This window comes from Rhineura floridana, chromosome 1 (assembly GCF_030035675.1).
Source record: "Rhineura floridana isolate rRhiFlo1 chromosome 1, rRhiFlo1.hap2, whole genome shotgun sequence".
Classification (NCBI taxonomy): domain Eukaryota; kingdom Metazoa; phylum Chordata; class Lepidosauria; order Squamata; family Rhineuridae; genus Rhineura; species Rhineura floridana.
Genome location: NC_084480.1, coordinates 150904655 through 151026550, shown reverse-complemented (window position 1 = coordinate 151026550; position 121896 = coordinate 150904655). Strand labels below are relative to the sequence as shown.

At 43.1% G+C, this 121896-nt stretch overlaps 1 protein-coding gene and 1 long non-coding RNA gene across 4 annotated transcripts; both read right to left on the bottom strand.

The window, feature by feature from the left end:
• Positions 1–692: 692 nt before the first annotated feature.
• Positions 693–105998, bottom strand: EPHA1 (EPH receptor A1). Of its 3 annotated transcripts, XM_061637694.1 has the most exons (19): positions 105640–105998; positions 88024–88091; positions 39032–39307; positions 33899–34289; positions 19312–19467; positions 18396–18731; positions 13388–13512; positions 12613–12772; positions 10740–10836; positions 10339–10394; positions 9044–9166; positions 8766–8951; positions 8280–8341; positions 7006–7215; positions 5320–5469; positions 4294–4487; positions 3660–3815; positions 3331–3467; positions 1871–1963 (listed from the first exon to the last, which is right to left on the bottom strand). In XM_061637694.1, the coding sequence occupies exons 1-19, from the start codon at positions 105734–105736 to the stop codon at positions 1956–1958; spliced, it is 2988 nt and encodes a 995-aa protein (XP_061493678.1). In that variant the 5' UTR covers positions 105737–105998; the 3' UTR covers positions 1871–1955. The 3 variants fall into 3 exon arrangements, with proteins under 3 accessions (XP_061493682.1, XP_061493678.1, XP_061493686.1); XM_061637698.1 differs by lacking the exon at positions 3331–3467 and having other exon boundaries at positions 693–1963; positions 105640–105997; XM_061637702.1 differs by lacking the exons at positions 88024–88091; positions 105640–105998 and adding an exon at positions 58454–58548.
• Positions 105999–107090: 1092 nt separating this feature from the next.
• Positions 107091–118024, bottom strand: LOC133389654 (uncharacterized). Its single transcript, XR_009764150.1, has 4 exons — positions 116989–118024; positions 114984–115078; positions 113417–113469; positions 107091–109774 (listed from the first exon to the last, which is right to left on the bottom strand). It is a non-coding gene; the product is annotated as an uncharacterized LOC133389654 (long non-coding RNA).
• Between the last annotated feature and the right edge of the window lie 3872 nt (positions 118025–121896).

The window sequence follows — 121896 nt, the reverse complement described above, 5'->3', positions numbered from 1 at the left end:
TGATCAGTGAGGACTTGTCACGTCTTAGACCTGATCAGGAAACTGGGAAAGAATGTTGTAGTTTTTAGCTATATTGTAGGCAAATGGTACAGGTGGGTGTATGCTCATTGTGTTCCCGTTTAGTAAGTAGTATATACATTTACCTTGAAACAATTGGCTAGTGTGAACATTCTCCAAATATTACCCCTCCCCAACCCTGTACTAGAAGTCCTTGTCTATTGAGCATTGCTTTCCCTTTGAAACCTAGAAAATGGCTATCTACTGTGACTACAGAATGGGATCCTGCAGCTATGGAAATTACATAGCCTCCCTGAATCAACTTCTTCTCTGCTTGTGTTTAATGAAGGCTGTATTGCTTCACTAAATTCTTTTCATCTTGTCTTCTGAACCTAAAAAGGCTATTGCCTGGACTGTGCTTCATAGTTCTTCCTTGCAGCTGGATCTGGCCATTGACTTCTGAGCTCGATTAAATACCGCCCTGACTGATTTAGGGCTGCAGTCTCCTGAACATTTACCTGAGAGTAAGCCCCACTGACCACCATGGGATTTAGTGTGAGAAAATGTAAGGTTTTTCATGCTCTTAACCACATATACACCTTACAGACTTACTGGTGCATTGCACATATAAATGGCAGTGGGTACCTTTATTGAAATCTATTTTGACTTATTTTTTACCAGCTCTTTCGTATGTAGGGCTGTTGTGTCACAGTTGGATGAAAAAAAAAAAGGGCTCTAGAATCTATTAGTTGGGTAGAAGAATAATTTTACCAGGTATGATTTTCATGATAAGCTACATCTGTTGAAATTCCCTCTTCAACCCAAGTATTAAAGATACAGGAGCCCTGCACTCTTTTTCATCTGATTAGCCAAGATATGCAGATAGTCTTCTTTCACCTTGAATATTTCCTTGAAAAGGAGGAGGAGAGGAAGCGATCCTTAAAAAAAAAAGTAATGGTCTATTAGATTTGGTATCACCCCATCCCAGAAAAAAGTAGTCCTGCTGAGTTCCACTGAACTCAATAGAGAGCTAACTTAATGAGGCATCGCTAGATGGGGAAGAAAAGCATCCTATCAGTGCCGTGAGTTTATTTACAAAACCATATATACAACACATAATTCCAAGCCTGGGTTTTCTTTCTCTTCACCTCTTAGTATTTTAAATATATAGGCACATCCTCAACTTGAGGAAGCAAAACTCTTAGGAGCATGTGGTGCCCTACTGTAAACAAACTGTTTCCACTCGTAGGATTAGATTCCAGGAGAGAAAACCACAGAAAAGCAACATGGTCTGTGAGCAGTCTTAATGTGATCCAAACCTCTGTGCAAGAAAGACAAGTCCAGGCCACTGATGGAAGGTAGACAGTCCTGGCTCCACAGGCTGTGCAAACAATTGAAGCATGTTCCTCTTCCCTGATTCTTCAGGCCCAACTTTTGCATTAGAAGGGGGGGGGGCTTTATGGCTAGATACGGCTTTACTGGCGGAATGGTTTCAGCTCTGCTTAAAATTATAAGCATATGTTGCTTCCTTAAAAACTGAAATGAGATGGGCAGAGTGCCTGCTGCAAGAGTGGAAATACAAGAATGAAATAGTGCTGATGAGACAGAAAATGAAACAAGGTATATGCAGGGAGCCTCTTGGAGTGTTGCTTCCTGCTCTGGGAAGCTGAAGTCTCAACCTCTACCCTATGGGACACAAGGAATGTTTGTGGTGCACAGCCCATAGTCCCTGGCATTAATTCTTAGAGTCCCAGGCTGATGCTTGCAGAGTTAGTGCACAATTGGTTTAGTCAGTGCCCCTTTCCTTCTCCTTATGCTGTAGGACACAGCTCCAAGTCCTGCTCAGTTGGGTTGGGCCCATCAACAGCTTGGTGATGTGAAACCCCATCACTCCTTGAAGCCCTGAATGCTGCACAGAATGCGCTTCTGGTGGCCGGGAAGAGTCACACCCATTTGCTTCAAGTCCCTTGAAAGAACCAGGAGGGGAGAAAGATTAGCTGCATTATTTAGTAGATATGGAGAGACAAAGACTACTACTACACATAAAGCTATAGCATGCTAAGACATTTGGCCCCTGTTTCCCACTCCTAGTTGCCTGCCAAGTCCACTCCTAGAAATATAACTGAGCTCAGGGCACAAATATCACCATTTCCAGTTGCTGTCTCACAAGGAGGATCTGGCAAAACTCTGCAAGTTGGAGCCAGACAACAGTTTTTTTACAGATCTAGAGGTGTTATGACAGATCCAAAAAAAGACTTGCTAATTCTCTGGAAAGGAGATAGAGAGCTTTAGGAAGCTGAATTTGTAAGACAACAAACACAGTACTAAACTGTACAGAACCTGTAAAAGTGGGATTCTGTTACGGCATAGTATATTATTGGCAAGACCAAATATGCAAGCCACATGAAAATAATCTTATCCAATAATTCCTTAGCAATGTGATATACACCAACAGTTATGGTCTCATGGATTTTGGTATGCTGATGTTAATTACTTAGTTATATATGATTATTTTCATGTGTGTCTAGTATTTTGGTATGTGTTACTGATCATATACTATGCCCTAACAGAAGGATGTACTTACTGCTGCTGTAAATATTTCTTACATATCCAGCTGTTCTACTTCTATGAATTAGTCTTTAGTCTTATGCCCACTCACTAAGGAGGAAGTCCCACTGAAATCAGTTCTGAGCGAACATGCAAAGGACTGTGTTGTAAGTGAACCTTTTCTGGGATCTGTTTTTCTATTTATGCTCACAGTAGCCTTTTTTTTGTTTTGTTTAGGATTACAGCAAGCAGCCATAATTCCACACTGTGGAATTATGGTCATCTCTGGCCAATTGTTGCAGGTTTTTCAGGCACTACAACCACCTACAATACCTGTTTAACCCGAGACATATGTGGGGCAGGGAAAAAATGAATTGGTGGATCACAGTATTATGGCTCTATCATACCACATTCAACTCTGAAAGAAAGAACTGACTGTTTTCAGCCTCACTACCAGCTCATATACAAAATGAGATTGGGATGGAGATGGCTCTAACTTCTCCATTCTTTCCAGCACAGCAGCACCACTGTGGCTCTTTTTTTATTTTGCTTTGACTAAACTGTTGGTTCCTTGCCTGTTTCTCAGACACAGCGACAGGCTGTTTAATAAGTGCAGCTGGGGACCATTTCATTGGGTGATCATGTGCTACATCCCATCCTGTCTTTGCAAGTAGCTGGAGCTTCTTAAATGATGGTTGCAGGCCTTTCATTGGCCCTCCTCTTGTCCTTGAATTGTAGCTTGACACCCAGAAAGCTAACATGCAAAATTTGTTCCTTGTCACTTGCCTCTAGTTGTGAAAGGTTGTGGCTGCTGAATATCTGGGTGTAACCCAGCTGTTCCAAGACACAAGAGCAGGGCCAGTGAGAAGGTGACAGCCCTAGGAACAGCTGTGACAGCAGTGAGTTTTGTTGTTAAGACTGGCCTGGAAAGGGGGGGGGAGAAGAGAGAGAAGGTTGTTAAAATTCTTTTGCTGAACCTGGTCATTTAAAGTTCTTTGTATGCTGGGGGCAAATAGAATAGCCACTCTGATATCTAGAGTCAGTTATCATTTCCCCTCCTCTCTTCTGCCTGAAAGGAAGAGCAGAACCCACAATCCAGGATGCCCTATGCTTACTCAGCAGAAAGATCCAGGACAGATTCCATGGTGTTCAGGCCAGCAGTGCGGAAGTTGATGATGTAGCGTTTCATGCGGATGGATTCCAACCACTCTGGGATAGACCGATAGGGAATCCCATCGGACCCACTGCAACTGGGGAGACGAAGCGTCACCCTAAAGATTGATAGGCATTTTCAGATCAAACGTGACACTTAAGGACCAGGAGCACCCTCCAATGGAACTTGAGAAAATTGTCTGTCTTTTTCAGGGGGAGTTTATGGTGTCCCAGGCTCACTGACAACCTCCTAGGTTGGCATGGAGAAGTTGCTGATGCAACCAAGTGTGGCACTGATACTGCTCTTCACACATTTATTTAGGTACATGGCACATGCTGCCTGGGCTCCTGCTGGGAGGAAGGGCGGGATATAAATTAAATAATAAATAAATAAATATTCCGTAGAAGTGCTCTAAAAACACAGAATGTGGTGTTGTGTACAGAATTCAGCATGCAGGAAATAAATTAGGCAAAATTAAAAGATAATGCAACATTGCATAATTTATACAGGATGTAGCTTTTCTTGTTCTCTCTTTTTTTTTTAGTGCAGAATTCAGACAGTTCTGACCAAACGTTATCACCCTGCTTTTCACTTACCTGGGGTCAAAGTCAGCCACAGTTCGAAGCAAATTGGGGCTAGAGATGAAATGCTCCAGCTGAGCATGGATCTCCCGGAAACGGGGCCTCCGTGTCCGATCATACGACCAACACACCTTCATGAGCTCGTAAAGGATAGATGGGCAGTCCACAGGTGGGGGGAGTCGGTACCCATCCTCTATGCTCTTCATCACCTGTTCCAGGTAAAAGATGAGATCTCTCTGGACATACTAACTGGGCAAATATTCCCCACAACACTTTAACAGAGAAGCCGGTGTTCCAGTCAAGGGCCATTTTCTCAGGAGTATTAAGTCTAAATGTTGGGGATCCTTTGGAATTAGAACTGCAATATTTAGCCACTTTGATTAAACCATTCAAAATATTTTATCAACTGACAGGCTGCCCCTGATAAATCAATCAGATTGATTTTTTTAAAATTATTTTTGATACAAAGAGCTACAGATGATAAGCACCATATTAGAAGAGGCATCTACTTCTCTCTGTGTGAAGAGAAATGTCTCTTTTAAGATGATACTCTGCTGTGATGGATGCATCTCATTTAAAATTGGTGGTGGTGGAGTTCTCTTCAAAACTATTGGGCCATACCTGCATCTCCACTGGCACAATAGAGCTTCCTCTTCTGTCCCATCCAGCTCTTGTGTGCCCTCAAATCAGCTCTAGAGGGTTGGGGGATCCTCTGGAGCAGATTTAGGGGTGTGTGGGGGAAAGAGAGGACAGAAGTCCCATTGCACCAGTGGAACTCTCCTAGCACAACATTCCTATGTAGATTTAATCAAATTGACTAATGTACTAGAACTCATTCCTAATAGATTAAGATTTCATCAATTGAGTTGCCCATCTATAGCTGCTCCTTCGGGAAATTAGAAAGTAGAACAGGTATTATTTTGGGCCATGGGGAAATCCAGAGTGCATATTCTTTATTGTGGTCAGTTCTAGTTCAGCTCCAGCTCTGCTTGTTTAGGATATGGGTTTCTTGATGGACACTGCTTCCCTTTACCCTCTTACCTCCTGATTGGTCATATCGCCATATGGCTTGTCACCATATGACAGCACCTCCCACGTGACAATGCCAAAACTCCAGACATCACTGGCTGAGGTGAAGATTCGATGGGCAATGGCCTCAGGTGCTGTCCATCGGATAGGGATTTTACCACCCTGTTGAAAGAGAGCTTGCAACTCAAATGCAAACTACTACTAAACTTTTAAACTGCAAAGCTGGAGCATATATCACAAATCCATTTCCTGCTCCCTTCCCTCAGATACTTTCCCAACTCTTTTAAAAGAAGTGAAGAATAAAAATATTAATGAAGAAGCAAATGTGGTGCTGTTCCTAGGAGTTCAACATTCCACCACCATTTCATGTGTTCCCTAGCACCTTGGATCATACTGTTTCCATTTTGTCTGAATGAAATACATTAATCAAGATGCATAGGGCAAAATCCAGTTTTCCTACCAAAAGTCACTATTGACACAGACTAGGGAGTAGCCCCCATCTACTACATTATTCAGCTAGCACGGGCAGCGGCGTCACTACCGGGAGTGCGGGGGGGTGCACGCACGCACTCCAGGCTGGCGGTGGAAGGCCCATCCCGGCTTCACCGCCAGTGAGCAGGCGCCTGCTTTCCGTCTTGCCCGCCAGCCTCTGAGGAGGAGTTGACTGCGTCGACCCGGAGCGCTTCTCGGCTCCTTTGCTGGGCAACGGCACAGGGCGGGGCGGCTCTGGGTGTCACCCCCCTCAGGGTGTCACCCCCCTCAGGGTGTCACCCGGGTGTGGTCCGCACCCTCCGCACCCCGGTAGTGACGCCCCTGAGCACGGGACCTCCTGAGATCGCAAACACCCAGTTTCCCTCAGGTTCAACCTAACCCAAACCTCGCTGTACTACTTATCAATCACCAACAGATGTTGCTGTTTTGTTAAACCTCTTTTAGACCACAGCCGGAAGTCACCTTTCCAAGATCACCCTTCTATAAATCAAGCCTCTTTCTACTTGTCCTGGCATGCCAAACTTTTATTTGAGTCTCCTCTTCCCGGTTCTTAAGTATGCTAGTTCTTCTGGCAGACATTCTGCCCAAGGTCCTGGAAGTCCCTGTTTTTGGGCACTGGCCTTGGATCATTGCCTACCCCAGTGCCCATTCCCTGTCAGAAGTAAAAAGAATTGGGAAGTTTCTCCCTCTCTAACTTTCCCTCTCTCTGGCAAAGTTCAGTGCCTCTCTTCCTTCTGCCTCCTTGGAAGCCAAAATCACACTGTGCTGCTCCTCCTCCTCTTCTCTTCCCCTCTTTGTTCCTGAAAAGTCTTCCACAGTCCAATCACTATTTTGTGCTTTCTTAATAAAACTTTATTTCTAGGAAAGTTCTGATTTTGTTGCTCCCTTGAGTCCTTTATGTAGGCATTTCACTACCCAGACTAAACATTCAGATTGTTTCCCAACATTTGGCTCTTGGGTGTTTGGATTAAGTGTGCTAGTTTGGCCCAGTTCTACCAGCTGAACAGCAGCCTGTTCTCTAGCAGCACAGAGCCACAGTTGCACTGGGAAACAGTTCCCTTAAAACAACAATTGAGCTAAATTTCCCAGTTATTTGTGTTCTGGAAGGACTTCTCCCCTGAACACAGAGGAGTAGCCTTCAGACATGTTTAGAGATGCAAGGAGAATCCCTCAGCAGCTTCATTTATCATGTTTTCACAATGTCACCTTTGTTTCATATGTTCCTTCCACGTCATTTTCCAATATCCGGGAAAGACCAAAATCTGACACTTTGCACTGAAGACTCTGAGACACCAGAATGTTGCGGGCTGCCAGATCCCGGTGTACGTAGTTGCGGTCTGACAGGTAGGTCATCCCCGAGGCAATGCCTTGCAGCATCGTCACTAACTGTACTGCACTGAACTTGTCCATGTTCTCCTGAAACGCACACACACAGACACAAAGAAAAATCTCACTGTGTTTAGCCTTGAGTTTCACAGCTTAGAAAGCAGTTTGGAATCACTGTGGCATTGGAATGTTTTAGCCACAACTTGTGGCCCACAAAAATAAAAACAGCATATAGAATATTTTTTAGTCCCAGGAAGACCACAAAACCAGGGGGTTTCTGGAGTTTCCAGTGGGCCACTATACATGGCTGATGATCTATATTCAGCCTGGTGGTCACAACTTCCCGTTAATTATATCAAATTAATAAATAAAACCAATAAAACTAAAATAAAACTGGAGGGAAAAGTAGCATATGAAAATGAAAGCAGTGAATACATCATCTTATTAAAAGGTTAGGAGAATAGGATTATTTTATCTGGTGCTTAAAAATTAACAAAGTGAGCACCAGCTGTGTATTCCTGGGGAGATCGCACTCATTCCCTGCTTGTGTGCTTCCCATAGGCATCTGATTGGCCACTGTGAGAACATGATGCTGGACTACATGTGCCTTTGGTCTGATGCAGAAGGCGCTTACGTTCTTATGTAGAGTGCTCCATTACCATACAAATACAAAGGTTCTACGTGCCTAACCTCAGAAGGTAGGGGCACCCAGAGAACGGGCCTCAGGTGAAGAGTGTTTTCTTTTGCATAGGATCAAGCACCCCCTCAGATAGCCTGGTCCCATGCCATAAAGGGCTTCAAAACCAGCACCATGAGCACAGTGTGCAAAAAGGCAGTTAACTGTTTCCTTCTGAGCTGGTTGTCGCTGAGGTGGTAAAACTGTGGCTGGGTTGTACCAGTTCAGGCTGGAGTTGGGGACTGATAGGACTTATACGCTCCTCCATGCAAAAAATAAAAATAAGTAATATACAGATAGAACACTAGTTGGGAGGGAGGGGGGTTCTAGAGGAGCCTTCTACCTGACATGTCAAGTGGGTATTTTTTTAATGGCTTTTCCACCTGCCGTCTGAAGTGATACACCTTTACTAACTCACTGAAAACTAGGCCTAAGTGGCTGAGAAATTCCTGCACAAAACCAAACTCAAGTCCCTCACCCGTAAGAAGGTGTCTAGGGCCCCATTTTCCATGTATTCCGTGATAATCATCATTGGGTTTCCTGGGAAAAAAATAAAATCAAAATTACTAATGCTGCCCTCAGCTTACTTCCCATCTATTTGGCAGTAGCTCTCTGAATTTTATTCGAATAGGGTGGTCATTCTTACCTTTTGAACATATGAAGCTTTGGTAGACAGAGTCAGACCCATTGGTCCCCCTTGCCCAGTATTATCTACTCTGGCTACCAGTAGCCCCCCAAGGTCCCATAGCAGGGATTATTCCTTCCCATCCCTTCAACCTGAGATCCTTCCCACTGGAGATGTCAAGCACTGAACCTAGCACCTTCCACAGGCAAAGCATGGGCTCTACTGCCTTCATATATGGTACTCTCACTCACTGATGATTCCATGTTGTGGAAACTGTCCCATCCCACAATCAACACTGGACATAACTATCCCCCACTGCCCCAGTCATTGAGCGCTTACTTTTTGTGACAACTCCCTCCAAGCGTACAATATTGTGGTGATTGAACTGGCCCATGATCGTTGCCTCGCGCAGGAAGTTCCACCATGTTGAGTCTGAGTAAGTTGACTTCAAGGTCTTGATAGCCACAACAATGTGTTCCTTCCCTGGGAAGTGCAGAGTCCCATGATAGACCTCCCCAAACTCTCCTGTGGAACATTCAAAATAAAGACAAGGGATATGGAGAAATGGAGGAAAGGGATTTCTTGAGACAGAGAGAGCAAGACCTCATAATACTCACCTTCACCAATAACTGTCTCAATGGTGACAACAGATGGGTCCAGCTCTTTAGTAAATTCTAAGACTCCCCTGCTGGGATCCTCATAGGGCTGGAGATCTACATATGGTTTCAACCAGATCTCATCTATAATAAGAGCCATCATTGTAAATTATTTTTTCACAAAGGTTCTGAAGGGCAAACAGTTTGTGACTCTGTTGGTGCAAGAAGAGGTAGGTTCCCCTCTCATCACAGTCCTAAACATATTGTCTTGGAAGTAAACCTTGCTACATAATGATACAACCTAAGGTACTAGGGTGGAAGCACCGAAGCTGCAGGGCAACAGAAAAGGTGCCACATTTTTAAAGCAACGAATTTTGTCTGCAAAGGAAGAACTGGGAGTGCACTTAGAGTGTGCTCTTAATTCTTCTTTTGCAGCAGCTTTGGCTTGAGCTTTCCCATACCCTATGACATCTATGGCATATGGTGCTGAAAAGGTGGGCATGGCTCATCAAAAATGTCTTAGTGAGCCAGCCCCTGAGGCCTGGTGGTTCCCCACTACTGTTCTAGGCGAAACAGAACAGGACCTCAACTGACAAGAGAGGAGGAAACAGCCATGGACTAAAGTAAGGATGTTCATGGTGGAAATTCATTGAAAGTTATAGACACAGATAGAAGAGAGCTCTGTATGTGTTTGCTGGGCACGGGGTCAGGGATATTCTAGGTTGCTTTCTTGGATGTTCAGCTTTCTTATTTTTTAAAAATAAAAAAAACCCTTGGAGATATAAAAGAATATATGTAGGCAGTATCCTGCTCCTTAGTACTGTATAGATGACCATGGTGGTCATATGACTAGTGTGAACCGCATGCTCTGATTGAGCACTTGGCTTCTGAAGGTTACCTGTTCAGGACAGGCCCACATAACATGCTACATAATGGCAGCCCAAAAGTTGTTTTAGATGAGCAAACACTGAAGGGGAAGGGGGCATTTAAACTTCCCCAGTGCTCATTTCCCCATGCCAAACAGTCCCCTTCCCTAGACTTTTCCTTTGGCACTTGTCCTTGCAATATGCATCTGGACCCCTGATGGGGGCCACAGCACAGCAGGGAGGGCGAAATTTAGCGTGGAAGTATGGCTGGTGTGGAAAAGTTAATCACCACTCCCCCTCATCCCTGAAAAAAGCCTCCACTCCTGACCATCCCTATCAAAGTGCTTTTGATATTCTCAAATGATTGGCTGGCTGGTCTGCATGTGACACATTGGTTTGGACCTCAGCTTTTCATCTCCTGCTCTGCCTTTCCTGATCCTGGGCTCTCACCTCGGTTGTCGCTAGAGTGCTTCTGGCATGGCCGGGCTCGGTGACGATATGCACGCCTGAAACAATAATAAAATTAATAATAAATTTATTTTTGTTTTCTGCTTCTCACCCGGAATGCGAATTCTGAGGCGGATTACATAGATTTTAAAATACAAAGCATACATAAAACCATGCAGAGATTTAAAAATACAAAAACATACACAAAAACCATACATAAACAAATCCATAAAATCCTTAAAATCATCAGTATAATGGCATAACGGGTAGAAATGTAATCAAATGCTTGCATAAGAATAAACGTGAGTATGGAGACTGCAACCATCCAGAAGACAGAACAAATCAAATCCCAGTGTCAAAAATCCCCCCCCACTGTCTCCACCCTCAAGAACTTCCATCTCTACCTTCTCCGGAAAACAACGAGACCTGCGACCAGACCAATAAACAGCAGAATTCCAAAGATTATGGAGACAATCACTCCTCCAGAGGGAACTCCAGTGTCTGTAAGAACAAAATACAGGTTACAGGCATCATTCCAGCACCAAGTCTACCTGGTCAGGGCTCTCCTTTTCAAAAATATATCTGGATTTGCATAGGGATTTAGAGAAACTGTATTCATGTGCATGTGAAAGCACTCATGCCATAGACTTTTCTCAAGCACGTGCAAGGGAATGTAGTGTGAAAGTGGCATCTACACTTAGAGCCTAACCTTTACCTTCAATTTTGTAGAGCGCAGACCATGAATTATTTAGTCTATGCAAGGTCAAACTCTGTGCATGTAAATGCTACTTACATGTTTCATGTAGCATGTGTGAGATAGCCCCGCCCCCGCCCGCCCCTGCTCAGGCAACACAAGCAACAGAAAGGCACAATCCTGCTACCCTTTGTGCTTTATTACACATATGAATAGAGCTACTATTAAACCTCAGCGGAGACAGCAATTACCCTTACTGTGCTCTTGCCCTTCTGTGTATGAAAAGTTTTATCTATAAATTCCTGAACTGAAAGGTCATTAGAAGGACTATTGGAACTGGACTGTTATAAAGTACATGTCCATGATATCAATGCTAAATTTATCCCAAATGCTTTCTTTAGTATTTAAGTTGGGTATGGAACTACTTGCAAGTGAGTGGCTTGGCCAGATCCCAATTACACTTTCAATACTGAGTGCTATATGGATAATTTTCAAAGTGCATTTTGATCTTTTTTTTTTTTAGGCACCACAGCTGGAACTATTGTTAGTTCTTGTTTCCTAAAATGTCTTTGTTGTCCTTATTTATCTTGCCCAAGTGCCACACTGGGGACCAGATGGGTGTCAAAGAAGTGTTAGACTGCAAGTGTTTTTGAAACAAATGAGTTATACTTGTTTATCCCACAGCAAATGCATCATGTCTGAGAACAGACACAAGAAAGCTGCAGAAAATCAGGGTTCACCGGTTCATGTACCCAACAGTATCTGCCCTTCATACTGCACTAATTGCAGGAAGCTGTTTTAGCATCAGGGTAGCTATGGGCAGCAAGCATGAAACAACTCTCAGTCTCCAAAGGGAAGTCATTTGCATTCAGTTTAGTTTTATAACACAGATCTGAAAACATTCATAATTCCTCTTACCATACAGGGGGAAAAACTCAAACCATATTTTGGTTTAAAAAAAAGGCAGCTACCACAGTCTCAGGGCTCCTCCTGGTGACCTGTTTACTGAGCATCCTAACTGGTTTGCACAGTGTTTATGTGGAAGTTATACGGTGTGTGCTCTTTATTGTGCATTTGTCCTGATTTGTTTGCACAGATGTTTTATGTCTTCCAATCAATCATTATCCCACACTTTCTAATGCACTTCCCCATCATTTTCCAAACCACAAAAAGTCTGAATATTTCCAATGTTCAGGTATTTTGGAGCCCGTTCAGTAAAAAGTACTGTACAGGAATCCTACCATATATTGGCTGGAAGAGATGCAAGTAAGGATGTAAGGGTGTGGGTGTGTCTGTGAGTGAGACACCTTTCCCTTGCTCCATTTTCCTTATGAAAACCTGCACATGCCAGCTGCTTTTTGCTCCAGTAGGAAAGACATATGTACACATACAGTATATGTTCCTCCTACTATTGCAAAAAGTAGCTTCAGGGATGGGGTGATTTTCATTAGGAAAACAGCATGGGGGGAAAAGGAGACCTCCTCCACTTGCAACGTAGACCCAATCTGGATTGCCCCTTGCATCTACTTTGGCCCCAAATGCATTAGCAAGAATCTCTCCTCTACAAACATCAAGAGGTCTACCTTGTGGAAGAGTGCGGAATTCCTGCTCCTCTGAAAATGGCCCATTTCCAAACTCCGTGATGGAGCGCACACTTAGCAGGTAGGTTGTGTCGGGCTGCAGGTTTGCCAAGGTTACTTGGGGTTCCTGGAGATGCTGGACAGTGTATTGTTTATCTTCTCCCTGTAGGAAGTGAACAGGGAGGGGAAATGTTTTGGCCCAGCAGGCCAGATCTTTTTTCCCCCACCCTCTGGCCGTGGGCCAACTTTGACAGTAATTGGGACCACTCATTTGTCAATAACTTGACATCACAATGACATCAGGTGACTGACGGGGGATGTCCTGCCTACCTGTTAAAGTTGGCCCATGGGGTGGAAGGAGATAGCGATCAAGCAGAATTGAACTCCCTGTACATCAGCTAGTACGCAGGGAGTTCAATCTTGCTGTCTTCCGGGTTCAGGTGTGCCCATGAGTTCCCCATGAGAAAGTTGCTCAGGCACCCAAACTAAGCAGGACTGAATTCCCTGCCCATCAGCTGATGCACGGGGCACTCAGTCTTGCTTTCTGCAAGGACTGACTGCATGAGCAGAGGATCCAGTCACATCTCTACCTGCCCCACACCTGATGTCAAGAGTGGGGAGGTGGCCATGATTTAGGGAAAGCAGTCTGGCATGCCAAATTTGGCCCACAGGCCAGAGATTCCCCACTCCTGTGCTATAGGATTTGAGCAGCTCATGACATGCATGGAAAACATTTATGAAGTTTGCAAGCAAAGGCCAGAAGAAGAGCATATCTCACCTTCTCAAAGTACCTAACTTCATAGTTCATGGGGCTCTGGCTGCGATGCCGTGTTGCTGACCAAGTCACAGAGAGACTACTGTCGTTCACCCTTGCCAGGATGAGTTTAGTCACCTTGCCAGGGCCTGCACATAAAGAAAGGGGAGATGGTCAAAGTGTAACCTGCCCTATAAAGCAGGGTAGCAATTTATTCCACCTTCACATTCCCTCAGTGAAACCACTGGATCCCATTGCTTTTCCTGACTCTGGGCTCATCCAGACGACTGTGTGCTATGTGTGTTTATTATTTTTCGGTCATCCAAATGACGTCGCGTGCTGTTACGCATTTTCACGGGTTAAATCCGCTCCTTCCAATACTGGCAAAAATGCGATTTGCTTTTTTTAAACCGGTAATCATCTGCTGCAACATTAGGGGCTCGGATGCAAAACCGCGGTTTATAGAGTTGTAGGCAGTCCATAGGCAGACCTTGGGCGTGTCCCAGTTCCCCTTCCGTCTTTACCATCCAATCATGGATTTTCACTTGTGCGCATGTGCGCAAATGTGCTTGGAAAAGCCCGGGAAACTGAACCAATCAGAGCCACAGGATGTTACGTTGTACTTCTCAGATGCAGCAATGTGCATTTCCGCATTTGCACACAAGGAGGTACTGCAGTTTACACAACCACGTTGTAGGTAGAGGAGAAAGAAGTGGTGGTTGCCAGCCTAATTCATCTTTCCACTTCTGCGCAAGCTAGGGAGGGGTGGCAGATTGCAGTGGACCGCCGGCCAGCTGGTCGTCAGCCCCAGCTCGGGTCACTGCACTGCCCAGGCTGATGGAAGCCAGGGGCAGTAGCCAGGGGGGCCAAGCAGCCCACCAGCTGATCGTTGGCCGCCTCACAGCTGATCGGTTGGCTGCACTGCCCCGGCAGCAAGCGGCAGTAGCCACAAGAAAGCCTCCTTTGCTTCATGCTGGCTCCAGGGCGAAGGAGATCGGCACGGATCTGGCCCTGAACACCACGTTCTACTGGGCTTTTAAGATCTTTTAGGGTTTTTTTTCCCTTTTCTCTCTCCCGCCCCTTCTTCCCTTTCAAATTATTTTGCCCCTCGTAAAGATGAAAGGAAGTTTTTTCTCTGTCTGCAGAGCTGCTGCTACTGTATGCTTGTTAATTTCACATTGAAATGGAAAGATAATGATCCGATCCCTTTATGTGCCTTCTGCAGAGCTGCTGCTGCCGCTGCTTGTTAATTTTGGAGTGAGCGGAAACATTGTATCCAAGGATAATGATCCATCCCTTTACGTGCATTCTGCAGAGGGGCTGCTGCTGCGGCTGCTGCTTGTCAATTTCACATTGAAGTGTAAACAGTTGCAAAGTATAACGATCCCATCCCTTCATGCAAGAACTAATGTTCTCTTTCGCTGCTGGATGTTTAACACTTATGGCAGCTTGAATTCATGAAAGGGAAATATAGTTATGTACAATGCAATAGGAACCCAAATAGTAGCTGGATATAAGCTCTTATTGCATGCAGGCTTTTTCTTTTTTAAAATATATCTCCAGAAACGTTAACATGCATAAAGGTAGAAAAGCATACAGTTGGTTTTGCAAAATATCGCAAATATGAGCTAACAGAAATACAAAAATACAAATGTTCCAGAGTGGCGAGCGGCAAAGAACTCCATTACAGCCACAGGAAATTCAAACTTTCGCGCTCGCATTTTGTGCTTCATTGCAAAGGGGGAGAAGAGCACATGCCATTTTTTGTGGGCCAATTGGCTGATAGGGGGTGATCTTACAGGAGGAGCTGGGGAAAAGTGAAAAGAATATAGGGATCTTCCTGCTGCGTGTGTGGGCACAAAAAAACGTGGATTTCTTATTGGGAAAGAGCGAATAATAGGCAAAGTGAGGACTGTCAGATGACAAACTGAATATGGAAAACGTGGAATATTCCGCTCCGTTTGGATGAGCCCTCTGTCTGAGCAGCAGCAGTCTTGCTAAATCTAGCAAATACTACACAGAGTTGGCCCTGCTAGGAGCCTAGGTAAGGTGGCTGTCTCAAGGAACAGATTTTGGGTGCCATCAGAATAGCAGCCTGGAAAACAAGCAGATTTCACCCATGGGTCACAATTTGCCAGAATCCTTTACACATCCTTTCACTACCATTTGACTTCCACTTTTTGGAGACTGTTTCTTAAGAACATAAGAACATAAGAAGAGCCTGCTGGATCAGGCCAGTGGCCCATTTAGTCCAGCATCCTGTTCTCACAGTGGCCAACCAGGCCAATTCTTGTACATAGAAATGTGTGTCTAATAATAATTGGTCCAACAAGAGACTTTCAACTCTTAAAAGAAGCATCTTGAGACACAAAAATTTAATCAACATGGAACCATATAAGTGGGAATGTGCAGCATTCAGCCTAATTTCATGTGGGTAGCAAGGAGGGGAATGGGGTGACAGAAAAAGAGGGATGCCCCACCCACTGCCAGCATACAACCCCAAAGATATTATTCCCGAGGGAATGTGGTTCTGGGCAGAAAAAATAAATTTCCCACCCCTGATGTTGGTCACCTGCAAGGATGTCTTGATCATGTTAAAGGCAGAAGATTCAAAGGAGACACACACATATATCCACTCTCTCTCTCTCTCTCTCTAATGGGGCACAATTTAATGTTCTCCAGTGTGAGCCTTACTGAAATGGACAGGCAGAATATCCCAATGCCCCATGTGTGTGTGCATCTATGGTGCTGTTTGAATTTTCTATTCCAGACCACAAATGTCTTTGGGTAGGGGGAGGAGAATTGGGAGGGTTTGGGATGTGTTCTGAGGGGGTTGTTAGGGGAGAATGTCCATGGAACAAGGTCCTTTGGGTTGTCTTAGGACTACAGCTAGTTCTTCCGAGTCCCGAACTGGGCCAGGTTCTTCACAAGGCCCCATGTCTCTTCCTCTGAGGTCATCTTGAGCTCCTGATTAAGTGGGAGGCTGATAATTTCTTCATCTCTGCTGTATTTTATTGGTAGTGACAACAGAATCATAGAGTTGGAGGGGCCCTTGGGCCTTGTAGCCAAGGGTAGGAAATCCAGAGGTAGATCATCCTCAACAGATGGCTGCCAGCCTCTGCATGAAGACTTCTAGCTAAGGTGGGTGGCCATGTGTCCTACTTTACAGAGGACAGTCCTCTGTTTTAAAGGGCTGTCAGAGGACAATCCTCTTTTGGAGGATTTGACGGCTGTCGGTCCAAGTCTGGCGTAAAGATGAGGGACCATAAAAAAAGAGAGTAGGAGCCTTGAAGTTGCCCATTGACACTTAACAGCACCTGGTGGTCAGCAGACACATAAATCAACTGGTATCTTCCCCACTATAGTGAGATTATTTAAATTATAGTAATTGTTTCTACATCTGCACCTATATATTTCAGTTACCACAAGCAATTTTGTGTCTTATTTTCAAGTGATGCAAATCCTCTTTTTGGGGGACAATTCCTAACTGGACACCTTACCTCCCCTAGGGAATTGTTTTCGCTGTTGAATTGCTCTTACCATTAAGAAATCTTTGCAAATGTCTATTGAAATCTACCTTCCTGTAACTTAAGCCTATTAGATAAAGTCCTTGCCTTCTAGGGTAGTGCAGAACAAATCTTTGCCCTCTTCTATGTAAAAGTCCTATGCAGGTATTTGGAGAGACCTATCATGTACCCCTCAAGTCTTCTGTTCTCCCAGCTAAAAAAGAAGGAGAATGTCAACAGGAAAACACTCTAGTGCTAGTATCTACCAAGCTATGTTGCAAGTACTTCAAAAGCATATTTCCATTTTAAACAAACTACAGTTCAATTTAGCCGAAGGTCCACCCCACTCCTCATGACTAAGTCGTCCACTCGTCACTTAGGCAGATCTAGGATGGTAGCTTGTGTGAACAAATATAAGCTTCTAATTCTATTTTCTCCATGAAGCAAATAGAACGATAATTTTGCCAAGAATGACCAGATGCAAAAGAGGCTAAAAAGTCTCCTGTATTTCCATCATCTGTTTATTGAATTAGGGTAGAATACTGTTCTGCCGGTTCCAGTGTGTCTCCACCACTCTCCTGAAAATGGGGGACGTGACACTAGTCAACCTATCCTTTTTTACTGTAAAACCTGATGGAAGCAGCTTGAGTGCATTTGTTTTTTTAAAATTCAGCTCCAAAGAGATTCACAAATGATCGGCAGATCAACGCATTCAGGTGTGGCTAATGGAAACGCTTTGATCTGGCGAATAGCATGTTCACAGCCTTAGTCTTCAGATCAGCTTCTGAAGCTTTCATAGTGGTCTTACTCAGCATGGCAGGCTGGTACACCTGCCAAATTTTCCTGAAGAATAGTATCCCTCCCCCTACTGCCCAACTGCTCAGGTTTAAGTGCTGGGGAAAAGTGATACTCCTACCAAGGAGAAACTTTCTCGAGGAAATAGATTATAGAGCTTAGCATTTATAATATCTCTTTCTTGAGTGTTGCAAGTGCTTTGCAGCCATTAGCTCAATATTCCTTACAGCAGAAGTGGGGAACCTGTGACCCTCCAGATTCTGCTGTAGTACAGAGCCCATCATTCCTGACCATTGGCCATGCTGTCTGGGAGTGATGGAGCTGAAGTCCAACAACCGCTGGAGGGCCACAGCCCTCTCCCGCTCCTGGCTTACACCAGCACTTTATAGTAGGCTAGAACTATTATCCCCATATTGCGGTGGGTGTGGGGAGCGGAGGCTGACAGAGGATGACTTGCCTTAGAGCTGCCTAATGAGTTGCTGAAACAGGATTTGAGACAGGGACTCCGTTGCTCACAGCTCACACTCTTAACCGCTACAATGTACTAGACTTCAAAAGGATCCCAGCATAACTGAAAATGTACTACACACACACACAGATGGTTGCACTTAGCTAATGGCTGCAGCATAAGAGAAATACAGTTCAGCGACTACTACAACTTGTATTTGCTTCAGTTGCTCACTTCCTGGAGCTGGAAAGAGCTCTTCCCCATATACACCGCAGTGACTCACCTGCATGTCCCACAGAAATCTGGACAGGAGAACTTGTGCTGCTGTGTGGGACAGGGCTGAGCGCTGACACACCACTGTGGGTCTGTACAGTGAAGCTGTAATTGGTGCAAGCCTCCAGGCCCTCCACAGTCACACTTAGCCCGGTAAGGCCTAGCGCGCTGGGGGAAAAAGTCACACTGCTCTCACAGGGTTCACACTTCAGGGAACCGCAGCGCTCGCAGGAGACATTGTAGGAGATATCCTTGCGCCCACCCTGATCAATGGGTGGCTGCCACCAGAGGGAGACCTGAGTCCCCACAAGGGAGAAGCTGACATTGCGAGGAGCAGAAGGCGGGCCTGGAAAGGCAAAAGACAGAGCATGTTAAAAGCTTGCTCCCACAAAGAGATTCTGCTCCTATCTGCATCTACCTTAAAGCTTATATATATAGTGCACTATAGGATTCTGCCTGGATCACTTTTTCTTGCCCTGCCCCGGGGGAAAGCTTGACTTACATATCTTGGACATAAACATGCCTATTTAATATACTGCATATAGCAGTAGTAATTGGGAACCTCCAGACTATGAGCCTAACTAGGCCTGGCAGGCCTCCTGATTTGGTCCTGAGGCCATTATGGGCAGGCCACAGCTACCCGCCACTCATCTCACATCATAAGACATCAGGCATTGGACAGGTAAAGCCGTGGCTGCAAAAGAGCAATTGGGAAACTTCAAGTGTACTCCTGATTATTCCTTTGCAGCTGCAGCTTGCATTCAGTGCTGTTAAATTTAGCACCAAATACAAGGTGCACTTGTTTTGGCAGGAATCGGATCCACTTGGGAGTTCTACCACATGTTGAGTAAATGTATTTTGAAGTAGGTGCGAACAGGGTTTTGCATGCACTCTCTAGAGGGACAGTATTCCCAACAAGGACTTACGAGTACAGGCAACAGTTTGGTCCTCAGTGGGAGTCCGGAAGAAGTCTTTGAGGCAGGGGCAGTTTGTGGCTCCAGGAGCACTAGAGGAGCTGTTTGGGGGGCATTTGAGACACTGGCCAGTTTCCAGTGAGTGACGATAGAATCCCGGCTGGCAGGCTGTAGAAGGTAGAAGCAGACTGTTAGTAGCTAACCACATCTTCTGGATCCTAGTTAACCATACCTCTTGGCAATACAGTACCCAAATTAACAAATTATCAGGAATAAAATTAATTAGGAATACAATCTCCCAGCAAGACTTGTAGAATCTTATACTTTAGCTAGTACATGTAAAATATGTCTCTTCAGGTCTATAGAATAGATCCTGTTTCTAACTTCATAGCGGAGTAGAAGGCCCATTCCTTGTCAAATAGCAAAACTATCTCAGACTCAAGTCTCCTTTGAAGAATTTACAGTGTCTGCTCATCACCACCCTCTCATTTACTAATTCTCTCTCCCCTTTCCCTGACACATACTCTTCTTTGTGTCACCAACACCACGCAAAACCTATGGTCTCTCTTCTGCTACTCCTTTTCCCATCCAATTCCGGCTGGGTATGCTCTTGCCAATAACTTTGTGCAACCGGTGATTGAGGTAGCACAGTAGGACACCTTGAAAGTGGAATTCTCAGAAGAAAGTGGACCTCTGACTAGATGGCTGTTGTGCAACATGACACAGGTGCCATGATCCATGTTGGCCTGGGCCAGGCAGGAAGCTGTGATATTCAAGCATCTGAGGCCTCAGAACACCATTCTAGCAGTTAGGCATGGCCTGCATGAGAAACAGGGGGCACAGTTGTGTTGAGGCCAATAATCAGGGCTGCATTTATGCTACAATTCCGTAGGAGTGCAGAAAAAAGCATATAACTTTGTACTAGATACTAGGTGCAGTTGAGGGCCAAACTATAAGTGCTTTGCAGTGTGGTTATCCCCGGTGTGCAAGATTTTAAAAATAAATAAATAAATGGTGTGTGTGGTGAGCCAGTGTGAATGGGGAGGACAACTTTTGTTCTCACCATGACAAAGGCTTCTTCAGTGTCTCTTTTTCTGCAAACAAGCGAAAGGCCAAAAAGCAACTATTCACTTATATGAAAAAGAGGTGCTCTTGGGGATACCTCTAGGGTGGGATTGAACTTGCTGCCTTTCCCTGCCTGGTGACCCCAGCCACTGAATCTCAAGCCTGCTTCTGCATCTGCATAGCCTTATTCTAGGTTCTGGCTCTTGGTCACACTAAAATGTGACAGAACATTCAGAACTGGCGTTCATATATAGGTTATGATTTCCCGGAGAAGCAGCTGCTGCTGATGGCTCCATAAGGGAAGAATCAGGTTCCCGATAAAGCAATTAAAATCAGCGCGCGCACACACACGGATGTTGCGAGTTCTTTTGTCCTCAGATGCACCCATATTAGGAGGTCCCCTCTCTGTAGCCTCTTTTGCTGGAAACTTTGTTTCTAGGGCCTCCTCCCTCCCCCTCCTATCCCCCAAATACCATGGTGTGTTTTCTCACGTATAAACCAAGAGTTGCCACCATACAAGGGAGACAACTAGTTCTCACTTCCACAGACACAAAAACAGGGTGGGTAATTGTTGCGTGGGTGGCACAAAAGGAGTGCTGGGGAAGGAGCAAAAGCAAACAAGGAACAAAGGCAACAGGCGCCAATTGATTATGTCATCCACAAGAAAGGCCTGGGGAAGAAATCAGGCAAGCATAGGTTTTTTAAAACTATGAGGAAAATATGGGACAGCAGGTGGCAGCACCCACTGCCCAATGAAGGCAGATGCTCCTTTTTGGAAATGGACTGCCTTCAAGTTGATTCCGACTTATGGCGACCCTAGGAATAGGGTTTTCATGGTAAGCGGTATTCAGAGGTGGTTTCCCATTGCCTTCCTCTGAGGCTCCCTTTTAACTCCTTCATATTCTCCAGAGTGATGCAAATATACCCGTACTTTTTTCAGGTTAAACTCACACATTTGCCCAAATATTTTAATATTGCATTAAAATAATTATTCCCCACCCCATTCTTCTGAATGACATCCAGATTCACCACATGATGGTGGGACTCAAGTGAAACTGGATTGTCAGAGGCCAAGTGTTCTCACTGAGGTGGTCAACCTGTGTCTGAACTATACCATTTCAGAATGCGGGCAGGGGCCGACAGGGCTTGTATGGTCCCTCACAAAGAAATAAAGATTCCTGCACATAAAAATGCAATCCCTTTCCATTTACCTCCAACATTGACATCTTTTACCTTTATACCCATGTGTATACATATCTGCTGACTGAGGATTACAGTTCATTCATCTGACGAAGGGGACTATTGTCCACAAAAGCTTATGCCATAATAAATATGTTAATCTTTAACGTGCTGCAACACTCTTCGTTGTTTGTGCTGCAAAAGATTTACATAGCTAGCCTTCTAAATCTACAAAAATAAAGGTAATGTCAGGGAGAAGCTTCTAGCCTATCTTTCTCCCTGACATGCCAGTTTACTATAGAGATATTTTTTTTTGTCTGACAAGCATTCAGTCATGTAAGCCTTCAACTGCTGTTCTGAAGTGGTGCAGTTCAGTCACTGGTTTATCACCTCAGCAAGAACAAGGCCTAAAAGGAGCCATTTTTAATATGCAATGAATGCAAATGACTACACTGCAAAAAGGCTTAATGAACTACAGGTGGCCTGTGGCATGTAGCTTAACTCCTCCTCCAGTGCCACCCCCCAAGTTTCTGGGATTGCTCTATCTTGGAAGACAGGAACTAATTACTTCTGATTAAATTGGGATGGATTAATTCAGAGCAGACAGGTTTATTTCCTTGGAGGAATACATAAATTGCTGGGTGTTGTGCCTATACTCAGTCACTTTGCCCTGAGGTGAGTAATGCCTCTTACAAATAAGTCTCTCAGGTCTGTTTTCAACATTATTCAGGGGCCAACCTGGGTTTTCCAGAGTGTTCACCGGATAGTGAGCTCCAGACAACAAGTCCCTGCGCGATAATACATTTTAGCAAACGTGTGTTTCTCACATTCACAGCGTACATTTTTTTTCCAGTGTGCCAAATAAAACCGACATCCTCACATGAGAAGAAGCCCTCCGAGAGACTCTTCAGGACAGAAGTGGAAGAATAATCTTTGGCCCATCACGGTTTCGACAGGATAGAGCAAGTGGTATCTCAATACCTATATAACAAGTGCCACAGTTTCTTTTTGTTTTGCAGTGGCTGCTGGGCAACTAGGCCCTATCCTGTGATCTGCCAAGGGATCAGCTCCTCCAACCCTGAGACAGACAGGCAGGCGGGAATCTGGGTGCAATTTGGGAAGGCTAAAAAACAGGCAGAGAGACACCCCTCCCCTGTGTGGGGGTGGCAGACAGTGGCACCAGCTCAACCATCACCACCCAGCAATTATATTTAACAAGGCCTGTATGGGCTCATTAAATAGAAGGAAGCTTCTCACCCTAACTCACTCAAAGCAGCAGAAAGCTCCCGTTAGGAAAGGGAAGTTGGCTGGGGCCATTCCTGATACACGTCCCCCCCTGCATGCTGCTTCTCAACCCCCACAGCCAGCTGTTCCAAACCTCCACTCAGCCATACTTGGGGCAAAGAGGAAAATACACAGGATGGGGGAAGCTGATCCTCTCCCCTAGACAGTGGTCTGAAAATACCAAATGCTGTTACGCTATTAAAACTAAGCAAATCTCAGCCTGGTCTGTGCTCTGAATGGAGCTGCTCGGAGCTTCCCCAAGAGGGCTGTGTACATTATACCACACGTTTAAATCCCTCACCCCCAAAAAAGATTCCTAGGAACCATAGTGGGTTAAGGGTGCTAGACATCGCAGCTGAGTAAACTATAGTTCCCAGGGTTCTTTGGGAGCCAAGTAGGTGCTTTAAATGTATGGTGTGTATGCAGTCAAGATGGAAATGAACTTGATATATAAATTCACCTCCTACCTCACAGGGATCAGCATGCAACTTGCCACCTTTAAAAAACAACACTGCACAACTCCAAGGAAGGAGTAAATCTGGAGCCAACATTCTTTTTTTAATGGCAAACCCCACAGAAGCACTGACTCAATCCCTTTCGATCTTTTCTGTACCCACAGAAAAAGGTCACAGCTGGGGTTATATCTCTTCAATGTCAAGTACGAACAAGCAGCACAATGCGGCAGTGAGCACTCAATTCTGAACCCTGAGAATCCTATCTTTCTTTTCAATTAACAAAGGACACATTTCTGGCCCTTCTGTTTGCAAAGATACATGTGAAGTGTGTGGGCAATGCATAGTGAAGCCTCCAGAGCCAGAGGAGGTTTCAGAAGCACTAGCAAGCTTGCAGCCAGAACTCTGAGGAGGCCCAAATGATACAATGTGGGGTGGAGAGGCATTGTAAGTCAATGCGAAACAGCAACAAACCCTAAATATTGGTAGTCAAATATGCTTCTAATGTAGTTTTAAAAAAAATGATTAACCACAATTTTGCTAAGTGTTTTGTCAGTTATCCCAATGCATTAATTGGCCAGAACACAAGAAATCAGGGGCAGATTTACTTCATAGAAATACTGCTTTTTTTTTTTACTCTTAGATCTCCGGAAGCAGAGGGGTTTTTTTTAATTTTTTCAATCAAAGCTGAAAATTCAGAGAAGAGGCTCAGAATATCTCTGAGATGACGGAGGCTATTCTTGCAGGTCAAACCAGTGGCAACAGCCCTGCTCAGTAGAGCTTCCAGTAATCAGGCAGCAGAGCTCAACATCTGCCTCTTCACAGGGTGTAGCAATGGGGGGGGGGAGAAATGAGAGCATTGTCCCCCTAAATGATAATTCTGTCCCCCCAAATGAAATTTTCCTTCAGTCCCCAAACTTCTAGCATTGCAGTAACTTAAAACTTCAGTTGAGCTTTTAGAAATACAATTTAGGCATCCAAAGCGAGAGGCAGGGCAAAGTTACTAAGGGAATGCGAACGCGGCAGATATAAGAGTTAAAAGCGTGAATGAAGTAAACACAAGTCTTGATGGATGGGGGAGGGAATTGGCAAACCTACGGGTTTGCAATTGGAGGAAGACAAGGCAGGAAGGACAGTATTGTTATGCACTGCAGAGGATCTCTCCCTCCCCTGTAATGCTCAACCAGCCTCTGGAGGTGATGGGTATTATTAGTGCATCTGGTGGGTGTGCCTAGGCTTTGGGGCCTAGACTGTGCAGCAGCCTAGCCTAGTTCGGGGCAGGACCTGTGAAGAAGCACCGGGGTGAGTGAGTTGGCTCCCCAAGGCCCAGAAAGCCTAATGAAACCTTACTAACTTAGCCCAAGCAATGGGGAGCTGGAATGTAGTGTGTGTGCATTTCTGGGGGGCATTTCTTCCTTAGTTTGTTAAAAAAAGTTGAAAAATAGTCATACACTTTAACTTTTCTCATGCAAATTTATGTCCTACCAAAATAGTGTGAGATTTGTTGGTAGAGCCATCAGAAGCCATGTTAGCTGGCTGGCCTAGGGCCTTTCTGTACAACAGAGATTGTGCGCTTGTATAGTTGATTCTGATACCTGTAGTCCTGAGACACATGTAGTTTCTATGTGACATGCTGTCAAGCATTTCCTTATGAAAAGTGATGTTTATAGGTATTAATTTAATTTTTAAAGTGAAACTTCTCTTAATTGCTTTCCTGGAATGGCAAAGGAGACCAGGGTAGTTAGTTCCAGGAAGCAGCTACCTCAGGTGAACTGAACTCACAGGTCACAAGCTTACTAAAACATTGCATCTGTACAAGGAAGCATTTCCATGCATGTATACTTTATATGCTGCAGGAATCACCTTTGGTGCATCTACAGCTGTGTGTGAAAATTCATTCTCAACTTTGATACATGTGTTAACATTATACAGGCGTTCAACTGAGAAAAACAAACTTCATAGAATCAGAATTGTAGAGTTGGAAGGGGCCTTCATGACAACATGACGGAAACAATTTTGGATAACAATGGATTCAGAGCGATCCATTCAGAGTCAGGTCAGGCGTAAAACAGGGATGTGTCATTGCTCTGACCTTATTTGCTATTTTCATTGCTATGATTCTACACCTTATTGAGGGGAAACTTCCTGCGGGTGTGGAAATCATATACTGAACAGATGGAAAGCTTTTTAATCTCAGTAGGCTGAAAGTAAAAAGTAAGGTAATTACAACCTCTGTCGTAGAACTTCAATACGCTGATGATAATGTAGTCTCCGCACATTCAGAGAAAGATCTTCAAACTATCCTAAATGTCTTTGCAGAAGCATACGAAAAGCTTGGGCTCTCGCTTAATATAAAAACTCCCAAAATGCTTCATCAGTGGGTGCTAACTAGTCCCTCTGTAGCACCATCAATCCAGTTTAATGGTGCAATGCTGGAGAATGTTGATCTCTTTTCTTATCTTGGCAGCCATCTCTCTGACATCCATGCTGAAATTCAACATCATCTGAGCTCTGCGAGTGCCACATTCTCCCAAATGAAGCGTAGAGTATTCAAGGATCAGAATATTCACAGGGAGACCAAAATGCTTATTTACAAAGCCATTGTACTACCAACCTTACTCTACACCTGTGAAACATGGACCATTTATAAATGCCACTCCCAACTTCTTGAAAGATTCCACTAATGCTGCCTCCGGAAAATTCTGCAAATTACTTGGGAAGATAGACAGATTAATGTTAGCGTTTTGGAAGAAGCAAAGACCATCAGTGTTGAAACAATGATCGTTCAACATGAACGTCACTGTACTGGCCATGTTGTTTGAATACCTGATTACCGTCTTCTAAAGCAGCCACTTTATTCCCAGCTCAAGAATGGAAAACGGAATATTGGTGGACAGCAAAAGAGGTTAAATATGTTCTTAAATATAATCTAAAAAAATGTAACATGAGCATCGAGAACTGGGAAAGTTTGGCCCATGAATGTCCCAAATGGAGGTTGGCTATTATCAAAGGTGCTATGGACTTTGAAGAAGCACAAGTACAGGGTGAAAGGGACAAGCAAGCTAAGCGGAAGGCACGTCAAGCAATTCCTCATTGCGACTGTCTTCCATCTGGAAACCTATGTCCTCACTGTGGGAAGCTGTGTGGATCTAGGATTGGCCTCCACAGTCACTTACGAACCCGCTATTGAAGACCTTATCTTGGAAGGCAATCTTATTTGGTCACAAGTGATCACCAATGAATGAATGAAAGAATGAATAAAGCCACTGAATCCAACCTGTGCTTAATACAGGAATACAAATTAAAGTATACCTACACGAGGTTGTCCAGCTGCCTCTTGAATGCCTCCAGTGTTGGAGTACCTTCCTAAATAATTATCTTCCTAAATAATTGGTTCCATTGTCATACTACTTGAACAATTAGGATGTTTTTCCTGATGTTTAGTCAAAATCTGACTTCCTGCAACTTGAGCCTATTATTCTATGTCCTGCACTCTGGAACGATCGAGAAGAGATCCTGGCTGTCCTCTGTGTGGCAAACTTTCAAGTACTTGAAGAGTGCTATTGTATCTCCCCTCAGTCTTCCCTTCCCCAGGCTAAACATGCCCAGTTCTTTTAGTCTCTCCTCATAGGGTTTTGTTGCCAATCCCCTGATCATCCTCATTGCCCTCCTCTGAACCTGTTCCAGTTTGGCTGCATCCTTCTTAAAGTGCGATGTCCAGGACTGGATGCAGTACTCAAGATGAGGCCTAACCAGTGCCAAATAGAGGTGAACTAGTACTTCACACAATTTGGAAACTATACTTCTGTTAATGCAGCCTAAAATAGCATTTGCCTTTTTTGCAGCCACATCACACTGTTGGATCATATTCAGCTTGTGATCAACAACAATTCCAATATCCTTCTCGTATGTAGTATTGATGGGCCAAGTATTCCCCATCTTATAACTGTATTTAGCCCAGCCTTTCCCAACCAGTGTGCCTCCAGATGTTGTTGGACCACAACTCAGCCTCAGCCAGCATTGCCAATGGTCAGGAAGATGGGAGTTGTGGTCCAACAACATCTGGAGGCACACTGGTTGGGAAAAGGTGCTCTAGCCTATCAAGATCACTTTGAATTTTGTTTCAATCTTCCAGTGTATTAGCTATCCCTCCCAATTTTGTATCATCTGCAAATTTGATAAGCATTCCCTGTACCTCCTCATCCAAGTCATTAATAAAAATGTTGAAGAGCACTGGGCCCAGGACCAAGCCCTGCAGTACCCCGCTCATTACCATCCCCCAGTTTGAAAAGGAAACATTGATAACCATTCTTTGAGTACGATTCTGTAGCCAACTGTGGATCCATCTGATAGTTTGTTTCATCTTGCCCACATTTAGCTAGCTTGCTAATCAGAATATCATGGAGCATTTTGTCAAAAATAAGATTAGTCTGGCAGAATTTATTCTTGATAAATCCATGTTGACTTTTAGTAATCACTGCATTGTTTTCAAGTTGCTTACAGTTTGACCACTTTATAATCCACTCCAGAATTTTCCTGGGGATTGATGCCAGGCTGACTGGTCTGTAGTTCCCAGGTTCCACCTTGTTGTCTCTATGTTCAAAAAGGGTAAAATTAGCCCTCCTCCAGTCTTCTGCACTTCACCCATCCTCCATGATTTTGCAAAGATAATAGACAACGGTTCTGAGAGTTCTTCAGCCAGTGCCTTCAATACTCTAGGATGCAGTTCATCGGATCCTGCAGATTTGAACTAGTTCAAAGTGATTAGGTATTCCTTGACCATTCGTCTATCGATCTCAAGCTGCCCCTTCAACTTCACATTTCCCAGGGGGATTATAGATCCTCTTTAGGGAGAAGACTGAGCCAAAGTAGGAATTGAGGACTTCTGCCTTTTCTTTGTCATCTGTTATCATTTTGCCATCCTCATTGAGTAGCTGTGCCACCGTTTCTTTTCTCTGTCTTTTATTATGGATGTACCTGAAGAAAGCTTGTTTGTTGCTTTTAGCATCTCTCGAGAACCTCAGCTCATTCTCAACTTTAGCCTTCTTGATGCCATCCCTGCAATTCGGTGCTATGTGTCTGTACTCTTCCTTTGTGGCCTGGACTTCCTTCTACTTTCTGTATGTGTCCTTTTTTTGTTTTCAGGTTAACTCTCAGCTTTTTGTGAAGCCACATTGGCTTCTTTGGCTGTCTTCAGGCAGCAAACTTAGTAATCTTGGCATTTGAAAGTAAATATTTGAAAGAATTTCAAGTGAACAGTTCCTCTGCAAGTTTGCAGAGAAACCACAGTGCATTAGACTTTATCAACAGTTCAGATCATTATGGTAGGATGACTTGCACAATATACATTTACTTCCCAGTCACTGTTATTTAATTTACATAACTATTTTGCATGTGGAAAATATTGTACTTTAATTTGATTTGCTTTTTTTGTAAACTTCACAAATCATAGTTCCTAATTAAAATGCATAAATTGGGGTTTATTTTTGTCATTACCTAAGAAAACTCCCCCCCAGAAACCTCCTTTGTAGTGACCAGTACCACAACCCTTCTTCCACCCCCCAATTTTTGTCTCTGCCCACCCGATGAAAATTGTCTACACTCCTGCCTCTTCCCAATGGCCAGAAATGGCATAGTGGTTAGAGTGCTGGACTAGGACCTGGGAGAGCAGAGTTCAAATCCCCACTTGGCACTGAAGCTCACTGGATGACCTTGGGCCAGTCACAGTCTCTCAGCCTAACCCATCTCACAGGGTTGTTGTGAGGATAAAATGAGGGGGGGAGAACTATGTATGCCACCTTGAGCTCCTTGGAGGAAAGGTGGGATATACATGCAATAATAAATAAATAAAAAGCAAAATAAACTAGGATGCTATATATATATAGCATAATATATACAAGTTACACAGAATCCTGAGGTTAATATTTAAGCACAGGCATCCACATTTTTATTTCTTTAAAGTTTAAACAGAGAATGCGCACAATCGATGTGCATCACAGCTAGCCAGCCTTACTAGCTAAACTTGTAACTTCCTCTTGTAAGATGGAAAACTAGGTGTGCTCCCCCCCTCCATTTCAACCCAAATTAAAGTTTAAGCAGAAGACTTCCCCCAATGTTTCCATCTTCTTTGCCTATCTCAAGACAGAACAAAGTTCAGAGTTGTACAATCCACCCCCCACTTTAGCTCTTTCTGTGATTCTGTTTGGAAGTGACCCCACCCTGATCCTGGAACAAAGGCCAAAAGGTGTATCTCTGGCACTCTCCCAACACTGGGTGGGTACAGCAAAAGGTTCGGATCTAGACCTGATCTTGAAAGCGCCAGCATATTGTCAGCCTGAGACAACTGGGACAAAGAGATACCAGGAGAGCTGCCAAATTTGCATGCTTTTTATTGCGGGTCCTTGTGAGCTGGGGAGCCTCAAAGTTTCCAGGAAGGCAAGAATCCTTTCTGAACAAAAGAAAGCCATTTCCCATCACGGTGTTCAAAAAGTGAATGTGGACAATATAATGAAAAGTCAAATATAAACATTTGTTCATGTATGTGTGTGTTTCTGTAAGGGGGCCTGTCTGTATACTGCACAGGCCCTATGATGTGGTGCAACGTGGAGAAAACACATAGTGCACCACTATTGGTACAAGCCGAACCACCCAGAGTTTTTCACCCACAGGAACATTGTCCCCAAGTGTAGCTCTTCATTCTTCCCTATATGAGTGAATGGAAAAAGTGCAAACATGGAGGTTAAAGCCCGCCACTTTCCCAGGGGCGTCACTACCGGGTTGTGGAGGGTGCGGCCTGCACCTGGGTGTCACCATGAGGGGGGTGACACCCAGAGCCGCCTCGCCCCGCGCCGTCGCCCGGCAAGGCTGCTCCAACTCCTCCTTGGAGGCGGGCGGGCGAGACCGGGAGCAGCGTCAGCAGGGCCAGGGGGGCGCGCTGGCGTTCCCAGGCCTCCAGCTGCGTGCCCCTCCAGCGCGCGCCCTCCCAGGCGCATGGACGGGGTGGCTGGCCTCGAGTGTGTGTGCGCACGCAAGCCCAGCCACCTCGTACATGCCCCTGGGAGGGCACGCACCGGAGGTCCGCACCCCCCCGCACTCCCGCTAGTGACGCCGCTGCACTTTCCCCTGGTCATCTGTGTCTGGGGTAAAGGGTGCGTTTTACCCTACCTTAAGTACATCCCAGACTGTAGCCCATTTACTTTGTAAACCCTGGGCAGTGGCTTTTATGTATTTAGATTTAACAAAAACAGGCAATTCTCATGATTGTGCTGCATCATCTGGAGCTGGCAATTGCAGTGCCATTTCTCAATTTTTATTTTGCCTCAGTTTTGTGCCTCAATTTTTATTTTGCTTTCCAACTCCATTGCCTCCTCCCCACAAGTTTGAGAAGCAGAGATATTTCCTTTGAACTCATTGTCTGAAGTCACCTCTTATTTGACTTTGCCTAAGCTGGGTAAGGGAGTAGCTAGCATGTCAGCTACTACCTGGGAGTGCAGTGAAGACCTGCCTGGGCAAGATACATTTCCCTATTCCATTTGAAGGGGTGGCTCACAACCCAGGAGGGCGGAGAGAAAGCAGTAATACTAGCAGCCAAGTGGAAAAACTGGCTGAGCTGTGGAAGCAGAATAGCAGGGAGGGGTAGAATCCAAGGCTAGAAAGTTTTTCTCAGCTCTTCACCTGGTAGGGTAAGGCAAGGACTACCAGGCTTCAAGCAGTTGCTCTGGAAATTCTAAGAGGTGCAAATTGTTTTGCAAAACAGGGCGGTGTCATGAGAAATCCAGTGAGGAACATCCTGAGAAAATCTGTCAGTTGGAGAAAATCATCCATGCACCTCATCACAATCACCTCAGGCCTGAGCTGAAATGTTGGAGACAGCAGATTTCTGCTTGAAAAATTAAGTTTGAATGGAAGTCATTTTCTATCATAACAAGAGGAAGCTGCCTTATACCAGGTTAGGCTAGCCCAGTATAATCTACGGACTGTATTGACTGGCAGGGGCTCTCTCTCCAGAGTCCCCAGGTCTTTCACACTACCTGCTTCCAGATCCTTTTTTAAGTGGACATGGCAAGGATTGAATGAGGGATCTTCTGCCTATGCTCTTCTTCTGAGCCATGATCCCTTGATCTAAAGGTAAAGGTGTCCCCGCACTTATAGTGCGAGTCGTTTCCGACTCTTAGGGTGACGTCTTGCAACGTTTACTAGGCAGACCGTATATATGGGGTGAGATTGTCAGTTCCTTTCCTGGCCTTTCTTTACCCCCCAGCATATGCCGGGTACTCATTTTACTGACCATGGATGGATGGAAGGCTGAGTGGACCTCGACCCCTTTGACTGGAGATTCGACTTCCTCCTTCCGTTGGAATCGAACTCTGGCCGTGAGCAGAGCTTTCGGCTGCGTTACCGCCCCTTACCACTCTGCGCCACGGAGGGTCTATTCCCTTGATCTAGATCCCTAAAATTTGTGTTGCTCTAGTTGGCACTTTATATGCATTTTGGGAATGGAGGCTGATTTTAAATGTGACAGTCCCTGAATCGTAGAATACATTGACAAAACACAAAACACATCAAGAACTTTTAAAATTTGGCAAATGTGTGTATGGAGCTGTTAAATTGGGGGGGGGGAGATACTGATCATCTGTAGGGTTTTTTATTTTTAGCCATTTTTAGGGCTTAGTTGCCCAATCACAGTCACTAATTAAATCTACATTAATTTGCATATGAATAAAACAACAGTTGAAGTGAGAGAAGCACAATGTGTGCATGTCATCTGTGTGAGAGAAGATGACGTTTCTAAGATGGTGCTTTGCCCCCTGTGAATTTGTAACTACCTGAGTTTAAAATAATTACATTAGATTTTTAAAACTGGCTTCTAATTGATCAAAATAGTTCAGTCATTTTAACCAATCACTTAATTGACTGAAGGTTGCAGCTCCGTTTTTCTTCTCCAAATTGTACCTCATCGCTGCCACCTGTGGCATTAAAACTGTTCTTCTTTTTGTCTATGTGGAGGACTTTGGTATCATTCTTTCTCTGTACACAGACTCACACATGCAGACATGTACACACGTTATATTAATGAATGGTTTTTTTGTTTTTTAAGTTAACTAATTCCCACCCATCCACCCCTAATAACATCATGAAAGAGTTTAAAGTTCAGGTTGCCTATTCTAAACATCTGAAATCTGAACCAAAACAAGAGTCATCCTTTTACTCTAAACACTGCACAAGGATCATTAGAAGCTGCCTCCTACTGAATCAGGCCTCCAGTCCATCTACCTCAATATTCTTGACAACGATTTGCAGCAGCTCCCCAGGTTTTCAGACAGGAGGTTTTCCCATCCCAACTGAGAAGAACTATCAGAGACTGAAGCAGGGACTTTTGACATGTAAAGTACGTGTACTGCCACTGAGCTATGCGGCTCAAAAGATGTTTAACAAAATAATGCTCAAATCATTATCCAAACAGCTACATCCTTCTGGATGGTGTATTATTCAGCAAGTACCGTTATCCAGCCCTGTCAGGGCAGACTGTAGCCATCCCACCCTCTTGGGAGAAAAGTCCAAAAGTCTGCTTTATCCGTGCAGCAGAGTGACAAGATGGTCAAATCCTGAGGCCTGTACCACTTCAGGATGCAGGTGAGTGAGTTCTATTTCTGAATGCTGCCCAGTACAGAAACGTCTCTACAAATAAAGACTGGAACACCAGGGAGAAAGGTTTTAGCTCCGTCTGATTTATGATGAGCTTTCTACTTGCAGGGAGCTTTCACAAATGAAACACTGGGGCACGGGAGAAACACAGGAGAAAAATTCCTGATAGATTTTAACCCGTGTGTGTGTGTGTGTGTGTGTGTGTGTGTGAGAGAGAGAGAGAGAGAGAGATGCACAGACTGATATAGAGCCAACTACATTTTTATAATATGATAGTCTGTTATGTTATTTTAAAATTATTTATAATCAACTGTTTTGGGCAAACATGTTTTATTGGCTAGCTTTAAAGGTTTGTAACTGTATTCAGTTTTGTTGTTTTTCTTATAGCCTATGGCTGAAACAAGAAAAATGTATACTACAAGTGTTGGGCAGGAGGCACTTAGATGTTATTTTATTATTTATTAGATTTATATCCTACCCGTCCTCCCAGTAGGAGCCCAGGGCAGCACTATTGCTAATACCCATTAGGATTTTCTGTCTGCGGCTCCAAAATGTTTCAGGCTGGCCCTGCAGGTACAGGTGGCCTATGTGGTGATTCCATGCTGACCCAATGGTTGTGCCCCACAGATGCCTTTGAGAGCTGGGAGACACCTGTTGTGTGAGTCAGTCTCAGTCATACATTTCTACATCCCAGAAACTGGCTCCAAAACTTGAAGGAAATGAAAATAGAGCAGAAGGACAGGTATATTTTTACAGTCAGAAAGAGAGTGAAACAAAAAGACAACCTGGGAGTCAGAAAGGAGGAGGGTGTCTGATGCATAAAGAGCAACAGGAGTCAGATAAGCTGATGTGCCCCAGTCAGGTGCATGAAATGAGTAAACTTCCCACCCCTTTCATCCTGTAAACGGTAGTATTTTCATATCCTGAAACTGTCTCACAGCCCCACCTCCTAGCTTGCCCCATTATGCACCTACCTATGCATCTTCCTTCAGCCTCTTCATAGCCAGGGACACATACGCACCGACCCACCAGTACCAACCACTCCCCGTTGGAACTGCAGTGCATCCTTGGTGGAAGCCCCACTTCCTCGACTGCGTTCTCTACACAGACACCAGGCACTTCTGTCAGTCCCTCAGAACCAGCCAGTGTCTCTGGGAAGTGGGCCAGTCCACGCACGATGTCAGAGCAGGTCTTGTAGTAAACTCTCACAGAGACCAATGCAATGCAAGCCCCAGAGTTCTGAAAGGCCAGGTAGAACCCACGTCGCTGCAGCTTCTCTATATGGCTCACTTCTGTGTTCAACTGCATGGCACCAGAGGCAATGTCCCGAGCTGTGAAACTACGGTCTCCTGCCACTGTGTTGATCTGCAAGAGGAAAGAATTAGCATAAGTTGATACATTTTAAAAAACCAACTTAAGTGCCATCTTTTCTTTGAATGTACCACTTCAGGCTGCAGGTGAAGACTGGCAGTTAGAATGCTCATCTATATTTGAAACTCCCTGCATGTGGAAAGCTAGTATGTCAAGGCAAAGGGTTTAACCTTGCCTTCTTTCCCCTGATGTGTAGTTTTTTTTAGGTGCAGGGAGATTTCTTTTTCATGTGGGAGATAATTCAATATGCAATACTCCCACATGCAACTGCAACCTATACATACCACATTTGCCTAATTCTGCAGAAATCAAATACAAAAAATGTGAAGTGGCCCTTGTGCAAGATCTCTGGCAATGAAATAGGCCCTCAAAAGATAGCTGTATCAGCCATATGCTTCCGCTGTTATACACTTTAGAGGTGGGAATGAGGAATTTCACTCAAACAATACTTCCATTTTTCTACTCTACGTAAAGCTTGGGACTTTGCACTAAGCCGAGGATGAGGAACGTGTGGCCTTGCAGCTGCCACTGGACTACAATTCCCCTCAGCCCTAGTCAGCATGGCCAATGGTCAGGGATGATGTGAGTTGTAGTCCAGCAACATCTGGACAGCCACAGGTTCTCCACCTCGTGCTAATTTTCTAATTGACAGAGGACATTAGAGTGACAAAATAACACTGAATCAAATACATGTATTTGACACAGAAAGAAAAGATGGCAAGAGAATGCCCAAGAATCCTTCATGCTGCACCTAAGTCTCAACTAGCTGAAGAATGATTGAGTACTTTCTTGCAAATTCTTTGGAAGAAATAAGTCCTTTATTTCACCATTTAAAAAACAACTATGTAATGAAACATGGGAATAAAGAACAATTCAACCGTGTTATCTTTCTGGTGTTAAATTTACTTAACTATCATAAATGTTGCAGAGTATAAATAAAAGAAAATTTGGTTTGAAAAATACATTACAGGTTAAATGGAACAAGAATAATAATTCAGAACATTACTAAGATGGTGATAATAAGTACACATAGGATATCTGACCCGTATCTTCCTAAAGGAATCAAGAAAGAAGATCTAAAGTTTAAAGAAATCGCTTGTCAGATCTGTGTCCAGCAGGTTCTGACAGGTACCTTTAGTTACATAATGGAAAGATTTAGACACCAGCAGGATCACCCCAGACAAGCAAGACTTGCCCATACTTCTTGTACTCTAGATTTTATTGGCTAAAATCCAGAGTCCATCTAATCAGCATCCTGTTTTTAGCAGAGGGTCAGCCAGATGCCTCTAGGAAATGTACAAGTAGGCCATGAATGCAATATCCCTGCAGTCTGCTCTCCAGCAACTTGTTCAGCGGTACACTGCCTCTGAGCATTGAGGTTCCTTTAGCTGTCATGACTAATAGAGTGTTTAATTCTGCATAATCTTATAGAATAGGATGATAAACAGCTAAAGCTGCAATCCTATAAGAGTAACCTCCATTGAAAACAAAAAGACATTCTTCTCAGCAGACATGCATAGATAACATTGAACGGTAAGGCTGTCCTGACAGATGTTTTGAGAAAGTGGAGGTTGAGTACACTGACAATATACCCAATACTCACAAGCCATACAGAACTCACAACAGCTGTGTGAATCTAGCCTTTGCCCAGGTGCCATAACCCAAACACAGGAAAGTGTAATACTACTATGAGAAGCGCAATGCCTAGCTCTACCCTTTAAGCTCTGGGGCAGCTCCCTGAAAAGCTAAAACATGAAGCAGAAGTGTAGGAGGCATCCTAACTTGGAAAGAGCTTCCATGGAGATCCGTGTGGAATACCTCCCATGTGAAAGTATTTTGGATTAAGCAGGGCTGGTCAAATGATCAACCTAATATTAATCAAAAAGGTCCAAGTAAGTGTAAACTACTTAAAGCAGGGATGGGGAAACGTATGGCCCTCCAGATGTGTCATACCAACTCCCATCAGCCCCTGCCACAATGGTCAATACAGGGATGATGGGAAATGGACTCCCCTGAAATCTGGAGGGCCATGTTTCCCACTCCTGATTTAGAGTATTAACTTAGTAGAACTGTAACGAAGAGAGACTTGGTGGAAAATTCTGCGGCACAAATTCTGCTCCATTAAAATGAAGGGAGATTCACAAGAGGACAGAACTGCTCGTGCACAACACCCCTCCATTTCATTGCGGCTTGCACAGAAGAATTTGCTACTCCTTTTTAAAACAAGGGTGCCCACCCTTTGGCCCTCCAGATAGTGCTGGACCGTTGTGCCATGCTAGATGGGGCTGATGGGAGTTGGAGTCCAATAACATTTGGAGGCCCACAGATTAGTTACCCTCATTTTAAAGCATTGCCTCAGACCCCGATAATAATTTAGTAATAATTCTGTTTTCTAAGGGTTGGTTGGTTGTTTTGCTTCGGGGGGGGGGGTATGTCTGGTAACCTTCCACCTTGGCTCTTCAAATCAAATGACACACATACTTCACATTGAACACTAATTTCCATGCCTGGTTGGCCTCTTTCTATGTTTCTGATGGGCTATCACCTTTTTGGTTGTTTCTTTGTTTATTATTATTCCTCCAGTTTTCAGGGGAATCCATCTCCCATCATCCCTGACTATTGCCCGTTGTGGGAGTTGGAGTCTGAAACATCTGGAGGGCCGTACGCAGAGCTTGGAAAAGTTACTTTTTTGAACTACAACTCCCATCAGCCCTAGCTAGCATGGCCAGTGGATTGGGCTGATGGGAGCTGTAGTTCAAAAAAGTAACTTTTCCAAGCTCTGCACGTGTATTATATATATGCTGTTTGCACATTCAACAAATCACACAGTGCTTGGTGTGTTTGGCTTTTTAAAAAAACTAATTATTGCTTTTAATCTGAAAACTGCTCCAGGCAGAAGGGACATTTTCCATGATGTCACAGGGATCCAGCAAAGCAGCACTCTGCACAGCCTTTTCTGCTTCAGATTGGCAAAACTCATTCCTTCTAAACTTCATTTTCAAGAGAAGATTTCTTGAGTTAGGCTCAAGATTGTTATTGCATGGGAGGATCAAGACAGTACAGCTGACAACAACAATGGCTCCTGTTTTTAGGAGCGTCTTCTGAAGTGCAAGGGTGGCTTTGTCTGGAGGTATCCCATGATGGTTTCTATAAAATGCATTCTTGGCTTTGTGGAATATTTGACAATCTTTGATTGTGGTCAAATAATAGGTAGTCAAATCAGCCAAATGAATGACATCTGGCATATTTTGCATTTTTTCCTGCCTGAAAATTGTCATCCAAGATACATTTTTTCTTCCTCTGCCTGAAGAGTAAATTAGTGCAGTTAGCTCCCCATTTTTCCCTTGTAAGCAGGCTATTACGAGGTTCTGATAATTGTGGCATTTGTGCTTCTGGATGCTGTAAGGGACTTTTCTCTGAGCTGTACTGGAATTTAGGGGTTTCAGTGCTGAAAATGTTCCCAAAACCTTGGCTAAGGGCCACTTCGCATGGTACATTTTTTAGATGCACATCTAAGATCTTTTAAGCATACCCCTAAAACATGTGAAGATGACGAATAAGAAGGTGAATCGAAACAGACTGTCAAAAAACTGATTGGGCAAGCATGCATGCCCAATTAAATTAGGGTGTAAAAAGATCCTGAGTTGTGCCAAATGCACCCAAGCATACGTTCACGCACATACACACACTCTGCATTTCTTTTTCTTTCCTTCTTTTATCATGAGGCTCTCCTGAGGCTCTCCATGAAAACTGGAACCTTTAGTGATGGAAATGCAAGGGCAGTGGGTTCAGCACTGACTCCACAGAATTTTCAATCTTAGTGTCACTGGATGGCTCCATATCTGCAAAGGAACCCGCTGCATCAGGGTTTGCAGTCTCCTTCCACATCCAAGACAAGCTGATTCTCCTCACCTTTAAAGTGCTTCACAGAATCATAGAGTTGGAAGGGGCCTATAAGGCTATTGAGTCCAACCCCCTGCTCAATGCAGGAATCCAAATTAAAGCTTCATGGGCTTGTTCCACCCTATTTATTTTCTGTGCTTGCTTCCTCATTTGTCCTTGCGCATGATGTTTGCTCTTGCAACTCTACTTGTTCAGCCACCCAAATATCTCCTGTTCTCTTAAAAGGTACTTATAGTGCGAGTTGTTTCTGACTCTTAGAGTGATGTCTTGCGACGTTTACTAGACAGACCGTATATATGGAGTGGGATTGCCAGTTCCTTCCCCGGCCTTTCTTTACCCCCCAGCATATGCCGGGTACTCATTTTACCGACCACGGATGGATGGAAGGCTGAGTGGACCTTGACCCCTTTTACTGGAGATTCGACTTCCTCCTTCCGTTGGAATCAAACTCCGGCTGTGAGCAGAGCTTCAGCTGCGTTACTGCCACTTACCACTCTGTGCCACTATTCTTTTAATTCTCTTTTGCCGTCACTTAGTACTGGAGCTCTCTTCCTGAACATGTCCGTGCCCTTTTGCTGTCTTTCTCTGGAAACTCACCTTTTCATACTCATGCCCAGCTATAACGAAGCCTCAGTAAACATTACTGTATTTGTCCGAGTTCATCCCTTGCTATCCATGTCCCTCCCTCCCCACTGGCTTCACTCAGATTATGTGTTCCTTGAGGACTGGGACCTTTCTTCTCTTTCTTATGAAACATGGAGGGTGCCGTATAACTTTATAAAGTCAAGTTTTGAAAAGCTTTCCCACAACTGTAGCCCTCCAACCCTGCTGACCTTGGTGAAGAGAGGGCGATGGAACTGGATACCAACATCTTGCTCTGATTCCATGTAGTAGAGGTTGAACGTCTCCTTGCAGCTCACCACCTCTCCTCTGAAGCTCTTGCAGTCCCGAATGGTGAATTTCAGCTCCACATAAACACGGGAAGAGGCCTCACCTCGGAATATCCAGTTGGTCCGGAGCCAGTGGTCGGTATCGCCCTCGGAGAGAACACTGCAGTCTTGGTACATATGCAGAGGGATGCCATTTACAAACTCCTGCATCTCACCCCACTACAGGGGGGGGAAAGGGGGAAGAAGGAAGAGTTCTGTTAACCGAGTGTCTTGTCAAGTTATCAAAAAATAGTCATGCTGTAATGGGCCAAATGGAGTAATATAAATATGAAATATAAATATGAATATAAAACAAACAAGTTGACGCTACTACCCAGGAACCAATATTCTTCCTTTGCTTGCCTCCCCACTCTCAATTTTCCTCCTCTCCTGTTTTCTCCACTGTGTCAGTGAGATTGCTGGTTCCTTGGGGCAGGGACCTTTCTTTTTGTTCTTATTCTTCTAAACTTGTCATGCATATTAATGGGACTATCAAAATAAATTAGCAGCAGCCAAGTGCCAACAGTACTACAATAAGCGCCATGCCCACAGAGTGGTAGGAGATGGGATTTAAACTTTGTTGCAGGAGACAGCTTCATTTATCAGACCTGATGTTCTTGTTTTTATTTGAATGTAGCCATGGGGGACTTCTGATCTGATGAGAGCAGTGGCCACTGTGTTGAATACGTATTTAGCCCTTTCCCTTCTGCCATTTTCTGTACCGGACCTAGAGCAAGCCCAGACTCTGAATTTTCATTTGTTTTTAAAACACTTGTAGGACATACATTAAAAAGCAAAAAGCACAGGCACCTTTCAAAACTATTGCTTTGTGAGAGATGAGCCTACTCCTGCCTTTTAGCATTTTTAACCAACGAGTCAAGTACAGTGTACTATACAACTAGAGAGAAACTGGAGCCAAGCAATGGAGAAGCGACTTGCAGAGTCATTTGGAAGCTGTTTTCAGGATGTTCCTTGGTGCCCATGTCTCTCTTGATTCAAACAAAGGCAATGTACTTGAGCCCAACAAATGGCCAAATGCTTTTAGCATACATTGCTTGCTTTTTAACCATTTAGGGTGCAACCCTCACCTTGGCTGCTGTCCAGCGGAGCTTAACAGAGCAGTAGTGCCCTCATCACATCTACAGCCCTGCTGTGCATACTGGCTAGAGCAGAAGGTGGGGAGGCATACTGCAATCAGGCCTGAATCAGGCAGCCTTGATGGCAGCAGGGAGACCTTGGGATCCAACAGATCCAAGGTCAGCTCAGCCCCTCCCTGCCCTTGGATCCCCCACCCATGTCAGGGTTGGTGTTTTTCACTGGTTCCCACTCCACAGGCAAAGACTGACAGGGCTGGACAAAGGGATACCTCCACCCAATCCAATCATCACCAACCAGCCTGGCACAAAGAGGGTTTGCATTGCACTCCTAATATTTAATTTTAAAAAGCATGGGTATTAGAACCTTTGTTGCTATACATCTTAACTCTCTTTTGACCCCCACCCCTATCCAAATACCATGCCTGGCCTTCCACTGAATGTAGTATTGCCAGTCTAAGATTAGTTGAGAAAAGATCTGCAGTAACAGAATTGGTTTATAACTCATAAAACATGAACTCTTTGCATGGTTTAGGGTTGGTATTGGAGGAGAGCAGGGCTCTTGTGCTTTTAACAGTTGTGTGGCAGGCAGAAATCCAATAGTATGGAAATACAATTTACTGAAAAGCTTTGCCTTGTTGGCATTCTGTCTGTCAGACATATTATGTTTTGTGTGTGGCCCTTTATCTATTTATGTACCCTCCACTCCACCTGCAAAAAAGGATTAAAATGTGAGTATGTTGAAGACAGGTGGAAGAGTTTTTTTTAATTAAATTTAAATTAAAAACAAAATGCAATGTTGATTTACCATAGGGTAATTTTATTTAATAAAAGTTGGTATCTATAGTGCTGGGACAGGACACAACTATCCATGTCATTGTTTTGGTAGCAAATGGTACACTATCAAGCTTGCATTTTAGGATCATCCCCAGATTGACCTTGAATTGTGGGATCTTATCTTGAATACATGCCTTGTTGGAGCAATCTTGAGGGCTTTGTGTCTCCTCAGATGTCAGTGTTCTTCTTTGCTATTCATATGATGTTTTGATGTATGCTCTAAACATGTGTGGACTACTTCCGTTCTGGAAGCTGACATTAAATATTGTATTTTCTTTGATAAAGAAAGTGCATATCAGACAAAGTAAATGCAAATTTTATGCAAATGTGTGCCATATTTTGCTAGTGTGACTGAAGGCTTATCCAAACGGAGCGGGATAATCCACGGTTTCTATATTTGGTTTGTCATCTGATAGTCCTCACTTTGCCTTTTAGTTCGCTCTTTCACAATTAAAAAAAACGCTTTTTTGCACCCGCACACGCAGCGGTAGGACCCCTACATTCTTTTTGCTTTTTCCAAGCTCCGCCTCTAAACCCTCCCCCTATCAAACAATTGGTCAGCAAAAAAATTAGGTATGCTCCTCTTCCCCTTTGCAACGAAGCACAATATGGCTGTAAAGGAGTTCTCGGCTCAGAAGGAAAGGCTGCTGGTCGGTTTCACGCCTGCCTTGTTTGTATTTGCAATGTTATGCTTAAATGAATGTATGCTTTTCTGCCTTTACTGATATTTAAGGAGATACACACGCTGGCAATTGCACTTATTTCTCCAAAAAACCAAGAAAGGTGTCACACCCCCTCCTTCTCCCTTTCCTTCCCACAGAGAATGAAATTGACAAAGCTTTCCAGAGCAGACTTGAAACCGACCAGCAGCCCTTTTCTTGTTTCTATTTGCGATATTACACTTAAATGAATGTATGCTTTTCTGCCTTTATTGATATTTAAGGAGATACACACGCTGGCAATTGCACTTATTTCTCCAAAAAAGCAAGAAATGTGTCACACACCCCTCCTTCTCCCTTTCCTTCCCAGGGAGAATGAAATTGACAAAGCTTTCCAGAGCAGGCGTGAAACCGACCAGCAGCAATTTTCTTGTTTGTAATTGCGATATTACACTTAAACAAATGTATGCTTTTCTGATTTGAAGCAAAAACCCCAGCAAGTAGAATGAAATTGACAAAGCTTTCTGGAGGCAGGCTGAAACTGACCATCCCCCCTTTTTCGCTTGCTGTGCATTGCAGATCTCACCCAGAGCGGCCGCCCAGTTTGCAGGCTGGCAAAAAATAAAATGCATCTGCGCAGTAGTTGCAGATCCCCCCCAACACCCCACCATTGCGATGATTGGTTCAATTTTCCCAGGCTTATTCTCGCACATGCGCAAAAGTGCAGATATGTGATTGGCTGGAATGAGGAGAAGGGGCAAGGGGAACACCCAAGAACAGCCCATCAGCTGTAAAGTCCGCGGTATTGCATCCTAACTCCTGAGGCACAGCGGATGATTCCCGATTTTAAACAGCAAATCGCATTTTTGCCGGTATTGCAAGGACCGGATTTAACCCGCAAAAATGCGTAACAGCGCGAGACATCATTTGGACGACCGAAAAATAATGAACACACATAGCGGACGTGTCACACATTTTGCAGTCGTCTGGATGAGCCCTGAGAGCTCAATCCATATCCAGTGTACTAGGTGCAGAAAATCCTGTTTGGCACCCCTGATCAGTGGTGTAGTGGAATATTTAGCAGTACAGGGTCCCTTCATGATAGTCTCAGCACTGCCCCCTCACAGCCCCTTTCTACTTTCCCTTGTCTCCCTTGCTTTCCATGTCTTCTCCAAGTCCACACTCCACTACAACAGACATCCCTAAGAGCCAATCGGCATGAGAGGCTGTATGTTAACTACTGAGATGAGTCTTCTCAGTGACTGACTCACCTCTTTTCACTGTGACTCTCTCCAATCAGCACAAAAGGATAAGGACTCTTCTCAGTGGCTAATACGCTCCCCTTTCATGACAGTTGACTCATACATAGGGACCTGGCTGCAACCCTGCTCCCAAAAAAGGAAGGGATCTATGACTCCCTGCGACCCCTGACAACTACACCCCTGCCCCTGATAACCACCATCTTACATGGAAAACCTTCTGACCACTGCACATGTCTGCATGTTACTAGAACCTGCCACAAGATCCATTCTCTACAATGAAGCCCTACAATACAAACACATTTGTTCCAACTTATTGGACAGACTCACAGCATTAGGATTTACATCAGGCATTTCTTAGGCTACATCAGGCAATGAAGTGAAAAAGCAGATCAACAAGGACAGGCTGGTACCTAGGAATAGTGTACTACTGAACAGACCTGAAGGAGAAAGTGACAAGAACAATGCTGATTGTCACTAAAGCTCCTAGCTAAAACCACTCCAATGAATCATCAATGATCTACAGGAACCTTCCTCAACCTAGATGTTGCTGGACTATAACTTCCATCATCCCTGACCATTGGCCATGCTGCCGGGGGCAGACAGGAGTTGGAGTCCAACAACATCTGGAAGGCACCAGACTGTGGAAGGCTGATCTACAGCCCATCCTGGACAATTCTTCCCTCTCACAAACTTTGAGGGGTAGGCCTTGTCCTTGCTTACAGATAGCCCCTAATCTAAAACAGCTACTCACAAGAACAGGCCATGCAGCAGAGAACCAAACACAGGGACCAGATGCTGTAACAAATCCAAATGCCAATTCTGTTCTCATATCTACTCAGGCAACACTACGCAGGATCTAATAATGTTAATAATAATGTCATAATAATGTCATCAAGGGTTCATTCACCTGCTCAACATTCAAAGTGATATATGCCACCACAGGCCAGCAGTGTTCTTCTGTATTCTACATAGGACAAACAGGCTAGTCTCTACACAAAAGAATAAAGGGACACAAATCTGACATGAGAAACAGCAACGTTTAGAGATTAATGGGAGAACATTTAAACCTAAGTGCTCATTTTTGAACAAAGGAATTTCAAAGGGAGACTCTAAGCATGAAACTACCAAATTACAACAGAAGTTTAATTCTGTTACCTGTGGCCTGAATTAAGAGAATGGGTCTTTATCTCACTACAGAAGGTGATTAATTTAGCAATCCCAGGATGTTTGTGTTCCCTTCAACACTGCTTTGTGAATAGATACTGCTTATTTTATCTGCGTGACAATTTCTAATTCATGTATATGGGTAGGTGTTTAAACACATGCCAATACTGGATTGGCTATTTAAAATACAACAGAAAAAATATTTTTTAAAATTTCAGTATGCACAAGTAGATTTGTTAGGAATCAAGATACAGCCTCTTCCTCAACACAAGCCCTGTTGTGGTACTTAGTAGGTTCTGACACAGATGGTTCATGTGTACTCTGAAACTCCATATTTGCAGGTGTCCAGAAATAACTATCACATCAGGGCAAAACTTAGCACCCCCATTTGATATAGATAGCCATCTAATGTAGCCACTGCTGCTCTGCAGACAACAGAGCCTCATTTGAGGCAGAAACCCAGGAAGGAATCGGATGTGCATGCACATGCACGTGAACACACTTAATTTGACCTGCCCCATACATAGCTCCCAGGTTGTTCTTTCAAACCCTTATTCCACCCCCGACGCCCCGGACTCAGCCTCCCTTCCTCCAGTTCCTCTCCCAGTGCTTCAGGTCTGAAGTCATCCTCTCTCTCTCTCTCTCTCTGGGGTAAGTGTGTGTTCATCCATGTGCATGTTTGCTTCTTGATGTTCTTCTTGGCACATAATTTGCCAATAAAGTGAAGCCAATGATGGCCAGTGCTCCAGTTAGCCCGTCTTCTTGTTTGGCTAAGACTAGGGCAGAAAAGTCCCTAGCCAAACACGTTCTCCTTATGTCAAGTCTTGGTGTGGAGAAGCCAGGAAGAACGGCAGAGGAGCTAATCCCATTTTAGAGTGTGTATAAACTTGTCAGCTAAGTCACTTCTATGTAAACATAGAAGCCACAGTTTATTTATTATTTATTTATTTATGAGATTTGTTAGACGCCCATCCGGCAGAGGTTAATCTGCCACTCTGGGCGACTTACAACCAAACACAAGTACATTCCATATAAACATAATCAAAATCCTAAAAATTAGAGATTAAAAATTAAAAGCTTAAACATTTAAAAACCCCAAGATCTGCAATCTGCCAGCCTAAATTTGAATTTAACCCCCCCCAAGAACTGCAATCTGCCAGCCTAATCCCCTTCCCACGCCTGGGTAAAGAGCCAGGTCTTCAAAGTCCGCCGAAAGCATAACAGGGAGGGGGCCTGACGGAGGTCAGTTGGCAACAAATTCCAAAGCATAGGAGCCACAATAGAAAAGGCTCTAGACCTTGTCCTCACCAACCTCGCTTCTTTTACTGGAGGTATAAGAAGTGAGCCATTCAAGGACGATCTTGTAAGCCGGCGCCCCGGAATGAGTGAAGGCGACTCTTTAAATAGAGTGGGCTGGCCTCATGAAGAGCCATATAAGTTAAAGCCAGGATCTTAAATTTGGCCCGCGCAACCACAGGTAGCCAGTGCAATTCCTAAAGGCAGTGTTTCCCAAAGTGTGGTACGCGTACCCCTGGTGGTACGCGAAAGGGTTTCAAGGGGTACGTGGCTAAATGTTTTTTTTTTTGTACTTTATCATTGGGTTTTAGCGGCAAAAAACATGTGCGTGTGTTCTTTTAAGAGAAAATACAGTTCTTGTGATTTCTCCAGTTTCTCACACAATCATGTGAGGGAAGATCAATCTAATAACAGTGGTTCATCCCGATGTTATTCAACGCGCAGTCTCTTTCGCTCTCAATGCATTCCTTGTCTTTTCGTGCACCCCTCCAGTTTCTCATAAGACTCGGACTCCCTCGCAATAACTTTGGCCACCAAAAAACGCTTCTACAAACAGACAGATGGTGCCACAAAGATATTTATGCGTATGCTCGACTACAAAAATGTTCACACCAGGAAGCGGGGAAGTGGGGTTTTTTCTCTATCTTCAGCCCTGCAGCAGCCATCTCGCCAGCCACTTCCCTCTTGGGGAATCTCCCGCTCTTCGGCTGCAGAGTGGTTTTTTCCCCCATCCTGCCTGGCCTGCCTGCTCATCAGCTGTGAATTTTAGGCAGGAGGTTTGAATCCCCTGCCTGCTCTTGGGCTGTGTGCCTGAGTGGCTTCCCAGGCAGGATGAGGGGAAAACCGCTCTGCAGCCAAAGAGCGGGAGATTCAAACCTCCAGCCCAGGCAAGCGCTGCCTCTGTAAACCCGCTGCACACTCCATGATTTTCGGCTAGAGTTTCCGGTTTTGGGGGGTCCCCTCCAGGTCTTTATTTCCAGAATGTTTTTGTTTGTTTGAATAATAGTTATTTTAATTATTACTATATGAATTATTTCTATATTTTTGAATATATATATTTGTTATATAAATATTATTTCTATTATTAAAATGTTTATTACTTTGTATTTTTTTTTACAAACTTTTCATATAAAATTATAGGAATTACGAATGTGCTATAATACCTTACCCCTCTCCCAATTATTTTTGTGAAAGTTGGGTACACCGGTAAAATCAATGTCTCAAAGGGGTACGCGCATGTTGAAAGTTTGGGAAACACTGCCTTAAGGACTGGGGTGATATGGTTGCCCTGAAAGGGAGGGAGTGCAGTCAAACATCTGGGATGCAGACCTCCCCCCCCAAAAATTTTCCACAACATTTTTCAAATTTCGACTTGTGATTAAGGATGAGGGAAAATATCTGCTAAATAGGACTTAGTACTGGATTCTGACTGAAGTTGACAGTCCACTAACTTTTTGGACTGGCACTGATTTCTTGCAGTGGGCTGCAGTTGTAATCGACAGGGATATTTTGTGGTGGGCCACAGCTGTAATAAGCACAGATATATATTTTTTATCCCCCCCCCGATTTTACGTAATTATCTTTGTAATTTCACCTAGGTTGATACATTCGTAATAGTGTGTAGGTGTGATAAACAGGAAAAAATAAACCACATGGAACACCATGATCATTTGCATAGGCATTTACATTAAAAATTACGTAATATATTTTTGCAACCAAAAAACACAAAAAACAGCAGATAGAATCAGCAAGTGCCAAAGCAAGCAGGAACAAAAACAGGGCGGATCAGGATTGAACAATGGACTATCAGAATTCAAGCAGATCAGAACTAGGCAGCTAACTCCATGCCTACTTGTGATTAATTATATAGCCACAATAGTGGCTGTATACTATAGTCAGCGTGGATTTTTCACATTCCGCAATGTTAAATTGAAAATACCCCCATGCCATTCTGATGCTTCCCATAGCTCATTTCAAAACAAAACCTTACAAAACATATAGTCCTGAATTCAGAAACGCTTGCTTAACAACCCTCTAAATTTTCATGGTGATACACAAAACAGTCAAAGAGAACAGAGAGTTCAAAGTCTAAAAAGAGAGAATAAAACCCTAGACCCCCTTTGGACATTTTTCTGTCAGAGTTCTCATAATCTGTTGAAATTCATTAAAAATAAACCATGTTCACAGAGTACCTGTAATCCTATTGCTGACCTTCATCTTCTGCAGTTTAAAAGTTTAAAAAATGCCTGGCTGATTTTTAATTAATTTAAGAAATTTTGCATTGAACTCAATGATAGTGTTGGGCATGCTCAGTAAGAACCAACTGTCAGTGTTGTAAAAGCCAGACTCACAGCTGCTTGGCTTGGCTAATCAGGGGGGCACACCCACACTGACTTTGATTTCACTTGCGACAGTCATGGCTTCCCCCAAAGAATCCTGGGAAGTGTAGTTTGTGAAGGGTGCTGAGAGGAGACTCCTATTCCACTGACAGAGCCCCAGTGGCCAGACTGTTTTAACAGTCAGCTACTCTGACTCAATCTGTGAGGGGAACAGGGCATCTCCTATCAACACTCAGGACCCTTCACTAACCACACTTCCCAGGATTATTTGAGAGAAGCCATGACAGTCCAAAGTGAAATAAAAGCCTGGTGTGGATGTGGCCAGGGAAAGCTTTGGTTTAAATTTGGGTGGGAGACTACATGTGCTTACTGTGGAATAAATATGTGAGGGAAATGCTGAAAAGCAATAATCCTGTTCACAGTGTTTTCCTTTTGGAAAGGAAAGAGGTTTCCCCTCTGTCCAGTGCCCACCCAACCTCAGCGTTGGACTACAACCTGGAAGACCAGGGTTCGAATCCCTACACAGCCATGAAGTTCACTGGGTGACATTGGGCCAGTCACTGCCTCTCAGCCTCACAGGAAGGCAATGGTAAAACCACCTCTGAATACCGTTTACCATGAAAACCCTGTTTGTATGGTCGCCATAAGTCGGGATCGACTTGAAGGCAGTCCATTTCCATTTCAAACATGATTGCACAGAAATAAATCCCATTCAACTCAAAAAGTATGCAAATGATCAAATCCACCTTCCCTTCTCCTCCCTCCTATCCCCTCCCTCTTCCCCCTCCCCTCCCCATCCCCTTCCAATCCCCTCCTTCTCCTTCCCCCTCTGTCTCCCAATGGTCAGTTTTTCCTATCTTAAGCATGATGGCTCAGGAGTAAATACCATTGAACTCTATAAGCATGCAAATGATCCAACCTGCCCTCCTCTCCCCCTTCCTTTGCCCCCCTCCAATCTGCTCCTTCCCCTTCCCTGTCCCCCTCCTCCCCCATGGTCAGTTTTACCTAGCCTAACCATGATTGCATAGGAGTAAATCCCATTGGACTCAATAAGCATGCAAATGATCAGACCTGCCTTTCCCCTCCTTCCCCTCCTCTCCCTCCCCCCCTCTTCCTCCTCCCCTGCCCACTCTATCCCTCCTCCCCCATCAATTTTACCTATCCTAAGCATGATTGCATGGGAGTAAATCCCACTGAACTCAATAAACTTGCAAATGATCAAATCTCCCCTCCCCCTCCTTCCTGCTCCCCTCCCTCTCCTCCCCTCTGCCCTTCCTCGCCTTCCTCCTCCTCCCCTCCCCATCCCCTGTGGTCAGTTTCACCTATCCTAAGCATGACTGCAGGGGAGTAAATCCCACTGAATTCAATAAGCATGCAAATGATCAATCCATTCTCAGCAAACTTGCACAGGATCCCATTTCTTACCTCCCGGATTAAAAAGCAGAGAAATTCAATAATAAGCCAAAATGTTGCAGTTTAAGAATTTACGTATAGCCCACAGATATTTCTATTAAACTTTAAAAAGCAGGGAAATTGGGCAGCTATAGTGAATGCACCAGGGGAGCAGGAGACCTGACCTCCTCTCTGAGATATTGGACTGCCTACAAATTGGTCAAAATGCAAACACAATTTGGGTTGGTCTTTCACTTGCTGTGTAGCTTGGAAGAATTTGGTAACATGTGCCTCTGAGCATATGGTGAGTGGTGGCAACACTTGCAATCAGCCCAAATAATAGAAAGAAGATGAGCTGTGCTGATCTTGTTTTAGCAGGGACGAAGCAATATTATTAAGACAGTTGATATAGTTCAGATGGTCACTTTAAATATGACTGATCTACTTTGCAATTTTAGTGAAGTTTCTTATACGAAATAATTTTCTTTTGTTTCTATTTCTGTGAATATGTGAAGTACAGTAACACCTTGCAAAATTTACACTAAAAAATCTCCAAAAATAAGTGTGGAATAATGGCATTGATTATTGTGCAGAATAGTCTCCAGTGGACATCAGGAGTGTCTCAGTTTGCACAAGATAAAACAGTGGGAGGTGAAATATATTCTAGCAAAATTCTTGGTGTGCTCTGTGTTTTTAATTGACCATGCCCACTTTGCCCTAAATGAAGTGCTTTAAACATAGCAGGTTGAAAACATGCATCCTCTTTTTTCCAGCAGCTAGAGTCATTGCTGAAGTAGCAACATATTGGAATCTGTCTGATTTTACATCAAACTACAATTTCAGATTCAACTGTTAATGCACCCCAAATAGATATAGAACATAACTTCCAATTTGAAACACAAAAAGCTGTCTTCACCATCATATGACATTGACCAATAAAAAGGCTTTGAAATTAATAAAAATAAATTTGACACAGATTTCTAGAATGAATAAAAAGGGAAATAAAATATTCTAGATTAGATTATCTGCAGAAACATTAGTAACACAGGAAAGAAGCAAAGTAAGAAGAACACCAACAAACATACAAAAATATAATTCTCCATCTTTGGAGATGGCCGATGTTGCCACCACTCACCATATGCTCAGAGGCACATCTTACCAAATTCTTCCAAGCTACACATCAAGTGGATTGGACTGTGAAAGACCAACCCAAATTGTGTTTGCATTTTTACAAATTCAGAGAGGAAGTCAGGTCTCCTGCTCCCCTGCTGCATTCACTATAGCTGTCCAATTTCCCTGTTTTTTAAAGTTTAATAGAAATATCTGTGGGCTATAGGTATGTTCTTAAACTGCAAGGTTTTTTGCCTATTAGTGAATAATATCATAGAATCATAAATAGTAGAGTTGGAAGGGGCCTATAAGGCCATCAGGTCCAAACCCCTGCGCAATGCAGGAATCCAAATCAAAGCATTCCCAACAGATGGCTGTCCAGCTGCCTCTTGAATGCCTCCAGTGTTGGAGAGCCCACTACCTCTGTAGATAATTGGTTCCATTGTCGTATGGCTCTAACAGTTAGGAAGTTTTTCCTCATGTTCAGTTGAAATCTGGCTTCCTGCAACTTGAGCCCATTATTCCGTGTCCTGCACTCTGGGACGATCGAGAAGAGATCCTAGCCCTATAATATTGTCATAGACAATCTCTACGTGCTCCACGCAGCCTCAAGTGTAACACTAAAATTCAGAAGCAAGAGTTTATAGATGCCACAATTTCCAGCATAATCTTACTTCCCCAAAGCTTAGTTTCATTAACGTTGTACGCTACAGCTGGGTTGTACCACATCAGACTGCAGGTGGGACCTCACATGACTGAATGCTTCTCCATCCAAAAAAAAATTCTCTGCACACAAATGCTTGTGTTTTTTAATGTGGATTTTTTAAAAAAAAATCCCAAGTAGGAACAATTATGTGCCCTTATTTGCAGTCTGAAGATGTAAAGGGCAAATTACACCTGACCTGACACTAGTCCCATAGCTCCACCCTTAAGTACAGGGTTTAAAAAAAAACCCAAAAAAGCCGAATTGCCCATATACATACCTGCAATTTGTATTGCAAAAAAGGGGGGAGGAAGGTCCCATTAAAAATGAGGGTACCACACACAGGATTTACTACCTCAGTAAGAAGAACTAGGCCTTGGTGGATCCTAATGAGCAGCCAGAAGTTGTGGTAATAAGAGAAAAGCCTTCTTGGCTATGGTGGCCATTGGTCAGAAGAAAACTATAGAGACCTCCTGCATTAGTCATTATAAAGTGGATGCTTCAACCTGAAGCGGCCATGCCCAGCCTGGAAACATGAAACCAAGAAATGACATCATACAACCCCTCGCCAGGAGCAGAATCCTTTGGCCTGCAGAGCTACAACTGGCCCCTTGCCAATGAAAGGGTGTGCATCTAACACAACCCTGCAAGCAGTGCCAACACTCCCTCCAGTTCTGAGGGGCAGGATTGCTAATAATCCAACCTGCCCTGCAGGAATCAACAAGCTCTTTTATCTACACAATCTCTAGTGTTTTTCTGAATTAAAAAGTTCAGAAAGAGGAAGTTCTTTACAGGGTGCAGGAATGAGCTTGATTTTTATTGTGTGTGCTTGTGTGGGGATGATATCCTTTTGTATATTCTTGGGTTTACGGAGTTTCTTGATGAGCAGTTGTTAAACTAAGCACACAAAGCCAACTTCATTATAGCCCTTGTCTACAGATTCTAAAGCACAGGGATGAAAGGGAGCCGAGTGGAGAAGTGGCACATCCTTAAAGGAAAGAGTGTGTGTATGTGCTGGGAGTTCAGATACATTGTTCAAACTATCTGGACGCCAAACACACATACTGTGTAGTGTTATTTAATTCAACCTAGGGATTTAAATATAATCATTCCTCTTTTGGAGAACATTTAGTTTAACAATTTCTTTATAGCAGGCACCCGTGTGTGTGTGTGTGTGTGTGTGAATCCCTTTAAAATGCTACTGTAGGTGGAAAAAGACTATAACAACACAACAGAACAGATTTATTTCCTGTGTGCCTTGTCATTCGTACTGGCTTCTGTTGGACATGAGAGCCAGTGTGGTGTAGTGGTCAGAGTGTTGGACTACAACCTGGGAGACCAGAGCTCGAATCCCCACACAGCCATGAAGCTCACTGGGTGACCTTGGGCCAGTCACTGTCTCTCAGCCTCAGAGGGAGGCCATGGTAAACCACCTCTGAATACCGCTTACCATGAAAGCCCTATTCATAGGGTCACCATAAGTTGTGATCGACTTGAAGGCAATCCATGTCCATGTCTATTGGACACAAACAAGTTTATTACCAGTTGGCACTGCCAAGCCCCAGCTGCCGTCCTTGACAGAAGGAAGAAGCTGTATTTCAGGGCTTATTTCCACCACACATTTATATTGGTTGGTCACAGAATTATAAATACATAGAATTATAGAGTTGGAAGGGGCCTATAAGGCCATCAAGTTCAAACCCTGTTCAATGCAGGAATCCAAATTAAAGCATACCTGACAGGTGACTGTCCAGCTGCCTCTTGAAGGCCTCCAGTGATAGAGAGCTCACCACCTCCCTAGGTAATTGATTCTGTTGTCGTACCACACTAACAGTTAGGAAGTTTTTCCTGATGTCCAGTCCAAATCTGGCTTCCTGCAACTTGAGCCCATTTTTCTGTGTCCTGTACTCTGGGACCATTGAGATGAGATCCTGGCCCTCCTTGGTGTGGCAACCTTTCACATACTTGAAGAGTGCTGTCATATCTCCCCTCAAGTCTTCTCTTCTCCAGGCTAAACATGCCCAGTTCATTCAGTCTCTCTTCATAGGGTTTTGTTTCCAGTCCCCTGATCATCCTTGCTGCCCTCCTCGGAACCCATTTCCAATTTGTCTGCATCCTTCTTAAAGTGCGGTATCCAGAACTGGATGCAGTACTCATGATGAGGCCTAACCAGTGCCAAATAGAGATGAACTAATATTTCATGTGATTTGGAAACTATACTTCTGTTAATGCAGCCTAAAATGGCATTTGCCTTTTTTGTAGCCACATTGTACTGTTGGCTCATATTCAGCTTGTGATCAACAACAATTCCAAGATCTTTCTTGCATGTTGTATTGCTGAGCCAAGCATCCCCCATCTTATAACTGGGCATTTGGTTTCTTCTTCCTAGGTGTAGAACTTTGTACTTACCCTGTTAAATTTCATTCTGTTGTTTTCAACCCAATGCTCCAGCCTGTCAAAATCACTTTGAATTTGCTAACCAGAATATCATGGGGCACTTTGTCAAAAGCTTTGTTGATGTCAAGATATATTATGTCCACAGCATTCCCACAGGCTACCAGGGAGGTTACTTGATAAAAAAATGAGATAAGATTAGTCTAGCAGAATTGTTCTTGATAAATCCATGTTTGCTTCTAGTAATCACTGCATTGTTTCCAAGTTGTTTACAGACTGACCACTTTAGAATCTGCTCCAGAATTTTCCCAGGGATAGATGTTCCTCCTTTTTGCTGTTCTTGAAGATAGGGACAACATTAGCCCACCTCCAGTCTTCTGTTCTTCACCCATCCTCCACAATTTTGCAAAAATAATAGACAGTGGTTCTGAGTTCTTCAACCAATGCCTTCAATACTCTGGGATGCAGTTCACTGGGCCCTGCAGATATGAACTCGTTCAGAGTGATTAGGTATTCCTTGACCAATTTTCTATCAATCTCAAGCTGCAATCCTGCCTCTTCCCCAGAGAGTCATAGACTCTCTTTTGGGAGAAGACTGAGCCAAAGTAGAATTGAGCACTTCTGCCCTTTCTTTGTCATCTGTTATCATTTTGCCATCCTCATTGAGTAGCTATACCACAATTTCTTTTCTTTGCCTTTTACTATGGATGTACCTGAAGAAAACTTTTTTGTTGCTTTTGGCAACCTCAGCTCATTCTCAACTTTAGCCTTCCTGACTCCATCCCTGCAATTCCATGCTACCTGTCTGTACTCTTCCTTTGTGGCCTGGCCTTCCTTCCACTTCCTGTAAGTGCCTTTTTTTTGTTTTCAGGTCATCTCTAAGCTTTTTGTAAAGCCACATTGGCTTCTTCTGCTGTCTTCCCCCTTTTTTCCTTGATGGAATTGTTTGCCATTGTGCTTTTAGAATTTACTTATTTAGAAACTCCCACCTGTCTTGCACTCCTTTCCTCGTTAGGGTTGCTTGCCATGGAACCTTACTTACTATTGTTCTGAGTTTATTAAAATCTGCTTTCCTGAAGTCTTGGGTAAGCGTATGGCTACTCTCAGCTTTTGCTTCCTTTAAAATCAAGAACTCAAGTATAGAGTGGTCACTTTCCTCCAGAGTTCCCGTAACTGCCACTTGATCCACCAAGTAATCTTTATTGGTTAGAATCAAGTCAAGGATTTCTGATTGTCTAGTTGCTTCCTCCATTTTCTGCAGGAGAAAGTTATTTTCAACACAAATCATGGATTTCCTGGAAGGGCCATGTTTGGCAGAATTTGTCTCCCAACAGATATTGGGATAACTGAAGTACCCCATTGCTACTACAAAATGCCTCCTCAAAACATTGACAATTTGCTTTTCAAAAGTTTCATCCTCGTCTTCTCCTTGATTGGGTGGTCCAACAACCATGTTCCTTTTATTCCTTGCCCTATTAATATTAATGCAGATACTCTAGGTGGAACTACTAAGCTCATCCTCCTGTATTTCTCTGCAGCGATATATATTTTTAGCATATAGTATGACTCCACCTCCCTTTTTATTCCTTCTGTTCTTTTTGAACAGGTTATATCCTTCGATTGCTGTATGGGAATCATCCTACTAAGTTTCAGTTATACCTATCAAGTCATATTTATTCTCCTGTATTAAGAGTTAAAATTTGTCCAGTTTGTTTCCCATACTCTGGGCACTGGTACGCAGATATCGAAGACCATGTGATTTACGGCCTGGTTTCCTTCCTACATTTTTATGAAGACTATTACTGAGCCCCAATAGAGCTGTTTTCTCAGTTCCTCTTACTGTGCACAAGCCGTTGTCAGTCATTAGAACGAACTTTACATCTCCCTCCCCCTTAGGATTCAGTTTAAAGCTTTCCTGATGAAGTTCTCCATGCTGTGGCCAAACACATTCTTTCCAGTCTTTGTTAGGTGCAGCCCATTACTTGCCAGCAGTCCACCTTCCAGGAAGCATAGCCCGTGGTCCCAGAATCCAAATCTCTCACATTGGCACCACCTTTGTAGCCAGTCATACAGCCAGAATATTTTTCTTTCCCTTTCTACTCCTGTTCTAAGTACCAGAAGGATGGATAACAAAACAATCTGGGTCCCAAAGTCCTTGAATTTTCTTCCCAGAGCTTCAAAGTCTGATGTGATTTCCTTATATCTCCTCTTGGCAGTATCATTTGTTCCCATATGGATGAGAAGAAGAGGAATATCTGTCAGTGGGTTTTATGAGTGATGGCAACCCTTCAGTCACATCTCTAATCTGTCCTCCAGGGAGACAGCATACCTGGTGAGTCCATGTATCTTTTAAGCATGCTTGGGTTTCAATCCCACACAGTAGGGAGTCTCCCACTACTACTGCTCTTTCCTTCTTGTCGTGGGGCGTGGTTTTATTGCCTCTGTTTGTTTGAGCTTCAGCCTCTTGCTCACTGTCATGTAGGGTCTTCTGTAATTCTTCCCCTGCAGACTGTCTTCTAGTCTCATCCTCACGTGCCTGAAAGCAGTTACATAGTTCCACCAGCTCTTCTGCTCCTGTCACCCTTTTCCACAGAATTTGCTCCATTTCATTTTTGCTCTCCACAACAGTTTCCTCTTATTTATTTATTTATTTATTTATTTATTTATTTATTATTTAATTTATATCCTACCCTTCCAGAAGGAGCCCAGAGCGGCAAAGCAAGCACTAAAAACACTTTAAAACATCATAAAAACAGACTTTAAAATACATTAAAACAAAACAGCGTTAAAAACATTTTAAAAAAACAACTCTAAAAAAGGGTTAAAAACATTATTAAAAAACATAATGAACAATTCTAACTTAGACACAGACTGGGATAGGTCTCAACCTAAAAGGCTTGTTGAAAGAGGAAAGTCTTCAAAAGGTGCCGAAAAGATAGCAAAGATGGTGCCTGCCTAATATTCAAAGGGAGGGAATTCCACAGGGTAGGTGCCGCCACACTAAAAGTCCACTTCCTATATTGTGCAGAACAAACCTCCTGATAAGATTATATCTGCAGGAGGCCCTCACCTGCAGAGCGCAGTGATCGACTGGGTATATAAGGGGTAAGACGGTCTTTCAGGTATCCTGGTCCCGAGCTGTATATGCCTTTTTACACCAAAACTAGAACCCTGAACTTGGCCCGGTAGCAAATGGGCAGCCAGTGCAATTCTTTCAGCAGCGGGGTGACATGTTGGTGATACCTTGCCCCAGTGAGCAGTCTCGCCGCCGCATTTTGCACCAGCTGCAGCTTCCGGACCAACCTCAAGGGCAGCCCCACATAGAGAGGATTACAGTAATCCAGCCTAGAGGTTACCAGTGCATGGGCAACAGTGGTCAGGCTATCCTGGTCCAGAAACGGCCGCAGCTGTCTTATCAGCCAAAGCTGGTAAAAGGCACTCCTAGCCACTGAGGTCACCTGGACCTCTAGCAACAAAGATGGATCCAGAAGCACCCCCAGGCTACGGACCTGCTCTTTCAGAGGGAGTACAACCCCGTCCAAAGCAGGCAACTGATCAATTATCCGAACTCGGAAACCACCAATCCACAGCACCTCCAACTTGCTAGGATTCAGACTCAGTTTATTGGCCCTCATCCAGCCCACCACCGAGTCAAGGCAGCGGTCCAGGGCTTGCACGGCCACTCCCAATTCAGAGGCATACTGCTGACACCTCACCTCAAATCTCCTTATGACTGCTCCCAAGGGCTTCATATAGATGTTAAACAGCATGGGGGACAAGATGGTATCCTGCGGCACCCTACAGCATAACTGCCAGGGGGCCAAAAGACAGTAACCCAATGCTATTCTCTGAGAGCGACCCTGGAGATAGGATCGGAACCACCTATACCCAGCTCATCAAGTCGGCCCAGAAGGAAACCATGGTCAATGGTATCAAAAGATGCTGAGAGATCAAGGGCTCATCCAGACGACTGCAAAATGTGTGACACGCCCGCTATGTGTGTTCATTATTTTTCGGTTGTCCAAATGACGTCTCGCGTTGTTACGCATTTTCACGGGTTAAATCCACTCCTTGCAATACCGGCAAAAATGCGATTTGCTGCTTAAAATCGGGAATCATCTGCTGTGCCTTCAGGAGTTAGGATGCAATACCGCGGACTTTACAGCTGATGGGCGGTACTTGGGCGTTTCCCCTTGCCCCTTCTCCTCATTCCAGCCAATCACGTATCTGCACTTTTGCGCATGTGCGAGAATAAGCCCGGGAAAATTGAACCAATCATTGCAATGGTGGGGTGTTGGGGGGGATCTGCAACTACTGCGCAGATGCATTTTATTTTTTGCCAGCCTGCAAACTGGGCGGCCACTCTGGGTGAGAAGGCAATGCACAGCAAGCGAGAAAGGGGGGGATGGTCGGTTTCAGCCTGCCTCCAGAAAGCTTTGTCAATTTCATTCTACTTGCTGGGGTTTTTGCTTCAAATCAGAAAAGCATACATTTGTTTAAGTGTAATATGGCAATTACAAACAAGAAAATTGCTGCTGGTCGGTTTCACGCCTGCTCTGGAAAGCTTTGTCAATTTCATTCTCCCTGGGAAAGAAAGGGAGAAGGAGGGGTGTGTGACACATTTCTTGCTTTTTTGGAGAAATAAGTGCAATTGCCAGCGTGTGTATCTCCTTAAATATCAATAACGGCAGAAAAGCATACATTCGTTTAAGTGTAATATCGCAAATAAAAACAAGGCAGGCGTGAAACCGACCAGCAGCCTTTCCTTCCGAGCCGAGAACTCCTTTACAGCCATATTGTGCTTCGTTGCAAAGGGGGAGAGGAGCATATGTAATTTTTTTGCTGACCAACTGGTTGATAGGGGGAGGGTTTAGAGGCGGAGCTTGGAAAAAGCGAAAAGAATGTAGGGGTCTTACTGCTGCGTGTGCGGGTGCAAAAAAGCGTTTTTTTTAATTGTGAAAGAGCGAACTAAAAGGCAAAGTGAGGACTATCAGATGACAAACCGAATATGGAAACCATGGATTATCCCGCTCCGTTTGGATAAACCCCAAGTAAGAATAACAGGGTTGCACTCACCCTCTTCTGCATGCTGTTTCAACATGCTGTTGTTGTTCTACCTCCTGTACTTTCTTTGTTGTTGTTGCTCCAGTGTTCCATCTAAGAACTCTTTGTCTTCTCTTATACTCTTCATGGCATCCCTCAAAGAATCTTGGGGATTGTACTTTGCTGTGGGCTAGGAGATTTCTCTGTTAGATATCCCTCACACAAATAAAGGGAATTACTGTTTAACCAGTTAAAGATTGTAATGTAAATGTGCCTGTTTGCGTATTACTAGCCACAGTGTGCTAGAAACTTTGCTTCAATGCAAGGCAATGGGCCATGTTACAATTTTGTATTCTTCTGAGGATATTGATAGAACCCTGCTTCAGACTTAAGCAGTCAAGCAAAGACACTCCCTTGAAAATGGCTGCTCTAGTTGTATTTCAAAACCAGCTTGTGATTTAGCTTTTGTCTGTCTCAAGACCACCCACCACCTCTTTTACACACAAATTTCCTATCAGGAATTTTGTAATTTTGACTTGGCCCTTAAAGTGTTCCTTTAACATAAAGCATTAGACAAATAAACTTAGATTGTGCAATTGCTTAAGAATTCTCCCTGCATGTAGAGACAGCATCTGTGGTGTTTGGTGGCCTATTAACAGATGGATGAGCTGCGGTGACTGTATGGAGTCCCTTCCAGAGATTACATACCACTTGTCTTTCTTCCTCAATATCAGTCTCAAAGCGACTTCTAGAGAGAACATGCTGTTTCTCTGGGCTAACACAAAAGCAAGGCAAATGATACCTGATATGGTTGATAAACTTATGAATGACATGTCAAGGGAAGTTGGAGAGGAATTTGCTGGCAGGATAATAGACAGATAAACTGGAAGGTTTGTGATCCCTCCCAAGTCACTCAGTCCGAGCTCATTTGTTTAGCTGTTTCCTGTAGAAAAGATCACCTGCCCTTCATGGTTAAGGCAATAGCATCAGATTGATTCATATCAGGATGCCCAACAAGGCAAGCCCATAATCTGGCAGCAGAGCACATCCTGTACATATAGATGGCACCAGATTAAACCACTGGTATTTCCAGGCAGAGGATTTCAGGTAGGAAGGCAGGGAAAGACGTTGGATTTGTAAGGTGCCTGGCTAAATTAATGATATTTTCCAGGAAAGGGGTTTAAGATATTTATTATTTATTTTATTTAAAGTATTTTTATACCACCTCTCCAATCAAATTCCCAGGGCAGTTTACAGGAATAAATAAAAGAATTAAATTGCAAATACAAAGCACCACAATAACTAAACGGCCACAAAAATCATAAAAGCAGCATAAAACTGTAAAGAAGATTAGCATTATATCTAATCATTTTAGGAAAACAAAAAGGTATTTGCTAGGCACTGAAACGTCAGTGAGGAAGGTGCCAGGCAAGCCTATCTGAGTACAGTATTCGACAAATGGGGCACCACAACTGAGTAGGCCTTCTCTCTAATATCCACCTGTCTCAACTCAAATGGCAGCAGTACCCTCAGGAGACCCCCATTTGAAGATCTTAGCTTATGAGTAGGTTAAAATGGAAACAGGTGATCCCTTGAGTGTCCTGGTTCAAGATGTGAAGAGCTCTGAAGATCAAATCCAGCAGTTTGAATCAACGGGCTCAAAAGCAGACTGGGAGTGAGTGCAGTTGGCATAGCACAGGCGCAATGTGTTCATAAAGCTAGTAATCTAGCAGTTTCATGTTGCACTAACTGCGGTTTATGAAGAGTCTTTAAAGGCAGGCCCCCAGTATTGCCTAGTACAGTAACTAACCTAAGGTTACCAGTGCATGGGTAATTGAGGCCAGCCTATCACTGTTCAGAAGGACTGCAGCTAGTATACTAACCGAAACTGGTAAAAGACACGCCATGCTGCAGAAGCAGTTTGTACTCCCAGTGATAAAAAGGTACCAAAGAACACCCCTAATGTGCAAACCGGTTCTTTCAGGTGCAGTGCAACCTGGTCTAGCACAGAATGAACATTTCATTGAGCAGATGAGTCACCTAACCAAATCATTTTTTATCTGTAATGAGCTTCAGTTTATTTGCTCTCATCCATTACTGCAGCCAGACACTGATTTACCACTGCTTCACTTAAATTTGATGAGAAGGAGAAATAACAGTGATATCCTCCACCTATGGATGGCACCTCAGTTCAAACCTCCAGGTAACTTTAAATGTTAATTAACATGAGACAGAATAGAACCTCGCAGGTTCCCATAATAGAACTGCCTTCTGGAATTGGCTGTCCAGATAAGGAATGGCACCACTGCAGCAGTGCCTCCATTTCCCACTCCAGATAGACTATCCAGAAGAATATAATGATCAATGATATTAACATAAGAACATAAGAAGAGCCTGCTGGATCAGGCCAGTGGCCTATCTAGTCCAGCATCCTGTTCTCACAGTGGCCAACCAGGTGCCTGGGGGAAGCCCGCAAGCAGGACCCGAGTGCAAGAACACTCTCCCCTCCTGAGGCTTCCGGCAACTGGTTTTCAGAAGCATGCTGCCTCTGACTAGGGTGGCAGAGCACAGCCATCACAGCTAGTAGCCATTGATAGCCCTGTCCTCCATGAATTTGTCTAATCTTCTTTTAAAGCCATCCAAGCTGGTGGCCATTACTGCATCTTGTGGGAGCAAATTCCATAGTTTAACTATGCGCTGAGTAAAGAAGGACTTCCTTTTGTCTGTCCTGAATCTTCCAACATTCAGCTTCTTTGAATGTCCACGAGTTCTAGTATTATGAGAGAGGGAGAAGAACTTTTCTCTATCCACTTTCTCAATGCCATGCATAATTTTATACACTTCTATCATTTCTCCTCTGACCCGCCTTTTCTCTAAACTAAAAAGCCCCAAATGCTGCAACCTTTCCTCATAAGGGAGTCGCTCCATCCCCTTGATCATCCTGGTTGCCCTCTTCTGAACCTTTTCCAACTCTAGAATATCCTTTTTGAGATGAGGCGACCAGAACTGTACACAGTATTCCAAATGCGGCCGCACCATAGATTTATACAACGGCATTATGATATCGGCTGTTTTATTTTCAATACCTTTCCTAATTATCGCTAGCATGGAATTTGCCTTTTTCACAGCTGCCGCACACTGGGTCGATATTTTCATCGTGCTGTCCACTACAACCCCGAGGTCTCTCTCCTGGTCGGTCACCGCCAGTTCAGACCCCATGAGCGTATATGTGAAATTAAGATTTTTTGCTCCAATATGCGTAATTTTACACTTGTTTATATTGAATTGCATTTGCCATTTTTCTGCCTATTCACTCAGTTTGGAGAGGTCTTTTTGGAGCTCTTCGCAATCCCTTTTTGTTTTAACAACCCTGAACAATTTAGTGTCGTCAGCAAACTTGGCCACTTCACTGCTCACTCCTAATTCTAGGTCATTAATGAACAAGTTGAAAAGTACAGGTCCCAATACCGATCCTTGAGGGACTCCACTTTCTACAGCCCTCCATTCGGAGAACTGTCCGTTTATTCCTACTCTCTGCTTTCTGCTTCTTAACCAATTCCTTATCCACAAGAGGACCTCTCCTCTTATTCCATGACTGCTAAGCTTCCCCAGAAGCCTTTGGTGAGGTACCTTGTCAAACGCTTTTTGAAAGTCTAAGTACACTATGTCCACTGGATCACCTCTATCTATATGCTTGTTGACACTCTCAAAGAATTCTAATAGGTTACTGAGACAGGACTTTCCCTTGCAGAAGCCATGCTGGCTCTGCTTCAGCAAGGCTTGTTCTTCTATGTGCTTAGTTAATCTAGCTTTAATAATACTTTCTACCAGTTTTCCAGGGACAGAAGTTAAGCTAACTGGCCTGTAATTTCCGGGATCCCCTCTGGATCCCTTTTTGAAGATTGGCGTTACATTTGCCACTTTCCAGTCCTCAGGCACGGAGGAGGACCCAAGGGACAAGTTACATATTTTAGTTAGCAGATCAGCAATTTCACATTTGAGTTGTTTGAGAACTCTCGGGTGGATGCCATCCGGGCCCGGTGATTTGTCAGTTTTTATATTGTCCATTAAGCTTAGAACTTCCTCTCTCGTTACCACTATTTGTCTCAGTTCCTCAGAATCCCTTCCTGCAAATGTTAGTTCAGGTTCAGGGATCTGCCCTATATCTTCCACTGTGAAGACAGATGCAAAGAATTCATTTAGCTTCTCTGCAATCTCCTTATCATTCTTTAGTACACCTTTGACTCCCTTATCATCCAAGGGTCCAATCGTCTCCCTAGATGGTCTCCTGCTTTGAATGTATTTATAGAATTTTTTGTTGTTGGTTTTTATGTTCTTAGCAATGTGCTCCTCAAATTCTTTTTTAGCATCCCTTATTGTCTTCTTGCATTTCTTTTGCCAGAGTTTGTGTTCTTTTTTATTTTCTTCATTCGGACAAGACTTCCATTTTCTGAAGGAAGACTTTTTGCCTCTAAGAGCTTCCTTGACTTTGCTCGTTAACCATGCTGGCATCTTCTTGGCCCTGGCGGTACCTTTTCTGATCTGCGGTATGCACTCCAGTTGAGCTTCTAATATAGTGTTTTTAAACAACTTTCAAGCATTTTCGAGTGATGTGACCCTCTGGACTTTGTTTTTCAGCTTTCTTTTTACCAATCCCCTCATTTTTGTGAAGTTTCCTCCTTTGAAGTCAAATGTGACCGTGTTGGATTTTCTTGGCAATTGGCCAGTTACATGTATGTTTAATTTAATAGCACTGTGGTCACTTCTCCCAATCGGTTCAACAACACTTACATCTCACACCAGGTCCCGGTCCCCACTGAGGATTAAGTCCAGGGTTGCCGTCCCTCTGGTCGGTTCCATGACCAACTGGTCTAGGGAATAGTCATTTAGAATATCTAGAAACTTTGCTTCTTTGTCATGACTGGAACACATATGCAGCCAGTCTATGTCCAGATAGTTGAAGTCACCAATTACTACCACATTTCCTAGTTTGGATGCTTCCTCAATTTCATATCTCATCTCAAGGTCTCCCTGAGCATTTTGATCAGGGGGACGATAGATCGTTCCCAGTATTAAGTCCCTCCTGGGGCATGGTATCACCACCCACAACGATTCTGTGGAGGAGTCTGCCTCTTTTGGGGTTTCGAGCTTGCTGGATTCAATGCCTTCTTTCACGTATAGAGCGACTCCGCCACCAATACGTCCTTCCCTGTCCTTCCGATATAGTTTATATCCAGGGATAACCATATCCCACTGGTTTTCTCCATTCCACCAGGTCTCCGTTATGCTCACTATATCAATGCTCTCCTCTAAGACCAAGCACTCCAGTTCTCCCATCTTGGTTCGCAGGCTCCTAGCATTAGCGTACAGGCACTTGTAAGCAGTGTCTCTCTTCAAGTGTCTTTGGCACTTGTGGTTAGGCCTGTGGTAATTTTGCTCTTCTGAATTTATATCCTGTGCCCCTGCTCTCACAATGCCTATTTCTAGGCCTACCCCTTTTAAAATTTCATCATTTCTTTGGTTTTTATCCCAGGGGGGAGGTTTATTCCGAACCGGACCTTTCTCAGCTCCTGTCGGGTTTCCCCCCTCAGTCAGTTTAAAAGCTGCTCTGCCACCTTTTTAATTTTAAGTGCCAGCGGTCTGGTTCCATTCTGGTTCAAGTGGAGCCCGTCCCTTTTGTACAGGCCCGGCTTGTCCCAAAATGTTCCCCAGTGCCTAACAAATCCAAACCCTTCCACCCGACACCATCGTCTCATCCACGCATTGAGACTGCGAAGCTGGGCCACTGAAAGCCACTGAGAGATTTAAGGAGAATGAACAGGGCCACACTCCCACTTTCATCCATCAGGATGACCAAAGCAGCCCTGGTGTCAAAACTAGGCTTGAACCCCAACTGAAATGGATCTAGAAATTCAGTGTCATTCAAGAATACCTGTAGTTGTACGGTACATGTTTGAGTACCTTGCCCAGGAAGAAAATATTAGTAGCCAAGTGATCATTATTAAGGTCTTCAAGGTCCTGAGCAGATTTATTTGGGAGTAGTTCAATCACTGCTTCTTTTAAAGCAGGCAGGACTGCCCCCCGCCCCCCAATCAGGAAGGCATTTATCACCTTCTGGACACAGTTGATCAATCTCTTGATCCAAGTGGTGCAAGGGTTGAGTTTGCATGAAGTGGGCCACACTTGTCCAAGCATCTTGTCCATATCCTCAGGTCTCAATAATTCATCCAACAACCAGAAAAGAGTTCTGGATATTTGCATAGATTGACCTGATTCAATTGTCGCATCCACATCATGGTGGATGTAAGCAAATTGCTTCAAATTGCTTTGCAAACATGTTACAATGGGCCTTGGATGCGACCTGATTCAATTGTCGCATCCACATCATGGTGGATGTAAGCAAATTGCTTCAAATTGCTTTGCAAACATGTTACAACGGGCCTCCAAGAGTTCCTTAACATCACCAGATGGACCAGATCACAGAAAGCCACAAAACCTCAACTGGGCACACAATAAGGACACAATAATGTCAGAATGTGGCTAAGAGTGTGAGCCAGGAAGCTCCCTGGTACAAATCTCATCTGAGCCATGTGCTAAGGTCCTGCTTTCTGGCTTCCCATACATTTCTGGTTGGCCACTATGAGAACAAAATGCTGAACTAGATGGACCATTGGCTGATCCAGCAGGGCTTTTCTTACATTCTTAACAAACTGGGTGGTCTTAGCCAAGCCACTATCCTATCTCAGCCTCAGGGAATATATAACTACCCCCCCTTACAGAATTGTGGTAAGAGTTTCTGAGGTGATGTATGTGAATTTGAACACTCTTAAGTTCTATATAATGATACTTTCATGTAATCTGACAGCTGTTATTTTAGGTGTAGTAATAACTAGGGCTGCCAGCTTTAATCCATTTAATTGGTCGATTAATCAACCAAGGATTTAGCTGATTAATCAATGTGAGCCAATTTTAATTGGTGAGGGAAATTTTCATTAGTAGGACTGCAAGCTTTAGGCACATGCTTTCCCCCACCCTTTTTTTTTTGAGGCTATCTTGATTCTTGATTACTGTAATAGGAAATGAGAATTTAAAAGGTAAAGATAGCCTTTCCTTCTAATACTGAGCTTTTCTTCCTTGAATTGTAAATTATAAATGAGCTTTTTTCCATTAAATTGTAAGTTATTGTACATTTCCTTCAGTATCTCAAAAGAGCCCTATGCTGAGATGCTGGCAATTTTTTAACAATGTAATTGATAAATAATTTAATTCATTAAAATCATTAAAATGATAAATCAACTAAATATTCTTTAATTGGTTTACAACATTAGTAATAACTGAAGGTTCACAAGAGAGTATGTTTCGTATGGTTTACACATATGAAGACCACATTCCAACAACTAAAACAATTAATTACTATTGGCTGTTAATGTAAATACGGCCTATGGTGTGTCACTCTGCTCTGTCTCCAACAGCGGTCCAGCAGATGTCCTGAGGAAGCACAAAAGCAGAGCAAGAAAAAGAAAGCAATCCCATGTCACTTGTCCCTGTTAACTGTATTCCAACGAACAGCACTTCTCAACATGGGAGCCGCAGACATTTGGAATAGACGTTGACAGACCCAGCCTTCATGACTTTTGTCTTCCCCCCCCACCCCCAAGTGATCAGTAACAACATGTTATTCTTCTGTCACTAATAATTGTGTCTTTGTTATTTAGATCCGTTTTGTGATCTGTTTGCAACCGGAAGAAATGAAATTCATGTTGAAAGTTTACTGGTACTGTTCAGACCATTAAGGAGTGATGCATTGGGGCTGGCTGGGTAGAGAAATCTAGGCCTTGCTTAGTAGCCTGCCAAAAGCAAGACTCAACCAAGAGTGTTACATCTGGTCTGGAGCATTTATCTCTCCATGCCTGAGAGTACAAGTAATTTACACTGATGGATGGCATAATTCCTACAAACAACAATGCTGGATTACATAGATCACAGTGAATCCACGACCCATGGCAACACCTAGTTCTACTGTGGAAGGTGATGACGTGGAATGAACCACACTGGAGGAATAATGTAGCATAATTTAAAGCCCCCCTATAATTAGGTATCAAAGATTGCTAAGCAATCATGCCCCATTCTTACAGCCCGCCAAATTGAATTGCTGTGCTTGTTGATCTGGTGTCCTGACCAGAATACTGTGGGCGAGGCTTGGCTTGCTTACTTTGAACTACCAGCCTTTCCAGCTTCCCAAGTATACAAAGGAACAACCATACGAGCCAATCCGGCTCTGTTGTCTAAGTTTGGAGAGTCTAAATTGAATAACAGATGGCCTGAAAACATACAGGGCCATTAAACTAGCCAGTTATTGTGATGACAAGCTAATAACCTTGAATAGTCAGTCTCAGACTAGTATCTGTGTAGCACTTATCCTCTTCCCTGGTGACCATCTGGCATCCACAATACTATCTGCAGTGCTGATGCAGTTCCTGCTGGCTTGGTGGAGCCAGGTTTTCTGCTTCTATGGATTTTGGTTCAAGTCCCTGGTGGGATCCCTTACCAGAAGGAAAGGAGAAGCTGCACCTTTTGATAGGGGTCCATAGCTGAGTGCCAGAGAGCACACCTTGTATGCATAGGAATAAGAACCCATGTGGTATAGTGATTACAGTGTCAGATCCATGTTCAAATCCACACACTCAGCTGTGAAGCTTGAGCCAGTCACTGTTTCACAGCATAACTTACTTCACAGGTTGTAAGGGTAAAATAGGGTGGGAATAGAACTATGTCGGCCACCCTGTCCTCTTTAGAGGAAAGGCAGGATAAAAATGTAGTAAGCCAAGAACATCCCAGGTTCAATCCCTGACATTTCCAGTCAAGAAGGATCTCAACTAGCAGTCCAGAGAATTGCCTCTGCCTGAAGGCTTAGAGAGCTGTCTCTCTGACCACCAGAGTAGACAATACTGGGCCAGATGACCAATGGCCTGACTCTGTAGAATAGGGGTGGCTAACCTTTTTTGGTCTGAGGGCTGCATTCACCCTTGGCCTACCTTTTGGGGGCTGCATACCATCTGTGGGGGTGGCAAAAAGTGGGCAAACTCCCCACACATACATACACTCCCTCTTCTCAGGTGATCTGTGCAGAGCAGCTGAGGAGAGGGTGTTATCACCCCCTTCCCACTCATTAAATGACCAAGCTTATGACTAGGGAGGGGGAAATTTGCATTCCCATCACAGTGCTGAGTTGTTAAAAGCTCTCTGCTCACACCAGAGCTGTGTCTACTTAATGTTTTGTTCCTTTTACCACTGCCAAGGTTGGTGGGGTTGTGGGGTTTGCTTTGGGGACTGAACCAGGCCCCAGGCTGGGGATTTAGCCATCCCTGTAGTAGAAGTGGTGGCTTCTGACCTGTGGGGCTGGTGGGGTAAAGGATAGGACAGAGGGCAGGGCACCTGACTGCAGGTAGGAGGTTGGGGTAGAGGGAGCCAGAAGTCATAACAGGCAGAGCTCATTTGAGGCAGAGACATACATAGGTAGACAAACAGAGTTTAAATGGGGAGTGGAGTGGACAGGGGCAGGGAGTGTATGTGTGAGAGACAGAAATAGAGAAGTTAAAGGGATGGGAGAGAAGGAGGCTCAAGGGTCTGGGGGAGAAAGACCAAGGATAGGGACTGGGAAGAAAGAGAAATAGAGAGGTTAAAGGGTGGTGGAGGAAGAAACAGCAAGATCAGGGGAAGGGGTAAAAACAGAGACGCTAATGGGAAGAGAGCTTTTCTGTGCTGTGCTGCAAGAAAGGAAGTTCTTTCCTCTCAGCACATCACAGAAACCAAACAATCTAAATGCAAGGTTGCTTCTTATGTTCAAAGTGAAATACTCCCTGGGTTAACTGTACATTATGGGAAGATGCCTAAGTGTATTGGGAACTTAGTGTACTCATATACACAACACGCACACAAACTGCCAAATAAGGACTACACTGTGCATGATGATCTACAGAATAATGAAGCAAACCTACCTCTACAAAACAAAACACCACAATATATCTAGGAAAAACTGACACATGTCTATGAATGAATGAATGAATGAATGAATGAATGAATGAATTCATTCATTCATTCATTCATTCATTCATTCATTCACATGTCTACAACTTCAGAGATTCAGAAGAAATTTTACATAGGAAAAAAAGTATTTAAGTCAATTGCCAGGTACGAAGTATAAAATTTGCAAAGGAGGTGATGGTTGTGTTATGTTAACAGAAGCTGGACTGAGAAGATTAGTGTCTTCTATTGTAGGTGAATCATCTTCAGGGAAGTCTAAATTAAACATTAACATGTTCTAGCCCAAGCCTGTTTACCTGTTTTGGCAGATGTAAACTTTCCCCATGTCAACCTGAGTCCTGTGCACAGTGCCCTGAATGTATCCCTATCCCAAATCTCACACGCATACCCTCTGCCTGGAGTCAGAGATCTTGCAAATCAAAGCACTCCTCCACTTGATGACAGACAAAACATTTCTCTACATGCCAAACCAGACATTACTTTAATAGCAAGATTGGTAACCATGTCTGGTTTTAAAAAAAAATACTAGACTTGTGCGGGGACTGCATAGCATGGGGAGGGGATCTTTAACCTCATGAAAATCGCACAGCAATTAGCTATAGGAAAAAACCTCAAATTGGTGTCAACGGAAGAGTTCTGCAAACTTGTTTGTGTGGGTGTGAGTGTATTTGGACATTCATGTTTCCTGAGGTAATACATAGATCTCAATGAACTTTGCATAACTGGCAAGGAACTGACTATTTGTGCAAAGAGCTTTATCTGGCCGAGGAGGGGGAGGAGTGTGGTGAAAAATAACTATTTCTTTTTGTGAAGAGGAGCTGGAGGAGAGTTGTGGGTGGAAGATTACGAATAGTTTTATTTATATATTTGAAGGGAGATAGTCTGCATTTTGTACAGTACAGTAGCAAGGAAGGCAAGGGCCAGGCAAGAGGTGTCACAATTCAGGCCACTAAAGAGGCTTCTGCTCTGAAATCCTTCCTCCTTAATTTGAAGTAGGTTGTAGTTTAATTTCTTCATTTACATATCTGAGGGCTTAATCCTCGCATTCTCTTCTTCCTCACTGTCACTTTTAAACTGTAATTTCCATAAAGGCAGGTAGGGACATTTATTTATTTTATTTATTAGATTTCTTAGTCGCCCATCTGGCTGGCTAACCAGTCACTCTGGGCGATGTACACCCTTTGCTTATGAAACTGGGCTCTGTCCTGGGCTCCTGCTGGGAGGAAGGGCGGGATATAAATCAAATAAATAAACCTGTAGAGTTCCATGTACTTTAATGGCACTTGTATACATAATAAACAAATTGTTTGCTTCTTTAAAGGGCATAGCCAAACGTGGGAGAGGACAGTGTGTAATAGACATGGCTAAAAGAGAAGGAGTGGGACTACAAACAGGCTTTGCCTGTAAGGTTTTGGCAGTTGCGTTGCCCAGTAACCCAGTTTGCTGGCTTCTGTCTCTTAGCCTGACTGGACCCAGCTGCCAAAGCTGGAACTTCTCTAAGGCTACTTTGCTTCCAGAAAGTAATTCCTTTTTTAAATTATCTTTATCCATTTGTGCCCTACTCAGTGCACCACAGGACTAAAATAACTAATGTAGAATTCCAGAACAGTGCTTTACTGTCGGCCAGCTGTACAAAGCTGTGCCTTCCTCAGCAATGCCTCCTGAAGCTATTCAGGCCCACTGTTCCTTGCCAAAATGAAGCAAAGGAGCAAATAGCTGCATCTCAACAGGGCACACTTAGAACACCTTTTTTTCTCATGCGTGTGCATAGACATGTACTCATTGCCCCTAACAATCATCCTACTCTGCTTGGCCTTTTTGTGGGCAGAATCCTAAGGATTATTAAAAGCTTGCCGAGATGTCCTGTGGCACCCACATTGCAATTGCTCTTAATGCTTTTCAAAGGAAAGAGATGCATAAGGTGAACAAGACAAAGGAGGTAGTAGCTGAACTTACATGCAAAACAGGCAAAGTTAGTTGAAAATGTAATTGCATGACTCACTTAAGCAGGCTTGATCTTAGTATATGGTGATTACATGTTCCTTTCTGTGCAAAGGTAGCTACCTTGGATCACCTTAAATAAGCCTTTGTTGGATTGTCCTCATGATGGTACATGTCATCCAGATGCAATTATTCTTGCTGAGTCTGTCACCATAAATCTCCTTAGCATAGAGCCAAGCTACGCAATCTGCAGCTTAACATGACAAACTCATTGTTGTTGACTATATGGTACTTCAGACTGCAAGTGAGAGACTGAATATTTGAGTGCTTGTTGTTGTTATATGCCTTCAAGTCGATTATGACTTATGGCGACCCTATGAATCAGTGACCTCCAATAGTATCTGTTATAAACCACCATGTTAAGATCCTGTAAGTTCAGGTCTGTGGCTTCCTTTAAGGAATCAATCCATCTCTTGATTGGTCTTCCTCTTTTTCTACTCCCTTCTGTTTTATCGTCTTTTCTAGTGAATCATGTCTTCTCATGATGTCGTGTCCAAAGTATAGTAACCTCAGTTTCATCATTTTAGCTTCTAGTGATAGTTCTGGTTTAATTTGTTTTAAGACGCAATTATTTGTCTTTTTCAAGGTCCATGGAATGCGCAAAGCTCTCCTCCGACACCACATTTCAAATGAGTTTATTTTGTGTTATCCGCTTTTTTCACTGTCCAACTTTCACATCCATACACAGAGATCGGGAATACCATGGTCTGAATGATCCTGACTTTAGTGTTCGGTGATACATCTTTGCATGTGAGGACCTTTTCTAGTTCTCTCACAGCTGCCCTCCCCAGTCCTAGCCTTCTTCTGATTTCTTGACTATTGTCTCCAGTTTGGTTAATGACGGTGCCGAGGTATTGATAATCCTTGACAAGTTCAATGCCCTCGTTGTCAACTTTAAAGTTGAATGCTACCACATATTAAAAAAACCTCTCAGCAAATACAAAGCTAGTGTGTCCAGGACAGCATTCTAGCCTACCCTCTGACTGATACAATAGTTTTTGCTTCGAGGAATGTAAAAACAAAATGAGTTTTAAAACATTTAATCCCTCAGCTACAATCTGATATGTGACAGTCTGGAAATGGATGCACATGAGGCTGCTGATCATGCCTTCTGTCTCTTAGTGTGGTGCCCCCTGTCCACATTACAGCTGTGCATCCTAGAATGTTGAGAGCATTTGCAGAACTCCAGCCTCTAATCCCCAGCTACTCAAATTCCCCTTTAAAGCCATCTAAATTGGTGGTCATCACTACATCTTGTAGTAGCAAATTTCATCGTTTCCTACATCCTCAGTGAAGAAGTACTTTCTTTTGTCTGTTCTGAATCTCCCACCATTCAGCGTCATAGGATGACCCCAGGTTCTAGTATTACAAAGAAAGGGAGAGAGAAAGAGAGCCATTTCTCTCTACTTTATCTACTTTTCTGACAACCTCTCAAATGCAATCCACATTCTTCCTACCTACCACACATCATTTTCATTGATTTACTCACCACAACCTCAAGATCTATATCCAGGTCGTTCACCAGAACCACCACCAACTCAGATCCCATCAGTGCATACGTGAAATTAGATTTTTTTTGCCACAATGAGCATTGCTTTAGTTTTATTGACACAGAACCACATTTGCTATTTTATTGCCCATTCACCCACAAAAGAGATCCTTTTTGAGGTCTTAATTCACAATCCTTCTTTTCTTTTTTTACCATCCAAAATAATTTAGTGTCATCAATAAATCTGGCCACTTCACTGGTCACTCTTAAGTCCACATAATTTACAAACCAATTAGAAAGCACAGGTCCCTTGGCCTCCCCACTTTTCACACCCCTCCACTGTGAGTCTGTCCATTTATTCCTATACTTTGCTTTACTTTTTAATCTGTTTCTGATCCAGAAGAAGACTTATCCTCTTATCCCACGGCTGCTTGTCTTTGATGAGGAACTTTATCCAAATCTTTTTGAAAGTCCACAATTTTTAAAAGATCACTGTTATCCATATGCTTATTGACACTCTCAAAGAACTATAAAAGGTTAGTTAGGCTTTCACAAGCCACGTTGATTCTTCTATTGCAAGACTTGTTCTTAATAATTTACGTTTAATAATGATTTCCACCAATTTATCCAGAACAGACTTTAATCTCACTTGTATGCTTGTGTTGTATATCAGATGGACGTTTATTAAGAAGCAACACTAGCTATACCTGTTGGTATAAATTTGTCTCTGTGGATTGCTAACTTCAGTGTAAATAATAGACATATGAAGGCCTTGAAAAAACATGGGGAAAAAAAAAAGGTTTCCCCCCAAAGCTTTCTTAGTTCCCCCTCCCCCAAAAAAAATTGGGGAAAAAATCCCCTCCTTTTTTCTGGGTCTTCACATCTCTAGTAAACAAAGCTATATTAAAGCAGAGCCATATTAAAGCACCAGGTGTCCTCACACCTGGTTACATTGGCAAGTTACAACTCAGTTATAGAGCATGTACTTTGCCTAATGATCTTGGTTCAATCTCTGGCATCCCCAGTTAAATCAGTGGGAATTATTATTTAAATATCTTACCTGCCCTTCAGCATAAAGTCCCAGGGTGGGTTACATCAGTGTAAAAATATAATATGAAAATCAGTCAAAACAATTTACAATCAAAAGAACAGGATGTGTCCTAAAAACATATATCTCAGTTACCAAAAGTCAGGGTAAAGAGATGTTTCTTCAGCATATGACAAAAGCTTCACAGAAAAGGTGCCAGATGTACCTTGTGGGGAGGAATTTCCACAATTTAGGAGGTGCCACAGAGAATGCCGTCTCCTGGGATGCCAGCCCCCACAAACTTTTGGCAGTGGTGCACATACCAAGAGAGCTTCCTCTTCCAGTACAGGACTGGGTAAGAGCACTTTGCCTGGTAGGGTTGACAGCCTGGAATCCAGAGATCCCACCTGACCCTCTGAAATTTCCAAGCCAATTAAAAAGAATGCACTCACTAGATCTCTAGCACCATCCCTCTGACAGCTCCTTCACTCTTCTCCCCTCCCTAATACAGCAATCATGACTCCTGCTTACCCCAAAGCAGACAGAGGAGGAGATTAAGCAAAGGAACTTATTTATGTATTTATTATTTGATTTATATCCCACCCTTCCTCCCAGCAGGAGCAGGAGTTCTGGGAGGTACAACAGGTAAATCCACACTTTTTACCCTAATATCCTTAAAGGGCTGGGCAAGATCTCTAGGCTGTGACTTGGCAGGTCTCCTGCCCGAGCCTCCTACCATACAGTCCTAGGCACAGGTGGAGGCTTATGTTGGTCTGGGTAAGACAGAGCAGTTGGTGAATGCACGAACCAGGGCCCAGAAACACACATCCAGCTGATGGATAACCAGTAAGCCCTGGCAGAAATTGAGAAGGCAAAAGTAAAGAGTATCCTCCCAAAAGCTTCCCTTTGCAAGACAAAAGGCAGGACCAGAAGTTTCTAGGTAAGCAAAGACACAGGGCAGTTTGGCTAACAAGGGCTGAGGGTACATGGGTTGCTTCAAAAGCCATGAGAATGGTTTTTCTGGCTACTTGTTGAAGTGACTCTGCCCTCGGCTGGACACACCTCTGTTCCCTACTGCAGACTCCAGTCCTTTCAGGACCACCCACAACAAAGTGTTGGGCCAATCATTGTCTCTGCCTGAGCCTACAGCAAAGTGTTTCCGTTGGTCACACCTGCAGCGGCAACTTATTAATCTACCGATCAGTTGCAAAATCTGTTTGAAGCTGATTTTTTTAAACAATACACTCGAGCTCATCTGACCAGGTTTTAGAGTAAAAAAGGGGCAGAGTTTGACTAACGTCATCTGCCCCCCATTTTCATAAAACAGAGGTGGAGACGAACTTGAACCAGCACAAAGTAAGTGTGTCTCTACCCAAGAACTGAAGCTTAATTCTTGTTGCAAATGTGGGCCTGCAGGCCTTATCTGCAAGCTAAGGTTGCCATGTCTCAGAGTCTCAGGCTTTTATTCTCCTTCTCTAGGAGAAGGCATAAAAACTGCAGAGTGGGAGCTAGGACCAAGAGGGTAAGCTACTTTCTCCTTGACTTGACATAACTGCTACTCATTCCAACATTCTCTATTACTATAACCATAAGGCCCAATCCCCAGAACACCAAGTTTTTTGGGGGGATTGGGCAAGCTGCCCTAGGTGGATCCCCACTGGCATTGTTGGTCCCTCTGCTGATGCCTGGAACCTGCCCACTGATACTTACTAGTTGATGGGCAGGCTGTCTTTCAGTGCCTGCCCACCTATGGTGGCAGGGCTGAGTGGAGTTCCAGACCCCACAGGGCACCTCTGTTTGCTGGTGACACCGTTCTTAATTATACCTGCCTCATTCCCCCACCAGTTCATCCCACGGGCTGCCCAGCAATCCTGGCATTTGCCTCAATATGCCACGTGCTGGAGTTGGGCCTGAGCAGAGCCTGGCTCTTCCCCTGACAAGCAACGATTCCTAGGGCCCATCCATACGACTGTATAATCTGCAATGTTATTGCTTTGTGTCCTCATTAATTCACTGTCATCCATATGACGTTGCAAGCTAGTACGGATTTTTGCATTCACAAATCCACATTAGAAATACCACACACACAAAAAAGCTTTCCTGTATCGATAATCAATTGCATTAACATCCATGCGCTTGGACGCAATGCCATGGACTTTCTTGCAATAGGCATTCCTCCGTCATATGCCAAGCCCCATCTCCTTCCCCCCTAATAGCCAGTTGCACTTCCAGTACTGAAGTTGGATCCACCCTCTGTCCATGCTCCGCCTCCTTTCTTACAGTTCATTCTTGCTTCCGGTACTGAACTGGGGCACTTCCTCCTTCTGGCTTCTGTAACTGTATCACATTGGGGTTGTTGTTTTTAAACTACTATTTTGCAATAGTAGCAAATTGTAGCAGCAGCAGGCAAAGCCTTTCTTTTCCTGCCCAACAGCTGATGGGGATGGGCGGGGGAGCCGAACATACCAAACAGCCAGGCAGCCATATCTCTCTGTGTATGTGTGTATGTGGGAGAGCACACACACTGTAAGTTGTGTTCTTTTCCTCTGAGCCTGAAACCGACTAATCTGGGTCCTCCCTTTGCTAACTTGAAACTGAATGACAGACGATCTCTTGCTTTCTCCCATGGTAGGCGGTGGAGGATCTTATACAATTTGGGAGGAGGAAGCATGAAGAGATTTGGTGGGTGCATTGGGCAAAAGGAAAGCCCTTTGAAAAGGTAACAGCAGGAGATAGTGGAAAACAATAGAACACAGAAAGGGTTTTGCCTCCCAGTTCGACAAATTCAGTGGAATCAGGAGTAAACAGTGGCTCCTATCCTTACTATGCACTATGTTATGTGTAACAGCCCAGACATTAATTCTGCTTCACTTGTGGGGGGGAGGTTGTCCATTAACTTTACCCTTTTGCACATTCACAAACCTGTGAATGCTTGGGAATTAAAAAAAAAGGTTTCTGCGCTCTTCCAAAACAGCACTCAAAAAGCAAACAACTGTTATGGACCAATCACTGAAAAGGGGTGGACTTAGGGGAGTGGCCAATGCTAAAGCAGTTTAGACAAAAAAAGCCCACATGTATGGATGCTTGAAAATCAGGTTTTCACAATATAAATCCGACCACAAATAGGACATGTATGGATCTCGAGGCCACCGACCGAAGATGGAAAACATGGGTCTTGCGGTTAGGTATGGATGGGCCCTTAGGCAATGGGAAGGCTTGCCAGGGAACCAGTCAGGACTTCAGAGAAAGAAGGAAAGGTGATGGATTTTTTGCTGGTTTCTAGATCTTCTGTGGTGCAAATGTGCTCTCTCTCTGGAGCAGGAGTCTGTAGAGACCTACACTGGCCAATGTGTACATATGCTATCATCACAGCAGCACATACCCTCAACCAGTCCTGATTTTCTTGGACCTGTCTGAGCTACATTGATGTCCCAACTCTGTTGCTATTTTGATTTTTTGTTAGGGCAAGTTTCTAAAGCTATCATTCCTCCAGAATGGTATCATTCCCTCCCCCTGAGCCGGGGAAGAGGAAAAGGGCCGTAGCTCAGTGCACAAGATCCCAGGTTCAGTCCCTGGTAACACCAGACGGGGCTGGCAAAGACCTCTGCCTGGAACTGGAAATGTGGTTCATTGGCAACAATGGTGATGAGGAGGTAGACTTGCCCAAGGATCTACAAAACCTGGAGCCTGCACTGGACAGAAATAAAAACAGCATTGTGCAAAAATAGTTATTTGTGATAAAATATCTCACTTCCACCGTGTTCTTGAGAGGCTCAAAGGTGCTTTAAGCCTTATGCATGAAACACTTTTAAATAAACAATCCAAGGCTGACACTCTCTGATAATGAGGACAGGAGATATACCCTGTGTGTCCACACAAGCACCAACTCCATAATTTTCAAACCTTTTAACAAGGTGCTTTCCAAAATCCTTTTGCTACCATGTGTTCCTTTGGGTGAGTGCTGCTATTGAGCAATGATTGCAAAAAGGGTGTTCAAAGGGTCATAGAGTTCATTGACGCCTGACAGCAACATGTGCGTGCAATTCCTTCCCAGAGTATTAAGTGACTGTAGGTGCCCCAAGATAAAGCAAACTAGCAGTCTGACTGCCTTTACAATGACAAACCATCAGGAACAATGCTCCAGTACCAGCCCAGAGTGACTTAAAACCTGATTTCTTTTCTGAATTCAAATACTTCACTTTAGATATGAATTCTGTGTTAAAATTTAATCCTTCCTAAGACAAAAGAATCCACGTTCAAGGCCTGAACTAATTGAGATCACAAAATAGGTCCACCAAATGTGAAATTATTATTATTATTATTTGATTTATATCCCACCCTTCGACCCAGCAGGAGCCGAGGGCGGCAAACAGAAGCGCTAAAAACTCATCAAAACATCATAAAAACAGACCCTAAAATACACCAAAAAACAACTTTAAAAACATTTTTTAAAAAAGTTTTAAAACATCTTTTAAAAAGGGTTAAAACACATATTGTTTTTTTAAAAAATTAAAAAGCAATTCCAACACAGACGCAGACTGGGATAGGTTTCAACCCTAAGGGGATTGCCATACCCAACACATATTCTGCTAAGTGGTATTCTTTTGTCTCTCATATTGAAAATACATCTCATGCTATGCAACCTCATGTAAAATGTATTTTATTGCTCTGCCTGTTTTTTCTGCAACTTAACATAACAATTATTTCAGTACCTATTCCTCTGCTTATAGTCTTCAACATATCATTAATTTGCTTTTAAGTGATATGTAAGCATTTCTATTTCAGGATTATTTTAGTTTTGAAATAGTAAAAATGTAAATCTTTGGAAAGGAGCATAAGTCATTTTCGGAACAGTGAATTTGGCACTGAGCCCAACACAAAATGCACAGTTTTAATATTTCAGATTAATTCAAGCCATATTCTGAACTACAACTGAGAAATAGTTGGAAACTGAACATAAGAATTATATTTATTTATTTATGGTTTGATTTATATCCTGCCCTTCCTCCCAGTAGGAGCCCAAGGCGGCAATTATAGGACTAGAATGGACAGAGGTAATTAAATCCAACCCATCAAATGGGGTGGGGCAGAAAATTTCCCAGAACATTTTCTGCTGCTGTATGTTTTCACAAAAATTTCCCTTTCTAAAAAATGTGTTGCCTCATACAATTAATTAGTAACATAATTAATGGATACAGTATCAGTCAAATGGGGCAGTTTCAAAGTTGTAATTAACTTTTTGGGGGGTGACTAACCCTAAGAAACATGTCTGTAATAAATATAAATGCATAGCTTTTCAGATGTGCTAAAAGTAGTACTTGAACAGTTTCAAAGTGCATTCATTTTTCCTTAAAATTTAAACAATGTTAGGAAACACCTGCAAGTTGAGTTGTCATAATCTTAACGTATTTTAAAGTATTCCAAAAATTTAAAAAAACCACTTTGAATTTGTTTGAATATGACATTTACGCCACCGTAAATGTGCTTTATCGATTTGTTTTCCTAATCAAACATTTCAGTTCAAACACGTTTGACTATCGGACAAAACGCTTTGAGATATTTATATAGCATGTAAAATACCATCCTATGCATGCGTTCTCAAAAGTAATTCCCAATGTATTCAGTGTGGCTTACTCTACTAAGCATGCTAAGTAAGATGCACTTCAGGGTGCAATCCTGTTCTGGAGTTACACCAAAGGCTGTAGGATTCAGCTGAAGGCAAGCTGTGCTGAAACACCAGACACGGTTTATCCACATGGGAGCATAACTTCATGCTAAAGACGCTGTTTTTACCTCCATTTTCTGTTTGCACCGTCCATAGTAAGGGCTCAATGCCACATGCAAACACTGTGTTTTCTAGTCACACTTGAGGGGAAGCATCAATCACATAGTTTCCTAAAGACCACACCCTCTAATTTAACATTTCCACTCCCTCTGGTTACCTGGCAACTGAGCATGCTCAGTTTAAGAACATAAGAACATAAGAAGAGCCTGCTGGATCAGGCCAGTGGCCCATCTAGTCCAGCATCCTGTTCTCACAGTGGCCAACCAGGTGCCTGGGAGAAGCCCGCAAGCAGGACCTGAGTGCAAGAACACTCTCTCCTCCTGAGGCTTCCGGCAACTGGTTTTCAGAAGCATGCTGCCTCTGACTAGGGTGGCAGAGCACAGCCATCACGGCTAGTAGCCATTGATAGCCCTGTCCTCCATGAATTTGTCTAATCTTCTTTTAAAGCCATCCAAGCTGGTGGCTATTACTGCATCCTGCGGGAGCAAATTCCATAGTTTAACTATATGCTGAGTAAAGAAGGACTTCCTTTTGTCTGTCCTGAATCTTCCAACATTCAGTTTCTTTGAATGTCCACGAGTTCTAGTATTAGGAGAGAGGGAGAAGAACTTTTCTCTATCCACTTTCTCAATGCCATGCATAATTTTATACACTTCTATCATTTCTCCTCTGACCCGCCTTTTCTCTAAACTAAAAAGCCCCAAATGCTGCAACCTTTCCTCGTAAGGGAGTCGCTCCATCCCCTTGATCATTCTGGTTGCCCTCTTCTGAACCTTTTCCAACTCTAGAATATCCTTTTTGAGATGAGGTGACCAGAACTGTACACAGTATTCCAAATGCGGCCGCACCATAGATTTATACAACGGCATTATGATATCGGCTGTTTTATTTTCAATACCTTTCCTAATTATTGCTAGCATGGAATTTGCCTTTTTCACAGCTGCCGCACACTGGGTCAACATTTTCATCGTGCTGTCCACTACAACCCCGAGGTCTCTCTCCTGGTCGGTCACCGCCAGTTCAGACCCCATGAGCGTATATGTGAAATTAAGATTTTTTGCTCCAATATGCATAATTTTACACTTATTTATATTGAATTGCATTTGCCATTTTCCCGCCCATTCACTCAGTTTGGAGAGGTCTTTTTGGAGCTCTTCACAATCCTTCTTTGTTTTAACAACCCTGAACAATTTAGTGTCATCAGCAAACTTGGCCACTTCACTGCTCACTCCTAATTCTAGGTCATTAATGAACAAGTTGAAAAGTACAGGTCCCAATACCGATCCTTGAGGGACTCCACTTTCTACAGCCCTCCATTGGGAGAACTGCCCGTTTATTCCTACTCTCTGCTTTCTGCTTCTTAACCAATTCCTTATCCACAAGAGGACCTCTCCTCTTATTCCATGACTGCTAAGCTTCCTCAGAAGTCTTTGGTGAGGTACCTTGTGAAACGCTTTTTGAAAGTCTAAGTACACTATGTCCACTGGATCACCTCTATCTATATGCTTGTTGACACTCTCAAAGAATTCTAATAGGTTACTGAGACAGGACTTTCCCTTGCAGAAGCCATGCTGGCTCTGCTTCAGCAAGGCTTGTTCTTCTATGTGCTTAGTTTGTTCTACCAGTAAGTTTCATTTTAAAAAACCAACAAGCTGGAGGTGCCATTATTTGTATTTTCACTCGTACAATACCGCTGAAATACAAATCTTTGTTTGAGCAGTGTTATGCTTTTGTGCACAAGTTAGGGGGAAAAGAAAAATAAGGCACCATTTGCAGCAACATAAAAAAGGCTTGCAGAAGAGGAGAGAGCAACGGAAGTTTCTCTTTAGCCCACAGGAAATGAAATGAAAGGGGGGAGGAGGGAGTGGGCATGTAGAGGTGAACGATTGACAAACCCACCTAAAAGCATTGGAGCAACATGTCTGAAAGCCCTAGAGATACACAGTGAAGATGTTTTTTCTTTCCCTGTTTGGATTATCAGAGGATTGGGTTAGTATGGATTTACAGAGGGAAAACTGTATAATAGCTTCTGTTTGCCAGTAACGTAATGTGAACCATGCAAATTAAAAGGGGATGTGAGTAGCACCAGACACACCCCTGCGTAGATGAGCCCACAAACAGACATTATAATATGCCAGTGGAACACTCTGTGGAGCTGTTCTGACAACAGAGATACTAAATACAAATCAAACACACATGCTAATTCAGATTCTAATCAACTGAGGGCACTGGAAATGTTTTTTAAAGGTGTTTCAAAATTTTCTGGAAAACCCACATTCTCAATCCATGTATCAGCCAGTTCCCCTTCAAATAATCTCCACAATCAAATAATAACCCACAGAGCCAGAAGGAAACAGAAGGGACAAATTGCCTGCTCAGCGCTACTCCAAGTTTCCTGCAGAGAGCCTACTGTACAGGGGAAGGCTGAGGAAAACTTCCAGCACATACCACCATAAATTGAGGATCACTTGAGGGCCATATCCCCCTAGCTACAAACACCATGAGTAATACGTACTGAGTAGGACTGCCAGGTACGTAGGACGGTCCAAGAGAAATGTTGCTGCCTGAGGTAGAGTGGCAAAATGGTGTCCCCATCATGGTCAAAATGTATTTTATCTCTGAGCAAGAGTAGAATTTGCTGCAAATAAATATTTTCTTTCATATCATTAGGTAGACCACATATAGCCTAGACCAGGGGTTCCCAAACTGTGCCCCATTTCTAGCCCCTTCTGTCTTATCTCCAGTGCAGATTAACTATCATTCTGTTTCCCATGTGTGTCCCCAGATAGATTGATTATGCCTCCACTCCGTTGCTCTCTCCCACAGAAAAAGAGAGAAAAAAGTATTGTGTTGTAAAAAGGGTGTGGTTTAGATGTCCGGTGTTGGGGAAGAAGGCTGAGAATGGGATCTGCAGAAGGCTTGCCTCTTTGCATCTGGCTTCTTCCCTCGAGGTTTAGCTCCTTTTCCTGGAGAACCGGAGGAAGCTCAAAACCTCAATGTTTGGGTCAAACCCTGAAGTCAACACCTGTAAGCATGAAGTAAAACTAATCCACCATATCTCCTTATGGAAATTTTATTGAGCCCCTAGTTCACCCCACCCACTGGGTGGCACCCAATTTTCATTCCTGTCTCTGAGAAATATCTACATAACAAGAAATGTTTGGAGAAATGGATGGCCCTTCCCTCTTCTCTGGTCTGTTTCTCCCCACCCACTTTTGGCGATTGCTAAATTACGAGAGAGGTGCCAAGAGGTTTACCATCTCAGTGTGAGAATTGATTACATTCATATTTTTCTGGCAGCGTTTCACTGCACATGCTTTTTCATGGTAACCACAAGGATCCTTGAGTCCCTTTAAATGTTCCTGCTTTCTTGGATACATTTATGCTCACATTCTAGACAGCCTAACTATATACAGGGGAGGGCCCACACCTCAGTGGAAGATCACATGCTTTTAGGGTGTTCATGTGTCCTACTTTACAAAGGGCAGTCCTCTATCTTGAAGGGCTTTCAGAAGACAGTCCTCTACTTGAAAGTGTCCTCTATTTGAGGGCTGTCCAGTCTTTATCTGGTTTAAAGATTAAAAAGTTTTAAAGATAAAAAGAGAGAGCAGAAGCCTTGAAGTTGCCCATTGACACTTAGCAGCACCTGGTCAGCAGCAGGCACCCAAGTCACCGGTATCCTCCCCAATATGGTGAGATGTATTTAAATTCTAGGAATTTTTTTTAGCAATGTATAACTGACCACCCTACTTACTTTACATGAAAAAAGTCCCAGGTTCAATCCCTGGCATCTCCAGGTGAAAGGTAGAAATAGCACAGGAGTACCCACCGTGATGCCTTCCTGTGTTGTTAGACTCCAACTTCCATCAGCCCCAGCCAGCATGGCCAATGATTGCGGATAATGGGAGCTGGAGTCCAACAACATCTGGGAGGGTGCTATTCTGGTTACCCCTGAGGTAGCAGGTGATGGGGAAAAAACTCTGCCTCAGACTCTGGAGAGCTGTTGCCAATCAGAGTAAGCAATACTAGGATACATATACAGAGAGTCTGAGCTGGTAGGAGGCAGCTAATTCCTCTGTTCTGGTACTCTTAATAGACAGCACTCGACTAGGTGTTTCATCAAGATGGCAGGAAGGGGATAATAATCAGGCTTGGAAGAATAAGGGAGAAACAGGATTCATATGAACATCCTGGGAAGCTTCTGAGTTGACAGTGCCTATCTTCACTACTGTTCTTCCATATAATCATGAGCAGGAGAAGGTGAGAATGCGTAACTCTGTCATGGTTGTCCCGTCACTCCTTTCTGAAAGGGCAGCTGCAAGTTACCCAAGAGCACAGCCTTTAGTCTTTACTCATGCCAAGGCCAGCAGACGTGTAAACAGGCACACAAATATCAAAGGCTGTCAGGCCATGGACTCTTTGTCTGCAAGGAAATAATTGACAAAATTTGTGATTGGGGCATGCCTGGGGCTTGAAAGCCAGCTAGAGTAACGGGGCAAAGAAGAATATTGCACAATATTTGTTGAGATGGTTGCCTGGATACAATATCCAGTAATTACAAGAATTGCTAGATAGTGACCCCAATCCAGCAGGAACCACATAGTCTGTCAGTCACACCCTGATGCAAAAGAATGCTTAATGTTGATTAATTACAATGTTATGAAACATGCTCATACATTTACATGAGAAGGTCTTGCCGCTGTCACAGGTGGCCCAGCAACTTCTATGGATTACCATAATGTTGTCTAGTATGTACGGGTGTCCTTGAACACTGTTTTGAATTTCAGTTGATCCAAATGCTGCATAGTTACTAGCTGGTACTAGGTGCATGCATGGAGCTCATCACACCAATGCTGAGAGACCTACTTCATTGCATGTTCATTTCTTTCTAAGCTAAATTGAAGATGCTGGTGTTGACCATTAGAGCCTTGCATGGCTTTGGACTAGAGCATACCTTCTCCCATATGAACCTCCTGGAGAATTTAGATTATCTGATAGAGTTCTGCTCCAGATGCCTTTTGTGACTAAAGTAAAACTGACATACACAAGGGACAGGGCCTTCTGTGTGGTGGCACCGGATACAGGACAGAAAGCTCTCTTCATTGAAATATGCCTTGCTAGGTCATTTCTGGGCTTCAGAAACCAGATGAAACTTTGCATGTTTCACCAGACCTTTGGGGATTCCCTCCCCCCATTTTCTGTTGTTTTGTGCTCCTGTTGGAACTTACTTAAACAGTAATTATCATTTTGATGTGATATTGTATAAAATGTCATGGTGGTTAGTGGAGATGTGGAGGCCCGGAAAAAAAAACCAGGAAAAAAACCCTGCTTTTCCTTCTTTTTGTTTTCAAAAAAGAAAGAAAAAATTTGGGGGGGGGGGAATACTAGAAAAACTTTTTTTTTCATATTCTTCCAGGTTTTTTCCAGGACTTCACATCTCTGGTTGTTAAGACACATTGTAGACCCAAACATGGATAGAAAAATGGGACAGTAAATAAAAAGCATAAAAATAAATGTTCCACAGCTGTCAATATGCAAGATGGATATCACAAGTGGCATAGGCAGCAAGAATGTATGGCATGCCTGAACTGTTGCAAGAAGGTCTATGGCTATGGCACAGCAGAGTGAGGCCCATGGTCCTCCATGCCTTTCCAATCCTAATCTGCTCCCTGCTCCCTAACTCAATAAACTAGACCCTCCCAAGACATCCCCCCCACACAAATACATAAGTCACTGTATGGTAATGTACAATAATGTAGCACTATCTCATATTAGGAACCTCTCTTGTGGCACGCTTGCTAAAAAGGTGGGTTGCTATTGTGTCATTCTGTTGTGATGGTAAGATCTTGTGTAGTAAAAGTTGCTTGGTGAATGGGTATTAATGTAATTGTTAGCTGATGCTGCTGAACCCTGGAATACAACCCACACCAGACCTGCTAGGATGGGGCTGAAGGTCAAACTAGACATGATCCCATCATGGCAGAGAACTGGCCATAGCGTGGGTTTTTTTAAAAACTTTTTGCCCATGTCACAGTCTTGATCCAAATCGTATGTGGTGTGTGTGCCAGCTATTGGCACCGGTGGAGGACTTTCTTTCATGGCAGATAACAGGCACAGGTGTGTCTGTAAGGAATTATTTGAATCAAGACCGTGGCAAAGTCAAAGGGTCAAGGTCCTGATCCAGTTTGCCTTGCCCCACAACTACTGCCATATAAGAACAAGCAATAGTGCAGGCTAATAACATGATTTATGTGACAGCTAGTCTGGCCCTGAGAAAAAGAGTGTTCTGTCTCTGTATGTATATGTTAAGAGAGTTAAAAAGAGAGACAGTGACTGTAAATATGGCTAGTCAGAGGAAAACTGAGACTGGCTGCTGTTGCTTTGATGGGACTGATACGATATAAGGCTCGCACTGCCCGTTTGCATGCCTGCAGTGCACGGTCCCACAATGCATATTTGTTAATTAAAAAGAATTACAAAGTCACTGTAAGTCTCCCGGACATTCTTGAAGCTGACCCCATAAAACAAAAAGAAAAACTCTGAAACTATTATTTGAGGAAATATGTATGCATGGGCCTTCCCTCACCCCCCCTTTCTGTTTGTGTGTACAGAAATACACGTTCACACCAAATTGGGAACAAGTGGCAGCAATTCAGAACGTTCAAGATTAGAATGCTGCATTGCAGGAGCCTCAAAAAAGGAAGCTGAAATGTATGTGATAATCCCCAGAGGCAATGGAGATTTACGGTGTATTCCAAAGAATGTTCAAGGCATAACTAGGTAGTCTTACACAAAGGTATTTAAAAAAAGAAAAAAAGGAACCTGTGATCTGCTCAAAAATTTCATTTGGGAAATTCTCTTAAGAGAAACAGTGTAGCAACTCCAGGGTGTTATGTTATAGATTTTAGCACTAAAAAGATAAGACACATGGCTTTAAACAATTGACATGTTGCTCCTTAAAAGGGGCTATGCCTCCCCCTCCCCACTTAATTCAAAGAGGATAAAGAAACACAAAAGCCCCAAAGACATTCAGGGAACAAGACCAGAACATTCAAATCAAAGCAAAATTATTAATAGATATGAGCAAATTTACTTCAGAAAAATCATCCTGATGGAACGCCTCTCCTGATACGAACCCACCTGTACACTATGTTCAAGATCAAAGGCCCTCCTCCGGGTGCCTACTCCAAGGGAAGCTCGGAGGGTGGCAACAAGGGAGAGGGCCTTCTGAGTGGTGGCCCCCAAATTATAGAATGATTTGTCTGACGAGGTGCGCCTGGCGCCAACACTGTTATCTTTTCGGCACCAGGTCAAGACTTTCCTCTTCTCCCAGGCATTTTAGCATGTGTTTTAAATTGTTTTTAAAATATGTGTTTTAAATTGTATATTTGTTTTAATGTTTTTGATTGCTGTAAACCGCCCAGAGAGCTTCGGCTATGGGGCAGTATACAAGTGCAATAAATAAATAAATAAATAAATAAATCCTAAGAAACCTCTATTTTCCTGCTAACTATATCATAGACCCCAAACCACAAAACAGCACAGAAAACGTATAAAGAAATATTGAACCTCACAGTTGCCAATACAAAGACAGCAACAACTCATTGAAACCACTCTGTCATTTAAGAATAGGATGCTTCCCAATGAGCTTCTAGAAAGCAGGATTCAGGGAGCAATCCTAACCTCCCTGATGTTGATGGCTGGGGACGGGGAGGGGGGGGAAGTAGTAGGATGATGTGCCGGCCCATCTCTGGTGGCCTCTGTAAACAGAGAGGAACACTGCTTTTTTTGGAGGGGGGCAGGAGGGCCCCACTGTAGCAGAAGCCCAACCTCCACCTGAGCAGGTGGAAGTTTATTGTCAGTGTAGAACCATGAAAAGGGGTGTTTTGGGGGCAAAGCTGGCAGGCCAAAGATCCACAGGATCCTATGCCAGCCCACTGCCAAATGAACTGCAACTGGCACCCCAAAAGAACAAAGAAAACCGCCCCCTTCTGCCCTGGCCAGGAGGAGCCAGAAGAACTTCAGTTGTGGCAGTGGTTGCATGACTTGGATAATCCCCCAACAGGGTTAGGATTGTTCTGCCTGAGAATGGGCAATACTCAGGAACAGTGGCAGATGAGCTCTAAAAGCCAAATAGAAGGTTTGTGTGGAAAACTAAGGCCTGGAATATAATGAAATGTAAATGTACTGCCTTCAAGTCGATTCCGACTTATGGCGACCCTATGAATAGGGTTTTCATGAGGCTGAGAGGAAGTGAGTGGCCCAAGGTCACCCAGTGAGCTTCATGGCTATGTGGGGATTCAAACCCCGGTCTCCCAGTTCATAGTCCAGCACCTTAACCACAAGACCACACTGGCTCTCCAGAATATAACGAAGGCCTGGAATATAAGGGCTGGGCTGAGGGCTGGTTGCAAAATGAAGGTGTTATGGAGATTAATTTTAGACTAGAGTCATGCAGCCCAAGCTTTGATTGGGTATTTCAGGTCACTATGTGAACATCAGCTTTCCTCACTTTTACAGCTCCTGTCCATTTTCTCCCAGTTATCCTTTTTTGGTCAGCTACCACCCTCTTGTCCTTTTTTTCTGGAGCAGTCCTCCAAATCCTCCTGTTTCAGCTCCAAATCATCTCTTCCATTGAGTTGTCTTCTCAACACCCAGCTTAGGATAGGCATGCTTCCTATTTTACAGAGGACAGTCCTCCATTTTAAACAGATGTAAGAAGACAGTCCTCTCTTTGGAAGTGTCCTCTGTTTGAGGGCTCCCCAGTCCAAGTCTGGTTTAAACATAAGGAACCATAAAAAGGGAGAGCAGGAGCCTTGAAGTTGCCCATTGATGGCCAGCAGGCACATAAATCACCTGGTGTCTTCCCCATTATGGGGAGATGTATTGAAATTCTAGTACTTAGTTCTACACCTGCATCTATACATATAAATTACTATGTGCAAATTTTATACAAATTGGTGTCCTTTTTTTGGTGATGCAAATCCTCTTTTGGGGGGGCAATGCATAACTGGCCACCTTACCCTGGTTCCTCTTTTCCTGCTTCTTCTGCCTCTCATTCCCTATAGACTTCTACCAGCCTTGCCCTTCTTGCATCAAAGAACTTCAGCCAATGGCAACCAGTGACCTATCTGTGACATTAAGGCAGCTCAGCCAATAACCAACAGAAGCTTCATCACTCCCATCACAAAATCCCTCAGTGCATTTCAATATAGATTGCTTCCAGTTCCATTACAGACCATGTAGTAGTTACTCACCCCTGTCTCTGAAGGATATGGCAACCAACCTAGCTCACTCTGAGCAGCACTTGTGTCAAGAAGATTCACTGAAAATCAGAAAATAAACAAACATTAGGACAGGCATCAGAATGTTGAATCTGAAGTCAACATCTGAAGATGGAACGTGTCAATTTTCTCCTTATCTGTTGACCTAAGTGTACAGGCTGTCCTTTATGCTAGAGGAAAAATCCTTCCTTAAAAGTCACTGGTGGAATCACAGAATATGAAGGTCCTTCTGGTCCTGATCCCAGAGAGCCAATCCTGGGCTGCTGCCTGCTAAACAGCACCAAGAACATCTGTGTGTAATTGTCATGCAGGGATAGGGTACGCATGTGCCCTACTTTACAGTGGACAGCCCTCCATTTTAAATGGCTGTGGGAGGACAGTCCTGTATTTGAAGATCTGCCCAGTCCAAGTCTGGTTTAAAGTTAAGGAGCCATAAAAAGGGACAGCAGAATCCTTGAAGTTGCCTATCAGCACCTGGTCAGCAGATTGAGTCGGTACACAAGTCTCCTGGTGTCTTCCCGATGATGGGAGATGTACTATATTTCTTTTTAAATTCATTAATTATTTCTACATTTGTGCATATACATATAAATTATCATATGTAAATTGATGTCCTTTTGATAAGGATAATTTCTGTTCCTTTTTTTTTTTACAAATTCTTTGTAGAAGGAAAGCAAAAGATACAAACACTGTCACTCATGACTAATAACTAAAGCAGAAACTTAATTAACTCTTCAAAAATTCTCCTCTGCAGATTTTGTTGAAGATTCACCTGACAGATAACTAATTTCAGCTCTATTAAAAACTTATTTGGAGAAGAGCTCATTACGGAGCATGGAAGGGGATTATGGATACAGAGTAGTCCTTGTCCTCTTCTCTGTATTCCATCCATTTTGCAAGCAATACAGTGTCAGAGCCAGCAGTTCATGGATCTCAGATACATCAACCTGATTTCTGAATTACACATTTTAAATTGCAGAAATTGTGCCAGTTGAGCTTAGTGAGTCACTGACTCATACTTAATGCAGATAACATGAGCAAATGACCCACAAAAAGCCACCATGAATTGCCTACTTCTGTGGCAAGTAAAGGGGATCAAAATAACCCTAAAATTATCTCAATTTTTTCAGACTGGAAAAGTGATGCCTTGACATTGGCAGTCTTCTCTTCAGCACAGAGGAGTCTGACCTAGCTAAAGGATGAAAAGTGACAGGGACAAATTACCAGAACAAAGGATCAATTAGTACTGCCTCAGGGAACTAACCAGACAGGAATGAGAGGCCAGGGGATCATGGGAAATGCCTCACAAAGATAAAGGAAATGTGCACATGCATACACAATTTTGTATTAAACTTTTCAGCTGATATGAAACTACTATTTGTGCTATTGTATGTTATTGTCTGTATAGATAATATGACATGTAAGAAAGACTGAATGTCAGTTATGCTTAAATCTCAATAAACCTCCAGTTGCCAATCTTATTTTGGCCTGGTGCAAACCTAAGACTGGTTAAGAGATTAGGAGTGCCTTGTGTGGTAAACCCCCTCTGAATAACGCTTACCATGAAAACCCTATTCATAGGGTCGCCATAAGTCAGAACTGACTTAAAGGCAGTCCATTTCCATTTTGTGGGTCTCACACTCTCCTTTCCCTCCCTCCTCACCTCTTGTGTGGGCATCCTTTCGGTTTCAGGGCTATGAATAGCATTAATTGCTGTACCTCTGTTTTCACTAATCTTAGTCAACATCAGACCACAGTTTGCAACCATGATTAGCAGTGACTTTGCAAGCAGTGGTTTGGGCTGACTATGGGACACTTGAAACATTACAACCCCACCATGGAAGCTACTTTCCCACAGGCTCATGACAACAGCACGGATGCAACATTTGAAGGCCCACAGTTATGTGGGTGAAGCCAATCGCGCAGGTCATTCCTATTTTATTAATCTCATCCACTGTTTCCTACAGCTCATCTTCTTTCTCCTGCTCTCCGTCCTTACTGGTAGTGATATAAAGCAGGCTACTTTTTTTTGGTCACTCCCTAGTTCTTACTCCTCCTTTCCTTTTCCTCTCCTCTTGAATTTCATTTTATTCACATTTTCTCCCCGTTAATGCACATCAGGCCATTGTTTACTCCTGGTCTTGGATGACTGCCTTCTTTGTAGATCTGGATTTGTGCTTTCATGGCTTCTTCCTCCTCTCCTTTAATCCCTCCGTCTTTTCTTGGACTACTTCAGTTTTCAACTTGACTCTTTCTCTGACGTTTCCATCCAGCAATTTTCTTCTCTCCTTTTCTCTTAGAATCTCATCCCTTGGATGAATTCTCCAACACACAATATTGATCATTCCTTGGACCTTATCTACTCCTCTTCTTAACCCTGTACCTTTGTATAAGCTTTGTTTGCACAATCAGGGACTGCGCCTTTTGTGTGGAGAGAGCCTGTGCGTTTGTCGTTTATGTGCATGTAGGTTCTTTGGACCTTGCGTTGACCATGTATGGAGTTTGGGAGCAGGGACAGTGAGTACAATCCTGATTCACACAGACACAGACACATATGCACACATTCACTGTACATTTACCGAGCTCTTATTCCAGGCAAGGCTATTTTTGTTACTTTATTTTCCTCTTTCTGACCAGTTATTATTTTACTTCTTGTCTGGTCTTTTCTTCCCATCTAGTTCCTGTCTTCTTCTTGATTTTTGCTCTCTTGATCCTGAAGCTTTTTCCCTTCTTTTCTTATTCCTCTCCTGTTCTCTGTTTATTCTTCTAATTCACTAGATTACACTGCTACAATTTTCAAACCTGCTATCTTCTCTTTAGCTTATTTCACCCTGGATGTATTGCACTCTGATCATTCTTCTCCTCCAAAACCTTGCTTAGCCCTCAACTATATATGGTACTTCACAGAGATAAAAAGTAACAATAATTATCTGGATCCATTTCAGTCGGGTTTCAGGCCTGGTTTTGGCAGAGAAAAAGCCTTGGTCACCCTGTATGATGACCTTTGTTGGGAGAGAGACAAGGGGAGTGTGACTCTGCTGATTCTCCTTGATCTCTCAGCGGCTTTCGATACCATCGACCATGGTATCCTTCTGGGGAGACTGGCTGAGCTGGGAGTGGGAGTGACTGCATGACAGTGGTTCCGCTCCTACTTGGCAGGTTGCCTCCAGAAGGTGGTGCTAGGGGAACATTGCTCGGCACCCTGGACTCTCCAGTATGGGGTTCCACAGGGGTCAGTTCTGTCCCCCATGCTGTTCACATCTACATGAAACCGTTGGGTGCGGTCATCCGGAGCTTTGGAGTGCGTTGCCATCAGTATGCTGATAACACACGGCTCTATTTTCTCCTTTTCATCCTCTTCAGGTGAGGCTGTCAATGTGCTGAACCGGTGCCTGGTTGCGACAATGGACTGGATGAGGGCTAATAAACTGAGGCTCAATTCAGACAAGACTGAGATGCTGCTAGTGGGTGGTTCTTCTGACCAGATGGTGGATGTCCAACCTGTCCTGGATGGGGTTGCACTCCCTCTGAAAGAGCAGGTTCGTAGCTTGGGGTTTCTCCTAGAATCATCTCTGTCACTTGAGGCTCAGGTAGCCTCGGTGGCATGGAATGCCTTCTACCAACTTCGGTTGGTAGCCCAACTACGTCCCTATCTGGACAGGGATAACCTGGCTTCAGTTGACCATGCTCTGGTAACCTCCAAGTTAGATTACTGCAATGCACTCTATGTGGGGCTGCCTTTGAATAAGGTTTGGAAACTGCAGCTTGTGCAAAATGCAGCGGCCAGATTGGTAACAAGGACCAGATGGTCCAAACATATAAAACCGATTCTGGCCCGCTTGCACTGGCTGCCTGTATGTTTCCGAGCTCGATTCAAGGTGCTGGTTTTGACCTATAAAGCCTTACACGGCTTGGGACCACAATACCTGATGGAACGCCTCTCCTGATACAAACCCACCCGTATACTATGTTCAAGATCAAAGGCCCTCCTCTGGGTGCCTACTCCAAGGGAAGCTCAGAGGGTGGCAACAAGGGAGAGGGCCTTCTCAGTGGTGGCCCCCAAATTATGGAATGACATTTGTGACGAGATGCGCCTGGCGCCAACACTCTTTTCGGCACCAGGTCAAGACTTTCCTCTTCTCCCAGGCATTTTAGCATGTGTTTTATACTGTTTAAATTTTTAAATTGTGTTTTAAATTGTTTTATAAGATCTGTGTTAAATTGTATTTGTTTTAATGTTTTTGGTTACTGTCAACCGCCCAGAAAGCTTCGGCTATGGGGTGGTATACAAGTATAATAAAATAAATAATAAATAAATAAAATCAATACCTTCTATACATACAACCAGTTCTAATTTTGATGCAATTCTCCAAATGTCCTCAGTTATGCAAACAGAATCATAGCCACGCACACGTGAGAGGTAGCAGAAGGCTCAGAGTAACCCTGTTTTTCTTCTAAACATTTTTAAAGGGAAAAAACCCACCTAAGTGAGGGAGGGACCCCCTAAGTGAGGGGGGTAAGTGAGGTGGTGGGCTGGGCTAGGCTAGGCAAGATGGGGGCTAAGCGAGGAGGCAGTGGGGGATGGGCTAGGTGAGGTGGGGGGCTAGGCAAGGTGATGGGGTGGCCTGGGTGACCTGCGGTAGTACAGCCAGGCGAGGTTAAGTGAGTGCCTGATATATGACAAAAAGTAACATATCAGAATCATTTTTAGAAATGCAGCAAAACCAATAGTCTTGCAGCAAAACCAATAGTCTTGCAGCATCTTAAAAACAACCTATTTATTTAGGCATAAGCTTTTGTAGATCAGAGTCCCCTTCATCAGATGCATGAAATGTTATTCTCAGAAGTTTTATTCTATTCGTTTTGGCTTGAATAGAGACAATGATTTCCCTTCATTGTCTAATGCTAATTTAGTTAGCTGTGCCAGATGATTGCGTAATCCCCAATTACTTGAGCTGTGAATGTTCACTGTGCTTCTTTTGCATAGATTTAAGCTTTAATTGAATTGTCACATGCAGGATTGTTTGCATTTCATTACCATTTAACCTCTGTTTACAATTTCTTTTCCACTAAATCAAGGGTGAGGGATTTGTGGCCCTTCAAATGTTGTTGGTCTCCAGTGCCCATCAGCCCCAGCCAGCATGGCCAATAGTTAGAGATTATGGAACCTGGTCACCAACAACATTTGGAGGGCTAGAGGTTAGCCAACCTCTGCTCTAAAGCTGTGTGTATGTAAGTATGTGATATATCTGCCAATTGATGATAACATTTCATGCATATAATGACATTGACTCTAGTCCATGAAAGCTTATTCCATAATAAATTTGTTTGTCTTTAAAGTGATGCAAGTGCAGAGATAAAAAAAATAGTACAACAACAAATGCAACAAACCTGAGGTTGGCTAGTATTTAAAAGCAGCAGATTAAAACAGTTTTTAAAATCATGAAATAGCCATCATAAAAAAAATCATTATATTATGCATACCTGGTGAAATTACAATTGCTAATTTAACAATTCTGGGAGAAAAGTACTCCAGACAATACAGATGATTATAGGGTAGAAGTAGGCAGACTTCAGGTCTGGCAGATCTATTTTGATTTTTACTAGAATCCCAAGATCTACCAACTAGGGTCAGGTGGTAAAGGTATGCAGAACTGATATTTGTATTCCCCACTTTAGAGTTTTTGATCCCAACCTAACCTATGTGATATGAATAGCTGACAGATTATTGTCTTGAATTTTATAGGATTACTCCATGCCAATTACAATGTGAACAAGACATTACATACGTATTAGAATAAATAAGGAATGTTCTTGATTGATATCATGATTGGGTGAGTCCGAATGGACCTGGTATTGTTTTTAATTCAATAAAGTTTGTTTAAAAGTTTGTTAAAAATATTAAAGGACAGGATGTTTCTGAGCACATTTTTAACCTTGGAATTTCAGTAGCAGAACTGAACTGAGTTCACTTTCCTTTCACACAAAAGTCCACTCCTAGTTAGCTTTCTTCATTTTAAGAATCCAATTTTGGTGGGAAAGGTCATTTTCTTTTGGCTGCTGTTAAAACAGTTGGGAGTCAAACCCTCATCTACTGCAAATTGTCCAGGGATATACCAGTAGATCCTGATCTAAATTCTGTCCTATTACATTGTTTCCCTAAGACTCTGCAGCTTCTTTTATAGAACATCTTCAGGAAAACAATTAAGAGAGAATCTTGTTGCCAAACACTGGAGAAATTTAGGCTGCAGCCCTGTATACACTTACCTGGGAGGAAGGCTAATTGATCTCAATGGGATTTACTTTTCAATAGACAAGATTACACTGTTAAACTTACAAACGCTGCACAAATGGGGGGGAAAGATCTGGCACATCATGATAATGATGTAAATCTCAGCAATGGCAACAAATGCAAGCAGGACAGGCCATGCAGTTAATTTGTTCAAGTCACAATTGGGAAAATCTGGGACATACAGAACAAAAATACTCATGTGAAAGTGGATTTTGTTATGGATATAAAATCTGTTAGATAAAATACACTTTTCTTTTAGCTGTCATAAACTATATTTCTTTTGCTAAGTATTTTTAATATGTTGCTAAAGAATAATCTTCCACTGAATGCTTCCCCTCCCTCAGTGTCGTTCCCCATCCAACATCGTTCTCGTCTGCATCCACCACTTCCTTTCCTCAGGCTTTTGCTCAATTCTGCATTTCCCAAAGGCCACCAGTACCTTTTGGCTTCCTGGCACCTCAGAGGAGAGGGAGAGGCATCTCTCCATCCCTCTCCCAATGTTGCCACTTCCATCTGCCCACCTAATAAGGGGTTTAAAGGGAAAGGGTTGGGGGGAAATCAAGGACTTTGTGGGCGGGTGAGAGGACTTCATGGAGGGCAGGGGTGAATTTGGTTTTGACTCAGTAGTAAGCTGAGCTGCTTCCCTGGTTTATTGACACATGTGACTTGCTTTTCCCTAATAAACATGATTGCAGTAGCTCTTAAAAGAACACTTTAAAATAGGTCAGAATTCTTATCCCCATATTGCAGATGAGAATCTGAGATAACAATAGGTAGCCTAAGACCACAGAGTCAACAGCAGAAGCAAGTACTGAATTAGGAATTTCCCAGTTCATACTCATAACCACCTTACAACATGATACCAACTCCACATTTACAAGCATTTTTAAATCAGATGTTGGTTCGTAACTAGAAGGTTAATCCCCTGGATCCTAGCACCTGTATTGCTGTGGCGTGCCAGTCTCACAGTGTGCTACTGTGTTACTACAATTTCTTAAGGGCCACTGTATATTTCTGTAAAATCCACATAACTTTTAAAGTCAATTTGTTGCTTTAAAGAGATTTGTAGATCTCTCTGTATATTTAAAAAATTGCATGCTGCTTTTAATATGAAATATGCCTACAATTTACAATGCACAGCAATAGTTCAATTCCACCCTCCATCCACCCCCACCCCTTCAAGAACAACGGTTTTCAAACAAATCTTATACTCCTGCTGGAGTAGAGCAAACTCAGGGTTTTATTAAGCTTGGAGGATGTTGACAGCACACACACACACACATCTGTTATTGTTACATTCCAACCCAAGTCTGGCTTCCCAATAACTTATTCACTAATCATCAAATCAGTGAAGTCTGAGCATGCTGTAAGAGCATGAGGGAAAATCCCAGAAAAATTAATTCCCTACAGGCTTTCTTCTACTCTGGTGACTCTGAAGAATCTTATCTACCCCTATTTTGAAGACCTAAGGTGATAATAAAATGCTCTTTTAAGGTTGGAGTGACACTGCCCCATATCGTCTTAACATATAAAAAATGGGACACTCTTATGCACTTTTAACACCAGTGTTATCACACCAAGAATCACTGCAGGAGACTTTTCATAAGAACATAAGAAGAGCCTGCTGGATCAGGCCAGTGGCCTATCTAGTCCAGCATCCTGTTCTCACAGTGGCCAACCAGGTGCCTGGGGGAAGCCCGCAAGCAGGACCCCAGTGCAAGAAAACTCTCCCCTCCTGAGGCTTCCGGCAACTGGTTTTCAGAAGCATGCTGCCTCTGACTAAGGTGGCAGAGCACAGCCATCATGGCTAATAGCCATTGATAGCCCTGTCCTCCATGAATTTGTCTAATCTTCTTTTAAAGCCATCCAAGCTGGTGGCCATTACTACGTCTTGTGGGAGCAAATTCCATAGTTTAACTGTGCGCTGAGTAAAGAAGTACTACCTTTTGTCTGTCCTGAATCTTCCAACATTCAGCTTCTTTGAATGTCCACGAGTTCTAGTATTATGAGAGAGGGAGAAAAACTTTTCTCTATCCACTTTCTCAATGCCATGCATAATTTTATACACTTCTATCATGTCTCCTCTGACCTGCCTTTTCTCTAAACTAAGAAGCCCCAAATGCTGCAACCTTTCCTCGTAAGGGAGTCGCTCCATCCCCTTGATCATTCTGGTTGCCCTCTTCTGAACTTTTTCCAACTCTAGAATATCCTTTTTGAGATGAGGCGACCAGAACTGTACACAGTTTTCAGTGTTACATGTTGCTAAAGGCTCTTCACAGGTGCTTTACAATAGCCCATTGGACACTGATTTAAAAGCCAAAAGGGTATGGGTTCTTTTTGTTAAAATATATGTAAGAAAAATATAGTTGTCCCATAATATGGTATCCCCTCCAGACATCCCTGTTATTGCTCATTCGTAATCATTTGCACTTATTATGCTGTCTGGGCAATCACACATGATCCCATGTTCAATACTGTTTGTGCCTGCAATACAGGGATGGCTATGCACACACCATATATTTAAAGCACATTGAAAGCTTTATTTCTTTTTTATATTCCCGAAAGAATCATGGGAACTATAGTTTACCACACACACAGCTCCAGCTCCGAGCTCCATTAAAAAACTACAGCTCCCAGGATTCTTTGGGGAAAATGTTCTTTTCACATGATATGCTGTGTAGTGCACAGTACTCAGCCAGTGCTTCATTTCTAATCAGCACATATCCTGTAATTTCCTGATAAAATCTTGTGACTTTTGATACCAAAAATGTTCCAATTTATTTTGTCCTACTTTTGTTGCACTATAGCCCCTCCAGACAGCCAAATGTGGTAACATTGGCAAGCATCACTGAACAAACTAAAGCAGAATAAATCCCCCACTAATGCACTATTATTGCTTCCCAAAAATGTTGCAGAATACACCCACAATAAAACACCAGTATGGAGGGGCTCTAAATAGTTCAAACTGAACATCACAAGCTGGAGTATATGAAAAAGGCATCAGGCTACAAGGTGTTTCACTGTTAATGAAAATTAAATGTGCATTAAATGTGCATATATGCTACAGCCAAGATGCATTCACCCTGCACTCAGAGATGCAACTCCTAGAGTAGCTTTTTCCAACCTGATGCCCTCCACATGTTTTGGACTACAACTCCTATTATCTCCAGTCAGCACAGAGGTAGAGCTGGAAAAAATTTAAAAAAAAGCAAACAGAAAAACGGGAACAGAAGCAACTCACAAAAAGCACACTCCCCAAAGGCAAGATAGTGGTTTACTGTGGCTGGGACAGCTGGAATGCATTTGTTAAAATATTTATACTCTACCTCTTAATTGCAGGTATTCACATTAACATGTGAACCTGTCTATCTGTTACTGTATTCCCTAAATGACAACTGCTCATATTTCCAGCCCTTCTACTGGAGATCCTTTTAACTGGGGATTAGGATTGCCAGGTCAGAAGCATCCCAAACCCTGAGATTTCAAGGACAGGTCCTAGTGATGTCATTAAGCATGATATGTTAAGCATCAGCCACAGTTGCTTGGAGCATACCACTCAAATAAAAAAAATCACCTGATTGGAATTTAAGATAGAAATCTTAGCTAAATGAGGGTGTTCCCAGGTCCAGCTGAAGTAATGGGATCATGATTTCTTCTCACCTGTTTAGGGAGCCTTAGGGAACATTTAATCTAGCCTACTTGCTTCTTAAAAGAAGGGTTAAAGTACTCTCAGGCCAGGTCAGTCAGGGGAAAGAAAGATTTGCAGCACAAACACAAGCCTTTGCTATGTTCACTCAAAAATGCCATTGATTTACAGCACAATCCTAACCATGTCTACTGTCCTCTTCAACAGCCCAGAAAAAATTCAGCTTGTCTGACTCCTCATAATTAGGAAAATATAACAGAATGTAATCATAAGCTGCATGTACACTTCTTTTAAATTTTTGTTCAAAAATTATTTGAAAGATAAAATGTATAATATACTATTTTTGCAAGTGATTTAAAAAGCCCTGCATGTACACTTTTATTACAATCATAACTGAAATTATTTACAGTGAACAATTGCCTACCAAGATTCTGCTGTGTTTTTTTGTTCTATATCTCCTGACCTGTACACACAGAGAAAGTATAAATTTACCCAATTTTTGAGATTTTCAGATAAGCAGGACAAGACAATAGTTTTCTGCCCTTGCAATGGGTTCTAGCTGTTGCTAGGTGGTCAACAAATCCCTTGTCAATCACAACCCTGATTTCACTTATTGGCTACAAACCTGAAAGGGTGGTGTTAATGAGCAGCCAGCTACTAGCTCATTTAACAGAAGTTGTGGTGGGGAGGCGGGGCTGGTATTTTGGTGTATATCTCTTGATTCTTGAACCAGACCACCTAGAAACTTAATTTTTTTTAATGAAAGCTGAGAGTCCAGAGATTGGGGTGACTCACCTGGCAAGGATCTCAGACATCTGGAGTCTCCAGGTGAAATCCAAAGATCTGGCAATCCTACTGGAACCTGCCCCTGAAATCTTAGGGTTTGGGGTGCTTCTGACTTAGCAATCATACATACAGGAGATGGTCACTCTGGCCATAATTTGTCACTATTTGGGGGGATGAGGCAAACCGTGTATTTAAAGAATCCTTAGTCTTTGACTTCATATATTTGTGTTTCAGGGAAAAAATGGCTCCTATAGGCAACAAAAAACAACCTAGAAAGTCTGCTTTGAAATTACTAATAAGAACAACTTGTTTTCTTGATATATTATGCTTAGTTCATTCCACTTTTCTCATTCTGAAATCTGAAATAGCTCTGTATTGCTCTGTAGACTAATAAGAGGGTATGATGACCATGAAGGCATTAGTGACTCATTCTCAGCTCAGTATTTAATAATTTAAACTACTGCTGTGCCTAAAATTTCTTCTGCAGTTTTTTAAAAAACATTTTGCATCAATTATTGAGACAAAATTGCATTAGAAAATTAACAAGCCTTTTAAGTAGAGATCTTTCCTAGTCTGCATTTGTATTGAAATTGTTTTAAAGATGTTTTTATTGTTTTATCCCTTGTTGTTGGCCATCCTGGACTCCTTTTTGGAGGAAAGGTGGGGTATAAATGTAAAGAAGAAGAAGATATACCAATTTCATGCCAAAATGACATTGAGTGGTTTACAGCATAAATCAATTTTAAAATACAAACATAATGTAAATAAACTGTATACATACTTAAACAAAATTATCAAAGGCAGATAATTTTTTTGTGAAATTCTCATGGGGGGGTGTCAGAGTTTTTGTCCCTCTTATCTTACTGTTGAAGTGTCCGAGTAGTGATTTGGAGTGTCGTTTTCTTTCATTGTACAAATTCTCTCACCAGCAGTCAGCACTCTGCAGCTTTCCCAAGTGTCCATGTTTTAATAAAAGATCAGGGAAGACATGATGAGACAATGGGGCTTTTTGTGATCAGGAAGCACAGGCAGACAGGGAGGCTGCAGAATGCTGGAGAAATGTTTGCTGGAAAGAAAAACACACAGTACCTTTGGCAACCTTGTAATAACAGCTCAAAACTCCACACCCAGCAAAATTCTAAGGAAATTCTAAAGTGCCCTGGAATAAAGCAGAAGAATGGAGGCTTAATTTGCTGAGGATGAAAACATTTGAGAAATTGGGATGGATTTTGGCACAGTGCTAATTTAAATAATGGGACTCGATAGCTTCTCCGATTAGCTCCTATGAGGTACACTGATACAGTGAAAACCTGGATGGTCCATAATAGTGTTGGTGGTCTTGAAATGGTTTGCAATTGTTTTCAATTTAATTTATAATGTTGTACTCCTGGCCTGTGTATTCTTAGAATAGTTTAAAATGGTTGTTTTTACTGAAAAGTTTGATTGAATGTATAGTATTTTATGATAGCTGCCTTGTTCTGAGGGCTCTGCCCTTAAAGGTGGCCTAGAAATATTTCAATAAATGACAAAGTCTTGCCGTGTAAACAGGTGGCAACCTTGCCTGCAGGCTGTGCAGAGGATTTCAGCTCACAAAAGGGCCTGATAATGTTTCCCAGTATCCAGAGGCTTCTGGGAAGGACAGGAGATACTGCCAGATGTGGACAGAACAGGACTGAAGTCAATAAATCACCCACTGCAAAAACTCTGGTGAGTTCTACTCAAGCAAACCCCTAGGTCCGACATTTCTGCGTACTATTGGTACCCTTAATCTAATTCATTTGGAGGTGGGGAGGGAGAGAAAAATTCATCAAGCAACATAAGGTTACGCAAAGGCATAGCAACTCTTCTCATTTGTAGCCGGCACAGTAGCAATATGATATAGTAAAGGGAGGCCCATCTTGCCAGCCCTGTAAGCTATTTGCTAACTGGACACATAATTTCACAGGAGATTAAATTCAATTTAAAATGTTTGTTTCACACACATCCCCTTCTCCAAGAAAATTCCAGGCAGCCTCTTCAGGATAAGCTTTCTTAAAGAAGAGAATTCTAGAGGCACAGGGTGATGTAACAATGTGTTACAAATGTACAGGTTGAGAACACATTATAGTGCTTCTCAGACGCTATGGAGTAGACTTGGACTGGGAACACTAATTTCAGTGGAGCTGGATAAGACTACAAGAACATCGTGGCTTTAATAAAGAACAGCTAATTTCCCAAGCAATTCCATACATAATTAATACCTCACTAGAATATAACACTGCATACTTAAGAGTTTCCAGAAGCTGTTGATAATGACCCTCATCAGCCTCCTGAGTAAGATTAGCATCCAGGTTAGGCTACTGTAATGTGTTTCGTGCGCCTTTGAAAAATACTTTGAAACTTCTATTGGTCCAGAATACAGCAGGAAGACTTCTAATGGAGCATGTTAAGTCTGATGTTTTATTTGCACTAGTTGCAGGTAACTATTTTTTATTTGTCTCTGACTCCAAAGTGCTAATGCGAATTTTTAAAGCCTTAAATAATCTTGTCAGGGATATCTAAAGGTCCTGGAAAACAGAGACTTTTCAGTTGTTGCACCACAACTCTAGAATGCCCTTGGGAGGTCTGTTCAGCTCAATTAATTGGTCATATTTTAGTGAGCAGTGAAAATCTGGTTATTTAGGAAGACCTTTCAGGCAAGTTATGCCTGAAAGTCACATATACTAGAAATAGTTATATAATTATATAATTACACTTTTTAGAATGGTGTATTTTTCTTTCTTTCTGATGTTTTTTATATTTTACTATTTAAAATTGTGAGTCTCCTTGGGGGACCCCGGGAACAAATGGCAGGAAAAGGGTTTGTTCACTCAAAAGTGCAGAACTTTGTAACCAGGGAGAAGTTGATCCCTGCTAAAGATGTTCCCTCCACTTTTCTTTTCTAGTCTAAGCTGGAAAAGGTGATATGTTCTAAGAGGAGGAGGTGAAGGTATATATGCATAAAAGTTATCTCCATCCTCCAATCCTCCTTAATTTGATAGATGATCAGCACTTAAAATATACCTAAGTAACTTCTTACAAAGTCTTATCCTGCCCACATTCAAACTTCAGAAGCATTCTAGAGTCTAGACATAAACATAGACATAAAGTCTCTCTGGAAGTTTATATAGTAAACATTTCTTTTGCATTTCTTAATGCTAAAGACCAAAAGAGTGGTTCTTGGATGCCCATATGAGTGCTTTTTAGCTGCTTAGAGTGGTTTACCACCTGTGCCCTTTTCTGAATAGGAAAAATCTATCCACAGTAACCTATGCCTTAGTGATATCCACGTTAGATCACAGTAACCAACTGTACATGGGGCTGCCCTTGAAGAGTGTCTGGAAATTACAAATGGTACAGAACATAACCACTAGGGTGTTCATTGGGCAGACTGAAGGAAAACTTAACTGGCTTCCTGTATGTTCCTGGGCTGAATTCAAAGTGCTGGGTTTGATCTTTAAAGCCCACAAGATTTTGGATCCAGGGATCACCTTCTCCCTTATTGTCTTATGATCTTCCTCAGAGAGCCTGGTCCAGGTTCCCCTACCTTCTGGATTTTGGTGTCTGGTTATCTGGGACACGGCCTCTTCTCTAATGGCACCAAGGTTATAGAACTTCCTAGGAAGTTTCACTCCTCTTAGTCTTTGCTGGTTTTCAGGCACTCGGTCATGACAGTTCTTTTTCAGAGGGCTTTTGAGGCTCTTGATTATTTCTAATCCCTGAATGGATTTGCCATGGTTATTTCCATTGATTATTCCTGCTGCTCAGTTAGTTTTTGATGTTTCTGCTCTCTCTCTCTCTCTCCTTATACGCCACCTTTCTATCCAAAAATGAAGGCACTCAAGGTAGCTTACAACAAACCAATATAAATAATGATGATGAAACAAAACACACCAATCCATAAAAACACTAGTTACATGAACCAGAATAAAACAAAACAAAAATCCTATGTAACAGGTAAACTGAATGGTTGCTGGACATGACACATTTTCAGGTGACAACAGAAAATCAGTAAAGTGGGGAACAACTGTATCACCTGAGGCAAGGGGATCCCACAATCTGTGTACCACAACAGAAAGGCTCCTATTAATCAAACCTCAAAAGATAAATGGATGTGATAGATGATATTTGCTAGATGATCTTAAGAAAGCAGGGAGGTAGCCCTTTAAATGTCATGATTCCAAGCTGTTTAAGACTCTGCAGCAACGGATGGGGCCCTTTTTTCTATTAAGGGCTGCATTCCATCATGTTAATCTGTCAAGGGCGCATATACTATTGGTGGGAGGGGCCACAGTTTACAATGGATGGACTGTACAGCACTGCAAGATTGTGTGTGCCCCTGGCATCCCATCTCTCCTTTCTCTCTCTCTGTGTCCATTCCAGCTTTTGCCCTTCTATTAACTCTGGTTGGAAGTGATCCTTTACAGAGGGCTTCCTCCCCTTCCATTTTCTCCTCCCCACTCCTCCCCTCTCCCTTGGGGGCTCACCCTATGGCTCACAGGAAAATGAAGCAATTCCCAGAGAGTGATCCAAAGAGCAAGAGTGGGCTCCCAGCATCCAGAGGTCTGCATGAAATTAGGCTGGGGGCCACAGATTCCCCACCACTGCTCTAAAGGTAATGGATGGCTGGGGGCTCGGGGGCTCTGCAGCCTCAGAGATGGGGCCCTGCTGCCTCTTTAACTGCATGGAGCTTTGCATGTGTAACAAGTAAGGGGGTTAAAATAATCACATTCTGAACAGCTACAAATCTTGCCAGCTTAATTATGAGCAGGGTAAGAGTTTCAGGATAAGGGCGCCATTCTCATAATAAAAGCAAGTATTACAGACATTGACAATTTGTATGAGGAGCCCATTATTTGCAAACTTCATCAGCATCGCTGGATTAGAGGAGAAGAAGGTGTCCGTCAAACAAAGCTAGAGGCCAATGAGGAAGGGCATAAAGGCAGGAAGGGTTTTCATGAGAGATGTTGAAATACTGAAGCCAATATCTGAAGTGCATTTGAAATACGCGTTCAGCTTTGACGGTCTCATGAAACTTGTGAATTCTGCACCTGCAGTGTGCAAAATTCACCATCTTATAAATTAACAATTTGCTATTCATAATTTTTAAATGTCTTTCTAATCCAGTGTCCCATCCATTGATTATGCTGTATTGCAGTAATTCGGGTTTAAAGATCATTCTGATATATGCTGCCAGTCATTGACACAATAATGTAAACGTGCTTGGTCTGCTCACACCCTAGTAAAACTAAAGTGTTGAATAATTTTAATCATACTCCTTTTGATTAATGGAGTCAATTAGTACCAAGACTTCAGTTCCCTTCACAATCATCAGTTGTGAAGTGTCTAGTACCACATCTATGTTACGGCATAAACTTAAGTTAATTTACCTGTCAATCCCTCTCCCTCGGAACTGTAGCTGTGACAGGTGAGACAAAGAGTGGATGGGTAGGGATGGATCCGTAGCAATGAATTCACAGTACCCTCATCAAACCTGCTATGGTCTCAATCTGGATACGTATAAAAAGCATCAAGGGCCATCTAATTTTTATATTGGCAACCATTAAAATATTGTTATGTATTTCCCCTGTTTCAGATTGGAAAAATTGGATATGTACTCAGGATTGGATATGTACTCAGCATGCTAGGAGGCTTAGTAAGGGCAGCAGGCTAGGCAGAAAAACCCTTGGAGCTTCTCAGTAACTCTGTGCCACTGAGAATCACAGTCAGTCATTAAATCGCACTGGCTGAGGCCTGGGGTTTATTTATTTATTGAGATTTATATTTTGCCCTTCCTCCCATTTGGGAATCAGAGACACAATACTGGAACGGCAGTAGGCAGCAGATTTATTTGCATGTCTGTCTCAGAGTGGAAGCAGTCCATCTTGCATAATGAGAACTTTGCATTTCAGCAGAGATACCCTTAGACGTCCATAAGCATTCTTGAACCTCCCCAGATTTTACTAGTTACTCCCTACAGGGGCTAGTTCAGAGAGAACTACTGCTTTGCTTACTTTTTACTTCTTACATATAATCTACATGATTATTATTATTTTTTTGTGGTACTGTCAGTGGGGTAGGAGGCATAGAATTGGAAACTAGTCCCAGATACAGAAATTACTAGTTACACCCCAACCCTGAGAGTCTGCTACATGCAAGGGGGTTTGCATTAAGATTCAATTGTAATAGATTCTATAAGGTTCCATAACTTGTTTACCAAGACTTTATGATATTCTCAGTATTTGCCTTAAAAAAAAAAGATTCTTGAAAATATCAGTCCAGAGTTTAAGGCCAACCATATGTCATTTTGAGAGATTTTTCATTTATTGGGGACACCAATGCCCACTTCATGCAACCTTCCAAGTAGGTTAAGTTCACATAATGAACTTCTTCACATAACGAAGAATGATTAATTGGACTCTCAATTCAAGGCCTTCCATAACCTCCTTTACCACCTAGAGCTGTTCCACATATTACAGTTTATTACTTGGTGCCACAGTCAAACCAACTTTGTGTCAAGTGTACCGGAATTGATAGCACATGAGTCTGCCACATTCATGCTTTACCTTCTTTAGTGTACACTTAGTACATATCATAATGTGTGAGGAGGGTATTTCCTAGCTCCTTATCCTTCCTCTTCCATCAAAATTCACATACATTGCAACTTTCTTGTGTGCTCTTCCAAGTCGGGTCTCCTTATAAAATGCTTCAGCTTTTTGACTTCCTTTTACAGTTCCTGTCTAGAATACTAAGCTTTCCTTCCCTGGAAGGAATTCTAAGGAATTTGTCCAGCTTAACCCAAAACTCCACACACACCCCATCTTTCACTATGGCAAGATGCCCTTACCTTCTTTACCAGGTACCTCACGGGGAAGAAAAGCACAGAGCAGGAGAAGGAGCTCAAAGGACAGACCTGCCTTCCTTCCATGAAATCTCAGCTCCATATTCCCCGTGGAGGCAATCCTTTCCAGACCCTCGCAGTAGTCCTCCTCTCTTTCAGTCTACAGCTCCCTCAGTTCCTTCTCCAAAGGCCCTAGACATCTGGGCACTAGTATAGTGCCCTTCGCGTGAGGCTGTCTCTAGAGCCAATTGACGGACTGGGGCTCATGCATTGCAAAATCTGCCTGCCTGGCCCCGAGTTATGATGAAAGACTAAGGCAGAGGAGTGGTGAAACCAGTTCTCTCCCAATCGACTGCCTTGCTTTACTAGCTTTAAAGGGGCTGTCCTGGGACTTCCCATCTGGCAGACAAATAAACTCACCATAAAGGTAGCCACCTTTTCCTGGGATAGTCCCTCTCTGCCTTTTTGGGAGTTATATTTTGTAAATAGTTTCAGGGTGCCACCTTGTGGGCATGTACTGGCATTTTCTGTCCTCTTCCATTTCCAGTGACCTCCACAGACGTTAGGCTCTGTGTGCATGGACTTCATAGCTGAAACAAGGAGGATTAGTATTTCAGTAAGGGTTGTTAAAAAGATGTGCCTTCCATCAGAACCAGCAAAAGGCTGTTTCTTCTCCCCCCCCACCCAAAAGATCTATGAAGTCATGTGGAGGTATCCCCAAATTCTCTATGGCTCAGATTTCTCCTGTGCAAGAAGCCATATTCTCTGGGATTAGTTGGAGCATTCTGGGAAGGTGGACAGAAGGCCCTAGTTTTGTAATGTTCACATGAAAAAATGGTCCAAGAGTAGAGATATGCACTCCTCCTTGAAGAGAAGTCTGTATACCATCTCCTCCTTCTTGTGGCATCTATCCTTTGGAATCTGCTCCTTTAAATATTAGACAGATGCTGTCTCTGTTGTCTTTTCAGCGCCTACTGAAGACCTTCCTTTCCCAACAAACCTTTTATGTAAATACCTTTATCCCAGTCTGCATCTGTGTTGGAACTGTTCTTAGGATGTTTTAAAAGATTTTTTTTTGTTTTTAATGGTTTTTAAAAGGTGTTCTTAATATTTTATCATTTGTTGGCTGCCACCCTGGGCTCCTTCTGGAAGGGTGGGATATAAATTCAATAATAAACAAATATTCTTCTCTAAAGCTGAGTTTGCACATTACCTTGGGACACTTTTTTTAGATCACATGGATCATGTGGATTGTGTGACCCATGTCAGCGTTGTACTGACACTGGTGTGAGAAGCAGCCATGTAATCAATTGACTGACATCATGTGGAGCATTTACATGTTAGCAATGTGCAGTGGTGTTAATCTGGGTTTGAATTGCCACCCCATTGAGTGAAAATGTTACCAGTGAAAATGACCTCAGACTCAAGAGTGTAGATGAAACCAATTAAAAGATTTATTGATACATACAAGCAGAGAATTAACAGTGCCACTCATTTAGGTCTACCCAAAAACGTAACAGAAAACCAAGTACAATGCAGCGTGTATCAAGAATAATGGAAAACAAGCCAGTGCAATGCAGATACAAAAATATAGGCAGCCTGAATGAAAATAATTGACTAAAAGGAATAATTGACAAAGTATGTACATGTACACATTAGTGTATAAAAAGTTTATAAATAAAAACTAGGGCCTTCACCAAATTTTTCTCTTGCTCAGCTAGTTCAAAAGCACCCCAGCTGTTCTAACTGTATTGCACTAGAAGACAGTAAAAGTTTGTTAATCAACAATTATGCCTTTCCAAGGGCTGTGCAGACCTGATCTGATCTGGGCTTGACCCAAGCTGGCTGCAGTCCTAAATCAATTTGGGGGCCATCCCTAATTCCCTGCGGGAAACACGCTAGTGAAGCAGACCCCTGCAGCCAGCAGGATTGAACCCTCCAATCACCAGTTGGTGAGCAGAGGGTTCAACTCTACTCAGTTTGACTGCGTGCATTCCCCTTTTGGGAACAGGTGCGTGCAGCCAAAGTAGTCTGGAGCTGTCTGAAAACCTTCTGGCAAGCAGTCATGTATTGCTCTTTGCAGAGGCTGCCTGCCTTTCTTTCTCCCACCCCGTCTCACCCCTTGAAAGGCCTGGATTATCCCAGGTGGGCTGACCTGAGGCGATCTGATGCTGTTTTATCCTGACAAAGATGAAGCTTTGTTCTGCCCAAGTCAGATCGGCCCAAGTCAGTTTGGGATTTGGCTGAATCTGGTGCATTGCCCTACTATTACCATTCTACGGGTAAACCATAATATCTCAGGAACCATCATACCTAATTGGGTGATGATATTTTCAGAGGATACCATATTAGTGCAGTTTGGAATGGTCTGGTCCCCCAACTTGATTCAAAATGGCATCTGATGGTATCCAAACACAGACAAACACTTCCTTCTGCATCTCAGGAACCAACTATATATAGAGAGAGACTAGACAGAGCATGCATGGGCACCTTAGCAACCAGAGGGAATGGAAATGTATAATTAGAGGGCGGGGCCACAAGAAAAAGTTAAGAGTAGTCCTCGCCAGAGGAATGCCTGCTTGTGTGAATTGGCAACTAACTTTTGAGCAGGAACTGAGGACAACACAAAAGAAAAGTGAAGGTAAAAGAAGTGTATTTCCTACAAAGAAATGTTCCCATGTAGATGATCCCCCTGTCTCTGCCCACCGTTGGCATGTGGCCCCGAAAAGGTTGCCCTGAAGGGAATGCAGCCCTCAGGCTGGAAAATATTCCTGACCCCTGCAATAGGGGGTCCAGTGAGACAGTGTCCCTAGTATCAAAAATGGGGGAAAGGTGACAAACCTAAATGCATAGGAAGCAGACCCTTCTTTATAGTGACCAGAGATGGGAGTGTGCATAAAGGTAATCTTAACAACCCAATGGGATAATTCAGATGAGGGTATCTAACTTGCTCAGTGTCTCCCTGTGATGATGATGATGTTGTTTCCACACACGTCTCAATGCAACACACAAAATACATTAAAAACAGCTAAAACAGCAGAAAATAACAGCAGATAATTTGAAAAACAATACGAAGTAGACACCAAGAGCAGAGACCTCTTCATCCAGATAGTGGGTGCCTGTTGTATCTCAACAGGAATACTTTTTTTCCGCAGAACAGGGACCGTTACACTAAATTAAATCCCTGCTCCAAGTTATCTTCATTGCTGAGACAGGATTCAAACCTACCTCTGCCTAATTCAGGTGCAATACCCTTACGAATACACTGGCTCCCTGACACACTTCTACAATAACAGAATAGTGCAATCACCAAACACAGGATGATGAGAGGCTGATCTCGTTGGCAGAATTGGAAGTTAGGGCAGGATTTGGAAAAACATTTTCTCCATGGCTGTGGTGGCTGGGGCTGATGGAAGCTGTAGTCTGAAACATCTGGGCATGGCCTTTTGCAGAAGCACAAATAAATGCCATAAGGTGGCTTACCTTAGAAACAATGTAATACTCCTTGGTGTAGCAAGATTAGACAGTGTATTGGATGGCTAATAATTGGAAAGTGAACCATGAAACAACCACCACCACCAAAAAGCACAGAAGAGAGAGAAAAAGGTTGATGGCATCTGCCAATAGGATGAAGAGGTTGTGGCTATATAATCTGGTAGAAACAATTGATGCTTTCCGTGAGAATAAAAACTCCATCGCTGGTAAGGTGATCTATTTTGTTGGACCAATTTATGTTGATGTTAAATATAGCTAAGTTTCCTCTCTTTGGGAGGTGGTATAAATTTGCATTTGTTTTGTTCATAATCTTCTTGATGTATTCCCCCATCTTCAACCACCCAAGTGCAATTCAGTGGAGTTGTACATGTAGCGACATAATAATCAGATTTCCTCTGCACATTGATATAATAAAGTCTCCATCCCCAGCTTCCCAAATTGTAGGTGATGCTATTCCCTTCAGTCACTGTATTTACGCACTCTGTAGTTTTTGAGCGAACAGTTGTTGTGAATATGCTTGACCAAAGCCATGTGAACCAGAAGAAAACCACATTGCCATCCAGCAGCTTGAATAGCGGCCTGGCACTGACTTCGACTGTGACATCGTCATAGCTGATGTTGCGGACTATAATCTTCAACTCATTGCCTTCCGTTTCAAATTATGAAGAAGAGATCAACATAGACAATATTAATCATTTGCTGCCCCAAATTTCCAGGACACCATAAAGAAAGCAAAGGGCATTGCTAAGCTTAGGATTTAGTAGCCAGTAGTCTGACTGCTACCATGCAGGTGGCCCATGCGCTATCTTTATAATCTCTTGACTTGTCTTCCCCTTTCACCATCATAATGAAGGTGACACTGGGATGCATCATTTCCCCAGGGTTTAGGTTTGCTGACTCTGATTCAGCACATCTCCATAAGTAACCTGACATCCAGGCACAACCCAAATTAATCCTCAACAATTCGCATCACAGCAATCTATTTATTTGCAATAGAAAGTTAGTGTGGGTAGCACAATTCACAGAGAAGGATGTGCAAAAGCCCTACAACAGTGGTTCCCAACCTTTATGAGTATGGGTCTCCTTTTGTAAGCTCAAAACATTTCATGACTCCTCCCATGCTAACTGTACTATTAGTCTCTGTTAATTGAAAAAATGGTGTGTGGCAAAAACCACATCTCCAAATATCCCTATCCGTAAAAAGATCCCTGCAGACAGGGAGGTGTTGCTTTCTTTTCTTAATGCAAAGGTCCATCAAATTGGGATCCCCCTCCTCCCCACAGTCTGAAGATGTTCAGTCCTATCTCCCAACAGCAGTGGGTTACAGGTTGGACTAACATCCAGGTTCAAATCTCCACCCAGCCATGAAGCCCATTGGGTGACCTTGGGCCAGTCACAGTCTCTCAATCTGGCCTATCTCACTGGGTTGGTGTAAGGATGAAATGGAAAGGGCGGAACCATGTACACCATCTTGAGCCACTTGGTGGAAAGGTGGGATATAAATGCAATAATAAATAAATAAATTTCTGCTGCAATACCAGGATCCCAGCCTCAGCCAACCTGCAGAGCTTTTTTCTTTTTAATAATATTCAAGAGGCAGCAATGTGTTGGTGATGGGGATGCTAGACTGCGCACTGCAGACAACAAGGTGCACAGATTGAGGAGGGGGGTTAGTGCTTTGAGGCCTTGGGATGATCATCAGAACTGATGGCTTGGTTAGCATGCACTTGGAGAATGAAAGAAGAGCAGAAGACAGATCAGCACACACACACACACCACCACACCTGCCCCTCCTGCAAGCATCTGGGCATGTGGGAGGGGGGAAGCCCTCAACTGCTGTCACGTTTTGGAGAGAGAGACTGGAGCGGCAGACTGTAGGTGGAGGAAAGGAGGGACGCTGGCACACATAGCCTCAGAAATGGAGGGTGAGCAAGTCCTGCGCTTCCTCACTGCTTCTTGGCTCCGTCTGGGCTGAAGGTGAGATCTGGGCGGCCTCACAAATAAGAATAACTTTTAAAAGGAGGTGGCAGCGAAGCAGGAGCCAAGCAAGGCAGGCAGGCTGGCTGCCAGGAAAGAAGGGGGAAAGCAGCCTTTCCTTGCAGCCTTGCTTCTTTTTGCTTCATGAAAATCCCTCTCCTCTCGTTCTGACCAAGGGCATTGTCAGCAGCGGCAGTGCGAGGAGATGGGAGTCCGCAATAGTAATCCTCTCTTTTTCCTGGTAGCTCCACCCTCAGCCTCCTTCGGCATCTACCACGTGTTTTATAGGCAGACACCTGCCCTCGACGCACCTGAAAGACACTCTGCCACTTCCTCAAAAGTCCTCCCCTCTTGTTTGGAGCAAGGAGGAGGTATCTGCAGGGGTCGCAGGGAGCAGACAGTATGCAGGGAGGGAAGACTTTTAAAAAAAACTTTACTGTTTGCAGCCCTCCCAGATTACTTTGCGCCCCCCCGGGAGTCACGGCCCCCAGGTTGGAAACCACTGCCCTACAAGATACAATGCTGTCTTCACTTCTTCTGCACTCCTGGGGTTTTTCACTAAATTATCTAGCTGGAAACATGGGGAGTTCCCATTTCCTCTTATCATCCCCCATTCACCACATTTATGATGTCATTTGCTTATTCTAGACAAAATTATGATCAGATATTATTGGAGTTCAAAAGAGGCAAACTATCCTGGTGTTGGGACTGGAGCCTGCCATGCACGTTTAACAGGTGACCTGAGAGATATCAGAAAGGGATTCATACTCTGCCCCAACCCCCAGCTTTGCCCACATTAAAAAAACTACAGGGAGATCAGCCAGGCTAGCCAGGAAAGCCTTCTTATACCAAGAAGCCAGAGTGATCAGAAGATAGTTCCTAACCTTGCATAAAAAGCTTCCAAGTCAAACTAACTCACTGGTCCAAAGAACTACGATCCTGCTCAATATGACAAATGGGACACTAAATCATGGAAACAGACCCATCCCTTGACTCTGGCAGTTTTGTAAATACAGGCACACCCCGCTTAACGTCGCCTTGCTATAACGTACATGCTCCATTCGTCCCCATACCCCGCTTAAAGTTTGCCTGCTTCACAATAACGTACACTTTATTGGCATGACGCTGCTGCCATCTAGTGGTAATTGTGTGCAGTACAAGTGAAGACAAGTGCTTCACCTAATGTTTATTTTCGCTTACAGTATACTCTCCGGTCCCATTGCGAATGTTAAAGCGGGGTATGCCTGTAATATGATTGTGTACCTATACAATTTGACCATCAGCTTCATGGAAAAGAGTGAATGGAGTGGAGGTCAGGGGTGGGTCCTACAACCATGTTCTCCCTCTCCCATGTGTTCGGTATCCCCTATTCAGTCATGTGATGAATACTTAGGTATAGATCTCCTCTTGTTGGCTGCCTTTCACCTTACTCCCCCTGCCTCTGAAAGGGCCCGGCACTGTTGGGCTATTGCCAATGCCCTGAACCCACAGGAAGACCTACCACCTCACCTGTTGCTAACCCAAAATCTCAGTTACAGCCACCTGTGCCCAGACTCCTCTCAGAGTTAGAATCAGAGTACTGTGGCTGGTGCCTACCATTTTGATTCCCCCACAGGGTCTCTGGGACCTCAACATAGCTTCATTCCAGAGCAATGCTGTGTCAGGGTCCCAAAAGCATTGAGGAGGAATCAAAATGGCAGGTGCCTGCAGCAGCACTTGCTAGCTAAGCAGGCTTTTTTTGGTACAGGATAGGATCAGACTATACAGGTCTCCTGTGCACCAGAACAATTTGTAAAGACTGTTAAAATGTGACGGGTTTTTTTCCACTTCAACTATTTTCATAAATGTGTTTCAAACAGACAATCTGAGAACCCTTCTGGGGGGCAGAGCTTGGAAAAGTTACTTTTTAAAACTACAGCTCCCATCAGCCCCAGCCAGCATGGCCACTGGATTGGGCTCATGGGAGTTGTAGTTCAAAAAAGTAACTTTTCCAAGCTCTGCTGGGGGGATATGCTTAACTCTCTTAGGAACCACCCTTCCTTCTGTATATGGAGTGGGGACAGTCTTAACAGCATCCCCACCCAAACATTTCAATGGTGATGATGAGCACATTCCTTGACTATCCCTGATAATTAGCTATGCTGGCTGAGGCTGATGGGAGCTGGAGTCCAACAACATCTGGAGGGTCGCAGAATTTCCCCATTCCTGTGCTAGAACATATTCTAGAATCCTTTGCAATGCCCAAGGGTTCTCTGAAGGTAGAATATTTTAAAATCACTGCTTTGGAACGTTCAAAAGTGCAACATCATACCCATTTTCACAGGAATGCTTCTTTGTGAATGCTGGCAAGCCACTGACAAATATCTGCAAAGAAAGATAACATATTTTTCAGAACATAATGAGTTTGCCACTGCACCACAGCCTGGTGTCCAAGTAATGTCCCAATGACTTTTGCATTGCCATTGGCCTTTCTAAGTAGTCCTTTCTAAATGACATGTCTCCTCTGTCCTTTTAACAACAACATAGCAGTTTATTTCCACAGTAATACCACCTCATTAACAGCATCAGACACAAAACCATTTCCTTATGCCATCCAAAAGCTAATGGCATGGTTGGGAGAATGAACAGATAGGTGAAAGAAAGCACACAGCTTGCTAGCAATGCAAAGGACACGATGGGAATGGTCTTGATTACAAGAGGCACTCTTTGCTTAACTCCACACTTGTCAACAGCAATATCACCCAAAGTCACAGAGATTGCGTCTGCTCCTACTTCCACCTTGCCACCCCCCAACTCTACTTCCTCTTTCCCCCTGCTGCTGCAACCCCCATTCCTCTGCCTCTCCCCTGTGTTTACTCTCTCTCTCTCTCTTGCTTCTGCATTAGCAGCAGTGGCACTGGAACTTTGTCCCCCTCCTCCCTGCAAGCCAATAGAAGACCAACCTCTTCTCCAGCACTCACCCTGACCTACAAACCTCCTGCCACAGCACTTCTGTAAGCTTGTTTGAGACAAGCAGCATCTTAAGTGAGTTTCACTCTGTTGATACTGTTTTTAGCTGCTGCTGCTGCTATTTACAGATATAGATATTCGTGTGTTGTGTTCCCATTATGATCTCATGGTTTGTTTGTCTTAATCAGGGCTGTGGAGTCGGAGTCGGAGTCATGGAGTCGGAGTCGGGAGCAATTTTGGGTGGAGTCGGAGTCGGTAGAAATGTACCGACTCCAATTCCGACTCCTTCATAAATGGCAAATGTATATTAACTAGTCATAACAATTTTACTGTAGTAAAATGGTAGCACAAGGCATTTCATCACCACCATGTGAATCCAGAGCTTGGAAGAGTTGCTTTTTAAAACTACAACTCCCATCAGCCCCAGGGATTGGGCTCGTGGGAGTTGTAGTTCAAAAAAGTAACTTTTCCAAGCTCTGGATTCACGTGGTGGTGGTGAAATGCCTTGTGCTACCATTTTACTACAGTAGATGTGTTATTACTAGTTAATATACATTTGCCATTTATGAAGGAGTCGGAGAGTAGAAAAATAGAGGAGTTGGAGTTGAAGGTATGGCATACCAACTCCACAGCCCTGCTTAATATGTTGTGAGCCAATTTCACCTCATTTTAATTTACGGGCAGTTCAACTGATACAGTCTAAACACATTTTTATTTACATATTTGCCTGTTTAGCATCACACAATCATCTTTTTATGACAGCTTTCAACAGTTTTTGGTGTATGTTTCTTTGTAATTAAAAATGATCAATTTCATTTTAGGCAGTTATCTAAAAGACATTAAGCAGCATATTTAACTGTTTCAGTGTTCTTATAACAATCTTACTCTGTCTGTTACCACCTGTACCCCATAAAAACAATGTCACTTACCAATCTTACTCACTTCTCCTTACAGCAAAAGCAAGTTGAAGGAAACTAAGGTCAAAGCAGGGCAGGGCAGGGCAGATGAAGAGATATTTTAACTACTGAAGAAATGAAACCAAAACTGTACAAGGTGATGCAGATAACAGAACTTGTATTCAGAAAAATGGCTTTAGAGTGCCTCCTTGTGGATGTAACTGACATTTCCATTCCCTATTGAGTGTGAAGACACTGCACAAACTCATTTTTTCACCTTCTTCCCATTCTCTTCTAGGCTGGAAAAGCTTATTTATTTATTTAAAATATTTCTATCCCACCCTTCTACCCTATAATAGGGCAGCTTACAAAAATAAAATCAAACACGTACATAATAAAATTGTAAACAGTAAAATCACAAAAACATTGGACCCAGGGACAGCACAAACAATTCAAATCAGGTAGCATGAAATAGCAGGAGCACCTTCTGATACTCCAAAGCACTGCTTATATTAGAAGGAAACCCCCTTCTTCCACTGCAGTCCCCTGAGATTGTGCAGACTACAGTAAGAAAGGGAAGCCCCTCCATCAGATATCTTTGAATTTTATGCACGCACAATTTAACCCTGGGAGCAGCCACTTGTACAACCAAATGCTGTCATCCCAATTTCATTTAAATTTGAGTGGGCATCCCCACTCGGGCACTACTTCATTGGAAACTGGGAAGCAGCCCAGGTGTCCCCAGGAACCTGGGTGCCCTTAGAGATCTTTTCGGAGACGCCCTTGGCACTCCTGCTGAAACGGATCCTTCAGCAGAAGCTGGTCCTTCTACTGGGGCCCATGAATATGGGCATTCCAGAGGGGAAGTAGGAAGAAGCTTCACCTCCGGGATGCCACACTTCTCCTAGCTTTTTGATAGCTAGGGTACCCTTATCCGGGGATAGGCGCTAAGCATAAGCTCGCCCCCCCTTATGGTTTGTTGGCTGTGGGACAGCACTTATCCCACAGCAACAAATCCTTCGCATCCAATTGCATCAAACAAGGGAAACCCTTAAGCTTGGGTTTGCTATGGAGCTCACTCAACCAAAAGAAGTGGCTTCCCAGCTGGGCTCTGATGGCTTACCAGGGCAACTTGGGATGCCCTCCATGTTTTGCAGTCTCTGCTGGCTTTGAAAGCCCAAAGTTGCTTACGAAACAGGGCCCAGGTCTCCCACTGCAGGAAATCCCCTTCTTAGCACAAGACATACAACATACATTTAAGGCTCAGAAGATTCAGATTCAAGAAACAAAGCAACAATAACAAGCATACCAGTATAGATCTGGGCCAAATAGAGGCCAAATTAAAGCTGCAATTGTGTCTTACAAAAAAAATTGGAAATGTAAGGTTGGATACTATGATAACTGGGTCTCAACATCCTTAGGTGGAAACCCTCCTCCCTAATTTTCTGAAGTACCAACTGTGTCCGTTTAGTACCAAGTCGCAGCCACCCCGTTTATTCACTAACTTCCTCCACTTCTGGGTATAACGGCAATGGGGATGCTGTTGACCCCGGTCCTGGATGGGGCGTGGCTGCACGCTGTAGGTCTGGTTGACCACAGTCGAGCACTGGATGCTGTCTCTGGGTGTGAGATATCTCCACCGCTCTCTCAAGGCAGTGGGATAGGGGCGCTGTCTCCACCAACATCTGCTAGTGGTGGGAATCTCCCTTGCCCCCCCTTCCACTGAGTGGGATTCTTGGGGTACGCCTACTTCTCCAAATTCCGGCACTTCTCCCTGAAGATGCTGTGTTCCTACGAACTTCCCTTGGGAGTCTCTATTCATTCCTCAGCTTCCATCCCTGTCACGCATCTTTCTTTTTGATGCCTTCCAGGGGCAATTAATTGCTTGGGGAGGGAAAGAGTCTTGAAAGCAAGTTCACATGCCAGGAACCCCTTTACCCACAAACACAACCAGCTCATTCACGTCAGCTCCAATCCTAAAGCAATTGGCATCCTACACCCAGTAAATTAACAATCCCAGAATAAAATGCATACTCACCCTTGAGTGTGTCCACCCAAAACTTGAGCTTTTGAGCACGAAGACTTTATTTGAAGACTCAGGGACTGCCGGCCAGGAACACACAAACAGACAGACAGGCAAAGGCAGAAAGGCTCTGTCCCCTGGAGCTTTTCCAGCAACCAGGCTGTTCAGAAAGGAGCTGACAGGTGGGCACCCAGAGCTCCTAGCCTCTCCTCAAATGGCCCTTGTGGGAGTTTGCAATAGAGGTCTCCAAACTCCTTGGTCGGAGCCTAGGGAAGTTTGGGAGAGCCCAGGAGCTCCAAAAAGCCCCTAAATCCCGTTATGCTGTCCTTATCCAGTCACAGCACCAAATTGTAGAAGGAAAAACTTTCCAGACAATTTTATTGTGCTCCAAAGGAGTTTATTTTAAAATACATATACCAATGGCAATTGGGAGAGAGGCTCGCAAGAACCAACTCTGAGCAAAAATTAGCAATACACAGCTTTATAAAGTGATTACACATCATGCATAGGTCATCAATCAAAGATACTCCTTTCCTCATATTTAGCAGTCTCCCCACCCCCATCTGGGTGGTCACCAAGCACGTTTTGGCCTTGCCCGTCCATGTGTCAAAGTGGAAAGCCCCTATGATTCAGAAGGATGATGTCTTTCTAAATATTCTAAAACACATTTCAACCTGACCTTCACTTGACATAATATCTGAGTGTTTACTTTTACTATGGCCGGAGGTAATCGCAACTTCCCTGTTCTCTGTGTTATGTTTGGTTTCATTCTTAGGCAGAACATAGTTCCTCATAAAAGATGCTTTAATATACTTATCTCCTAAGCAAGCAAATATTGAAAGGCCTGGGCTATAGGTTTTTCCTAAATCCTGCAGCAACTACAATAAAAAGAGGGTCTCTAGACTCAGAAATCTCTCCACATCTAAAAGACATTAAGCAGCATATTTCATTATGTCAGTGTTCTTATAACAATCTTACTCTGTCTGTTACCATGATACCTGTACCCCATAAAAACAATGTCACTTACTAATCTTACTCACTTCTCCTTACAGCAAAAGCAAGTTGAAGGAAACTAACGTCAAAGCAGGGCAGGGCAGATGAAGAGAAGAAATCTTTTAACTACTGAAGAAATGAAACCGAAACTTGTATTCAGAAAAATGGCTTTAGAGTGCCTTGTTGTGGACGTAACTGACATTTCCATTCCCTATTGAGCGTGAAGACACTGCACAAACTCATTTTTTCACTTTCTTCCCACTCTCTTCTAGGCTGGAAAAGTTTATTTATTTATTTAAAATATTTCTATCCCACCCTTCTACCCTATAACAGGGCACTCAGGGTGGCTTACAAAAATAAAATCAAACACATACATAATAAAATTGTAAACAGTAAAATCACAAAAACATTAAAATAAATTAAAATACATAAAATACAATTAAAATACATAAAATGCAATACACACACATATATACATATATATAGGGAGTGGTACTAAAGGGACTACAAAGGTAAAGTTTAATGTAGAAGACATCAGTGTCAAGCTCTACCTTCAGTCCCTCCCAAAGGCTCTCCGGAACAAGATCATTTTCAGAAGTCTCTGGAAAACCAACAGGGAGGGAGCAGAGCGAACTCTTAGGGTAGGGTATTCCAAAGCTTGGGAGCCACAGTTGTGGAGGCATCTTAAAAGACATCTTCTAAATAATACCAATACAGATGCAGACTAGGATAAAAGTTTCTATTTAAAAGGTTCACTTCCTATGTTGCATGGAACGGACTTCCTGCTGAGATGGTATCTGAAGGAGGCCATCATCTGCAGAGCACGTAGAGCAACTGGGTATATAACAGGCGAAGCACTCTTTTAGATACCCTAGTCCCAAGTTTATAGGGCTTTATACACCAAAACCAGCACCTTAACTTCGTTCAATAGCTGATGGGCAATTCTTTCAGCAGTGGGGTAACACATTGGCAACATCCTGCCCCAGTGGGCAGTCATGCCACTGCATTTTGCACCAGCTGCAGCTTCCAAATTAACCTCAAGGGCAGCCCCACATAGAGTACATTAAAGCAATCCAGCCTGGAGGTTACCAGTGCATGGACGATAGTGGTCAGGCTATCCCAGTCTACAAACATTGCAACTGTCTTACCAGTCGAAGCTGGTAAAAGGCACCCGCGGCCTTAACCACTGAACCTTTAGCAACGACAAAGATGGAACCAGGAGCACCCCCAGACTACGAATCTGCTCTTTAAGAGGGAGTATGACCCCATCCAAAATAGGCCATTAACCAATTAGCCGGACATTCAAAAGGAACAGAAAGAACTAGGCCATTATGTTAGAAAGTTCATGATGTAACAAACAAGAAAGACTGAGCTGCCGGGGTCTCCCTGTCAGCACTGGACATTAATGCAGCAGAAAAGCTGTGGAGCCACAAAGTGGAAGGACTTCCTGGTCTATTTAAACTCATGCAGAAATGGTGAGGTAAGGAGATCCTTCTGTGGCAACATGAAAGATTTTCAAATGGCAGTATTACAGTTCAAGGAGACACCTCTAAATTAGATTAGTGTGAAAGGGACTATCAGTTGTAAAGCTGAATATATCCACTGAAAGGAAGAAAATTGGGGAGGAAGGAAGTGGCTTGCTTGAGACCTGCTTGCACTTGATAGCTATTAGGAGTGGGGCCTAGGATTAGGAGGATGCATGGTCTAAAAAAGAAATGCAAAAGGATGCAAAAATGCATATATTAGACATTTTTTATTTTCATTTTTAATTTGTATAATGCCTTTCTACATCACTGCACTCAAGGCAGTTTACAACCAAAGGAATGTCAAAAATATACAGAAATAATCATACTATCATCCTATAATGCTACAAAATAATACAAAAAAACCCCAAACTTAAACAAATGTTACAAAAATACATAATATTACATATACAAGTGTTGCACCAATACAAATTACTAATAAATAAAACCTGTATCAGTTCTTTCTAACATGCACACCCTCTCAGGCTCCTGGCTCTCACCCAGGACTCCATGCATCCATCCTGGCTCTCACCCAGGACCCAAACACAACTCACCAACAGAATCTTGCAACAAAGAAGGGACCTGGGAACTGCTGACATCATCATCAAAAACTACATACATCATCATCAAAACTTGAAGCTTGTTTTTATGAATAGACACTAAGGTAGATGGCAATTCATATAAAATATCAAAGTAACGTACAAAATATACAATAAAACATAGAACACCATACAAACAATAGAAAATAATCATTAGAATAACTAATGAATCAAAATGAAGTTTAGAGAAATGCGTAGGTATGTTGGAATAAAAAAAGGTCTTAAAGAGACACCCAACAGTTAACAGAGCAGATGCCTGCTGTGTACACCACAAGACCACTGGAAACCGATGACACCAAAACGCCCAATTTCTAATTAAGATCTCAGATTGCCGAATTTGCTACGATATCAGCCATGCCTTCTGAAGGTGAAGGGCCTTGTCAGCTTCAAACAAACCAGTAAGTTTCATTTTAAAAAACAACCACCTGGAAGAGCGATTATTTGTATTTTCACTGATACAATACAGCTGAAATCCAAATTTCTATATTTAACGTTTTTATATGCTCTTTTATATGCTCTTTTATTGTTCTTTGTTCCAACTCCTCTAATCTCACTGATAACGAAGCATTCAATACGGATAATGAAGCATAGAGAAAGACCTTGGAGACAGAATTAATTTATCTCGTTAAGAAACACCAGCCCACGGTTAAAATGCTGCTCTAACTAAAAACCTACCAAGTGAACATATCTTTCCTACTATCTGAAATAAGCCAGCGCCTAACTAAACACAATGGTTTTAACGAGAAGCGCAAGAAGAGTCTTGGGGGCTTCTTCCCCCTCTATCTTACCTCAGGAAAAGCAGGAGAAACAGAATAATAATAACCAAGGAAAAAGGAGAGTTACCAAACTTAACAATTCCTCACACCAAGCCACTTACTCGTCAGATTTAAAGAGCCAAACCCAAATTACTCAATTCTGCGTCACAACCAAGGCAAAAAACTCGTTGAAAGAACTCTCCAATGACATCCTCATAAATCATGATTGGTCTCTAACAACTTCCCCCGCTGTGGACTATAAAACATCTTTAATGGCCAATGGAACTCCAAGTTTGGCAGAGGAAATAGCTTTGGCAGATTTCTCTATCAAAGAATGCCTTCTTCAATGTGAGCGCACTAATCTTTTAAATACTGTCCCTACAGCTCTCCAAGGACACGCACATATGGGCATAACTAACAGCTTATTTGAACATAAATTGCCCTTTCCGAAGAACCTGGTTCCTAAACCGGTAGAAAAGAGCCAACTTGGTAGGTTAAAGATTCCCTCGGCTCCACAGGAGGAGACAAACTTACCCCTAGGAAAACATCAGACAGAGGAGGAGGTTGCTCCTGCAAATAATCAGACCATCCCAACTCAACTTGCAGAAGAGATTGGTCCAACCATTACAGGTTGGCTACTTACGTTGGCATTCGACCTTGATGCAATGAAGACATCTCTCCAAGAAACTAACCATCACTTAGCATCGATTTTTAACATCATAGACAACAGGGAGCGGACTAGCCCATTAAAGAGAGACGTTTCATCTATCACTGTACCCCCTCCTCCAGCTATAGACAATAAAGGCTGCAAGAAAACTAAACCCCTCCCGAAGCCTAAACTCAAACACAAACATAAACGAGCGAGAGAACCCAAAATCAAACCTCCAAGGAACACTTCGATCCTCAAGAATTGCAAAGTAAAGAAAGAAAGGAAAATGAACTTTACGAAACTTTTTAAACTTTTAGAGCAAAACTGTCAGACAAATAAATCAAAAAACTCTCGACCTCTTTCAAGGAAGACTGCTAAGAAGCGAAAGAAAAACGCAACAGGAA

Bases quoted from the DNA above. Each gene is read 5' to 3' on its own strand.
- EPHA1 (XM_061637694.1), bottom strand. From the start codon at position 105,736: ATGGAGCTGAGATTTCATGGAAGGAAGGCAGGTCTGTCCTTTGAGCTC. The intron at 39,308-88,023 runs GTGAGTAACTAC...CCCCCCCTGTAG, and splicing joins CATATCCTTCAGAGACAGGG to TGGGGTGAGATGCAGGAGTT. The intron at 8,952-9,043 runs GTGAGTATTATG...AATGTTCCACAG, and splicing joins TGAGACAGTTATTGGTGAAG to GAGAGTTTGGGGAGGTCTAT.